At 34.8% G+C, this 144,179-nt stretch overlaps 10 protein-coding genes across 13 annotated transcripts; 6 read left to right on the forward strand and 4 right to left on the reverse strand.

The window, feature by feature from the left end:
• Positions 1–16,326: 16,326 nt before the first annotated feature.
• LOC140864699 (3beta,22alpha-dihydroxysteroid 3-dehydrogenase) lies at positions 16,327–22,282 on the forward strand. The gene is made up of 8 exons (XM_073268999.1): positions 16,327–17,206; positions 18,085–18,234; positions 18,886–19,146; positions 20,859–20,945; positions 21,032–21,110; positions 21,597–21,706; positions 21,826–21,959; positions 22,045–22,282. Exons 1-8 carry the CDS (start codon positions 16,673–16,675, stop codon positions 22,148–22,150), a joined length of 1,461 nt encoding a protein of 486 aa, XP_073125100.1. The 5' UTR covers positions 16,327–16,672; the 3' UTR covers positions 22,151–22,282.
• Positions 22,283–36,295: 14,013 nt separating this feature from the next.
• LOC140863776 (putative ABC1 protein At2g40090) lies at positions 36,296–46,472 on the forward strand. 3 transcript variants are annotated; one of them, XM_073267427.1, is made up of 12 exons: positions 36,296–36,654; positions 42,012–42,166; positions 42,239–42,364; positions 42,546–42,641; positions 42,721–42,821; positions 42,989–43,025; positions 43,426–43,644; positions 43,943–44,054; positions 44,639–44,730; positions 44,820–44,999; positions 45,337–45,450; positions 46,009–46,472. In XM_073267427.1, exons 1-12 carry the CDS (start codon positions 36,468–36,470, stop codon positions 46,207–46,209), a joined length of 1,620 nt encoding a protein of 539 aa, XP_073123528.1. In that variant the 5' UTR covers positions 36,296–36,467; the 3' UTR covers positions 46,210–46,472. The 3 variants fall into 3 exon arrangements, with proteins under 3 accessions (XP_073123528.1, XP_073123526.1, XP_073123527.1); XM_073267425.1 differs by lacking the exons at positions 42,239–42,364; positions 42,546–42,641; positions 42,721–42,821; ... (5 more) ...; positions 45,337–45,450; positions 46,009–46,472 and adding an exon at positions 38,683–40,559 and having other exon boundaries at positions 42,012–42,149; XM_073267426.1 differs by lacking the exons at positions 42,012–42,166; positions 42,239–42,364; positions 42,546–42,641; ... (6 more) ...; positions 45,337–45,450; positions 46,009–46,472 and adding exons at positions 38,683–40,559; positions 41,031–41,990.
• A 2,025-nt stretch (positions 46,473–48,497) lies between these two features.
• Positions 48,498–51,216, forward strand: LOC140860366 (GDSL esterase/lipase CPRD49-like). The gene is made up of 6 exons (XM_073263355.1): positions 48,498–48,720; positions 49,279–49,356; positions 49,790–49,930; positions 50,303–50,379; positions 50,485–50,634; positions 50,825–51,216. Exons 1-6 carry the CDS (start codon positions 48,610–48,612, stop codon positions 51,012–51,014), a joined length of 747 nt encoding a protein of 248 aa, XP_073119456.1. The 5' UTR covers positions 48,498–48,609; the 3' UTR covers positions 51,015–51,216.
• Positions 51,217–52,589: 1,373 nt separating this feature from the next.
• On the forward strand, positions 52,590–57,847 carry LOC140860363 (phosphoinositide phospholipase C 2-like). The gene is made up of 9 exons (XM_073263351.1): positions 52,590–53,176; positions 53,476–53,672; positions 54,697–54,832; positions 54,908–55,150; positions 55,230–55,450; positions 56,100–56,217; positions 56,800–56,952; positions 57,054–57,140; positions 57,287–57,847. The coding sequence occupies exons 1-9, from the start codon at positions 52,859–52,861 to the stop codon at positions 57,578–57,580; spliced, it is 1,767 nt and encodes a 588-aa protein (XP_073119452.1). The 5' UTR covers positions 52,590–52,858; the 3' UTR covers positions 57,581–57,847.
• Positions 57,684–59,469, reverse strand: LOC140860364 (7-deoxyloganetic acid glucosyl transferase-like). Its single transcript, XM_073263352.1, has 2 exons — positions 58,957–59,469; positions 57,684–58,774 (listed from the first exon to the last, which is right to left on the reverse strand). The coding sequence occupies exons 1-2, from the start codon at positions 59,462–59,464 to the stop codon at positions 57,858–57,860; spliced, it is 1,425 nt and encodes a 474-aa protein (XP_073119453.1). The 5' UTR covers positions 59,465–59,469; the 3' UTR covers positions 57,684–57,857.
• A 940-nt stretch (positions 59,470–60,409) lies between these two features.
• On the reverse strand, positions 60,410–61,778 carry LOC140860365 (glucan endo-1,3-beta-glucosidase). Its single transcript, XM_073263354.1, has one exon. The coding sequence runs from the start codon at positions 61,597–61,599 to the stop codon at positions 60,418–60,420; it is 1,182 nt and encodes a 393-aa protein (XP_073119455.1). The 5' UTR covers positions 61,600–61,778; the 3' UTR covers positions 60,410–60,417.
• A 1,374-nt stretch (positions 61,779–63,152) lies between these two features.
• Positions 63,153–64,108, forward strand: LOC140860706 (lachrymatory-factor synthase-like). The gene is made up of 2 exons (XM_073263713.1): positions 63,153–63,435; positions 63,626–64,108. Exons 1-2 carry the CDS (start codon positions 63,427–63,429, stop codon positions 64,106–64,108), a joined length of 492 nt encoding a protein of 163 aa, XP_073119814.1. The 5' UTR covers positions 63,153–63,426.
• Positions 64,109–88,213: 24,105 nt separating this feature from the next.
• Positions 88,214–89,676, reverse strand: LOC140866605 (adenylate isopentenyltransferase 5, chloroplastic-like). The gene has a single exon (XM_073271632.1). It carries the CDS (start codon positions 89,573–89,575, stop codon positions 88,583–88,585), a length of 993 nt encoding a protein of 330 aa, XP_073127733.1. The 5' UTR covers positions 89,576–89,676; the 3' UTR covers positions 88,214–88,582.
• Positions 89,677–102,239: 12,563 nt separating this feature from the next.
• Positions 102,240–104,205, forward strand: LOC140865252 (transcription factor DIVARICATA-like). Its single transcript, XM_073269824.1, has 2 exons — positions 102,240–102,780; positions 103,782–104,205. The coding sequence occupies exons 1-2, from the start codon at positions 102,344–102,346 to the stop codon at positions 104,116–104,118; spliced, it is 774 nt and encodes a 257-aa protein (XP_073125925.1). The 5' UTR covers positions 102,240–102,343; the 3' UTR covers positions 104,119–104,205.
• Positions 104,206–106,529: 2,324 nt separating this feature from the next.
• On the reverse strand, positions 106,530–108,616 carry LOC140865765 (protein WHAT'S THIS FACTOR 1 homolog, chloroplastic). 2 transcript variants are annotated; one of them, XM_073270526.1, is made up of 2 exons: positions 108,544–108,616; positions 106,530–108,423 (listed from the first exon to the last, which is right to left on the reverse strand). In XM_073270526.1, the coding sequence occupies exon 2, from the start codon at positions 108,264–108,266 to the stop codon at positions 106,770–106,772; it is 1,497 nt and encodes a 498-aa protein (XP_073126627.1). In that variant the 5' UTR covers positions 108,267–108,423; positions 108,544–108,616; the 3' UTR covers positions 106,530–106,769. The 2 variants fall into 2 exon arrangements, with proteins under 2 accessions (XP_073126627.1, XP_073126626.1); XM_073270525.1 differs by having other exon boundaries at positions 108,527–108,573.
• Positions 108,617–144,179: the final 35,563 nt, after the last annotated feature.

The following is a 144,179-nucleotide window of genomic DNA, read 5'->3' on the forward strand; positions in this document are numbered from 1 at the left end:
TCGTGAAGAATTATATATATCAATTTTGATACATACGGTTACGTCAAAATTAGTAATATATTCACCACATGTATGAATCCGATCTATCTATATTGTGAATACATATCTATGAATCTACTTCATGTAACTTATTATAAAAATGAATTATGTAACAAAAAAATTATTACTTCTTAGAGAGGAAAGAATTAATAAAAGTTTGGTTAATTGTCGAATGACGTGTCTAGCTAGCTGCCTCATTGATTCAAGAGGATCCTATCTATCTAGGTCATATGTACGTACGTAGCAATAAATCAAGTATACTTTAATTTACAATACATGCATATAGTAGTAATACATAAAATAAATAATATATTTAATATCATTATATATAATAATGACCATCTAGTCTAAAAGCCGACAATAGGTAAAATTACGATGCTCGTGTATGCAAAAGTTGGGAGTAGATGGCATCAAATTCTTGGTCCCCTTCTCATAAATAGGTGTAGGATTTATGATAGATCTTGTGGTCCATTTATCATCGATCCGAGATGATTTTGGTCCAATCGTGTATGAAGAAAATTGTTTGATCACCTAGTATATTTTAGAATAATAAATTTTTTAAGCGAAAAAACATACAAGTTTATAAAATTGTTGTAATGAAATATTAGTAACCAGAGGTGATATACGATATCATACCAAATTTATCTTTAATTTTATCTTATTATTTTAAGAATTTGGTGAATAAATATAATTTTATCAAAATAATTCAAATTTGAAAAAAAAAAAATAAGTATAGGTGGTAATATGGTATTTGAGTATTGTATGAATATCTGATCATCCGACAGATATATAGATGAGGATGAATGTTGAATATCCAACGGAGGTGGGCCGTTTGGGATAAATGAAAATGGAACGGAAACATGAAATTCTATCCGAACCCAACCAATTGACATCCCTATATATAACACTTTTCTTTTTCCCCTCCGAAAATTTAACCAATAATACTAAACAAATATTTTCAAATTTTTTTAAAATTATAAGTTATTTTTTAAAAATATAAATCAACTACTATTTTGAAAATTAAAATTTTTTTAATAAAAAAATAAATTTCTTGTGTGACAATTTCACGAATACAAGTTGACCGATTCATATTAGAATGTAATACTTTTACCATAAAAAATAATAATTTTTCATAAATTAAGTCGATTAAAAATATGTCTCCTAAAAATTAACGAATAAAATTTTCTCATAAAAATCTTTGTGATACTTTATATTTGCAAACCGCGTGGCCGCGTGGGTTTGGTGCACTTTTGCAAACCCATGAAGGTTTGTACCTTAATTTTGTTTTTGTTTTTTTAAAAAAACACAAAATTTGTATACATTTTTAAAATAAACACTAAAATTGTATAAATAGTTTTTTGTAAAAAAATAATAAGTTTGGAACTTAAATTATATTGAATTGTCCCAATTTCTCAACCTCGCCCTTCGTGAAAAATGTTTGGTTGCCTCCATATTGTTCATGTTCTTTCTGTCTCAATTACAGATACTCAAATCATTCATCAAAGGGTTCACATTTCAACACATATGCATAATTAATATCATAGAATTGAGTCAATTGACATGACAAATTATGAGTTGTTAGATCTTTTATTAAGGTAATGAGTGATGTTACAGGTACAACGAATGCGTATAACAAATCTTACAACACAAAAAATTTAATACAAGAGTTTAATTTATCAAAATCTCACGATACATTTAATACAAAATCTCGTGATAAATAGCAAAATCTCACGATATTATTGTTGTAAATATCATTGCACACGATATTTATTGTACCTTTAGCATTCTTCTAGGGAAATATCCTTAAGATAGATTGAACTAAACCAATATATTGTACAAGTTTTGAATTATTAAATAAAAATAAAACATGAAGTTTGTCCATAAATTTTCGTTGAGTTTATCAATATACGTGGAAAAACAAAAACTTAAATATTTAGGACCAAACGAATATATATGTTCCTTATTTTCTTATAAATTTTAATGAGTTTTTTTAATTAAATTATGATTATTCCACTTGAACCGTTGGTATATATTGCACTTTTACCCAGGAATATATTTTAAAGTTATCGACTGATATGTGTACCTAGAAATATGCAATCCATCTCTTCCATTTCGAATGGGGCCAGACTATCAAAATCTGATCCTCTTTTAATTAATAGAATAATTCAAATAGCGAAACTTAATTTTATAAATGTAGAGACCGAAATAATTTAAGATCTGAGTTTGGATTCAAGGAGTTTTAATTTAAATAAAAGATTTGAAAGGATTTAATATTGATTTGACCATAGGTCATAACGGATACTTATATTCGTCAACAAAATAAACAAAACCAAATAAACGAAATTCGTTTGACCATCACCATATGGATAATAATATTAACAATAATAATCACAATAAAAGAACAATAAAAAATAAAATTCAAACGAAAGAGAATAAGAGATTAGACCAACACCTTCTCTAAAGGTTATATAAGTAAATCATAATAAGAAAATAAATATCAAGTGAGGTTAATTTTTTATAATTTGTGCAAGTATAACAGAAGACTTCGTCTATGGTATATATCAAGTGTATTCAGTTTTATGTGCAATAAAAAAATTATCGGTATATATATGTATCTACTGAATTTTGTAACACATTTGATAAAGTTAACCCGGAATCTATTAATTAACTCTAAAGCACTCTCACCACCTGTCCAACTCGGAAAGTTAATAAAATCGAATTTTAAAAAACAATTTCTTTATCAATTATCGTATTTATTAAAAAAATTCATTATTTAATAAATATAAATGTTATTTTCACTTCAAAATATGTTAATCACACATTCACACTCCACTTCACCTGTTTATTTTATACATTGACATTACTATCTCTGCATGTTTCTTCCTTATTTTGTAAAGCCAATTTATCTATTTAAATTTTACATACTTTTATATTTTATTACATATATTAGAATGCCTATAAAAAAAATATAACTTCCATTTATAATTTATATTTTAAAAAAACTTCCGTATAAAATATATATTTAAAAGAATAATTTTTTAAATAAAACTATTTTACGGCATAAATTATATCATATTATCATAATATGAAAAAATTTATTTAAAACACTTCGATATATTATGTCATTGAATATTTTAATTATAGAAACAATATTATTCTTTTTTAAATAATATTATAATATTATATGCAAAAGTATATAGTTATACTATATTAATTAGCTAGGATCATAATATTTTGTTAAAAAAAGGATCATAATATTACATATTTATATATTTTTTCTTAAGTTTGTTGTAATTTTTTAATATTGACTTCAAGTGTCTATTATATAGTTTACATGGTTATGCATATTATTGGCTACCAGTTAAATAAAATTAGGTGAATTTATTTTGAACTAATAAATGAAATTAATATTATCAGTCAATCAAGATAATTGATTTTTTTTAAAAAATCTAACAAAAATAAAAATATTCTCATCTCGAACTTTATTTGAATTCTTGCTAAATTCTGCAAAAAAAAAAACAAAAAAAACTAATGAATAAAAATGAAATACCATGTATTTTAAAATTAAAATAAAAAAGACAACGAGATAACCAAATTTAATAATAAATGTAAATTTATTTATGTTTTACTTAATGAAAGCTTTAGACACTTCCAATAAGCTCGAGATACAAAATAAAAATGTATTAAGAAAGTAAACTTAAAGTGTACATTTAATATCATTTCATCTAATTACATGAATAATTATAAATATTTTAAAATAAAATTATAGTAGTTAATATGGGAAAAAATTAAGTTTGGAAAACCAATCAATCAATATTATGTATAAAAAAAAGAGTTATATATGAGAACACTTTCATCAGATAAAATAACAAAAATAAGAAATGAAACAGATTAACAATCTTTATGTTATAAATTTATTAGACAAAATAAGAGAAAAGAATGAGAGAGTGGAATAGAGAAAAGATGAGTGAAATCAATTGTGTCTTATATACACCTCTATTTATATCATAGAGAGATTATTACACAAAAGAAATAGAGGTGTGCTTTGTGAATAAATCCTCAACATTGCCATTAGAGAGAATTTTTTGGACAACAATATCACATTTCTTCTGAAGTTCGTACGTGTAGAAGTACTTCGACGAAATATGTTTCGTTTGATCGCCTTTAATATATCCTTCCTTTAATTGTGCAATGCAAGCGGTATTATCTTCAAATATAATCGTCGGGCTATCTTTTGTAGTTGGTAGTCTGCATGATTCTTGAATATATTGTGTTACAGACCTCAACCATATATATTCTCGGCTTGCTTCATGTATTACAATGATCTCTGAGTGATTTGATGATGTCGATGTTAAATTTTGCTTTGTCGATTTTTATTATATAGCAGTGCCCTCTCGTGTAAACACATAAACTGTTTGAGATTTAGTTTTATATGGATCTGAAAGTTAGTCTGCATCTGCATATCTTATAAAGAAAAATTTCATTTTTTTGAATAAAACAAACTCATGCCAATTGTACCACGAAGTTAACGAAATATGTTGTTAACACCATTCCAATGTGAAATAAGAGCTATATCTTGCTAGAAGGTTAACAAAAAATGCTATATCTGATCGAGTACATTTTGCAAGATATGATAATGCACCAATTGCTCTCAGATATAATACTTCAGGACCAATGATATTTTCTCCATCTTCAAGTTGACGAAAAAGATCTTTCTTAGTGTCAAGTGATCTAACGACCATTAGTGTTGTTGATGGATGTGCTTTATCCACATAAAATTGTTTTAATATCTTTTCTGTGTATAAGGATTGATGAACAAATATTCTTTCTTGTAAATGTTAAATTTTCAAGCCAATACAAAATTTTATCTTTCTCAAGTCTTTCATCTCAAATTCACTTTTTAAATAATTGACACTCTTTGGTGAGATTTTCAGGAGTTTCTATAAGATTTAGATCATCCACATATACTGCCACTATTGCAAAACTTTCATCTGTCTTTTTTGTAAAAAGTATGGACAAACATCATCATTTGTGTAACTTTTGTAACAAATACTCACTAAGGCGATTGTACCACATGCACCTAAATTGTTTTAATCCATAAAATGACTTTTTGTAGTTTTATTGAGAACATGGTCTTGGGGATTGTATCACTTGCTTCTGATGGCTTAAATCATTCAGGGATTTTCATGTATATATCGTTATCAAGTGAACCATATAAATATGCAGTGACCACATCCATAATTCACATGTCCAATTTTTCTGATACAACCAAGCTAACCAAAATCGAAAAGTGGTGACATCCATTATAGGTGAGTACGTTTTCTCATAGTCGATTTCAAGTCTCTGAGAAAGAACCTTGGGCTACAAGTCTGGCTTTATATGGATTATATTTTTAGTTGGTTGAACTACGAGTCCAAACACATTACGTTTCTCTAAAGAATCTAAATGAGCTTGTACAATCGCCTTCCATTTTGGCCAGTCATTTTTTGTTGATAATCTTTAACAGATTGTGGTTCGGGATCATCAATATCTTGCATAATATCAAAGGCTACGTTTAGAGTGAAAACATCATCGATGTTTGTATTACTTCGATCCCTTATTTTGTGAGATATCAGATAATTTGTTGAAATCTTGATATTTTTCATATGATTGTGATTCTTCATGAATCACGTTATCCACACTTGTTTCATTTATTTCTCTTGTTGTATCATGTAAGGTTACTTATTCTGGAGTTGTAACTGCTTCTTTATCTTGCACATTTCTTTTTCTAGGTTCCGTATCCTTCGTACCGATTGGTCGATCACGCTTCTGGTGTATTTTAGATTCGTTTTCGGGTAAATTATTACATGATCCAACAAAGACATCAATCTTCACCGAAGTATTGTCTACTTGTATGTATGATTTTGTCACATTTTTTGTATTAATAAAAGTATCGGACAATTGATTTGCAATTCTTTGCAAATGAATAATTTTTTCAACTTCCTTGCTCACATTGATTGTTTCGGGGATCATAATGAGATAATATTTTCTCATTCCAACAAATTTTTCGTTGTTCCTTAGGATACACATTTTCTCCCCTAGTGTCGGAAAATCAGTTTCATCAAAGTGACGATCTTCAAATCTTGCAGTAAATAAATCACATGTTAAATTCTCCAAATATCTAATGATAGATGGTGAATCATATCCCACATAAATTACAAGTCTACATTGTGAACCCATTCTGGTCCGTTGTGTAGGTGGGATAGGGACTTGTACCGTACAACCAAATACTCGAAGGTGAGAAACTTCAGGTTCGCAACCATATGCAAGTTGCAAATGTGAGTATTGGTGGTAATTAGTTGGTCTCACACGAATAAATAATGCAGCGTATATTATAGCATATTCCGAAGCTAAAGATGATAGTTTTGTTTTCATGAGTAGCGGTCTAGCAATCAATTACAATCGTTTAATAAAGAATTATGCAAGATCATTATGTGTATAGACATGGACAATTGAATGCTCAACTGAAATCTCGATCGACATACAAAAGTCATCAAATGCTTGTGATTTGAATTCAGCAGCATTATCAAGACAATTTGCCTTGATTGAGTGATCATAGAACTGAGCTCGTAATTTAATTATTTACCCAAGTATTCTAGCAAAACATATATTTCGATATGCCAGCAAACTAACATGTGACCATCTAGTTAAGGCATCAATCAATACCATTAACTATCAAAATGATCCACATGATGGGTGTATAGGCCCACAGATATCCCCATGAATTCTCTGCAAGAAGGTTGAAATTTCAATATCAACCTTTGTTGGAGAAGGTATTATAATTAATTTTCTTGTGAACAAGCCACACATGAAAAATCATAATGTAAAAGAATCTTCTTGTAGCGACCCATCCCGGATCCACTACCTAATCAGAGATAAGAGCATAATAAAACATGCATTAAATAACATCGCTGCGGAAGACTTAAATACAAAAAGACCGGCGGAATACAACCGGCTAAACAGATTCGATCATACAACCCAATCGAATAACTTTAAATAAAATCTACAGCTAATCCTGCTGTCTTCAAGGTCACTGATTACTCCAAGCTCCTGGTGCTCAAACCCTGCACCTAAATCTGCCCCGTCGAATAGGATGTCCAGATATACAGAAAAGACTGAACGTGAGCTCTAAGCTCAATACGCAAATACGGATAAACATACAAATATGATGCATGCAAATGACAGGGTATCCATATCTGGGATAACTGTATACAAACTGCTCATACTGGCGCCTGGAATATAAGCTCGTCACATCGGGGTAGCTAACCACTGTGTGCGACCACTCATTCCCAAATCCCGGACGCGGACCACGGAGTCCTCTAGATATCAGTACCTAAGGATACTCAATATCAAACGTCCTAACAGGGCTGAGCAACCCTAACTGGCTCATCTCAAAAGATATACAGATGTACAGGCACAAGATGATATGCACATGCCGCATAACAATAATAACATGCAAACACATAAATGCAACATATAAGCATGCATATCCGCTGGCAATCTCAGTCAGTACTTACGTACCTTTCTAAGGCAGTCCTAGTAGTCCCACTCTAGGTTCCAAGCCTATCATCAAGTCTACAATGCAAATACCCATGCATCATTCAATAAGCGCTAAAAGCCTTAACTAAGCTATTGGATACTCCTAAATAATTTAAGGAGACCATAGCTATACCTGCGTCCGTCGTCAGCCCACTGATGGCGACTATCCCGCAACTAGGGGCACACCCCTGCTGCAGCTCCACAGCCTCGAGCACTACTCCGCTACACGAGTGCTGCTCCGCTACTATGTCAGACACTGTCTGACTATACTAAAATATATTCTCTACTCCAACTCTAAAATAAGAGTACCCAAAGCCCTAAAATAGAGCTACTAGGCGAAGGAGAGGAACTCGGAATTGGCAAGAAATGAGGAGCTCGGACCTCATATTTATAGGCATCGATCGGAAGCTCCGTTCCTCGATCGGAAGCTCCGTTCATTTAGATCGGAAGCTCCGTTCCCCGATCGGAAGTTCCGTTTGCTACGTGTCAATTCGGTCCACATGCAACCACACTCCTGTCACCGACAGCCATCGGAAGCTTCGATCCTAATCGGACGTTCCGATCTCCCTGCTTCCGATGTGGTTCCGAACTCACCAAGATCGGAGGCTCCGATCCTGGATCGGGGGTTCCGATCCCACTCGAGTCATGAAACCCTCTAAGCCATTTTCGAGTGTCCTGGATCCATTTCTTAAATCCGTTAACCCTTCTGGAATTTCCTTAATCATGTTTTACTTAATCCCGACATGATTATACGATTTAATTACTCATTAATCATTAGTTTTGGATACGGGCCACTACATTCCCACCACCTTAAAAGGATTTCGTCCTCGAAATCTAAGGTAAACCTCGGAATATAGTACAAACCACTTGTCCAATTCAGCAATAGTTCCGGTTCCAAATATTGGGTCGAATAACCTTCGACAGACCCAATCCTTGATAAAATAGTATAACACTATTGACTACCGTCAGTTATCCATCGATAACCTCAACAACACGGCACCTTCGGTCCAAATTGCCCATTGAATCAGTCACACTGCCTACAAATCTTAGCGATGACACCCTTGCTAAGATAGTAATTAATCAGCAGTTATCTATAGATATGTACGAACTCCATCGCAGTCCAACTAGAGAACAAGATACAACACATTGTATCTCACTGGTCTAACGGTAACATCTCATCTCTTGATGTTATCGAAAAGCCCTAAACAATCGACCTAGATTCAACTCTCGGTCAAATCCTAGATATCCTTTTTCCAAGAACTCGTGTGAGTTACTTTTTATCACGAGGATAAAATATATTTTCCAAAACAGTACCTTATGCGAATAGAAATGGCAGCTACCGGCCACCCGCTCGCAGAGCAATCGCACCACTGCACGCGACTCTAACCATTTGAAATCCTTAGAATAATTGCGATAAACCTTGATCCGAATCTCGCCATCGTAGATAGCATCTACTCGATTACATTAGTCATCCTGCCATGGATAACAACAAAATCCTGATAATTCCTGGCGTCATAGTATGTACTTTCAGTACTCACCCTGCCATTGGCCAACAAATGTTCCCAAAGAACAACAACTAGCAAACAAAGATTACTAACCCCAATTGTGATAAGATCCTTATACACAATTTCTTGTCTAAAAGCATTCTTCGAGGTCGTCGTCTCGAAATTCACTAACATCATGCTGAAACTCCCAGATAGACCACACCATCCTCAGCAGTAGTCTCAATCAGATGTTTACTTTCATATCAGAACTAGAGATAGTATCAACGAAAACGATTCCGGTTAATCCTGTTCCAGATAACCAAACCCTTGGCTCCCTAGCGGGGATAACCAAACTGATTTACCGTGATCCCGCACAGAATCTATCAATACGGATAGCAATTACGTTATCAAATCCCTTCAATGACACAGCATATCAGAACGCACTGGGATATCAGTGACAACAATCCTGCCAGACTCAGAAACACAAGTCTCAGCTGTTGTCTCATCCCATGAAACAACTACTGCTATCATGCTAATGCTCATTGAAATCCAAAAGCACTTGTTGAATTACCGCTCAAGAACAACTCTTGAGAAATCCGCTGGAAGCACCCAAGATGATCATTCCGACTAACAGTCTCCAAAATTCGTTCACTGACAACCCTGGAACAATCACTGAATCCTTTTTCCGCAACTGAATAAATCATTGCTAAAACCAAGCAATGTTCAGATCCAAATCCGTCACTGGTAGCCAAAGCAACGTTACCAACAACTACGATCGCAAAAGAAAACTAATGACCACTTTCGTGATCCGCAGAATCCAAAAGTCTCGATTCCCGCATCCCTGGAGATTCCTTAGCGACTAAAGAATTTCCTAAATGCACTTGAATCGCTATATCATAGCATACCATACTTAAGTACTATTCCAGCACTTCTTGATTCACTATATCCCAATCAGTACCAATTGGAATATTCTGATCAATCAAGTTGATCTACTGTAGCTCTTGCTATGCCTGACGATACAAATTTTAATCAGACAACCACAGATCAAAGAAAAATCCCATGGCCGATCACTATCAATGATCTCAATGCCACATGTCCGTAGATTCCAAATACTTGAAATCAAAAGAATCACAGCTGATTCAATCACTCATCTTTGACAGAGTCAGACAACAATTACAAGTAGTCACTAGTGCTAAACATGCATCAGTCTAGACATACTATCCACTGTCTATCTTCATCCAAGATGATCATAATGACTTGTTCAACTCAAGCCGCAATACAAGTCCGAATGATTTCAACTATCGTTGAACATACTCCTGATAATTATATCTCTTGCTAAGACTGCAACAAATCGAGACTGAGGTTACTTGCCGCGGTGTCCCACCTGAAATCACCACCAAGTGTACACTGGCATAAATCACGCTATCCTCACGCCTCAAATCGTCATGTACAATCCTTAGCATCGGATATAATCTATCACTGAAGGAAACCATCAATGCTGAAAGAAATACTAATCCTCGAGTCAAACGTTATAGGAAGTTTCACAAACCAAACTCCTAGTTAGCCCCTATCACCAGAGCATCCAAACACCTACTAGATCCACTAGTCTAGCAGTAACCAATAGTCTAAAACTATCTGCTCAGAGTACGCACTTGTCAAGGAAATCCCTCCAAGACTGGTCCTTGTGACAAAATCCAAAGCAATATCTCTGACGACAGTCAGACGATATCTAAACCACAGATACCTAACCAAGGCAAGTAATCCAAATTCATACCCCGTTGTGACTGTTACCACAACTCTAGACTAGTAGCCTTCCCACCGCCAATCCTGAAGCACGAAGGCTTCCAGACATTCTCCAAAGTACGAAAGACTCCCAGAGTAACATTGGCATAGGGTCGCGCTCCATCATGTCTAGTCATGGTCATAGTCCACAACTCTCGGTATATATACTCGACTTGGTATCCCGATGAAATCCCATCATCACGAAGTCTCAACCTATGAAGGTAAATCAAGCTATTGATCTACGGAAATCACCTAGAACGAAACTCAAAATTCCAAAACAAGATCAATAATCCCATGCCCCAGATGAATCACCTCATCAATGGCACTAACCCAGTCAAATGACTAAATAGGTCAATCCTAGGAAAACACCTAGACTAACCACACTTCAATTCGTTACCGCTGGCTTACCCAAAATCCATGAGCTAACCTAGTTGATTACCAATCAACTAATTCCAAGCCAAACTTTATAAAATTACTTGCAATCAATCACGAATTGCTGAATAAATAAAACATGTATCATTACTTCAAGTTATGTACAATTTCCTTTATTACAATCCCATGTAATACATACAGTATTCAAAATACAACAAATGTACATCCAATAACTTGAACTGATACAACCAAATTCTGATGATTCATTACAACTGAAATACTGTTTACAACTACAACAATACAGTATTTAACATCATCAAATCTTGTCTTCGTTCCTTGAGCATGAAGCTTCCCATCGACACACACATCGATACAAGCATACTCTCGTCCAAGTCTCTCTACATGTCCTCCCGCGAAGAACTCCGGAGAAATGGCACGTAATAGCTAACCAGCTATGCTCTGCGTCAGTGCATGTCGGTCGACTTCTTTTGCTCGCGATCTACCATCAGCGTTCTTCTTGTATCCGAATCATGCCTTTGAACATGAAGTTTCCCGTATGCCTAACAAAAGCATCAATGCAAGCATACTGGCAAAACCATGTTCTGCATGAGTTTACAGACCTTACACTAGGAACCTGCCATGCCTTAGGCACTTGAAACATTCCCTGGTAAAGGTCTATCTGACAATCTCTCCAACTACGAGTGAAGAATATTCGAGGACTGGAACTACATGGATTATTAAACAACATTCGTTCCAAAAAGCCCTCAGAGGTATCTGACGCGATATACTCGATCTTCTCTTCCAGTCTTCCTTGGCTGGAATGCATATATTCTTCGATCAACATCCCAATGCATCGAATGATGAACTGTCCACAGCAGTCAGTCTATCTATCGATATGCTACTACTGGTGTTCTCATCACTGTTGCATTCCTTATAGTAAAGACATATGCCGCAAACCTCGGCAATGAAGAACCAAATCTTCTTTCGCTGGGCCTCAATCAACCCTACAAGGATAATCAAGCAGTCTTAATATCAATTTCCTAAGTCCCTTGCATGCATTGCTTTGATACCAATAAATGTAGCGACCCATCCCGGATCCACTACCTAATCAGAGATAAGAGCATAATAAAACATGCATTAAATAACATCGCTGCGGAAGACTTAAATACAAAAATACCGGCGGAATACAACCGGCTAAACAGATTCGATCATACAACCCAATCGAATAACTTTAAATAAAATCTACAGCTAATCCTGCTGTCTTCAAGGTCACTGATTACTCCAAGCTCCTGGTGCTCAAACCCTGCACCTAAATCTGCCCCGTCGAATAGGATGTCCAGATATACAGAAAAGACTGAACGTGAGCTCTAAGCTCAATACGCAAATACGGATAAACATACAAATATGATGCATGCAAATGACAGGGTATCCATATCTGGGATAACTGTATACAAACTGCTCATACTGGCGCCTGGAATATAAGCTCGTCACATCGGGGTAGCTAACCACTGTGTGCGACCACTCATTCCCAAATCCCGGACGCGGACCACGGAGTCCTCTAGATATCAGTACCTAAGGATACTCAATATCAAACGTCCTAACAGGGCTGAGCAACCCTAACTGGCTCATCTCAAAAGATATACAGATGTACAGGCACAAGATGATATGCACATGCCGCATAACAATAATAACATGCAAACACATAAATGCAACATATAAGCATGCATATCCGCTGGCAATCTCAGTCAGTACTTACGTACCTTTCTAAGGCAGTCCTAGTAGTCCCACTCTAGGTTCCAAGCCTATCATCAAGTCTACAATGCAAATACCCATGCATCATTCAATAAGCGCTAAAAGCCTTAACTAAGCTATTGGATACTCCTAAATAATTTAAGGAGACCATAGCTATACCTGCGTCCGTCGTCAGCCCACTGATGGCGACTATCCCGCAACTAGGGGCACACCCCTGCTGCAGCTCCACAGCCTCGAGCACTACTCCGCTACACGAGTGCTGCTCCGCTACTATGTCAGACACTGTCTGACTATACTAAAATATATTCTCTACTCCAACTCTAAAATAAGAGTACCCAAAGCCCTAAAATAGAGCTACTAGGCGAAGGAGAGGAACTCGGAATTGGCAAGAAATGAGGAGCTCGGACCTCATATTTATAGGCATCGATCGGAAGCTCCGTTCCTCGATCGGAAGCTCCGTTCATTTAGATCGAAAGCTCCGTTCCCCGATCGGAAGTTCCTTTTGCTACGTGTCAATTCGGTCCACATGCAACCACACACCTGTCACCGACAGCCATCGGAAGCTTCGATCCTAATCGGACGTTCCGATCTCCCTGCTTCCGATGTGGTTCCGAACTCACCAAGATCGGAGGCTCCGATCCTGGATCGGGGGTTCCGATCCCACTCGAGTCATGAAACCCTCTAAGCCATTTTCGAGTGTCCTGGATCCATTTCTTAAATCCGTTAACCCTTCTGGAATTTCCTTAATCATGTTTTACTTAATCCCGACATAATTATACGATTTAATTACTCATTAATCATTAGTTTTGGATACGGGCCACTACACTTCTAATTCTTTAAGGGATGTCCAAGAGAATTATTTATTATTTTTTGCATAATTGAACTCCAAGGATGACCAAGTCGGTCATGCCATAATACAAAATGTTTCTTGTCAACAAACTTCTTGTTTGTGACTGTATTTGGTCCAATTTCTTTTATTATTGTGCAATACATCCCAGAGAAAAGTGCTCGCAATCTTTCTTTTATCTGCTTCTGGCCAGATATAATAGATGTAATGCAAAGGATATTCAATATTATTTGAATTCAATATTTCAATATGATATCCATTTCGACGGATATCTTTAAAGCTAAGCAAATTTTTACAGGATTTGGTTGCATAGAATGCTTTTTCAATACACAGGCTTGTCTCATTTGGTAAAATGACTCTTGTCTTACATGACCTTCAATAATTTTTTATGCACTCGAGATTGTTATAACATTATTTTCAGCTAATATTAATTACAAAAAAATACCTTTTGCTTTGAAGGATGGTGTGTGTTGTGCCACTATCAGCTAGACATTCGTCATGATATTCCTTCATTAATCTAAAAATAAATTCATGATTTAGATAAGTTGTAGCTCAAATATAATTACATCCAAGACATGTATAATTTACGCAACAAAATTAAGATCATAAAATAATATAACTTATTATCATTGTTTTCATGAAAAATGTGAACATCTAATAAGATTTATTAAATAATGAGCTATCTATAAAAATAAATAAGTTAAATTTATCTAAAGTATAGATCTAGTCATGATTTGTGAAAAAATATATAATAAACATGATATCGTGTAGGCTATGGAAATGTATATAAACTGTCATGTTGCCATAGTTATTAATCAATCAAATATTTGTGTTTACATAAAGAATATATTAGCAACTTGTTAAATCAACAAAATAAAAAATGGAAATAATAAAAAAGCATGTCAAGATATGATGAGAAAACTTACATCAAAGCACTTAAACAAGTATATATTTATAATTTGTAGTATTGAATTAATATTCTTCAAGAATATTGACAAATCTTGAATCATTAATCAAAATTCTGCAGGAATATTGATATATGTGAGATCTTTAATCAATATTTTTTGTTAATATTGATAAATATTAGATCTTATATCATAATCGTTGAAAAATCTAATATCAAAATTATTTTAAAATTTTGGCAAATCTTAGAAGATTTGATTCTTCATAAATATTTACAAAATTTATATCTTGAATCAATATTTCTTCAAAAATATTGATAGATCTATATAAATATGCAGGCTAATTGCATCAACATCCTCTGTGAATAATCAAAAAAGCAAAAAAAACACCATATGTAAAATTAATAGCATGTTAGACCCTATGTTTAAAAAATTTTAGCATAAAAACCCCTATCAGAGGGTATAAATGTGTCTGAGTTTGTATAAAATAAGAGTAAAATGTGCTATGTTTTAAAAAACTGAAGGATGCATTAGCCTATTAATATTTTTAGGGGTTTTATGCATTTTAGACTTTTCACAAGGGAGATTAATTCTTAAATCTTAAATCTTGAATCAATATTTTTCAGGAATATAAATAATATCTGATTTAAAAATTAAATCATAAGTTTGGCTATGTTGTTAAAATCAAATTTATATTCTTTCGGAATATTGGTGAATATTAATATATCATGTTATCAAGTCAATATTCTTCAGGAATATTGTCAGATCAGAAATCATATATCAATATCAACAATCTCATATCTTGTATCAATATTATTCGGAAACATATCTAAATTAGAGTAACACTCCTATGAGACGGGTGAACCCTACCCATATTTATAATAATAAGTAATACTTTTGACATAAAATGTAATATTTTTTAATGGATAACTCATATAAGAGACCCGTTTTAAAAAAATGACCCTTGAGACCGTCTCATTGAAGTTTTTGTCTTAAATTAAATAATCATATTGTATCCATAGATCTATCAAGTATCAATATAAAAATATGTTGTGTTAGATAAAAAAAAAACATCAACATAAAATTAAATGTTGTGCTTCTTCAGGAGCATAAATGATTAACTAGAAGAATGAACATAAAAATAAAATTTATGTGATTTCGATGAACATCAATATAAGATCTAGATATTGTGTTTCTTCGAGAGCATTCATAGAAAGATAATAATTTTTTTTTCTCTACTTTGAAGAGCAATCGTGCTAATAATGTGTTATAAATTTTTTAAACAAAATGAGAGAATGAAATAGAGAAAAGATGAGTGAAATCAATCGAGTCTCGTTTCGATCATACACCTCTATTTATATGATAAAGAGATCATTACACAAAAGAAATATTACTATCAAATCAATCACCTAAATATCAACTATATATAACACTTTAATAAATTTTATTTATCAAATACTTTTTAGACACAGACAATTATTAAATGGATGAAACTAAAACCGACTTTTTCCCGATTTATTCACACTGATGAGATATAAAATCAGAGGTATATAGAATATGGATAGATTTTCAGACAGCTCCCCTCAAATCTCCTTTCGATTTTCCCATAATCACAGTGTCAATCAAAACGGAAAGAAGAGTTAAATTAAAAACCCCCCTCACTCATCCAAAATCACACAGTAAAAAATCAAAATAAAAAAAAAAGAGAGAAAAAAAAAATCCAGCATTAAATTTTGGTGGCATCGCAAAATCCTCTGTTCCCCCCTTGTGTGCTGTACATTACATTACGCACACACACTTCTCCCTTAAATTTCACTCAGTATTTAGATTGGATTTCTAGATACTCCACCCGTGTGCTTTCGCCCACCATTAATGCACAGCCATTTTCACACACCAGTGCGTGTACAGAAGCCCACATGGATCCCTCTCCGATCGTCTCCCTGTCCGCCGTCCTCTTCCCGCTGCTGCTATCTCTGTATCTGCTGATCGTAGTCCTACGCGCCACCGCGCGGCGGAAGCTCCGGCTGCCGCCGGGGAACCTGGGTCTGCCGTTCTTGGGGGAGACCCTGCAGCTGATCTCCGCCTACAAGACGGAGAACCCGGAGCCGTTCATAGACGACAGGGTGGCGAGGTACGGCGCCGTATTCACCACGCATGTGTTCGGGGAGCCGACGGTGTTCTCGGCCGACCCGGAGACGAACCGGCTCATACTGCAGAACGAGGGCCGGCTGTTCGAGTCGAGCTACCCCGGCTCGATACAGAACCTGCTGGGCCGGCACTCGCTGCTCCTGATGAGGGGCAGCCTCCACAAGAGGATGCATTCGCTCACCATGAGCTTCGCTAACTCGGCGATTATACGGGACCATCTCCTGGTCGACATAGACCGCCTCGTCCGGTTCAACATGGACTCTTGGACCGCTCGGGTCGTTCTCATGGACGAAGCCAAGAAGGTAAATAAATTAGCACAGAAAACAGTCATCAATCGAAATTGCAAAAAAAATTAATATTCTTTCGAAATTTCTCATTAATTATTTTTAATCTCTCTCATTACTTTAATCGTTTGTTTAATTTTCTAAAATTAAATAAATAGCTATATTATATTATTTAGTAATAAAAAATAAAATTTTTTTTACGAGAGAACATAAAAAAAGGAAAAATAATAGTCCAAAAAAAAAAAAAAGAATTTTGTGTTTAAATTATTAGTTGTTTTGAGTGCGTGTGGCATAATTTCATGTTACGAGCACCGAGATCGAACTTGATGACTCGGATCTCCAACATATTTATAAGCTTAAATTGGTATTTTTACACCACACACACAATCATGCGGGTGTGTGTGTGATATATATATATATATATACATATATTGTGTAAATTATTATAATGGTTAATAATATTATTTTGAAGATAATTATATATAATATAAGTTTTGGAAGCATAATGAACCCACACACATGTGCATGTAGTATGATCCACTTATTCCCTTTGCCTTTTAGTCCATTTTGTTTTGTTCTCTCATCATTGTATGTGAATGGATATCATATACTTTTCATTAATTAAGAAGCTTCGATACCTAAACATTAATAAACAACAAGAATAATAATATTCTTAATAATTAATGACGGGGACCGATAATTTATTTCAAAAACAATTATCGCTCTGAATAAAGTGGAAAACAGTATATTGCATGTTGTGTATTATTAATTAAACATATGAATTTATGTATATTTCGACGTGGATATGAGTCTTGAAATCGAAATCTCATTTCAAATTTGAGATTTTGACGTCGGAATCAGGTAGAGGCAAAATTTAATGTGATTTTTGGTTGCAGATAACTTTTCAGTTAACAGTGAAGCAGCTGATGAGCTTTGATCCGTGTGAATGGACGGAGAATCTGATGAAAGAGTACATGCTAGTTATTGAAGGCTTTTTTACCATCCCTTTGCCCTTTTTCTCCACCACATATAGAAGGGCTATTCAAGTAATTAATCAGTCTTTTTTTTTTAAAAGAAAAAATAAAATTGAATTATTATTATTTTTTATATAGGAATTTTGCTGATTTTCGAATTTTACAATATTGGGTCTAGTTTTATTATCTTTCAAAAAATTATCCTTTCAAGTGATGTAAATTTACGTCATTAGGAAAAAAAAGTTTATATAACTTTGTTTCAAATTATTGGATTTTGCATAAATTTTTTTGATTTTGTATAAAATGATACAACTATATAATAACATCAATTCATTTTCTTGTAACATAATTAAATTGTATTAATTTGTCTCGTAAATTTTTTCTAGTTTATCTAATTCTTTTAAAAACTATGTAGTTGATCTTCATGGTTTTTTTTAATCTATTATATGGTTTAAAACAAATAAAAAGTTTTAATGAAGTGATATTTTTTTCATAGTTATCTAATTTGTTCTCACTAAATCAATATAGTATATATCTTTTTAATTTTTTTTCATGACAATGGGCTCCCATTCTTTATCTTTTCTTTTAATGCGCAATGAACTATCGGACTAAAACAATATCTCAACAGATGCCGGTTAATTGATTAAATCAATGCATGCTTAAGTATAATATAATATGCGATTAATGATTAATGTGTGGTCTAATTATTATTATAATTTGAAGGCTCGGAGAAAGGTTGCGGAGGCGTTGAGGTTGGTGGTGAGGGAAAGAAGAAGAGAGAGCGAGAGAGGGGAGAGAAAGAAGGACATGCTGGCGGCGCTGCTGGACGAGGGCGGCGGAGGCGGCGGCGGGACGTTCTCCGACGAGGAAATAGTGGACTTCATGCTGGCTTTACTGGTGGCGGGCTACGAAACCACGTCCACAATTATGACGCTCGCCGTTAAGTTCCTCACGGAGACCCCGCATGCATTGTCTCAACTCAAGGTTACTTTCCCTTTACTTAATTTATACATCATACATACATGACTTTTTAAATTATAAGCTCAAATAATAATATTAATAATAAAAATGGGAGGGAAAAACTGATGACGTCACGTATACTCTATCTTTTTTTTTTTGAAGGCAACGTATACTCTATCAGCACCAATACTAAGTAGTTTTTTTATGGAGATTTTAGGAAGTATTTCTTAGCTTTTCTTTCTCAAAATTTTCAAAATTTTGTTTTAGACGAAGTAATGAGTTTGAGATTCAATCGTAATATCGTCGGTCTCAAGTTAGAAAAAAATGGGAGGGAAAAATATCATGAACAAAGTGGCAAATAAAATATAAGTGTATAAAATTATTTATTATTGTTATTATTAAAATTTAAGGAATACAACGAAAATAATGATAGTTAAATTATTTTTGGTTCGATGTATTAAATTTTTGCGATCTTGATAGTCTATGTTGCCATTCTTCGCCTTTAGCATTGTATCTTTCAATTTTAGTAAATTAAGTCAATTTTTTTTTATCAGAAGTACTAAATGTGATGTCACCATCGCTTACGCCGAAAAATAAAAAGTGGAAACAAGAAAAAAAAAAAAAAAAAAAAGGCAAATAGGTAAAAATATATATAGAATCAAAAATATAAAATTATCTTAAATTTTATACGGTTAAAATCGTTATTTTAAACAAAATAATTTATGATACATACTTTCTCAAATGGGTTAATGCGATATTAAATACATTTACAATGTACAACATGTGTTGTTGGAAAGAATTAGGCATGGGTTGGCAACAAGTGGGGATGGGTAGGCAAAGTTCCACTCCCTCGAACAATGAATATACACAGTCAAAGATGAAAAATAAAGAGATTGATTGAATCACTTCTTGCCAAGTAAGGTAAATAATTTCTAAAATAAGGGTTAATTTAATTAAGGTTGTCCATGGTACGGGTCGATCGGATTTTGTTATTTGTTCTTTAGAGTTGGGGAAAAAGTTTGTTAACATTTGATCACGAATTCGAAATCTCGTCGAGGATCCACAAATTCTGTGATTTTTTTTAAATATTTATATGTAAATATATTATATGAATATAGTAATTAGAGTAGTGTCAAAATTATGAAAACGACGTTTCAGCGGCAGCAAGTCTCCATTCATTGTCCAGTACACGTGCGCATGTGAAGTGATATCTCAGCTATGTGTTATTGCCCCATGCTCCTTTTCCTTAATGGTCGCCCACTCTTTAAGTGGGCTAGATGATGCCTAGTTTCTTGTCATTTCCTCTTTTGTCTGTCCTGAATTAAATACCACATCGATCTATGTAGTCCTTGCCTGAAGATTTCTTGATCTTGTCATGTGGCACGATCCGCTAGTCTCGAGCTTCGAATTTTTCTTCTGAGAGACGCCCTCGAAGATATGGTTTTGTTTTTGCTACTCCCTCCTCGAAGTGTTTATCTAGGCAAATTGATCTTTTGGATCTTGAATACATGTGGTGTACTACCACAAACAATGGGGGGCCTACAACATCCGTGGGAGAAATACTCCTGATGGAGCACAAGAGGACTCCTAGTTGTATATAATTGGGGCACATGTTTACATGCTATTTCTGTACAAGTCTATAAAATAATTACTTTATAAAATTTTTTAATAGTGCAATTATTTATGCTTTAATTTGACCAAGGTTATATAGCTAACTAACCCCTTTTGTTTAACAGGAAGAGCATATTGAAATCTTGGCTAAAAAAGGAGAAAACGAGGCTCTTCAATTGGAAGATTATAAATCCATGCCTTTCACTCAATGTGTAAGTTCATGAAAACCACTATATCATAACCTCATTGAGATTCGACCAGCACTTCATTGAGATTCGACCACTCTCATGTATTTCAGGTTGTAAACGAAACTCTCCGGGTATCCAACATAATCAGCGGGGTCTTTCGACGAGCAATGACAGATGTTACTATCAAAGGTAATAATACTAAGGCTGAAACGCCCTTTCGATGATCACCCTTTCATGGTTGATGACAATTTAGGTGTCGTATATATACTTTCATCTATAAACTTGTTAGCAAAGGCTGATTTTTTTCGACAATATATATACTGATCTGATGTTTATATCATGTGAATTGAAATACCCAAGTCCAACCCCAGTATATAGTACATGTTCGAGCTTGGCTCGATTGATTATAACAAGCCACACTCAATCAAAAAGACAGTTTCTATGCACAAGTAGATAAACGCTACTCAAGTTCTAGTAGCTCGATCTTGTGAAGTGCTCAAAGTTGGCATTGATTAGCCTCTAGAGTACGTAACTAGAGTTCGAGTAGGGCTAGCTAGATTAATTTGTTTCAGCCGCTGAAGATCATTCTTGTGCATGTTAAAGTATTATTAGTAGAGAAATGAGGTTCTTGGATTTTGTTTGTTCTAAGAATGGTGATGTTTGGAATGGCTTTAGATGGTTACACAATTCCGAAAGGGTGGAAGGTTTTTGCTTCTCTTCGAGCGGTACACATGGATCATGGTCATTTCAAAGCGGCTCGCACGTTCAATCCCTGGCGGTGGCAGGTCGATTTCTCCCTTGAATTTGAACCCCTCTCTGCTTATCTTGTAGCATATATGCTGTGTCTGTTCACAGGCACGTGTATTCTAACATTCTAGTACAAATATGCATATGTGATTAGCAGAATGGTTCAGGAACTACTAGTTGTTCGATGAACGTGTTTACTCCCTTTGGCGGAGGGCCAAGACGTTGCCCCGGAGCTGAGCTTGCTAGGGTTGAGCTCTCTGTTTTCCTTCATCGCTTAGTCACTCAGTTCAGGTAACGCGTCGATCTTTAGCCGACGAAGCCACATTTCAAGCTTGGTTATCAGATACTCATTACCTCAAGTTTGTATTTTTGACAGTTGGGTGCCAGCGGAACAGGACAAGTTGGTGTTCTTTCCGACCACCCGAACCCAGAAACGGTATCCGATTTTGGTTCAGAGGTTGAATGAAGTTCGAGCTATGTAAAGATCGAAAGCATTTAATCCGATATGCAGATATATAGAATGTAGGGAAACAACTTTGTAGATCAACTCATATGCACTACATTGCTGTATATTCCATAAATTATTTTTCTATATCAGTTGATGTTATATTCTATTCCGTATGTCCATAAAATAATACATTGTTTTTGTGGTAAAAAAAATTCTCGTTGGATACTATAAAACTCATGTTTCGAGAATTTATCTGTGATCAACTATGTTTCGAAAAAACACTAAACAATTTGGTTATGTTGTTAATCGAAAAAGATATGTAAAATTATGTTAGATTAAGAGTAATACCTTTGCCATCATCCGAGGAGTAGTATATATAATTTAAGTGATTATTTAGAATATCTTGCCTATATTATTTGATTATATTACATATGTTATAATTATCATTATATATTTATATTTGTGTCTATACTCGATAAGTTTAGTTTTTTAATTAATGAATGAAAAAAAATCAAGTGTATTATATTATTTGAGATGATCAACTCTGAGGTTCGCTATAGACAAAAAAATAAAAATAAAACTGTATTTGAATTGATAGATTGGATATAAATTAGGAAAATATTTAATTTGTGGCAAGATTTCAAAATCTAGACAGTTCATTTTTCTTTCTTATAGGTGAGACTAGAAGATTTTGAAGATACGAGCATGTATGATGTGAATTTTATGCTAGATACAGACAATGTTATATGGTAGCATTGAATGTTCATATTTTTTGTGTGTATGAGATGCAAAAAATTTGACAGTTAAATCTATCTTTTGAGTATTATCCGCATCATGTGGGTACCATCGAATTCAGTAAAATTCGAATTGATCCGATTATTTTGTGTTGCTATCGATCATAAAAAAAAAATTTAATCACATTTTTTTTATAGGGCAATTGTCCTAAAATCCCCAACACTACTTTCATCTTTTCTCTCAGTCTCTAAGTCAGAAGAAATCTTTTTTCACTTCCTGACACAACTTCTTTATATATTTTAACTCTCTTATGGACATGAGATTACCCAATTGACCTCATTCTTAATTGAAATCCACTTTTACCCTTTTTATTTGTTGGAACAATAAAAATATAATCAACAATAAAAATATAATAAGAATACCTGCACAATTCCGTCGGACAATATTTATCTCTCTTTCGTTGGAACATCACCCACTTCATGAACCCTAAAACATTGAAGACGACGTGCACAAAAATACATCAACCTTGAAGCCAGTGATCGGGGAGGAGACAAGATCCTTGAAGTTTAGAGTTTCTGAACTCTAAAAATCGAACGAAAAACTATTGGAAGAGAGTTGAAGGTGTGTTTTTTTCCCAATCTTTATGAACTATTCTCTGAAATTACAACTTTATGGGTGAGTTTGTGATTTATTTGTTGTTTCAATTTAATAATTTCCTAATATTTATAATCGTAAAACAATTTTAGTTTATATAGAGCGACAAAAACTTATCGGCATTGATCATCGAGAAGTTTTCTGCATTCATCGTTTTTGTCTTAAAGATAAGATTTGTATTTCTAGAGTATCATTATTTTAGTTAATTTCTATTAAATTCCATATGGCTAATCTAAAAATATTTAAATTTTTCGATGCATAGAATTTTATTCTCAAAGTTTATGGTTGAGTTTTGTTAAGAAAATAATTTAAATCATTTAATAATTACTAAAAATTGTTCAATATTGAAGCGTTAAAGTTTTTCTAAAAATTATTTAGATGTGTTTTTTTTACAGAATATTGAAGTCTAAAGTTTTTTTGATTGCAAATAGATGTGTTCATCTTTATAGGAATGCAATTTTATCCTTAAAGTTTATTGCTTAGTTATTTAATGAAAAAATTGTTTACCTTTTTTAAATTATCTGAAAATTCTTTATATTATTGAAATGTGCATATTAGTCAACTTTGTACTTTTTTGTTGTGTGTATTAGATTCAAAATAGAATCTGGAAATGAGTGCAATCTTTCATTTTTGGGTAGTTGTAAGTGCAAGAATCAGTTGTTTGCGATTTCAATTTTCAGTGATTTTAGTTTGATAGATATATTTGTGAGGCTTGGAAAGAAATGTGCTTAGATTAGTTCAGAATCTATGATTCTACAATACTTAACTCCACAACGCAAGATGTGTGTGACTTTAAACGACAATGATGACGTTCTAAATATGATTCATCTACATATGTGTATGAATCTGACCATGATTGAATTGCGGACATAGAGTAAAAACGAGCATTTCAGCAGCCTAAATTTCGGGAGGTAAAATATATTAGATTTCTCTCTATATTGTATTTTGATATTTTTTTTATTTTACATCTAGTAAGCTTGAAATCATGCAAAATTTGAAAATATTCTAGTATTATAATATAAATACATTTATCTTGTAGATTATTGCTTCATTTGAATGCATATTTAGCAGAAGTGCAAATGATATGAATTATTTGACAATACTAATATTATTTACATTCAATATTTTGAGTTGTGTATGTTAATTACTTATTTGTGTTGCATTTAACAAGTTTATATCAAATTGATAAGGGTTGATGAAGAAGACAGACAATCAAATAGTGCTAATGAAGCCGATCAAGCCTCGTTGTGCAATACACTAGATGCTTGGATTAATTGTATCTGTGGAATATGTCAAACATTCAAGAATACTGCTGAATTTAGAAGACGTGTTAAAAATTATGTTATTGCTACAAGACGATCATTTTCGTACATAATGAATGATAGCGAAAAAATCATTGCAACTTGTACTGAAAAGTGTCATGGATGGAGAATTTATGCATCTAAATATAAAGCGGATAATTTATGTACCGAAAAAATGAGTTGTGATTGTTGTTTATGCTAAACTTGTATCAGTTGACAATTTGTTGTTGTGTTTCTGATCCATGTTAAATAGTTTAATGTTTATTTTGTTTAGTGTTGTATGTTTATGGAAAGTTTGATATTGCGTGTGTGAACTTTTTTTTATTTGGTTGAAGCGAAGTTTCAGATCATACATATCGATTTTAAACCCAAATTTGAGTACATAATTATTTGTATTGGGTACAATATATGCAAATATAAGTACAAATATTAAAATATTTGGTATACTTTGAAGAAAAAATGCTCGGGTGAGTGAGACAAATTTGGATTTCATATGTTAAATTTTTTTTAGGTTTGGTTTCAGTGGTGTCTGTAATCGTACATATTAATTTTGAACATATTTATTAGAACACAATTTTCTTTATTGGGTGCCATATGTAAATTTATAACTACAGATGTATATATATCACGATCGATCTACAATATATTATACTCTACTCATGTGTACATTGTACGCTATTAAAAATCCATTGTACTCAATCTGATCGATTTTGTACCATGACATTATCACATTATAACTTCATCCGAAAAAGCAATTGCGTTTCTTGATTAATATGGACTCACTCTATATTGTGCTCGATCGAAGACATATTGTACTCAATCCATGTATACTGTGTGCTTGATTTAACAACTAATGTACTCAATTTGATCTATTTTGTACCTAGACATTATCACACTATAACTTTATCTGGAAAAGAAATTTTGTTCCTTATCTTAGATAATATGGACTCACTCTACATTATGCTCGATCGAAGACATATTGTACTCAATCCATGTTTTTGGTGTGCTCGATTTAACAATCAGTGTAATCAATATGATCCATTGTGTACTCCATAATTTCTCTAATTGTCACTCACAAAATATGATATTAGCTTGATCAATTATTTAAATCCATATGTTGGAATTTACCTTGCAACAATATCTTGTACATTTTAGATACTGGTGCATATCACAACAAGTGATGGAACTATATCATGTTATATTTTCTTCTGCACTACTAGTGAAATATTGAATCTCATATAGATTCATCTCTATTAAAGTTCTTGTGTCCATGATATCTTGAAGTTTTTGGATGTCTACTGACCATGATTTTATACCTCGAAATTATCACACTATAACTTCATCTAGAAAAACAATTTTGTTCCTTATCTTGGATAATATGAACTCACTCTACATTGTGCTCGATCGAAGACATATTGCACTCAATCCATGCATCCGATGTGCTCGATTAAACAAGTAATGTACTCAATATGATCCATTGTGTACTCCATAATTTTTCTAATAGTCACTCACAAAATATGATATTAGCTTGATCAATTATTTGAATTCATATGTTGGAATTTACCTTGCAACAATATCTTGTACATTTTAGATATTGGTGTATATCACAACAAGTGATGGAACTATATCATGGTATACTTTTTTCTACACTACTAGTGAAATATTGAATCTCATATAGATTCATCTCTATTAAAGTTCTTGTGTCCATGATATCTTGAAGTTTTTGGATGTCTACTGACCATGATTTTATACCTTGAAATTATCACACTATAACTTCATCTAGAAAATCAATTTTGTTATTTATCTTGGATAATATGGACTCACTCTACATTGTGATTGATCAAAGACATATTGCACTCAATCCATGTGTCCGATGTGCTCGATTAAACAAGTAATGTACTCAATATGATCCATTGTGTACTCCATAATTTCTCTAATAGTTACTCACAAAATATGATATTAGCTTGATCAATTATTTGAATCCTTATGTTGGAATTTACCTTGCAACAATATCTTGTACATTTTAGATACTGGTGTATATCACAACAAGTGATGGAACTATACATGGTATACTTTCTTCTGCACTACTAGTGAAATATTGTATCTCATATAAATTCATCTCTATTAAAGTTTTTGTGTCCATGATATCTTGAAGTTTTTGGATGTCTACTGACCATGATTTTATACCTCGAGATTATCACACTATAATTTCATTCGGAAAAGCAATTGTGTTCCTTATCTTAGTTAATATGGACTCACTATACATTGTTCTCGATCGACAACATATTTTACTCAATGCTTGTGTACGATGTGCTCAATTTAACAACTAAAGTACTCAATTTGATTTTTTTGTACCTCGATATTATCACACGATAACTTCATTCGTAAAGCAATTGTGTTCCTTAACTGATTAATGTGGTCACACTCTACATTGTGCTCGATCGACCACAATTTGTACTCAATGCATGTGCACGGTGAGCTCGCTTTAACAACTAATGTTCTCAATTTGATCTTTTTTGTACCTCGACATTATCACACTATAACTTCATCCCGAAAAGCAATTGTGTTTCTTATATTGGATAATATGGACTCACTCTACATTGTGCTCAATTGACGACATATTGTACTCAATCCATGTGTCTGGTGTGCTTGATTTAACAACTAATGTACTCAATATGATACATTGTGTATTCCATAATTTCTCTAATAATCACTCACAAAATATGATATTAGCTCGATCAATTATGTGGGGACTTCGGGTTGCTAATCTCATCTTAGGGCAATTAATGATTAATAAAACAATTAATCAAACAATTAAGAATAATAAAACCAAGAGCTAATTTTTTTTTAATTCAAATTTCCAGAGCCTCGCTCGATCGGTAACATTCACCCGATCGAGCGAGCTATAAAATCTAGCTCTCGGGACTGCACATATTTTGGCCTCGCTCGATCGGTCAAATCTTACCGATCGAGCGAGCAAGAAAATTCAAGTTTCTGCTCAGCAATAACAGGCCTCGCATATTTGCAATTTAACCCCTCAAGTCTTCATTAATTGCAATTTAGTCCTCGAACCTCTTTTTAATTCAATTTCAATCCTAAATAATTTAAGAATATTAGAATTTAAATCGAAACTCTAAATATTCCCAAATTAAATATACTCGGATTAAAATTAAATAAATTTGGATTAAATCAATAATCCCGGCCTTTTGCACTTTAGTCCTTGCAACTTCGATATTTTCAAATCAACCCCTGATCGGGTTTTACTTCCGAATTAAATCATAATAATTCTCAAAACTTGGAATTTAATCTTAAATTCCATAAATATTCAATTTGAATATTTATTCTTTTAATTTAAGAATTATCGAAATTTAATCCTCAAAATCTGTAAATTCTCAAATTAAATATTTTCGACTCGAAAATTAAATCTATAATTTCTTTCGCTTCTCAAATCAATATTTGCCCAAAATATAAAATTTAATTCTCAAATCCCGTAATTAATAATTTAATATTTTCGGGCCTTACAAATTATTTGAATCCATATATTAAAATTTATCTTGCAACAATATCTTGTACGTTTTAGATACTGGTGTATATCACAACAAGTGATGGAACTATGTCATGGTATACTTTCTTCTGCACTACTAGTGAAATATTGAATCTCATATAGATTTATATCTATTAAAGTTCTTGTGTCCATGATATCTTGAAGTTTTTGGATGTCTACTCACCATGATTTTATACCTCGACATTATCACACTATAACCTCATCCGAAAAAGAAATTTTGTTCCTTATCTTGGATAATATGGACTCACTCTATATTTTGCTCGATCGACAACATATTGTACTCTATTCATTTGTCCGGTGTGCTCGATTAAACAAGTAATGTACACAATTTGATCTTTTTTGTGCCTCGACATTATCACACTATAACTTTATTCGTTAAGAAATTGTGTTCCTTAACTGGTTAATATGGCCGTACTCTACATTGTGCTCGATCGACCACAATTTGTACTCAATGCATATGTGCGGTGTGCTCGCTTTAACATCTAATGTTATCACTTTGATCTTTTCTGTACCTCGACATTATCACACTATAACTTCATCCGGAAATGCAATTGTGTTTCTTTTCTTGGATAATATGGATTCACTCTACATTATGCTCCGTCGACGACATATTGTACTCAATCCATGTGTGCGGTGTGCTCGATTTAAAACTATTGTACGCAATATGGTCCATTTTGTACCTCGACATTATCACACTAAAACTTCTTCCGGAAAAGCAATTGTGTTCTTTATCTTGGTTAATATGAACTCACTCTACATTGTTCTCGATCGAAGACATATTGTACTCAATGCATGTGTACGGTGTGCTCGATTTGAAAACGAGCATGGTTAAAATGACTCACTCTTAGTTGTGCTAGATTGAAGAAATATTGTACTCCATATATGTGAACACGATGCTCTATTTATAAACTACTATATGGTTGATTAAGGTACATATGCTACTTTATTAAGAACAATATCAAAAATATCAATTATACTTTCAAATTAATCGAGTAAAAAATCAATGATATTTGGTATTACGTATAACAGAAACTGATATAGCCAAAATTTAAATTTTGCCACAACGCACCAATTTCAACCAAAATATAACCAAACTTCATATACGTCCACAACCATTTGTTTATGTTCATCACATAATTTAATTAAAACCAACAAAATAACATAGACTTTCAATTTTCAATCACCACATCTACAAGAACTTCTTAGCCATAAGCATAATGACAAGTTATTAACTACTGAAACTTGTTTTTCAACAACCCATTTTCATCAGATAGTATTGTGGTTGTCACACGGGCTCTATAAGTATCCATCTGGACATCTTGTGCATATGTCCAGATCTCATTCGTGTCACAAACTGCACACTCCATCCACATGCATGAATAAATGCCACAATCAAGGGTTGCTCCTTGTTGACGACAAAGTTCTCTTAGCATTGGCTCACTTACTATCTGAAATCCCGAGAAGTGACGTATGACACCAGCCAAAAATTTTACCTACAACAAATAATAATTTCAAATTCAAACTTAATTTGTATTTAAATAAAATATGGTGTAACTTACATAAACTTTTGTTGTCCCAACTGCAAATGAATCATGCATGGAGTTCCACAGTCTAAATACCCCTTCATCTCATTTTTAAACAAAAAAAAAACCAATGTCACTTGTCATTCATGGGAAAAATGATATATATACATCTTTTAAATAAATATTCACTCAACTCCAGTAGTCTACCCATTGTGAAATATGTCAAATTTGCAAGAAATGCTCCATAATCGTTTCGGCGTATTGTCCTTTTTTTATCATGTGTTGTCAACTTCTTGAGAACTTCTTCCTACACGTCCAAGAAAAAAATTTATTAATGTATTTTAATCCAAGAGGGAACATCGTGAGAAATATTCCTTTCCACTCTTCTTCACATGATGATCATTAATTGATTTCTTTTCTACAACCATTCCTATATTAAAAACCAGAAACAAAATTCTATAAACACAAATACATATTGTATGCCTTATATATATGTGCGTGCGCGTGTGTTTCTTTCCAAATTTTGAAGAATATGCTTAAAATTCCAAATAAATAATAATATCAATCTCAATGAATTTTTAATTTACTGAGCCGAAAATAAAAAAAAATAAAACATCCATTTAAATCTCTTGTAGTACACCACAACAGGAACCAAAACAAAAGGAAAAATACGTGAATAAAAATCAAAATGTACAAAACACAAGAAATTTCGATTTGCTGCATACTAATAAAGCACTGCACCCCATTTATGAATTTCAAAATTTTTTGGAAAGACAATTCAATGCAACTAAACTTCTATTGAATTGCAATATCAAATACAAAAGCTAAAATTTGGGGAAAATGACTGTCAATAAACTAATATAACCAATTATAATTTCAAAATCACGAAAATTTTTGTAATGATAAGTGAATTTTATGCACTTAATTTATATATGATTTGACTTAGATTTTGTGATATATCGAGTGAATATTATGCGTATTTGTTGTTGTTTTTGTGAGTTGCAAGGATTTAAAAAAAGTAGCAAGAAGAAGCGAAAAGTCGAATTACGGGACAGAAAACTTCAAAAAATTACTGGGAATGTTACAGATATCCAAATCCGATCTCCACCGTTCAAATTAAAGTTTAGGATGTTTTAAAGTTGCTGTCAAAATTTCAGCTCGATCCGACGGCTAGAACTTATATTATAATTTTTACAAAAATGATGCGCAGATGGTGAAATGGAAGAACAAGTAGCGCCCCAGCTCTAGTTTTCCAGCGCTCCAGCGCCCGTAAATTCATGTCCAGAGTGCCTCAGCGCTGAATTATTAGCGCTCCAGCGCTGAGCCGTCTCCAAAAATATGAAAAGTCTTTAATCGAGTTTTAAAAGGGATTTTATGACTTATTCTGGAGGATACGAGGGTTTAGAGAGTTTTCAGAGCATAGAGACGGCTATTGAGAGTTTTGAAGTGCACAAGAGCTCGAGAATTTGATACGAAGACAGAAGACGGCGGCAATCGGCGACGGAAAAGTTTAATTTTACTTCGTTCTAGTTTTCCTTTTAAACTCTATTTTTCTAGTTTGATGGATTATTTGAAGAACAAGTTTTGTTTGATCTTTGAATTTGTTATGAACTAATTTCTTAGTCTAGAGGTAGACGGATCTTGACTGGAAACCATGATTGAGATATTTTGATTTATATATTTGAATTCTTCGCACAGTTTATTTGTGTTTTCCTGATTTTAATGCTTTCAATTTACTGGCCATAGATTGAATGATAATTGATTTAGAATCTATCACTCGAAAGAGGAGATTTTGAATACGACATAGAAAAATACATTTTTGATGTTTATATTGTTCGAGAGGCATATAACTCCATAGAAGTCTTTAGAAGAATTCTCGTACCATTTACCGGATTTAATAGTTAAACTTAGATAGACATATTGAGTTTGCTATTGAATACGAAATTCTGCTTGACACTCGAGAGAGGTAGTATAAAATAATAGGGATTCTTGGCTAGTAAACTAGAAGAATTGATAATTGAACAATCATTAGAAATAAATTGTGGTGGACAGTTAAGTGAAGTCGAACCTCTAGCATTCATCGCTTATTAATTTTTTCTCTCGTGAACTCGTGGTTATTTAGTTTTGTTTCTTGAAAATTTTAGTTTTATAAAATCAGATCAATTTTGTAGCTCTACATAGGATTAGGATTTTATTAGTTACAAATATTTGATATAATATCATTTATTCATTCTCCGTGGGATCGACTTGGACTTAATTCCTATATTATTACTTGACATCGTGCGCTTGCGAGCGAAAAAAACGCAATAGTAACAAAAGATTAAAAACAAATAGAAACTGAATTGCACAAAACACTACAAATTTCGATTTACTACCTCGAAATCAATTCAACTGAAAATAGATAGACTAACAGCATCAACGACAAACCCTATAAATTGGGGAAAAATGTGTCAATAAGCTAAAATAAATAACAAATATTTGAAAACCCTCAAATATTTTTCAAGAACAAAACAAATTAACGATAGAAATTGAGAAATATTTTGTTTTTTTTCGTACCTTCTTCGATTTTTTCGTACCTTTCTTCGATTTAATTTCAACTTCCTTCGCACTTTTCTTCACGTGCATGGGTATCTTCGTTTTTTCTTCGTCGTGACATTTTTTCGAACCATCGGCAGAAAAATGAAGAGAAATTAGATCGCGGTGGTATCTTCATTCTTTCTTTCTAACCATCGGCAGAGAAATGGAGAGAAATTAGATACGATATGTAGATGAGGGTATTTGAGGTTTTGAATTAAAAATGAGGGCAATTAGGTATTTTGGTGTTTATTAGGGAGTTAAAACAAATAAGTTCATTTTGTCAGAGAGTCATAATACATAAGTTCTGAACTAGGTACTGAACACAAAGTTCAGACTTCGATTAGGGATTTATGTTAAATTTACCGTTTTTTTTATCTCGGTTACTATCAATAAAATTTTTATTTTTACCTATGAAATCTAGGTTTTCGTTACTAGTTGTATATGCTTACAAAAATATATTGTTGTAATGAAATTTTTTTTAAGCAAAACTATACGTATACCAAAATTTATTTATTTATATTTATCTATATCAATACCAGTTATAAAAGTGTGAACTCAGGTTAAAATTTTTCATTGTGTATTTTTAACTTTGTCCTTAGTTTGTACACACTTGATAAATTATATCAGAATATTTTTGTAAAATCAATTGTTATGATAAGACCAAAATTAACAAAGTGTATGCATATTAGATAAGGATCTAGTTTTCAAAAATATTGAAATACCAAAATACTTTGTTTTTATATATATTTTTGTATATATATATATATATATATATATTTGTAGAAAAAGTTAAAAGATTTTTTCCACAAAAATTTTCACGAAAATCTTAATTAAATACTTATTTAGTTTTCTAAAATATTGAAACACCAAAATACTTTGGTTTTTATTTTTTTGTAGATTAAATGAACAGATTTTTTTCAACAAAAAATCTTATTATTTTAATTTGTGTAAGAGTCTATTAAGATAAATAATTATTATATATTATGAGTTCATAAATATATAAATATCAGATTTGTAAAAGCTATATATATATATATATATATATATATTAAATTACACACTTGTGTTGAAATAAATCAATTCAAGTAGAGTCATTTTAATCCAAAATAATAAATGAAAAACACACCAATACATGCATATCATATATGTAAATTAAAAGTTGATATTAAAAAAGTTAATTGTTTTTCCTCTTCATAAAAGCTAAAAACTATAACAATTATTTTATGAGATAATCTTGCAATTAACGAAGTAATTTTTTACAAGAGTTGAAGATGGATAAATCGGTTATAGTTTTCTGTAACTTAAAAATACATGTTTTAATAATATTTAATTTAATTTGATTAAGATATACTTATTAACAAATACATAATAAATCATATTGCTTGCATACATACATGGATAGAAAATAATACGAATTTAATTAACAAAACAATGGAAAATTCGAGCTGTGATAGTTGCATAAGTTTCAATATCAATATTGTGTCAATGTAGAACTACATTAAATACTATATTTATAAGTCTACCTGAGTTGTGATAATATATATATGTTATTCTAAACTGTTAATGTAGATATAGAGTAATGATGACCGTAACATTGAAACTGCAAGGGTTACATTGTTCAAAAATGTTGCAAATATTTTTATTAATTGTAATGTTGAAAATTATATTGATTCCATCACTACGACGTGTAATAGTTTTTCCTTCAAATAATATATATTATTACAAATTATTAATAAAAAATATCCTTTATCTAAAGAACGACAACACTTCAATAAAAGGCTGGCAATGAACCGAGGTCTAAGTTTGGTCCAGTATTAAACCCGTCCCTGCTGCGAGATGATTTAGACCCGCCCAAATGGGTTCACAAGCGGGTTTTGGGTGGATCTCGGGTTTGGCCAAACCCACTACAATAGTTGCTATTAAAGATGATGATGTGTATATTGATTCTTTCATAGAGAAGAAACAACACATGCTAAATGAAAAAAAAAGTCGTAAAAGACATAAAAAAGTCTAAAATATAAAGGAAATATTTATTAAGAATTTAAATTAAAGTTTATAATGCATTATCTATATTATATATATATATATATATATATATATATTAACGTAAATCAATACTCATAAAATAATTAATCAACACATAAGATAGAAAATTGCAAAATTAATATTTACTCTAATTTGATTAACGTATCTCACTTATTAACAAATATAAAATAAATTATATCTATTCAAATCATACAATAATGAGATAAAAAAGAAGAGAAATTCATGGTACGAAGCATGCCATAATTGCTCAAGATTAATCAACAAAATAATAAAAAATCCGAGCTGTAATAATTGCATGCTTTAACATCAATATTGTGACAAATAAAAATTTATATTAAATATTATATCTATAAGCTTATATATGTTATTGAAAATGTCTTATTTTAAATATTATATATATATATATAACATCAATATTGTGACAAATAAAAATTTATATTAAATATTATATCTATAAGTTTATATATGTTATTGAAAATGTTTTATTTTAAATATTATATATATATATATATATATATATATATAATAAGATGATCGTAAATGATGGACAATGAAGCTGTAAAAGTTACATTATTGTTCAAAAATATTGCAAATATTTTTATTAGTTGCAACGTTGAAAATTTTATTGATTTTATCGCTACAACGTGTAAATAATTTTTCTATCAAATAATATATATTATTATCGATTATTAATATATAAAATCTACTTTATCTATAGGACAACAATAATTCAATATATTACAAGTTTTTAGAGATGCCAAATAAATAAGAATATATATTTATTTTCAAAATGGACAAGATGGTTGAAACAAAAGATAGAATGTTAGCATTTTTAATCGAAAGCATTCACAAATCAATCAAAAATTTTAGCAACAAAATTATTGCAACAGTAGATTTCGAACAACTTAACATGAAATTAAAAAATAAAAAATAATGTCCAATAACATCATTATTGATCATTAACAATATAAAATTACAAGTATTTGAAGACAATAATACACGAATGAAGATTGAAGATAATAAAATTATTTATGCTATTGCAAAGAACTATTTTCAGCATTAAAACAATAAAAAATAAAAAAGTGGGCGTCCGAAAAAAGAATCAAAGGATAATAAAACTATAAAAGTGCAAATAATTGTTGAAGATAACATCATTAAGAATTGTTATGAAGATGATGAGAAAATTGATTTTTCATAAAGAATAAAAAAAGAATGACAAACGAAATAATCGTGACAGAAATAAAAATGATTATATTAAGGAAGTAAAAGCGCAACAATTTAATTTAAAGTTTATATTATTTTTTTTCTCATAATCAATAATTGTAAAATAATTTTTCAATATTATGTATTATTATTTTTCTCTTAAATTTTATTTTATTAAATATGTCATGACATCAAATTTTATATTTTTCTCAATTTATAATTTATACAAATCTATAATATTTATTACAACCATGATTTTCGACAATTATAAATCCAATTAGATTTGTATCACATAAAATCTTTCAGCAAAGATTGTTCGCACTCATTTTATAGTACATGTTGTACAACATATTATATTACATTGAATTTTATCGTTGACTAAAATACCATGAAAATCATTAATTAATTGCACGTTAATCTCATCTCAACTCATTTATTTAACAACGTTTATCGATATTAAAAAATGTTTTCACGTGCATCGTGACTTTACTATTACATATAAATGATGGTGAAAAAAAAATTATATATATAAATGTATATATTATGATTTTAAAAAATATGAATTTGGACTTTAATCAGTTTTAATCTTCGATTAAGCCACAGACTAGCCTTCTGGCTTCCGCTAGGGGTCAGTGGATTCATTGAAGTTGCCGAATATATATATATGTTAGCTGTTAGGGAAAGCTGCATGTATATATACTGAGGAAAGGGAAGACTACAGGAGAGGTAGGAAGAAGCGAACCAGAAATGGCTGCCAGATCTCTGTGGCGCGCCAGTACGAAGCTGATTCTGACGGGTACGGTGGGAGGCGGCGCAGCCGTAGGGGCTGCGGCGATCGCCAGGTCCGAAGACCCCGCCTCTGCTGTCAAGCTATCGACCACCGTCCCTCTGCGCCTCCTCGGTGATGCCTTCACCGCAGCGACCATCGCCTTCGGTATGTTTCAACTTCGAATTTGTAAGCAGAGTTTCTGTTTTTTGGTTTTGTTCTATGCTGCGGTTGCTGCTTTCTTGGATTTATTCATAGTGAAATCATGGACTTATAATGTTTTAGCAGTTGTATTGTTGTGTAATCGACTGTATTAGGTTGTTGTGGAGATTACTTTGGTAATTTAGCACATAATTGTCTTGATGACAATATTTTTTTTTGAGAAACTAAATTAATTAATAAATATATACAGAAGGATAATACATCTTCTAACCAATCTTTAGAAGACATAGATTGGTAACCCGATTTGAATTGAGTGCCTAGTTTCAATACAAGTAAATTAGCATTTGTTGACAGGCTAATATAGGTATCCATTCGATTAGTTATAAACAAAATGGAGTTTCTTTTAGATTTCGTTGTGATGTACTGATGTAACCTGTTGTTTGATGTTGTTTCATAACATGGGTACACATTCATGTATTACTCCAAAGGTTCGTCAATTCCTGTTATTTAATCGTTCCCAAATTGTTTTTATATCGCTAGCTTCAATAACTTTCTGAATTGATTCTTCCGTTCAAACATTACATCTGGACCCATGAGTGTGTTATTTTTTGTGGCTACACCCAATAAAACCACATTCCTTCAAGATCTTACACTATATTGACATGAGTCTGCATGACAAAAAATGTGATCTTTAAATCGTTGACCCTCTTTGCAAACTCATAGTAATTCGGATACAGCCAATTATGGGTTTCCTTATTGAGGACATAACAGTCATACAATAATTATCCGATTTAATCAAATGGAAAGAAAATGTACAAGGTAAGAATAGGGATTCCAAAATAAGTGAGAAAATCATACAAAACGAGGAGGTTGAAAATTGTTTGGAAAGAGAGAGAAGTTTGCAGAAAATCTTCTTGTGCTCTTCTGATATCCAAATTCTCCTATCATTCATCTCTCAAGTCCCAACATTCTATGAAAAAGCAGAAAGAATCATGTTCATATTCTTGAATATGCTGACCAGAAATAGATATGAAATAGGCGCCTTATATATACTATCATCTCCTGCTTTTTATTGGACATGATTTTGAATCTGTCCTATAACTGGAAGATACTCCATTGTAATGTCCATACTGCCAGAACACAATCCGTCCTCTATTTCTACACTTTCCTGTGTTGATATTCTAGTGTTAGTTTTGTTTGCAAGCATGAAGTCATGAATAATTTACTGTTGCCTCTGTGGTGATGTCTATTTTGTGCACAATTGAATGTTTTAAATTCATAAACATCTTTGTCTCCATCTTATTGTGTTTAATCCATATAAGGTATTTTTCGATTGACTAGAACCATTGGAATTCAGAATAACATTTAATTTGAAAGGACAGTTTTGAAGATTTGAGTCAGAATTATTATTTCAATTATTATTTTTGTTATCATTTATACCATCCTTTTATGATTAATTACTTATTTGTGTAGCAGAATTCTTGCTCTTTCTTACACTCCTAATCATTTACTGTTCAAATTTATTTCTTTTTAAGGACGTGGTACATTTGTTGGGTTTGTCATGGTTGGATTCATGACTACTAATTCAATTTGAAGAGTGCCACTTATATGGGCACACAACTTTGATGCAGTAAAATTTGTTGAACTGAAGTTCCTATGTTTTCCACCTTTAGCAGTACAGTTTTGGCATAGAATTTCACATATTTAGGTTTTCTAAAATTTCTAGTTTGTCATTTGGGTTTAGTTTGCAATTTTGTTGTTTACATGCTTCTCTGAGTGCTCCGAGTGCCATTCTTGTTTTAAGTTTCATTTAGTAAAAAGGTTTTTTTAAGACAATACATTTGATTGTGCCTAAAGAAGTAAGAAATTTATATAGCAACAGGTTACACTTAAAAGACTGTATTGAACGCAGAGACAATGTGCGATGGTCCCTAGTACAGCGAAAAAACAACCGCAGCAGTTGTTGGAAATTTTGAGAAACTACCAATTTTTTATGGAGGATGACTGAACTGCATTCCTTATTTGTCATTCCAGGAATTCAGTTCTCGACCATTGCAACAACGTCAAAAATATCCACCAAGAAAGCATGCATTGACCTCCTAAAAAACTGCAAATCCATGCACCATTTCAAGGAAATACAGGCACAGATCTTCATCCAAGGTCTCCACCCAAATATTGACATCCTGCACAAGCTCATTTCTTTTTCCTCTGCCACAAACCTAGCCTACGCTGAAAGACTGTTTGCTCAGATAGAGATTCCGACTTTGTTTATCTATAATGTGATGATCAAGGCATGCACTAAAGTGGGTAGTTGTAGAAAAGCCCTTCACTTATTTGACGAATTGCGTGTACATGGATTGCTCCCTGATAATTATACATACCCCTTCGTTTTTAAAGCTCTTGGGGGGTTGAGGGTGGTTCTTGACGGAGAAAAAGTTCACGGGTTTGTGATGAAAACTGGAGATGTGTATGATTTGTACGTCTGTAATTCGATTTTGGATATGTATGGGGAGTTGGGGTGTGGTGAGAGTTTAAGTAAAATGTTTGACGAAATGCCTCATAGAGACTTGATTACGTGGAATATTTTGATTTCTGGTTTTGTGAAGAGTAACAACTTGGAAGAAGCTATTGATGTTTATATGAAGATGAGACTAGATAGAAGTGTGAAACCTGACGAGGCTACGATTGCTAGTACATTGTCGGCTTGTGCTTCCTTGAAGAGATTAGATCTTGGTCGCGAAATTCATGAGTATGTACGAGGACAAACTGGGCTTACAGTGATAATCGGAAATGCATTGTTGGACATGTATGCTAAGTGTGGGTGCTTGGATATGGCCAGGGGAATGTTTGATGCAATGCTTGAAAAGAATGTGCTTTGTTGGACTAGTATGGTGTCAGCATATGTGAAATGTGGTCAATTGGATGAGGCTACGTCATTATTTGAAAAGGCTCCAGCGAGAGATCTTATTCTATGGACTACCATGATCAATGGGTATGTACAGTTTAACAAGGTCGATGAGGCAATGGTGTTGTTCAGGAACATGCAAATGGATAGAGTTAAGCCTGACAAGTACACTTTGGTTGCTTTACTAACTGGATGTGCTCAGTCAGGAGCCTTAGAACAGGGTGAATGGATCCATTCTTACATAGAAGAAACCGGAATAAACATAGATGTTGTTGTTGGTACCGCTCTTATAGAGATGTACGCAAAATGCGGGATCTTAGATATGTCCTTGAAGATTTTTAATCAAATGAATCAGAAAGATACAGCATCATGGACTGCAGTAATTTGTGCATTTGCCATGAACGGAAGTACCAACAGAGCGTTACAATTATTTTCAGAAATGATTCATGCACGGATTAAACCTGATGATATCACTTTTATTGGTGTTTTAAACGCTTGCAGTCATGGAGGGCTAGTCGAGGAAGGCCGGAGGTATTTTGACACTATGACTGAGGTCTATCAGATTGAACCAAAGTTGGAACACTATGGTTGCTTGATAGACTTGCTTGGTCGTGCTGGACTCTTAGAAGAAGCCGAGGATGTGATAAACAAAGTATCGACAAAAGATAATAAGCTTATCGTCCCACTTTATGGAGCTTTGCTTAGTGCTTGCAGGAACTATGAAAATGTTGATATAGGTGAACGCATTGCCCGGCGGATTTTGGAGATCGAGTCCCGTGATTCTAGCAACCATACGCTTCTGGCTCATATATATGCATCTGCCAGTAGATGGGATGATGCGACTAAAGTTAGAAGGACAATGACAACCATTGGGCATAAGAAGATGCCTGGTTGCAGTGCAGTTGAAGCTTTGGAAATGTCCCCGAACAGATGGTTAGAAAAGAATATCAATCCAAAGATTTGACATTAAGGACTTGAGATCCCTCAAGTGGTTGGTACAACAAAGGTAATGTGTCTTACCTGTAGGAAATATGATTGAAGCTGATTTCAGAAGTAAGATTGTCAGATGGTAAGCCTGAGTGATACACCCAGAGAACAAATTAGACTCATTTTTGGAGAATATGATCAGAAGCATCTATGTCACGCACAATTACCAACAATTAATTTGGAGACTCATTTACTTAAGAATAACTAGACAGGTCAGTTGTTTTGATGTGCAGAATTTTTCAGTTCATGGGGATTAATATGCTTGGACATAGCTTGCACTAAATTCTCTCACAGCCTCCTGAATGAATCTCAATCCATAATTTAGTGTCTTATCCTTTTGTTTGATTCTATTTGTCATCATTTTTGTCTGGTTGTTCGATGTTTTACATTCTTATGTTCATAAATATATTGATATTTGGTATAGATGTGTTATCCATATGTTTGTTTCTATACTGCAAATTTTTCCTTTATTTCATCTTCTATGCTGCAGGATCACTGCATCCATCCATCATTTGAACTGACGCTCCTTTTAGTGTATCGAGTCTCTCGACAAGTTCTTTTCTTTCTGCAGCACACATTGTTTTCCCTAGCTTCTTGAAACTATGAACAAGTGGGTGCACAGTCGTTAATTGGTTTGAGTTTTATCCAATTAACCACCTTAATGACTTAGATCATGTAGATTGCCATTTTTGTTTCTTGAAATTAGTTTTGAATTTTCTTGGTTCATTTATATATATCCATAACAATTATTTTATTACTCGACTCTTGTGTTTCCTTCTTCAATCATACAAATCTCTGTTGACTGTTACAGTTCCATGTAATTACTTGAGGCAGTAGGTGTAAATGTTCATCATATCTCCTGAGTGAAGGGGTTTTCTTCGTCTTTTCCATTTTTATAATTTGTTACATCACTTAATATATGGAGATGAAAAATTGTCCATTAACTGCTCAAGTAAAATACAAGTTCGTGTGATCTTTTCAGCTCGTTTTCGCTTGAGCCTAAATATAATTGTTTCTAAACCTTCAACGCAGGATGCAATCTTTAATTTATTTTATGTTGCCTACTGCAGACACACGTGTTTGTACAAATATATTAAGCTGTCAATGGATCAATGCCCTGGGTTATACATCATTCAAGCTTTTATTTATATATTCTTGTATTACTTGCTGGAGATTAATCTTTTTGAATGAATGTAATTCCCTTACAATCCCGTGACTATGGAGGGAATCCAAATCATTGCATATGAACTCTAACTTGAAAGATGTTGCAGACTCTAACAAACTGAGTGTCGGTTTTGAATTTTTTGGATGAGCTTGACTCGGTGAATTTCTAACAATGATCGACCATTCCTGACTTCTTTCCAACCATAGATTTTATTTATGACATTACACAAATAAATCGATAAATTTTTCTTGGGATTTATGGGTAACAGTATGTTGGAGATTCTTATGGCTTGTAATTCCCTGTCAGATTATGAGTATTCTCTCTGGGGATTGGCGGAGGATAGCATTGAAAGGGCAAAAATTAAACGGGAAGTTCATGCCAGGAGCGCACTGAAACTTCAAGAACTTTGCTTTAGGAATGGAGGAATATATATCAAGTTAGGTCAACATATCAGTCAGCTGGTAAGCTCTTTTCCTGCTGTCATTTCAATGCTACGCGGCAACTATAAAACTTGACCCAAATGTCTTCTACAGGAATACTTGGTACCAGATGAATATGTCCAGATAATGAGACAATCCATGTTGAATAGATGCCCGGTTTCATCTTATGACCAAGTGTGTGATGTTGTCAAGAAAGAGCTTGGAGGGATGCCTGATGAAGTAAGTTGTCATTCATTCAAATAAAGCTCGTATTTCTATGGTTTGAGAGCTTAAATTGATTGTAGGTGTATCAATGTATTTCCCTCCTGTTAGTTTACTAAGTTATTTAAAAGTTCAGGCATGGTTTATTAAACTAAGTTATTTAAAAGTCCAGGCTGGTTTACCACGTTTTGTTACGCAGATTTTTGATGAATTTGATCCAGTCCCCATAGCAAGTGCTTCTTTAGCACAGGTTCATGTTGCCCGGACTCACGATGGTCATAAAGTTGCTGTGAAGGTAACAAAAATCTCAACCATCATACTTATTTAGCCTTGGTATAAAAATGATCTATTTCCTTGTATGTTATTTGGTTCAGGTTCAGCACACTCACATGCTAGACACGGCTGCTGCAGATTATGCAACCGTGGAGTTAATTGTGAATACATTGCATCGGCTCTTTCCTTCTTTTGATTACAGGTTTGATATAATTTTAATCATGCATTTAGAAAATTGATGATTCTTCAGTTGCTAATAGACTTAATTTATACTGATTGTTGCACAAACATAACACGCATGACCGAAAGCCTTTCCCTCCTCTATACACATTTTTTTCTCACAAAAAAATTAACTTTTCCTCGGTGCAGATGGTTGGTTCATGAATTGCGAGAAAGTTTACCTAAGGTTTGTCTGTTATGATTTATTATTGTCTCAGTCAGTGATCATATTACCTTCCGTTTTTTGCGACAATCATGTTCTCAGTGCTGTCAGTGATTCACAGCTTTTTTGTTCTATCATCTATGTACCATGTATTGTACGATTGTTTCTTCTGCCTTGTGTTCTAGCTACCTTTCCTTTGTGGGGGATCAAAATGATGCATCCCTAATCTTGTCTTGCCTTCCATCCCTTTTCTCGTTATCTGAAGGTCCCCCTTCTTGCAAGTCTTTCATCATTCAGGAAAAATGTTTTAACAAGTGCCATTTATAGTTTCTTCGTGTTTTTCCCTGGAGGAGGATATCTTGAACGACTATCATATTTTTCGCGGTTTTTACCATTCATTAGTGAATCTTGATTATTTTTTCAGGAGTTAGATTTCTTGATCGAGGCCAAGAACAGTGAAAAATGTATGGATAACTTTAGGAGGTTTTCTCCACATATATCTGGATATGTTTATGCTCCCAAAGTATTTTGGAATTTGAGTACCTCCAAGTTGTTGGTAATGGAATTCATTGATGGAGCACAAGTAAATGATCTTAGGACCATTCAGAAGCTAGGAATTGGTCCAAGTGATGTATCAAAATTGGTGAGTTACTGTGCTTACTAAACAATAGTATGATCTGAAAATTTCTTGGAAAATTCTCTTTTAATTTGCACATTCCTAAACCATTGTGGCTTGACTTTTGGTTTATTTTCGACCTTGATCTGGGGTAATATCATCATTGCTATGACATCAGTGTTAACAAACTCTAATTTTCATGATTAATGAGTGGATGGGACTATTCAATGTCCCATCTAGTAGAGTGCTTGGAAAGGTTTTAATAAGACTGCCTTGGATCTGCTTGAGTTTAAATTTGATAATGTCTTTGTTTTCTTCGATGCAGTTAAGTCATGCTTTTGCTGAAATGATGTTTAAACATGGTTTTGTGCACTGTGATCCGCATGCTGCGAATGTGTTAGTTCGCCCCTTGCCTTCTGGAAATTGGAGCATTTTTGGTGAGGCATCATGCAGATGAAATTTAATCTGTCTAAATTATGCATTCATTCTCGTTCCACCCGAAAATTATGGCATAATTGATTTCACTGATAGTTATCTGCACACAACCATTTTACTATTTTGTTCTTGTTTCTTGTGCTAAATGTATTTTTTGATAATTCATTTGGTACCATTGAATGCAAGCTTTGGGCATCTCATTTATCAATCAACCTATTCGAGTCAAATAGAAAAGGTGCTGTGTATGAATATACCTTCTGCGCTAGTCACTTCGCTCATTTTCCATTTTCTAAGAAGCTATTATGGTGTTGGACACGTGAAAAGACAAATGCAAGGTCATTTTCTAGTGATTTAGCTCTTGAGTAATCGTTGGCCTGTTCCTTTTTATTAACATTAATAAAAAGAACGGCCAAATTCTTAGTTTCATTAATCAGTTTTTTTGAAGTTCCATTGAATTTTACATTTTCATTTTTGCCATTATCTTCTTGCAACTCTTTTTATCTTTCCTGTTCCTTGAAAGTATCACACATTTGTATTTTAATTTGATTTTGTTGTTTTTTACTTAAAGCTTGTTTCCCTTGCTCAGGAAAGAAAAAACCGCAGTTGGTATTGTTGGACCACGGTTTATACAAGGATCTTGACTTCTCGACAAGAATTAACTATGCTTCCCTTTGGAAGGTGCATGGTCTGGAAAATTTATCTTTCGCAGATCATGTTTCTTTCTGTCAATTTTAGTTTGTGATACAATACTGTATTATATATTGCAGGGTTTAGTATTTTCTGATGCTAATGCGATCAAAGAAAATAGTGCAAAGTTAGGTGCGGGGGAGGACCTTTGTGCATTATTTGCTGGAATTCTTACCCTGAAACCATGGAATAAAGTTGTTGATCCTGCTTTGGATCATCTAGTTGTCCAAGGAACTGAAAGTGATAACTCAGAAATTCAGGTGACCTCATGCTGCTATGATGATTATTCATGATAGATTTTTGAAAACAGTTTTTAGTATCTGCGTTTCGTTTTCATGGATTTTGTTCTCGATGTGTGAACTACATATATTTCTCCATAGCAGAAAATTTGGTTGAAGCATTTCCTAGACTGTTGTAATTTTTTTTCTTGCAAAAGGAAATCCTCGAAATAATTCCATGTGTTTTTTTATTATTATTTCAGTTATTAAAGTGCATTTTTTTCTGTGTGTTGTGATTGTGCGATGCAATTTATTTTCGGGCCTTGCTATTTTTTTCTGCTTTATAATGGCTCTTTATTCCTTATCCCCTTTTATCCAGATGTATGCTTCACAATACTTTCCTCAAATAACCGAGCTGCTAAGGAGACTCCCTCGAGTGATTCTTCTAATGCTAAAAACAAATGATTGCTTGCGAGCAGTAAATAGATCTCTGGTATGATCTCTTAAATTAGTATTTATGTGCTTGCACCAGTGTCTTTTTAACGTATGATGAATGTGTTTAATAACTTTTAAAAATTTATTTTAGGAATCAATTCATAATTTCATATCTATGAAATAGGAGACGAAAGATCATTTAGTGCAGGAACTTCGAACTGTCACGCACTTGTAGTCCATGAAGTTGAAACTTTTTTAATGATATTTTGACAAAGTTCTGACTGGCTTGGTTATATTTACTTTTGCGGAAGGAATCTATCTATATGCTTTCCTAGTATTTTAATAGACCTTTCGATTTGACTGTAGTTTTATGAAGAGTTACTAGTTTATCAATTTTGATACAACATTTCATCAATTTCTGTTCTAGAATGTTTAAAAGCATCAACATCAATCTAAAGTCACAGAATGCCTGTACATTACTTGGGGACATTATTTTGTACATGAGTTTCCTTCTTTACCACTTTGGGATATTCTGCAATAAAGCACCCAATAGCTTGACTAGCGACTCTTCATGCTTGATACTTGCAAACAAATAACCAGTGTGTTTCTTAAACAGATGCAAGGCTCGTCACTTGAAACATTCTTGATCGTTGGAAGAATCTCTTCCGAGGCAGTTATTGAGTCACGATTGCTGCAAAATAGGTCCTTTCTTACCCGGGTTCGTGTCTGGTTTGAGGAGTGTCTGTTAGACGCTCGCCTGTTCACAATGCAGGTTGCTTTGTGGGTATTGAAACTTCAAAAAGCTCTGACATTTTGAGACCAGGTCAGACATGTTATCACACATAGAAAGCACAACATTGCTTGTAGAAAATATAAACACAGAGCCAACCATAGATTCAGATATCATTATTTTTGGGGTCATTTTTTTCGCAAAGGCGAAGTGTATTGAACAACTGGTGTTACAGTCTTACAGATACCCAAAACTAGGCACTTTTGAGATGAAAATTTTGAACTTTGGACTAACAACATTAATTTACTACTGTTTATAACAGCAAAAGGGTAAGGCCACAATTTTTCTTACCTTGTGTTTTTTTATCGTTCAGATATTGGTTTCCTTCGAGCAGAGTACATCATAGTTGATTCCTTTGTTTCCAATGAAAATAGTTTGCATTCGATAACAATAATTTTCTATATTGGCTTTCTTGATTAAACAGAGTTTTTTTTTATTTATTATTATTATTGTTAACTATTTGAATCAAAAAATGATTACAATATGGAGTCAATCATCTCCCTCGAGGTTTATTTGTCATTTCGCAAAGTTTGAGAATATTGTTACAGAAGCAATTATACAAACAAATTTTAATGATGTATACAAAATTTGTCGGAGCTATCTGGTATCCCTATATTTGATGAGGGTATATTAAAGGGTGAATTAAAAAATGCTATTAAATACTAATTATAAACAAAAATAAAATCATATTTTTTAATCTAGATTAAAATTGTATTTGTATTCTAAAAAAACGAGTACTTCACATAAATTATTATTATTATTGGTTTTATAATTATGAAATCGCTAAATAAACTCTTGAACCAACATAATAATATAAAATCTGCAACAATGGTTTAAAAAAATATCAATAAAAAAATCAAAATCTCGACTATTGATAAAACGTTCACTTACTCAAATGAACGTGGATCCCTCCTACATTAATTTCATAATACCGAATGTACATGATGTGTCCAGTGTTGATTCGGGAACTTGATGCGTCGTAAAAGAGACCTCAACATTGCATTAATAATACGTTGACGAATCCAATGTACGACTATTGATTACTGAATGATTTTACGAAAATATTTCAAACTATTTGATTAAATATGAATTTCGGAATTTTTTTTCCCTTACCACAAATGATTCCCATTAAAAAAGATACTATATATTACGAGAACAAGTGCAAACGATTTACAAAATATATTGTTAAAACTAAAATTTCAAATATAATTGTATTTGACACTTTCATCTAAACGCTAATTAAAATCATGAAATTATAAATAATTGTTGTAGCACAAAATTCCTCCAAATAGCTTTCGAAATAAGTACATTGATATTTGTGTAATTTCAAATGCAATATATAACCGTCAATGTAGTCACGTGGTTATAAAAACATGATTAATATAAATTGTTGTATAAATTAATTTTATATAAATTATTAAATTCTTTCATAATAAATATATCACAAACCTATATTTTTTAGTTATATGATATAAAGTAAAAAAAATCAACAAAATATCAAGAAAAAAGACATAATTTCTGAAAATCTATAATAATTGGACCCCTATTCCTATGCTTTAAATTTTTTTTTAAAAAAAATACTATTATTAATTATACACACACATATGTACACATAATAATAAAATAATAAGATTACTTCAAAAAAATAATAATAAAATAATAAGATGATAATGATAATAACTAAATTAAGAAATAATCTTAATATTAATAACGATAACAATAAATAACGTGAAATAAACTAATATTATATAAGAAATATTAAAAAAATTATATTATTAATAAAAACAATAAAATATTTTTAGTGAAAGTAGGTTTATTAAGTACGATTACACCGTAATAACTAATAAGATATCGAATCGACTTAATTAGAATTTTGTTTAAAAAAATTTATTTCGATTTCCAGAGAAATCAGTCAAACCAAATAAATTTATTTTTTCATACAGTTTTTTTTAATAATTAAGTTCAGTTTTATATTAGATTTTTTTAATAAAACTTGTAATTTTTCATATTTTTTTGACATTTCGATTATGTTGGATTCTAGCTCATAATAATCGTTTTTTATTTTTATTTTGGTTCAGTTGATTCGATTTCTATGAAAAATGTAGTTGGTTCTTACGTTATTTACTATATTGTTGTTGTTATTAATAATAATAATTTAATGCAGGTTTTATTATTTAATAGTATATAATGGTTTTTATTAAGGAATTTAATTATTATTGTTATTGATTTTGATTTTTTTTTTTTTTTAAAAAAAAGTAAAAGGAACACACAATTTTCTTGATTTGATGAGTTAGTTGAGTAGATATTGGTAAAGCTTTAAGTTGCTCATTGAATTCATGCTGCCATGTTAGCTAATCTGCTCACCACATTTACTCCACACCCCATTTCTCTGAAGAATTCATCGCCGGAAAGGATAAATTTTTGCAGATGGTGGGTCCGACGAGGCCATTGTTTGTGTTGTTCGGATCCTCCATAGTTCAGCTTAGCTTCAGCGCTGGCGGCTGGGGTGCCATTCTCTCCGATTTCTACTCCCGCAGAGTATGTTTATTATTATTGTTCCAAATTTGCAGCTTGATTTCAATTTCGCAGTTGGGCTTTCGAATTATAAGTTTTGGTGCTGGAATTTGGTCATCAGATTGTATCAAGTAGTGGGGTCAGCTCGATCTTGAATATATATATATGTTCCCTAGTAGCATGTACAGTCTTTGATCATGATTACTATGAATGCAGAAACATGTGTGTTGATATACTATTTGCATAGGCGCAGTGTAATCAAATGAATTCGTTATCCTCGAGGAGGAATTTTTTTTTTTTTTTTTTTGATGAAATACAGATTATGCTATGTGAAACCATCGAAAGGAGAAACCTCAAACACTTTGCAAAGAATTTATATCAAAATGAAAAGGCTCGAGCGAAAAAATAGAAAGTCTCTTCGCTAATTGTATAGGATTGTGTAAGTTACCGTTCTAGGTAGCCATAGATTTCTGTACAGGAAATTTGTTTTACGGTGACAAAGAATACTCCGTTGTCTTTTTAGGTTTCATTGCGAATTCTCGCTTGCCTGTTATTGCATTTTCATTTTCCCATCTCGTGTAGGCTGACATAATTTCCAGAGGGTATTATGGCTGGAATTCAAGACGGGCTGTTGAAGTACTTGATATGGTTTTCCCTAAGGTACCAGCAGTTCATTATATGTAGAGGTTACTAAAAATGAATGACGAAGATCAGAAATTAAAGAATCCTGCGTTGTTTTTACGGGTTCCAAAATAAATTAAATTAGTTCTTTCTATGATCTGTAGCAGAGAGCATCAGGTAACTGTTCAAACTTAATGAAAATAGTTCGAAATATGGTAATATCTTTTTCTTTTTACTTTGATGCAAGCATATGCAACATCTTGTTAATCACGAGGATCTCAACTATAGCCTATGCAGATGTAACTTGTTATATCGATCTAAACTTTTCATGTAATTAAAAAGCATTTTCTACTAACGACTGCTGAAGTAAAATAAATGCATTGTTGAAGTTCTATCAAGACCATGATAACACCGATGACCAATCAACATTTTTCCATCCTTGGATTTTCCTGTGATGTTTTTGCTGTTGCAGGATGCTGCTACTCAGCCTGAGTTGGTGGTCGTATACTTTGGTGGAAACGATTCCATGGGGCCTCATGAATCTGGACTAGGGCCTCATGTACCACTTCAAGAATATGTTGAGAACATGAGAAAAATTGCTCTTCATCTCAAGGTAACTTCTCAAATTTGTACTGATATGACTCTGTTCCTATGAGATTACTAGGTGGTTTCCTAACAATGCTGTATCTTGCTCAACTTAAAGCAACCTATGGACTATGGTACTTATCATCGTTTTCAGTTGCAAATCATAGGATGTGTAATGGGTTGCCTTTCAGGTTTTTTCCTTTGCTTTTGGGTGAAAATTTGTTTGAAAATTGATACTGAAAAGAACTGTTTACATTTGAAAACCTTACAAATTTTCTGGGGCAAAAAACTCCAAGTTACTTAGAAAAATGTAGCTGAAAAGGCGACTTCTTCCTTTTCCTTTGTTTCCTGCCTTTTCAATTACAAACTCTTTTTTTCTAACAGCGGCTTTCTATTCCAGAACCTTCCACAACAACCTCGCTTAATCTTTCTCAGTTGCCCTCCAGTTAATGAGGTTAAAGTTCGCGAGAACTTAAGGTGGTACACTGTATGATAAATCAATTCTTACACCCTTCAAGGTTCAAAATATTGAGGGCTTATCCTTCTTCTGCTTTCTTTTTTCTTTTCATGCCTCCTAAACAGTCCACATCTCAGTGAGATCGTGCGAACAAATGAGTTGTGCCGATTATATTCAGAAGCTTGTATAGAGTTGTGTAGGGAATTGGATGTGAAGGTAGTTGATCTTTGGACTGCAATCCAGAAGAGAGAAGATTGGTTAGACGCCTGCTTCACGTGAGTACATTCTACCAAATCTTCTGTAACAACTTTGAGACTACAAACAAAATTATACAAGCATCGAGAAACTGCTTGTATCACTCAAGGAGCAAGAGGGGGTCATTTACCTTGGTTTTGGATATGGGACGAATAGGTTCTCGAAATAAGTACTAACCTTGCTTTTCTCCCATGCTCTTGTTTACCACAGGGATGGAATCCACTTGTCCGCGGAGGGAAGTAAGGTAGTAGCAGAAGAAATACTCAAGGTGCTGGAGGAAGCTGAGTGGGAACCCAGTTTGAGAAGGGATTCCATGCCCATCGAGTTTTCGGAGGACTCACCTTATGATCTTGTTGCTAAAGATGGAAAAACGACTTTAAATCTCTCAAAGTATATCTAACATTTCATGCTAGAGGATTTCTATTTAAAAAAAAATGCTAGAGGTGAGTGATTTTTACTAAGCGACCTTAATTTGCTCGAACAATATCTAAATTTTGAGGCAAGAGGTGAGCGACTTTCTGTCTAAGCAACTTTCATTGATTGTAGTCATCATTTTGGGATAATATTATTTGTTTCAATAAAGGAAAAACATGGAAGTCGATGGAGAATTGGATCTGACGCGTTATTCAATTTCTTAGTTTACTTTTAGAACTTGGATTATCTCATGCCTCACCAATTGTCATGGAATACAGAGGCTTCGAATTTCCCCAGGTTGGTTCATATGGTTCTTGGTTTTCAGTCTTTTGACTATAACAAGCATGAAAAAAATTTAGACTAACGCGAAAATATTATTTATAAGTAACTCGTCTACCAATTTTAAAGACCGTATATATTTACGTTGATAATATAATTTCACACGAGTAATATATGCAAACAATTATATATATCATGGTTGTTTCAAAATTCTTTAAACAGACGGACTCAAACTTTAATACATTTATTAGTAATCTCGGTATAATCTCGCGTTCTTCTCGTCATATTATTTATTTATATATTAATTATTTATTTTACATCAATCACATCATTAATTATTTCTCTCACATCAATCAAATCATTGAATTTAAATTACTATATTACTCCTTATAAATAATATTATACATATTTTATTTATTGTTAAAAGGATAAAATGATAATTTATCATTTTTATATAAATTTAAATAAATCAAATCAAATAAACTATAATCAATCAAATGAAATATTATATTAACTATAATTTCTTATTCATTTTTTATTACATTACATTACTTATCCATGTATTATTTATCTCATCGCCCGAACCAAACGATACCAATATTTATATATACTATATATTAAGTAAGAGCAACGATCTCTTGGTATGACATCATCTTCATTTTTGCCCTTATATAGTTATAAAATTGCGAACATGTCATTTTCATTGTTTTTTTTATTTCATAAATATTTATTTACGAAAATATTATTTTTAATCTAATTATTTATTATTATAATTTTTTTATATTTTTAATTAAAAAATAAACAATAAAAAGCACGTATCGCGTGCATTCGGGTACTAGTTCATATTAAGATTGTGGATGATATTGACAAAACTTGGTATGACACTTGTAGAAATTACCAAACCACTGTTTATTAAAATTGTCAAAACATCCCCTAGTTTATAAAAATTTCAAAAATGCCCCTACGATTTATAAAAATGTCCAAACACACATATTACTTTCAAAATCATCCCTCTGTATAGATAATTAGAGATATAAATCGACCCAAATTCAATTTTTTTTTTCCCCAAACATGCAACGCGTGCAAAATGAGATGCAATGCGTGAAAGCATGTAGTGTGTGGAAAATGACAATTTACACAGATCCATTCATTTTTTTTAATAAATAAGAAAACGGAGACGCACGTGTTTTAAATGTGACAATGGGCACGAGTTAAAGAAGTGGGATGAAGGAGAGGAGAATCCAAAGATTATTATATATAAAACTACCATTTCTGCTTCTCAATGTCAACACGTGGAGGATAACGAAATCCAAAATTTCTTGCATTATCGCGTCCAATCCGAGGATAGCTGGCAGAATTATACTCAACTGGAATAATAAAAATGTATTCTTTAGAGTTTAGAAGCCAATAAGGGAGCCTCTCCAAGTCTCGAGTGCTGTAGTTCAAATTCTTTCCTTTGTTTTCAAGCTAAATCGAGAGGAACAGCTTCGTGTATGATCGTATTTTGATGGGTTCTTGATCGATTTTGATATAATCTATTGGTTTTTCCCGATGTCGAAACAGAGCTACAGAGTGTGTTTCTGCTTCCGGCGCCGTTTCCGGCTGGCGGCGTCTGAGGCGCCGGAGCAAATCAAGGCTATATTCGATGAGTACTCGGTGAAGGGTGTGATGGGTTTGGAAGAGCTGCGGCGGTTTCTGGTGGAGGTGCAGAGGGAGGAGAGTGCGACGGTGGAGGATGCGCAGGCTGTGATGGATAGCCTCCATGAGCTGAAGCATCTCAATATATTTCATCGACGGGGGCTGGATCTTGAGGCATTTTTTAGATATTTGTTTGGGGATATAAATTCTACTCTTAATCCGAAACTCGAGGTAATTTTCTCATCAGTGTGAGGTTTTCTGAATTGTGGTGGTTGGATTTTGCTTTGAATTATTCTTCCATAGATTTAATTTGTTGTTGGTTGGGTTAAACGATGATGCCTCCTCTATCTGTTTTTGAAGCTTCTTTTCAATATTTGCTGCTAATTTCTTGGTTCTTTCTTTCATTCCCCGTTTTGTTCTTTTGAACGTAGTTTTCTTGTAAGCATATAGAATTTGTGAGAAAAAGTTTGCGCTATTTTAAACAGAAATGATTTTCCTCCGATTATCTAATAATAATTCCGGCTTTCCAGGTACACCATGATATGCATGCTCCACTCTCTCATTACTTCATATACACTGGCCACAATTCATATCTAACCGGGAATCAACTCAGTAGTGACTGTAGTGATGTCCCCATAATAAATGCATTGCGTAATGGTGTACGAGTTATTGAGTTGGATATATGGCCGAGTGCCACGAAAGACACTATTAATGTTCTGCATGGAAGGTATGCGTTTGATTGCCTTCTTTTTTTTGGTTGATGGCTATGATTCTGCTTTTATTCTTGCTTGAAAATGGCCTGATATCATAAGATGTTTTAAGAGTGAAACCAAGCAGAATGCAATTTTGGTTTGGATAGAGATTTGGTCAGGCAGGTGATTTTGAGTATCACTTGTGAGATTTGAGGGCGATTTAAGGGTCAACAAGGATCCTATCTCCACCCACTGCCAGAATTGTGGTGGTTGGAGCACAACATGAGCTTGATTAGTACATATAAGAGCTTAAACGTTTTTGGCAGCTTACAGGTACTGGATTGTAAGGACAAACTGAATGTGCAACAAAATCAATACTAATTTTACAAAATATGGTTCTGAAAAGTTTAGAATGAGACTTTTTTTGTTGGTTTAGACCCCTAATTCCTGGAGCCACATTGGACCTAGATTAATTCAGAGTTGAATCAAGTTTAACTCATAACGGAAGCTCTCCCATCAAAATGTCTTGTCCACGTTCAAGTCTCAAACGCACGACCTTTGATATAATCAAATATTGATCCAATGTGGATTTCCATCATGAGGATTCTGCAGCTCTGAAAGCAGATGGATATGCAGTTTGCCGTGAAAATGGTCGTGTCTGAAATAACCTAAGAGATATTTAAATTCAAAGGGATTATTATAATGCAATTATCCAAATACATCAGATTACCATCACCTTCTGCATTCTCTTTCTTTCCAATAGTATTATTGAGAGCAAATGTATGAAGGGCGGACCAACGATTCGGTATGGCTGGGGGATGGGGGTGCACAACAAAATTTTGTGAATTTTCAGAAAAATTGTACTTGAATATTCACTTTTTTTCCAATTCAGGCAGCTGTAATACCCAGACCCCAATCCCAAACATTTAGAAAGGTCATCCATTTGTGATGAAAGACTCTGTTCGCTCATTCCTGCACATGTATTTGCCTGTCCGAAGCTTCTATACCTTTTTCATTCCCTTCTTAGTTGTTTCTTTCCTTTCTTTCCTTTTTCTGCAGGACACTGACCACTCCTGTTGAACTCATCAAATGTTTGAGATCGATTAAGGAACACGCTTTTATTGCATCAGAATATCCTGTTGTAATAACTTTGGAAGATCATCTTACTCCTGATCTTCAGGCTAAAGTTGCTGAGGTATGTATATGAAGTTTATACAAGTTGTTAGGTGCTGTTATTGCTTCATGATCACTATGCCTGTGACTGAATCAGATGATAACTCAAACATTTGGAGATATGCTGTTTTCTCCCGGCCCTGAATGCTTGAGAGAGTTTCCTTCCCCAGAATCTCTAAAGAAAAGGGTGATTATATCTACCAAACCACCGAAGGAGTACTTACAGGCGAAGGGTGTTGACGTAAATGACACCGGATCAAATAAGGCAGAAGTTTCTGCCAAGGAAGGACCTTGGGGGAAAGAAGTCAAAAGTTTCAAAGTCAATATTGATGATGATAAGGTGTCTTGTAGAACTCGTATCAAATATGTTTTTATCTCATCTTCTGAAATTCTTAGCCTTTTCTCAGTGTACATTCTAGGATGATGATTTAGATGAGGAGGATGAAGAATATGAAGAGGATCCTAAGTCACAGCAGAATGCAGCACCAGAATATAAGCGCCTGATTGCTATTCATGCTGGAAAAGGAAAAGGCGGAATGAAGGACTGGCTGATGGTGGATCCAGATAAAGTAAGACGTCTTAGCCTGAGTGAGAATGAACTGCGAAAGGCCGTTCTAACTCATGGAAAAGATATTGTAAGGTACTTATTAATTTTCGACATTTGCATGCTTTATGCATTAATGTGGTGTATATGGAATGGTTTGTTTTCTGACTGGTTATAAAATGGAAAATATGGACATGTTGGGATAGACAATAAATTGTGTTGGGAAGGGAGAACTATATAGCTTCAGATAAAGTAACGATGAAAATATATCAGAAAGCCGGATCATGACTAATGTACAATGTAGTAACGCCAAAAGAAATGATTTTCGTGATTAGTGCCTAAGAAGAGTAGTTTAATCTCTTGTAATTTTTTTAAATTAGCTTATCATCTCCACAACAATTGGCCAAATGTGGCATTATGGTCAGACAGATAAAACAACGATGAAAATATATCAGAAACCGGATCATGACTAATGTACAATGTAGTAATGCCAAAAGAAATGATTTTCGTGATTAGTGCCTAAGAAGAGTAGTTTAATCTCTTGTAATTTTTTTAAATTAGCTTATCATCTCCACAACAATTGGCCAAATGTGGCATTATGGTCAGACATTGTATCTTCAAAACTGAGGTGTTGAATTACGGCAGTTTTATAGCTGTACATATTTATTAGTGAATCTCTTGTCTTCGTTAGAACTTTTTTATGCGTAGTTGGACTTCATAACATTTCATGGTTGTTTTTTCACAGATTTACAGAAAGGAACTTGCTGAGAGTATACCCAAAGGGAATACGGTTTGACTCATCAAATTACAATCCACTAATTGGATGGATGCATGGGGCTCAAATGGTTGCATTTAACATGCAAGTAAGTTTGTCTAGTCGATGATTAATAATACAGATAATTCTAGACTGTCTGAGTCAAAGATTTTTAAATGTACTGATACCAAAGGGCAACAACAGTTCAAAGCCTTTATTTGTAGTGTCAACATTCAATGCAAAAGGCTAAAACTAAAAGGTGTACGTGATATAAAATGTTAAAACAATATGCTAAAATTCGATAGACAGACTGGCATTCTGACTAATCAGTTTCTCTTTTTCATTCTGTTGGCCCCCAGAATTAGTATTGCAAAGTGAGAAAGAAGAGTAAGAGAGATTTGTAAAATAATTCCACCGCAGATTCCTTTTGGGCCATCAAGTATCAACTTAAAAATATCTAAATTGAGTTAGTTATTAAGGAGATAATATGTGTTTTGAAACAGGATTTGCGTGAGTGAGTTTTTTCCTGTTTTCCTATGAAACCAAAAAAGCAAGTGCTATTTTCTTCACCGCAATCTAAGTCCAAACTTAATGTGTTCAACTTCATTCCTTGATTAATTAATAACTCACTGGTTGTACGGTAAAAAAAAATCTCACAGGTTGTTAACGAAATCTTGTTATGTTGCGACAGGGTTATGGAAGATCCCTTTGGTTAATGCATGGCATGTTCAAGGCTAATGGTGGTTGCGGATATGTTAAAAAACCCGACTTTTTATTAAAGGCCGGTCCACATGGCAAAGTCTTCGACCCTAAAGCTATGTTGCCTATCAAAGTTACTTTGAGAGTAAGTTGGATGTTTTGTAGAGACCGATGAATAACCCTATATCTACTAAAGCTTTCTGTAATCTGACTTTGATTCATGCACTCTTGCTTTCTGTTAAACAGGTGACAGTTTATATGGGTGAAGGATGGTATTATGACTTCGATAAAACACACTTTGATGCATACTCTCCTCCTGACTTCTATACAAGGGTATTTGGTGTTTTTTTATGCCCTCTTCTGCACGCTTATTAGTTCCATTGTCCATATTGGATTTCAAATGGTGGCTATTATGCGGCATTGGAGTCAAAGTTTATGATCCTGTAGGTTACTTTATGCCAAGAATTTTCTACGCACAGGTGGGAATTGCTGGAGTGCCTGGTGACGCCGTGATGAAGAAAACAAAAACTCTTGAAGATAACTGGATACCTAATTGGGATGAGGTGTTTGAGTTTCCATTAAGAGTTCCTGAATTGGCGCTGCTTCGGATTGAAGTTCACGAGTATGATATGTCGGAGAAGGATGATTTTGCTGGACAAACATGTCTACCAGTATCCGAGCTGAGAAAAGGTATCCGTGCAGTTCCACTTCATTCAGAAAAGGGAGATAAGTATAAATCTGTTAAACTTCTTATGCGATTTGAGTTTGTTTGATTCAGAAACTTGTCTATCTTGAACTTATTACATCATGTTGTTCAAGATAACCTCATAAGATTTAGAAAACATGTGTGGTATAGTTGTATGTGAAGCTAAGAGATGAATCCGAGCACTAGGATTATATATAGAATTTGTATGAGTCGCTAATCGTGTGACATTTTCTCTCCCAACCCTCAGTACCTAAGTTTGTAATTTGACGTGAAAATGTTTGTATCATTTCAATACAGAACTTCTTTATTTAAAAGGATGTGTTATTATCTGATAGCTATTTTGTTTAACTAGACTTCGATTCATTCATAAGTTTAATGTCTTCGATCAGACGAACCAGATTTGTACAGGATGATCCTCCCTCCCCCACTGCTTTTCTGGCCAACAGAGCCGTTTCTTGTGCGGATTTAATGAACTCTTCCCTTCTCTTTTCCATCACTTCACTCACCATTTTCGCTACGATTCCTCTATCACAAATATCTTTCATGTCCAACCCAATTTTCCACACCTCCCCTACAAGCCTACTATTGACTTGTTGATCAGCATAAAATGGCCAGCATATCATGGGCACGCTTTCATAAATGCTTTCCAATGTTGAATTCCATCCACTGTGAGTCCAGAAACAACCTATTGCAGGGTGAGATAGAACTTCCTCCTGTGGTGCCCAATCCACCACTTCTCCGCGATGCTCACTCCCCTCCATAAACTCGACAAGAATCTGTCTTCCACCCTCGATCAAATTATCGGGTATAACCCACAAAAAAGGTTTCCCACTATCCACCAAACCATGCCAAAACTCTATGAATTGTTGCCATTTCAAAACCGTCATATTTCCAAAGCTTACAAAAATGACAGATTTCAGTGGTTGAGCATCTAGCCATAACAAGCACTCTCTGTCCTCCTTGGTGAGGCTACTTCGTGTGTGCGATGCCCTCGCATGTTTTAAGTGTGCGTGCAACGGTCCAATCGTGTAGAGTCGAGGGATTTCGGAGTGAATTTGTGTTACTGCTGATGCTTCTAGGTCTTGAAAGGTGTTTAGTATTAGGCCATATGCACTCGTGGCACGATGAGTCTCAGACACAACATGTTGGAGTTGAGGATCTGTTACGTCGTCCACACGACAAAAACTAGGTAGATCGCGTAGTCTAAGAACTCCATCCATCCCAGGAATACTTGCTACCACCATGTCCAAATCAATTTCCCCTGCATATCGCAGATGGAATGAAAAGCTAGCAACAAAAAGAAAAACTTCCACGTACAGAATTAAAGAATCTCAAATTTTTGTGAGATCATTCTGTTTGAGTTACTTGATTTGGGTGATTGTTAATATAAAAGTATAAACTGAGACCTCAAAGGACTAGAAAATCAAGAATACACATTTGCACCTTTTATTGGAAGTTCTCCAGCCTCAATAAGCTTAGGCACACAAAATAACGTCCAAAAGCAAGAAGCACTAAATGGGCGAAAAAGAATCGTTGGAATCTTGAAATCCTTTGCTATATCAATAGTGAAAGACATGATCCCATCAGCAATTATGCATGTCAATGGCCCCCTTCCATTGCTCGTTGACTCGCCCGACTCGAGCAAATCCCTGAACTGTGGCTTCGTTTTGATATCTATGGATTCGAAAAGATCCTTAACTCTTTCACCTGTTCTTGGATGGTTGCTAGGCAGACCATCGGAAATCATTTTGAAGTGAAAACCGGGATACCGCGCAAAACGGGCATGAATATTTGCGAAGCGGGGGCCCTTTTCAATATGTTCTGGGATTAAGAATGTGACCTGGAAGCCAGAAATGGTGAAGATCTCTCCCAGATTTAGCATGACATTTACATGGCTCTGTACCGGGAATGGAAAGATCAAGACATGAGAAGGAAGTGATCCTATATTCATAATATATATGTGTTGGTTGCTGAAAATGGACCATTTGTGTTGTTTTTATAAAGGGGAAGAACAATTCTTGAGATCTTTGAAATCAAGAAATTTAGTTGAAATGCCATCAGCATGAAGCTTTTTTCCCGTTGCCCGAGTATTTGACAAGATTGTTTGTTCAAAGGACACTTTTTTCACATATTTTTCGGGCAAATTTAGAAATTTTGAGAAAATTAAGTGCATGTTATTTAGCCTCAAAATTTGGTCAAATCAAGATGATCAAGTAATACTTCTGTTCAAAAAGTTGCAATTTTGTTTCTAACTTGCCCTTCAGCTGAAAAAGGGGGAGTGAGAGATGACATCTATATAGGAACGTAATCATATAAAGAGTTCTTTTATATCTCTAAATGAATGCTTGGTTCATAAAATACACATCATTCAATGCTATCTTTAGGATAGTGCTGGAATGGTAGATCTAATGGCCTAATTTTTTATTTTTTTTTTACATCTCATATATATATTAAAAAAAGGAGCTTTTGATGCTAGCACACAGACAATTCCGGTATGCCAGCATCAAATAAACCCCATCTAATGAAACATTTCAATCCAAATGTAGCTACCATTGGTTATATATATGCGAATCATTTTACATCAAGGGGAATAAACCTTAGAACTTCCAAATCCAAAATTTGCCCATATGCAAACATGCAAAAGGTCATACATATACTGATATACACCAACATTAGGCACATAAATTCCATCTGAATTTTATCAATGAAAAGCATGCAGCACTGGTTCAATGTACACAATACTAAAATCAGCAATAATAGGTCCTACAACCACCTTTGATTTGGTCACAGAATCACAGTAACTTGCATCAAATTTACAGTCTAAAAATCAAACTTCTCAACAGATTACAATGCCTCAAGAGTGGAGTGTGAACTATACATTTCAGGTAAAGAAAGCACACACTACTAAAGAAGAAGAAAAACACTTAGCAGAGATGCACAAAGTCTAACAACAACCTTCACCAATATTTTCTCATTCCCAAGAATCCATGTTGAAGCTGAGAAATCAACCTTGAACTTCATAGTCAAATTGGGATGCATAATGCCCCAGTGTTGCCCTGCTCCTCCTCTCATGGAAGCATAATCGTATGTGCCATTCGCGCTGCTACCGTTGTTCTTGGAATCGATTTGGTCGAACAGCTCGTAGATGTATGCCTGAGTCACCCCTTCTTTTCTCAAAGGCGTGCCTAAGCCGGACCTCAAGTGCTTCACCAACCCCTTCAAGTACATCTCTGCATAGTTTCCTGCGGCTCTAGCTTCGGCTTCACTCGGCCACCCGGTCTCGGTCACGATCACTGGGATATTCTCCTGCCAGGCAACTGCCATTGCTGCGATAACAGCGTCCACCATCATGTCGAATAGATTCCGGTAACGGACTCCTGTGACAACGTCGTCCCGGAAATTGAACGGGTTTTCTTGGAACAGAGCAAACCCAATTGGTATTTCGGAGTTGATTCTGTAGATATTGTAAGGGTAAAGATTGATCAACAAGGATGAGTTGGTTTCTTCCAAGAACTGAAGCAGCGGCCTGAGGAGCAGAGAACTGATGGGTTCTTGGAATTCGGCGGCGGAAGGGGGGAACGAAGTCGTCATTATTTCGACGAAAGAGAAGGCGGTGGAAACAGGTATGGTGTGAACCCCGAGGTCCCGCAGAGAGAGATGGAGGTTCTGCATGGCGGAAAGGAGGATAGAAGAAGGATCCATCGTGGAATACGTGGCGGCAGCATCGGTGATTGCGTCGGAACCGACGGAGATGAGAGAAATCCGGGTACGAGGATAGTATGGGATGACATGGGAGTACAGCCAGAGGTCTGCGGCGGAGCGATTGGCGGCGAAAGAAGGAATCAGGTGGTTAGGGACGGAGAGCAGGAGGCTGATGTTGGTGTAGGCGAAGGAGCGGACTGCGGATGGGCTGGGGTTCAAGAGGCGAACGGCGGAGATCTTAAGGGACTGGAGTGCCGGGACTACGTGCTCCGGCGGTGGGACGTCGGGGGTCATGGTGTCGTATGTTACTCCGACGGTTGTGGCGGCGGCGGAGGTGGCGTGGAGGAGGAGCAAGAGAGCGGAGATGAAGAAAGGGAAGTTCATGTTGCAGAGAAGTTGGGAGCTGCGGATTCTGTTATGTTCGTTACGGGGAAAGAAGATGCCCTCCTAATTATTATTATTGTTTTTTTTTTTTAAATTTTCCTCAAATTTATTAAATTATAATTTTCGAAATTATTTAAATTTTCTCATTCCCACCAAATATTTTCTTGAACATTTTGAGGAAAAAGGTTACAAATTAAATTATTTACATAAATATTTCAAAAAAAAATTTATTTACATAATATTAATATAATAATGTACTTTCAACAATAAAAGTATCCTCAAAAGTATTATTGGTTGTAATCAATCGAAATCGTATTTTGTATCGAAATTTTTGTAAATTAATCTATGTATAACTTATTCCAATTAATTTTTCGTCTTATTTTCGTCATATTATTTATCTATTTATTAATTAATAATTTTACATCAATTAAAATCAAATAAATTATAATCTATCCATCAAATCAAATAACGTATTAACTATTTTTTCTTATTTATTTTTAATTTACATTATATTACTTATCTATGGATTACTTATCCTATCACTCAAACCAAACGGTGCCTTAAAAGTATTGAATATGACATTAATAAAAACATACCATTGATTAGATATTTAGATTCAAAATTTGATGATCGATGATTCAACTTTCAAGTTACGTTATACTAATTGATAAGAGTTTTAGAAAAATTATTTTATTTTCAGATTAGTCCATGTGTCAATCGTTTTAATATGGTACATTTTTAAAAGAGGACATAACAATTTTGTCATATTATTTGCACGATTTTCATTTTTATTATAATGGTTGATCAATTCATGTTATTATACACGGCTAGCAATGTCTCACATCACAATTCACATCACCAATTTTCGGATCATGTATATGTTCAGGGAAATTGAATAAAATTGGGAAAAATTAGTGTATTGAGACCATGAATTGTGAAAAACGTGGAAATTATATATAAGATCAAAAATATAATTTTTAGGGTTTTTTTTAGAATATAATATACTCGATAAAATTCAAGTAATATATATTCAAATAATTGTTTATGCGAACGTACGTGCATGAAGTTCCGGCACTCATCGAGTTTAGGCCTTGACTTTTTTTATAATCAGAGTAATTTGGTCCGGCACTCGTCAAGTTACAATGATTTAGGTCCTATTTGTGATTTTACTTTTAAATCTTATTAATGAAAAACCTAATTAAGCCTTGATTTTATTATAATTTGAGCGATTTGGTAAGTCATCATAAGCGAACTGTGTGATATAAAAAAAAAAAGATATTTCAATGCACAACACCAATGTTGTTTCTCTCTCCATAGCAGATGATCTTTTTCGAAAAAAAATGATCAACCCAAGATTGACCATATTGAACCCGAAAAAGATTATTTTGTACGACTAATGTTGACATTTGGGATGTATATATGGTGCTTATAATTTTTACGTAAATCAACTATTTTGGTCACTTTTGACATTTCTTCTATTTGTAATAAAAAAAAATTAAGGGAACTTTGAAAAAGTTATATAATTTTCATTTCCATAAAAGGATTTGGTTAAAATGATCCAAATTCAAAGTAGACTACATAATTTTGTTGGAACCAAAGCTGTCTCTTGAATTCATCCTTGTTAACTCAGACCAGTTGTTATATATGTCATATTAATATAATTTACAAATCAAGAATCCATTTATTAATTGTTTCTTAGGATACTTTCACAAGAAATATGGCAGCATTCAGAAATGAAGTGTTTTTAAGTATTATGAAGAAATTGGAATTCATTCAGAATTACATTTGCAAGAGAGATTCATTTTCTGTTTGGAAGCTGAAACATTCATGGATATGGTACGTTACTTTAATTTAGCTTGGTCAATGAATCCAAATTAAGAAAAATCGAAGAAAATAGCCAAATTCGTCATGCAAGTACTTGAAATATTTTGGATTTTGATGTTTGTTTGTTTGTTTTTTTTCTTAGTTTTATCAAACTGGTGTTATGATAGTGTGTAATTCGTATATTGCTGATATGGTGTTACAGACAAATGAGTTAGGAAACAAGAAATGGCGCGGATCGGTGGGAGGAATCGTCGATGCCTCGATAGACGAGGTATGGAACATAGTGTCCAAAAGCAGCAAACTACAGGAATGGATGCCAATGATCGAGAACTGCAACGATATAGCCGGAGAGGAAGGCGTCCCCGGCTACATCCGACTAGTGTCGGGTTTCATGTTCCCCCAAAAAGATGGCGATAGGTCATGGATCAAAGAAAGGCTAGTGTTCTTGGATTCTTTATCTCACAGCTATGTTTACAGGATGGAAGCAAGTAATGTAGGCCTAGATGGATCTTCCAACTCGTTGAAGCTCATCGATTATGGCGACGACACGACTCTGATCGACTGGAAATTCGAGATAAATCCGGTGGAAGGTGTATCAGAGGACTGCATTGTAGATTTCATGGGGTATTTTTATAAATCATGTATTAATAAAATCCATGGTGCTATTGAAGCTTCCTCCATGTAACAATGTTGGCATATCCTAACAATGTCGTCGGGTAGTATAAAAAAATTTAAAACAAAAAAAATTGGGTATCCGATACCCGGTCAAATTTTTGGGAAAAAAACTCACACCAAACCCGAACCAAACATTTTGATTAAAAAAATAAAAATAAAATAAAAAATCCGACCGGAGTCGATACCTTAATCCGAACGTCCACCTAACATGCATGTTGGGTACGTAACACAATCGAAATATGACACTTGAGCTGTTGTATGGTTTAAAATATTTGAGTTTCACGATTACCACCATCTATAACTTTTTTATAAAGCGACAAACGATGAGTTCTACAACACGTGGAAAATAGTAGAATTGGTCTTATAGTTGATCTCATTTTGTTTTTGTTACTATATGATTAATCAAAATTGAATTTTTAGTGATATATTAAATGATGTTTTTGTTACATCATTGTTAACGTGTCATCGGATATTGCTAACATCTCCAACGACGCATTTGTTAGATTATATTAGATTATATTATTATTATTAGGCTTTTTTATTTATTAGCTAATAAGGATAGAGCAGTCTTTTTATTGTTTGCTTGTATTTAATCTAACTATATAAACATCTTGTTGTGTAACTTTTATACACAATTTTTCATGATATAGAAAACCTAGTTTTCTCTCCTTTAATTTCTACATGGTATCAAAGCTTCCATATCTATGGATTTCGATCGTTTGATTGTAGGACTGTTAATCTCGTCCACAGCTTTCGCGGATCGAACTCTGCGGTGAGTTCGCTGGGGGGTGCTTCCTATTTGGTTGTCCGTGCACACTGTTTGTTGTCACCATGGCTGGTCGTAAAGATGATTCACTTCAATCGATTAGTGTCCAATTGGATGGAAAAAATTATTCGTATTGGGCCTATGTTATGAAGAATTTCTTGCGGGGAAAATCTATGTGGGGTTATGTTATTGGTGTGTGTGTTAAACCTGCTGACATCAAAGCTGCTGATTATGCAAAGTCGTTGGATACTTGGGAGGCCGATAATGCGAAGATTATAACGTGGATCAATAATTCTGTTACACACTCCATTGGTGCTCAGCTGGCCAAATATGAGACTGCCAAACAGGTTTGGGATCATCTGTCAAAATTGTACACACAATCTAACTTTGCCAAACAATATCAATTGGAAGCAGATATTCGTGCTCTTCGGCAGAGAGATATGGACATCCAAGATTTTTATTCTGCCATGTCTGAACTATGGGACCAGTTGGCACTCACAGAATCTTCAGAATTGCAAGCATTCCCGGCTTACGTCACTCATAGAGAAGAAAAACGTCTGGTCCAATTTTTTATGGCTCTTCGTGATGATTTTGAAGGATTGTGTGGGACAATCTTGCATCGTAGTCCTCTTCCTTCCATTGATTCGGTGGTACATGAATTGCTTGCTGAGGAGATTCGCTTTAAGTCTCAAGCTGATAAGGGGACTCCTGTCCCCTCTACGCCATCTGTTTTTGCCGCACCACAGCGCCCTCTGCCTCATAACCAAAATCGGTCTACTTTGAAGATTTCTACTGATGAGTGTGCTTATTGCAAAGAAAAGGGACATTGGAAGTCACAATGTCCACAATTGTTGAACAAAGGTAAACCATAGCCGCAGCAAAAGAAACGACCACCGCAACAACGACCTCAGCAGCCGTCCTTGCTACCTCAGAATGCTTCATGGAAACCTGGTACTCAACCACAACAGTTTCCATATCGACCACCACAGTCCAGTAATGCAGTGGCTGCCCCCTCTTTGGATCCGTATCTGTTTGAGCAGTTTCAGCAGTTCCTTGCTTCACAGTCCTCTGCCCATCCATCTGCCATGTCAGTCTCCTCTCATATAGGTTTGTCGTCATCTGCTCCTTCAAGTATACCCTCATCCTTGTGGGTCTTGGATTCTGGTGCCTCCCACCATATGTCACCCCACTTGTCCTCCTTTGTCTCTTTTACTCCCAGTTCATCTATATCTGTTGCAACTGCTGATGGTACTGCTATGCCATTAGTAGGTGTTGGTTCCATTGTTAATTCTTGTTTGACTCTTACAGATGTTTACTATATTCCTAATCTCATTTTAAATCTTGTCTATGTTAGTCAATTATGTGAGTCTGGATACTTAGTCTATTTTTCTTCCTCCAATTGTTATGTTCAGGACCCGCAATCTCAGAGGCTGATTGGGACATGCCGTAGGCAAGGAGGACTCTATGTCTTGGATTATCTCAAAGTACCAGATGTTGCAGCTTCGAGTGTGGATTTATCTTCTTTTCGTTTGAGTCGTTTGTCTTCTGAGTTTTATTTGTGGCATTCTCGTTTAGGTCACGTTTCAGCGTCTCGTTTGCAGTTTTTAGCTTCTACAGGAGTCTTAGGATCTTTCAAAAGTTCTGATATTTCTGATTGTAGTGGTTGTAAACTGGCTAAATTCTCTGCTTTACCATTTAATAAAAGTATTTCATTTTCTTCTGCTCCATTTGATCTTATTCATTCTGATGTGTGGGGACCCTCTCCTGTTTCTACAAAAGGGGGGTCACGATACTATGTTTAATTTATTGATGATTTCACTCGTTACTCTTGGATTTATCTTATGAAACGTAGGACTGATTACCTTACTATTTTCAATAACTTTAGAGCTCTTGTGAAAACTCAACATTCTAGTGTCATAAAGTGCTTTCGTTGTGATTTGGGGGGTGAATACACTTCGATCGAATTTTCCCGTTTACTGGCTTCTGATGGTACTATTCATCAAACCTCTTGTACGGATACTCCTGAACAAAATGGTGTAGCTGAAAGGAAACATAGGCATTTATTTGAAACAACTCGGTCATTTTTATTGTCTGCTAGTGTTCCTAGTGTCTTTTGGGGGGAAGCAATCCTTACCGCTGCTCACGTGATTAATAGAATTCCAACCTCACACAATTCAGGCTTGTCACCTTTTGAAAAATTATATGGGCATGCTCCTGACTATTCCTCTTTGCGTGTTTTTGGTTGTACTTGTTTCGTCCTACGTCCACATGTCGAGCATAATAAATTAGCCCCTCGGTCTGCTCTGTGTGTCTTTTTGGGTTATGGTGTTGGTCAAAAATGATATCGTTGCTATGATCCTGTTAGTCAAAAATTTTATATTTCTCGTCATGTTATGTTTCTTGAGCATATTTCATTCTTTTCTATTCCTGTTGGTTCACATAATATGACAAAGTCAGATCTTCTCTACATTGATCCCTTCGAAACTGATACTGAAGAAGCTTCACAAACAGCCCCTACTGGTAGCTCAACCGAATCTGGTACTGAGACACCTGCAACACCTCCTCCTACTTCTGTCACTACCCAATCATCTCCTGAGGTTGCAGATGATCCTTCAAGCCGTCGTCAATCTACTCGTGTTCGTAAGTCTTCTAAGCTACTAGATTTTGCTTACTCTTGCTATTCTCGTTCTTTTGCTTCATTTATTGCATCTGTTCGTTGTCTATCTGAGCATGTATCCTATAGAGAAGCTGTTCATAACCCCGTTTGGCAGAATGCTATGGCCGAGGAACTGACTGCTCTGCATCAAACTCATACATGGGATTTGGTACCGCTGCCACTAGGAAAACACACAATTGGTTCTCGTTGGGTCTATAAGATCAAAACTAAATCTGATGAGTCTATTGAACGATACAAAGCTCGTCTTGTTGCTAAAGGATATTCTCAGGAGTATGGCATGAATTATGAGGAAACATTTGCCCCTGCTGCAAAAATGACGACTGTTTGTACTCTGATTGATGTTGCTTTTATTTGTCGATGGAGAATATCTCATATGGATGTCAAGAATGCATTTCTTAATGGTGATCTGCATGAAGAAGTTTATATGACACCTCCTCCTGGTGTTCCTCACCAACCTGGTGAAGTTTGCAGGCGTCGTAAAGCACTTTATGGTCTCAAACAAGCACCCCGTGCTTGGTTTGAGAAGTTCTCTACAGTTATCACTTTGCTTGGTTTTCTGCCTAGTAATCATGATTCAGCATTGTTTGTTAAATGTACTAGTGCAGGTCGTATTCTCTTATCATTATATGTTGATGACATGATAATTACTGGTGATGATTCTGATGGAATTGCTTCTTTGAAGTCTGAGTTGGCTCGTTGTTTTGCTATGAAAGATTTGGGTATACTACGCTACTTTCTGGGCATTGAGGTCGCTTCTTCGCCAAAGAGTTATCTCTTATCTCAGTCAAAGTATATATCTGATCTGTTTGAGCGTGCACGTCTCACTGATAATAGAGTTGATGATACTTGAAACGACCCTAGCTCTATAATTAATAAATAAATATGCGGAATTTTTTTTTTTTATTTACTTACTAAATAAAATATGTACATATATGCCCATACATATATGCACAGAATAAAAAGATTTAAAAATAAATAAATAATCAAATACTTAAATAAAAATGCCTTCTTTAAATAAAATAAATATCTGAGTCAAACATTTAATTAAAAATACTGCATAAATAAAATGATTAAAGTTTGCATGCACTGACAATATTCAATAAAATATTCAAAACGCACAACCACTGAAAAATAATATAAAATGTGTAACGTGCTGACATAAACAAAAACATGCAATGTGACTCAGACATCTATCACGGTCACGGGGTCACTGCATGCCCGCTCATACATCCTCGCCTCCGGTGGGTACAACCTCATCCTCAACGTACTCACCTGCACCATACCAGTGTAGTGAGCCTAGAGGCCCAACATGCTAACATAACAAGGGTTTAAAATAATTTAAAACAATTAAATACTAATACATACATATACATGAATGAGCATGCTTGAAAATTTCATAACATAACATAACTTAACTTAACTTAAATAACATAGACATACATAATACATAACATTGTTGAGCAAGGTAATTTTCTAACATCGCATGGTTGTATCCGTAGTGTAACCTTAAATCATATATTAAATACTGATCAGCGTGGAAACCAACGTACGTGGCGGTGACGAATCACCTCTTAAATTGGCAGTAAACTGCCCTTCAATAGTTCACATATGGGGACGAATCCCCCTTAAATTGTCACACTACTTCAACTTCCAACATAAAATATTTTATTATTGCTCAACCTTAAACATTTAATTATGCATAAAATTATTTCATGAATGCATGTACTTAATTAAAATGTGTGTCCTTCATATATATTTAATTTAAATTTCTTACTAACATATAAATATTAAAATAACTTCAATGCATAAAAATAATTAAATATATAATCAGGACACATGCAATTTTCTCATGGATGGTCCTGGATTGCTGGCCCTAACACTCAAGCCCAATTACTTAAATCTGGCCCATTAAAATACTTAAACCCAATAAAATTGTTCTAAGCCCAATTAAAATAATTTAAAGCCCATAAAACATTCTAAGCCCAATAACAACTTAAATTGGCCCAATGGGCTCAAAAGCCCAAAGACTGGCCCAATAACTTTTATGGGCTCAAAAGCCCATAAAATTAATGGACTAACTTAATTAAAATTTTAAAAGCCCAAATAAAATTATTTGGGAGTCCAAATAATTTTATTTCAAATTAATTGGCCCAAAAACCCATTAATTCATAAAATATTTTAAAAATAAAAAGACTCGAGCCCGGCCCACTAAGCCTGGACCCGGACTCACTTAACCCGACCCACGACCCACTGACTTGACCCGGACCCAAGAACCCGACCCGAACCCAGCCCTAACCCTAAACCCGAAACTCACCCTCTCCTCTCCTTCTCGATCGCCGCGTGCAGCAGCCCTTCTAGGGCTGCTGCCGCCCTGCTTCGGCCACCCCTGGCCGGAGCCCCGCCGCCCAGACGTAGCCCACGTCTGGGCGGTCCTAACCTAACCAAGACCCCGACCCCATGTAGCCTGAACCGCCAAGGCCGAGCCCCCTTCCCTGAAACCCTAATCCTGCGCCTCATGGAGGCCGATCGAGCCTAGCTTGCTTCCTGGGCTCATTTGGCTCAAACCAACCGAGCCACTCGAGCCTAGACACCCCTTAAACATCCTAGGGACCTTGACCAGCCGTTGCACGATCCATGGCTAAGGAAAAAAAATGAGTGTATGTCAAACAAAGTGAGAAAAATGTGAGATGCTCAACCATCCCTAGCCTTTTCTGAAAAATTTCTGAAGGTCTTGATGCATACACAACACACACATATATTTCACTGATATGGCACGAAAATAAGGGAAAGAAAACATGCCTTTCACCGGAAACGAAGAGAAAAACGAGCGTGGGACGATTCCGGGACGACGGGGGCGATGACAACCGACTTGGACCTTCAAAAACCGAGGCTATGGTGCTCTTTCTTGTGGGAAGCCGATGAAGATGGTGAATGGAAGGGAGGGAGGCGGCTAAGAGGGGTAATCGGTTAAGGGTTTGGGGTAGATTAGGTTAGAGTTTTTATTTTAATAAAAATAGGTTTTTAGGATAATTAAAATATATAAATAAGGGTTTTTAAATTCAAAATATATAACTTAAAACTCTAACTAACAATTAAAATCTGATAATAAATTTAACAATCCCGAAATACATAATTAAGGGAATTTTAAAAATACTAAAAAGTCAATATTTTGGCTTATTTTGAATAAAAATGGACTCCTAAAATTATATAAAATTAAATACTAAAAATTTTGAGATAATAAAACTCAAAATAATATTTTAGGGCTCTAAAAAGGCTCATGAAATTAATTGACTAGAAAGTTGTCATCTCGTCCGTCCACGGTCCCGTCTACGCGATAAAATAATTAAAATACTAAAAATCATAAAATCACTAATTATGGGTTAAATGCTTAAAAATAAATTTAAATCATGCACAAATAATTCACATAATTATTTAACCCATAAATCTAAAATTTACATAATTAAATATCCTAATTATGCATGCGGATTTACGTATTTAAAAATACTGGGTGTTACAATTCTCTCCCCCTTAAATTGAATTTCGTCCTCGAAATTAAAGTACTTACCCGAACAACTCCGGGTAGCGAGTCCTCATGTCTGCCTCGGTCTCCCAAGTAGCTTCCTCCTCTGAGTGATTCAGCCATTAGACTCTGACCATCGGTATGACCCGCGTCCTAAGCCTCCGCTCCTCCCTTGCCAAGATCCGCACTGGCCTCTCCTCATACACTAGATCTGGTGGCAACTGTAAGGGCTCGAAATCCAACACATGCGACGGGTTGGAGACATATCTCCGAAGCATGGATACATGGAAAATGTTGTGCACTGCCGCTAGCCCTAGTGGTAGAGCTAAACGGTAGGCCAACGTGCCAACTCTCTCCAAGATCTCGAATGGCCCTATATACCTCGGATTAAGCTTGCCTCTCCGGCCAAAACGCACTACTCCCTTCATCGGTGACACCTTCAGGAATATGTGATCACCTACAGCAAACTCCAAATCTCGTCGTCTGGCATCTGCATAACTCTTCTGCCGACTCTGAGCAGTCCTCATCCGATCTCGAATCTGGATCACAATGTCAGCTGTCTGCTGCACAATCTCAGGACCCAGTAAAATCCGCTCACCAACCTCATCCCAATGCACAGGAGATCTGCATCTCCTCCCATACAATGCTGCATAAGGAGCCATACCTATAGACGACTGAAAACTGTTATTATAGGTAAACTCCACTAATGGCAGTCTAGTCTCCCAAGAGCCCCGAAAATCAATGACACAAGCTCTCAGAAGATCCTCGAGAACCTGGATCACCCTCTCAGACTGGCCATCTGTCTGGGGATGAAATGATGTACTGAACAAAAGCCTCGTCCCCAAAGCCGTGTGCAGACTCTTCCAAAATGCAGATGTGAATCTTGGATCTCTGTCTGACACAATAGACACTGGTATGCCATGCAGTCTAACAATCTCTCTGATGTAAAGCTCTGCATACTGTGTCAAAGAATAAGTAGTCCTCACCGGCAAGAAATGAGCTGACTTGGTGAGTCTATCCACAATCACCCAAATCGCTGTGCAACCTCTGGCACTCCTCGGTAAGCCAACCACAAAGTCCATCGTAATATTCTCCCATTTCCATTCCGGAATAGGAAGAGGTCTAAGAAGTCCTGCTGGACGCTGATGCTCTGCCTTGACTTGCTGACAAGTCAAGCACTCTGACACCACTCTCCCGATGTCACTCTTCATCCCGGGCCACCAATACAATAGCTGCAAATCTTTGTACATCTTCGTACTTCCGGGGTGAATGGAGTACGGAGATGTGTGAGCCTCTGCTAAAATCTCAGCTCTCAACTGATCGACGTTCGGTACCCACATCCTACCACGGTACTGAACGATACTATCCTCCACTGTATACAAGAGGTTACCTCTAGCCTCATCTCTCTGTCTCCATCGCTGCAACTCCTCATCAGTAGACTGTCCCTCCCTAATCCGATCTCGCAGAACTGGCTGCACCGTCAACACTGACAAGCTCGGTGCATGGCCACTCGGATAACACTCCAAGCCAAATCTCTGAATCTCGCTCTGTAGTGGTAACTGTACGGTCAAACACGATACCACTGACGACTTCCGACTCAAAGCATCGGCCACTACATTAGCTTTACCCGGATGGTAGCTAATGTCACAGTCATAGTCCTTCACCAACTCCAACCATCTGCGCTGTCTCATGTTCAACTCCTTCTGTGTGAAGAAGTACTTGAGACTCTTGTGGTCTGTGAAAATCTTGCACTTCTCTCCATACAGATAGTGCCTCCAGATTTTCAAAGCGAAAACCACTGCTGCCAACTCCAAGTCATGCGTCAGATAATTCTGCTCATGAATCTTCAGCTGCCTCGACGCATACACAATAACCTTACCACACTGCATAAGCACTGCGCCTAAACCTAGTTTAGACGCGTCGGTGTACACCACTAACTCCTCGTGTGGTACTGTCATCGCTAACACTGGTGCAGTAGTGAGTGCTTCCTTCAGCTGATCGAAGCTCCTCTGACAGTCTGAACTCCAGATAAACTTCGCATTCTTCTTGGTCAAGGAAGTCAAGGGTACTGCAATAGAGGAAAAACCCTTGATGAACTTCCTATAATATCCTGCCAAACCCAAGAAACTGCGAATCTCGGAAGCATTCTTCGGAATACCCCAATTCTGCACTGCCTCAACCTTAGACTGATCAACTGCAATCCCATCTCTCGAAATAATGTGGCCAAGAAATGCCACCTGCTCAAGCCAAAACTCGCACTTGCTGAACTTGGCATACAACCGATGCTCCCTCAAAGTCTGCAAGGCTGTCTGAAGATGCTGTCTATGCTCCTCGATGCTCCTAGAATAGATCAGAATATCATCAATGAAGACTATGATGAACTGATCTAGATACGGCTGAAAGACTCGGTTCATGAGATCCATGAAAACCGCTGGAGCATTGGTCATCCCAAATGGCATCACTAAGAACTCGTAATGCCCATATCGTGTCCTGAAAGCAGTCTTGGACACATCTGTATCTCTGACACGCAACTGATGATAACCAGATCGCAGATCGATCTTGGAGAACACTGAAGCTCCCTGCAACTGGTCAAATAAATCCTCTATCCTCGGCAGTGGATACTTGTTCTTCACTGTGACCCTGTTGAGCTCTCGGTAATCGATGCAGAGTCTCATACTGCCATCCTTCTTCTTCACAAATAACACCGGAGCTCCCCACGGAGAAATGCTAGGACGAACAAAGCCTTTCTCTAACAACTCCTGAATCTGCTCCTTCAACTCTTTCATCTCGGTAGGAGCAAGTCTGTACGGTGCCTTAGAGATAGGCACGGTGTCTGGCAATAAGTCGATGCTGAACTCCACATCTCTCACTGGTGGAATTCCTGCAACATCCTCCGGAAAGACATCCGGAAAGTCACGAACCACCTCTATCTCTGATAATGGTCTGCTAGATGGCTCTGAAGTCGTGACGATACTCGCTAGAAACCCCTGGCATCCCCGTCTCAACAACTTCCTCGCCTGAATAAGAGATATCACCTGAGGAATATCACTGCTCTGAGATGCATGAAAAGTGAACGGGTCGCCTACTGTAGGTCTCACTGACACTGATCTCCGACAAAAATCAATCGAAGCTCCATTGACTGTCAACCAGTCCATACCCAAAATCAAATCGAATCCACTCAATGGCAAAACCACCACATCTGCTCGAATGGAGTGTCCCTGCAGCTCTAACTCCAGTCCTCGAATAACCTTCGAGGTAGAAATAATCTGCTCTGACGGCATAGTAACATCATACCCACTGTCACTACTCTCAGGTGTGATGCCTACCCGCCTGATAAACTCCAGGGAGATAAACGAATGCGTAGCCCCTGAATCTAGCAACGCAAACGTGGAGTTGCCTCCAACTAAAATTCTCCCTGCACGCAGAAAATTCCCAACAGTTTCATACCACTACTAAATTTTCCCAACGAGTCACTACTAATTCTTAATTCTAATCACAAGTAAAACATGCTTCCTATTCTAACATGCAGTTAAATAACCCAAATAACAACAAATTCCAAATTAATGACGAAATTTTTAACCAAAGGAAAATTATTAAAATGTTAGGGGTAAGATATACCGGTGATCAAGGAGGTGTCTGGATCTACCTCCTCGGCCTGCATCACAAACACCCTACCAGCGGTGTTCTTCTTCCTCGGGCAGTTAGCTATCTGATGCCCTGGCTCCCTACAGTGGTAGCAAACTCCTGCTCCCAATAGACAAGGTCCCGAATGCATCTTCTGGCACTTCGGGCAAGTAGGATAAGCTATGGCATTAGGGGCCCCGCCCCTCTGTTGCTGCGGCCTCTGCTGCTGTGGCCTCTGCTGTGGATTCGGGCCCTTAGCCGGCCCTGTATACTGCTTCTTCGCAGGAGGCTGCGAAGATGGTCGCTGATATCCAGCCTGAAACTGCCTCTTCCCCTGCTGCTCTCTCTGAATCTCTCTCCGACCCTCCTCGGAACGCAAGGCTCTACTGACTGCAGACTCATAAGTAAGGACGTCTGCCATATGAACATCATGCTTGATATCCGCCTTCAAACCCTCCACGAACTGCCTCAACTTCTCTGGTGGACTATCTGAAATCAGAGGCACAAAGTGACAGCCCCTCTCGAACTGCCTCACATACTCAACCACTGTCTTGTTCCCCTGACGGAGACTCATAAACTCACGGATCATGCGACTGCGCACATCCTCAGTGAAGTACTTGGCGTAGAAGATACGCCTAAACTCTGCCCATGTCAGTGTAGGAAGGTGAACTCCTCTGGCTGCACCCTCCCACCAGAGCGCTGCATCACCCCTCAGCATGTACGTCGCACAGTTCACCCTGTCGGTGTCTGTGATCCCCATATAAGCAAAGATGGACTCCAGAGAGCAAATTCATCCCTCCGCCACCAAAGGATTGGTGGTACCAACAAACTCCTTGGGTCCCTTCTTCTGCAACCTCTCAGCAACGTCCTCCTCATGGGACAACCTGGGACGAGTAGCCTGCTGCTCTAACAGAGCAGTAATCCCTGCCATCATATTCGCATTGGTCTGCTCCAATGCTGCTAGAGGGTTCTGTGGAGGTGGAGGTGGAGGTGTAGGTGGAGATCCCCCACGTCTGTTCATCGGTCTGGGAGGCATTCTGCACCACCACATATTTCTTTACGTAAATCGCCATGCATAACTAAGTTGTTTAAAATTAGTGCTAACTTAAATTCTAAAAATTAAATCATGCTATAAACACTTAAAACTTACAGACCGGTAGCGTGGATTTCTGAGCTCGCATAGCAGTAATGACCCCTCCAAGAACCGTGCTTTGATACCAACTGAAACGACCATAGCTCTATAATTAATAAATAAATATGCGAATTTTTTTTTTTTCATTTACTTACTAAATAAAATATGTACATATATGCCCATACATATATGCACAGAATAAAAAGATTTAAAAATAAATAAATAATCAAATACTTAAATAAAAATGCCTTCTTTAAATAAAATAAATATCTGAGTCAAACATTTAATTAAAAATACTGCATAAATAAAATGATTAAAGTTTGCATGCACTGACAATATTCAATAAAATATTCAAAACGCACAACCACTGAAAAATAATATAAAATGTGTAACGTGCTGACATAAACAAAAACATGCAATGTGACTCAAACATCTATCACGGTCACGGGGTCACTGCATGCCCGCTCATACATCCTCGCCTCCGGTGGGTACAACCTCATCCTCAACGTACTCACCTGCACCATACCAGTGTAGTGAGCCTAGAGGCCCAACATGCTACAAGGGTTTAAAATAATTTAAAACAATTAAATACTAATACATACATATACATGAATAAGCATGCTTGAAAATTTCATAACATAACATAACTTAACTTAACTTAAATAACATAGACATACATAATACATAACATTGTTGAGCAAGGTAATTTTCTAACATCGCATGGTTGTATCCCTAGTGTAACCTTAAATCATACATTAAATACTGATCAGCGTGGAAACCAACGTACGTGGCGGTGACGAATCACCTCTTAAATTGGCAGTAAACTGCCCTTCAATAGTTCACATATGGGGACGAATCCCCCTTAAATTGTCACACTACTTCAACTTCCAACATAAAATATTTTATTATTGCTCAACCTTAAACATTTAATTATGCATAAAATTATTTCATGAATGCATGTACTTAATTAAAATGTGTGTCCTTCATATATATTTAATTTAAATTTCTTACTAACATATAAATATTAAAATAACTTCAATGCATAAAAATAATTAAATATATAATCAGGACACATGCAATTTTCTCATGGATGGTCCTGGACTGCTGGCCCTAACACTCAAGCCCAATTACTTAAATCTGGCCCATTAAAATACTTAAACCCAATAAAATTGTTCTAAGCCCAATTAAAATAATTTAAAGCCCATAAAACATTCTAAGCCCAATAACAACTTAAACTGGCCCAATGGGCTCAAAAGCCCAAAGACTGGCCCAATAACTTTTATGGGCTCAAAAGCCCATAAAATTAATGGACTAACTTAATTAAAATTTTAAAAGCCCAAATAAAATTATTTGGGAGTCCAAATAATTTTATTTCAAATTAATTGGCCCAAAAACCCATTAATTCATAAAATATTTTAAAAATAAAAAGACTCGAGCCCGGCCCACCAAGCCCAGACCCGGACTCACTTAACCCGACCCACGACTCATTGACTTGACCCGGACCCAAGAACCCGACCCGGACCCAGCCCTAACCCTAAACCCGAAACTCACCTTCTCCTCTCCTTCTCGGAAGGGCTGCTGTCGCCCTGCTCCGGCCACCCCTGGCCGGAGCCCCGCCGCCCAGACGTAGCCCACGTCTGGGCGGTCCTAACCTAACCAAGACCCCGACCCCATGCAGCCTGAACCGCCAAGGCCGAGCCCCCTTCCCTGAAACCCTAATCCTGCGCCTCATGGAGGCCGATCGAGCCTAGCTTGCTTCCTGGGCTCGTTTGGCTCAAACCAACCGAGCCACTCGAGCCTAGACACCCCTTAAACATCCTAGGGACCTTGACCAGCCGTTTCATGATCCATGGCTAAGGAAAAAAAATGAGTGTATGTCAAACAAAGTGAGAAAAACGTGAGATGCTCAACCATCCCTAGCCTTTTCTGAAAAATTTCTGAAGGTCTTGATGCATACACAACACACACATATATTTCACTGATATGGCACGAAAATAAGGGAAAGAAAACATGCCTTTCACCGGAAACGAAGAGAAAAACGAGCGTGGGACGATTCCGGGACGACGGGGGCGATGACAACCGACTTGGACCTTCAAAAATCGAGGCTATGGTGCTCTTTCTTGTGGGAAGCCGATGAAGATGGTGAATGGAAGGGAGGGAGGCGGCTAAGAGGGGTAATCGGTTAAGGGTTTGGGGTAGATTAGGTTAGAGTTTTTATTTTAATAAAAATAGGTTTTTAGGATAATTAAAATATATAAATAAGGGTTTTTAAATTCAAAATATATAACTTAAAACTCTAACTAACAATTAAAATCTGATAATAAATTTAACAATCCCGAAATACATAATTAAGGGAATTTTAAAAATACTAAAAAGTCAATATTTTGGCTTATTTTGAATAAAAATGGACTCCTAAAATTATATAAAATTAAATACTAAAAATTTTGAGATAATAAAATTCAAAATAATATTTTAGGGCTCTAAAAAGGCTCATGAAATTAATTGGCTAGAAAGTTGTCATCTCGTCCGTCCACGGTCCCGTCTACGCGATAAAATAATTAAATACTAAAAATCATAAAATCACTAATTATGGGTTAAATGCTTAAAAATAAATTTAAATCATGCACAAATAATTCACATAATTATTTAACCCATAAATCTAAAATTTACATAATTAAATATCCTAATTATGCATGCGGATTTACGTATTTAAAAATACCGGGTGTTATAATACTCCTCTTGAGACTAATGCTCGGTATTCACCGTGTGATGGCCCACCTTTGCCGGATCCTAGTTTGTACCGAACTATTGTTGGGAGTTTGGTTTATCTCACCGTGACTCGTCCAGATATTGCGCATGTTGTTCATGTGGTTAGTCAGTTTGTCACTGCACCAACCACAGTTCATTGGGCTGCTGTTCTCCGTATTCTCAGGTATCTTCGGGGAACTCAATTTCAAAGTCTTTTATTTCCTTCTACTTCATCTTTGGAGCTGCATGCATACTCTGATGCTGATTGGGCTGGTGATCCTACGGATCACAAATCTACCACTGGCTTCTGCATTTTTCTCGGTGATTCCCTAATCTCTTGGAAGAGTAAGAAACAAGATGTTATTTCTAGATCTTCCACAGAAGCTGAGTACCGTGCCATGGCCTCTACTACTTGTGAGATAGTTTGGTTGCGTTGGTTGCTTGCGGATATGGGTGTCTCTCTTGCTCGGCCTACTCAGTTATTTTGTGATAATCAGAGTGCTATTCAAATTGCACGTAATTCAGTCTTTCATGAGCGGACGAAACATATTAAAATTGATTGTCACATTACTCGTCACCATCTTCAGCTTGGCACCATCATGTTGCCGTTTGTTCCTTCTTCTCTACAGATTGCTGATATGTTTATCAAGGCACATTCCGCTTCGCGCTTCCGTTTCTTGTCTGACAAACTCTCAATGATTTTAGCTGTAGCATCGTGAGTTTGAGGGGGGATGTTAGATTATATTAGATTATATTATTATTATTATTAGGCATTTCTATTTATTAGCTAATAAGGATAGAGCAGTATTTTTATTGTTTGCTTGTATTTATTCTAACTATATAAACATCTTGTTGTGTAACTTTTATACACAATTTTTCATGATATAAAAAATCTAGTTTTCTCTCCTTTAATTTATACAGCATTAACATGTTGGCGAAAATGAGATTGAAAGTACAAAAGAAAGAAGGAATGCATGCACAATATAATAACCCAAATTTGGTTACATAGTTTACTAAAACTATGTTTAGGCCAACTTAAGACCAATTTTGTAGTTTTCTCGATCGTCATTTATAAACAAAGTAATCAAACTGATGGAGTATATAACAATAAAGCAAATCATAAGTAGAGGACTAAAATAAAATTTAGGTTTTCGGTTTTGATTATCATAAAGGCTCAGGCCATAAGCCCAGACCATAATAATAATAATAATAATAATAATAATAAGAACAACAACAACAAGTAACAACTCTACTAACTTTTAAAAATACATCCACCTGCGGAGTGACCTGCCTTACAATGTATGTCTATCTTACTAATTTTTTTTTTTTTGAGAGTGTGTCTATCTTACTATTATTACTCCTCAAATACGAGTATTCAAAAAATGGGTTTAATTTAGTTTATTTTTAATATATTTAAGTAAAAATTTAAACAAAAAATTAAACTAAAAGAAAACAACAAATAAAATAATCAAATTATAAATATGTGTTGGTTTGGTTTTATCGATTTTAGTGTTTTTTTTTTAAAAAAAAAAAAACTAAACTACCATAAAATATTAAGATAACAAGTCAAGATTTACATCGACAAGTCAAGATGGTATAAAACCATCGACACAATCAAAAGGTAAGGAAGAACTAAGAACTTCTTTGGCCAAATGATGGGCAACTCAATTTGTTGATCGACGCATATGTTTGATAGAAATAAACTCAGGGCAAGCAAGCAACGATCGGATCTACATAACCATCACACCTTTCAGACCAAGATTCTCTGGTTGTCGATCCGCAACTCGAACCGCCAAAAAAGAGTTCGGAAAAAAAAAAAACAAACATTGGTGAAACGCTGGTTCAAGCAAAAATCCATCCCAAAGCGAATAGCTTCCAACTCCGCGCAGAAAACACAACTGTGATATCGAATCACTCTATCTTTCACTCCTCAAACAAAACCGTAATATCCCTCATCACTGCCCAACACTGTATGAGTGTTTCATAGTATTAAAGTCGTGATTTTCGTTAGTTTTAAAATACATTAGGTAAACCATAATTTTTGGGATTTTAACATTCAAAACCAAAGTAAAAATTCTATTTTGGTTCAGTTTTATTTTATGTTATTTTTCTACTATTTTTTTTTCCTTAAATTGATTTTTAAAACGTCCATACATTTTAATATTATGAACCAGAGGTGTTAATTGTAATATTTTTTTTATAAAAAAAAAAAACTCAAGGGAGATGTATGTGATTTTTAAAGTTAAAAGGTGTAAATATAAAATTATACAAATATGAGAGAAGGTATATATAATTTTCAAAGCTAATTTATAATTATGATAGATTTAAGAATTATATCTGTGTTTTGCTTGTGAGTTTGATGGTCTGGGCTGGGCCTTTATGATAGAACCAAAGAAAGTTGATTGATTTAACTATGGCCTCTCATTTGGGCTTTGCAAATTGAAACGTAATTTAAATTACAAAGGGCCGAGTATAATACGGTTAAATAGACTTGTTTTATTTCATATGATTTAAGAAAAATCATTGAAAAATAAATGATGATCAAATTTTGTATTTGACCTTATTTAATTTATTCAAAATATGATTACACATTTTTTTAGACATGATTAATAGGATTATATTAGTAAAATAAATAAAAAATATTGCTAAATATAAGACAGATCTGGACAAATTTAAAAAGAAACATGACTTATGGAGATAGTAATTAATGTATGATTTGTTGCATGTATTTGTTTGAACCAATCTGTGACGTTATAATTAGATTATTAGGGCATGATTGATATACTTGAATGGAATAGAATTGGAATAGAATCAACTTTGGAATGGAATAAGAATAGGAATGGAATGATAAGTTTATTACATTCAAATGATTGGTACCAAAAAAAATAAAATCAAAATGGAATCGGATTATTTTTAATTATCAAATATGTTTTCATTAAAATCCAAAATAGTAGCTATTCAAAAATATTTATTATAGGTTAAAAAATATTTATTATAATTATTATTTAAAAACAATTAAAAAAATAACTATTTATAGCCTATTAATCATTATTATCTTTATAATAAAACTAATATAATTATTAATCTGAATTTAGTAATTATTATTATTATTTAATTTATTAAAAAATAATTATTTTTTAATAAAATATAATGATAGTTATATATTTTATAATATACATTATTAAGTGAACGTTTTATTTGTTTATTTATTAATATTATTATCATTTTTCATTAATAATTCTATATTTATAAATGGTAGTAAATTAATTTGATAATAATATTATTATTATGATTATTATTTTAGGTACTTTATTAAACTAAATAAGGGAAGAATTTTACAAAGGGAGAAAAATTAGGAGTGGAATGGCTATTCTCATGTACATGAGAATAGTAATTCCAATGAGAATGAGCATTTTCATTCCAATGTCAAACTAAGCATGAGTATAAGGAATGAGATGGGAATGCTCATTTCATTCCCACCTCATTCCCTCCTAAGTCCTACCAATCATGCCCTTATTTATATATATATATATATATATATATATATATATATATATCATACGCGTCAAAATGTAAAAGGGCTTATTTTGATATTGCCAATTTTATTTGGGAGAAATGATATTTTTGGTTCAATAACATGTTCATTTGGTCTATTAAATTTCAATTTCAATTTGGTTTTGGTATATATAACTTTTAATTTATATTATTTGTGTCTAATTATTGGCATGACAACTATATATGTTAGTATTTTTTAATGTCAATTATCATGTCATTATTTCACGAACCACGTTATCATTTTCTGATATCACGTCAGCGGTTAGACTAAAATCATCGAAAATTAAAAACAGTGTATCAAAACCAAAATTTTAAAAGTTAATGGACCAAAACCAAAAAATAAACAAGCTAATATAAAAAAAATATTCTCCCTTTTATTTATTACGATCTTTAATTCCTCCTAAGATGATTAGGAGTTGAATACAAAATTTTCGATCTCAACAATACATTATTGAAAAACGATAAAGACTACTTGGATCTTGAATAAAGTATTAATTAATAGACAGGTACCTTTTATTTAACTAGCATAAATTACAATATTTGATTTCGAACAACTTTCTTTTCAACTACATGGTGGCCAAAATTAGATATATTGTGGTATAGAAAAAAAAACAATATTCTGCGCATAAATCAATTACTTGTAAGATTAATGCACGGTGATTAGGGAGAGATCAACTCAATAAATTAAGAAATTACTTCATATTAATCACAGTTTCTTATGAAATATTAAAGCCATTTTCTCATCAAAGTGTTAATGTGAAATCCATCACGACGACATTACCTGACGTCACAACTCACGCTAATAATATTATGTGCCACGTTGACAACATTTCAGAGAAAAAAACAATAAAATAACAAAAAAAAATCAAAGCGCAGTATCGGATCAATGTAAAAAAGTAGTAACTCCTCTCTATGAGAATCAATAATTGCTATATGAGGTTCGAATGGAGTATATATGGCGATGAATAGATTAACTTTTCGAGTGGTATGTTTGGTTAACAATGATTTGGAATTTGATCCCATGGTTGAGTTCAACCAACATTCATTTCACAACTGTTTAGTGTCCTTAATTTGTTCCATTTCCTTTTATTCCAAATCACTGTCACTAATCACTAATATTTTGTTGGATTTTTATAACACATCAAATGTCAATTTTATCAGGCATATTCATTTTGACACACACCTTACGTCCGTACTAGTCACCTAGTCCTTTATATATAATAGCATGTTACATTATAAAGTATTTTTCCATTATCTATGTATGTGTGTACATATACATATATATTATGGGAAACATACATTTTATGGTTCACTGACTTATTTAATTTTGATTTTTGGTCCAACATTTGGCGCAGTAACACCAACATTTGAAATTTAATGGACCAAAACTCAAAATAAGAAAATTTTAATTTAGAAAAAAATCTATTTTTCATGTGTGTATGTGTGTGTATAGTGGGGGTGCAATCGAGTCGAGTCGAGCTCAAGTATCATACTACTCGAGATCGAGCGCGACTCTATTTTGTCTACTCAAGCTCGACCTCGAGCTCGAAAAATAGACTTATATTTCGAGCTACTCGAGCTCGAGTAATTAATATCGATAATATTATATTTATATATATTTTATATTATATTTATATATATATATAGATAATTCAGTAGCTCGCAAGCTACTCGAACATACAAATATACTACTCGAGCTCGAGTTCAGTCAAAACGAGCTCGAGTCGAGTTTTAACCGAGCCGCTTTCGAACTACTCACGAGTAGCTTGACTCGTTTGCACCACTACTAGTGTATACTATGCTATATAACGAAGGTCTTAGACTAACTAATTTGGTGCAACGTATAATCTTATTTACTTTAATAAATCTTTTAAAGATATATATATATATATATATATATATATATATAAAGATAAAAATTTTTAGCTGCCCAACCAATGATGTCCAACTCGTCTCCGACAACTAAAACTCGTTACCGTGTTTTAGTTATGCGAAAAATCAAAAACAAAAACCACTAAAACACGATACGAGGTGGGAAAATATTGTTGGACAACTGAAAAGTCCTATATATATATATATATATATAAATTTTCAACTGCCCAACCAATGCTGCCCAACTCGTCCCCGACAACTAAAACTCAGTACCGTGTTTTAGTGATACGAAAAATTTAAAAAAAATAACTAAAACCCGGTACCAGGTTTTAGTGATCGAGAACGAAGTGAGCAGGAATGGTTGGACAGCTGAAAATTATTCTATATATATATATATTTATATATAAAGTTAGCATTTGATTCGAGTTTTATAATTTAAAAAAAAAAAAAAAAAAAAAAAGGCACTCAAATGTAGTCGAGAACCCGTTGATTTTTAGACTTTAATTTATTTTAGTTTTTTAGACAAATTAAAATCACTTAAAAGCCGTACTAATTAATAAGATAAAAAATTTTAGGAGAAAATTCCGGTTCAGTCTTAAATGTTTGAACACATTCCCGATTCAGTCCTAAATGTTTGAACGTTTTTGGTTTGGTCCCAAATGTTTTCCAAAAATTTTCGGTTCAGTTCTAAATGTTTTTATGTTTTTGGTTTGGTCCCAAATATTTTAAAAAGTTTTCAGTTCAGTCCTAAATGTTTTACGTTCCAGATTTCGTCCTAAATATTTTTCAAAATTTTTCGGTTTGGTCCTTCCATCTACAAACAAAGCGTGATAAAAAAAACTTACAAACAAAAGAAAAAGTTAAATAAAATAGAAGGTAATAATATTAATAATAATAACAACAATAATAATAATAATAATAATGATAATAATAATAATAAATGAACAATAATTTTTTACAAATGAAAAAAATATAATATAAATTATGCAAAATAAAATTATAGAATAAAAAAATAATTGAACCGTGTAATCTTATAGTTAAAAACATTATCAATTACAAACAAATAAACAAATTTTTTAGCAAATAACTAGTATTTACTTATTTCACAAAATATTTAAAATTTTCAATAAATTTTTCAAGAGAAGAATACTTATGGTTAACAATTGAGAAAATATAATGAATTATTTGACCACCGTTAAAGTAGTGATATGAAATTAAGTTTTATTTAATAATAATTTTTTCTCAAATACTAATTATTTAAATTATAAAAAGAGTTTTAAAAAGATATATATATTTTTCCAACCTCCAAATTTTTTTTTAAATGTGCAAGCATCATGAATGAGAATATAACAAAATTAATAGAAATGTGAAATAACATCATTAAATTTTAATTTCTCAAGTTTCGTTTATTTTATTTAAGTTTTTATTTTGTAGCATCATGAATTTAATATTTTCATTTTGAACATTGTGTAAAATTGATTTAAATTTGGATAAAAACTCTAATAAATTTGTGTTTTATTTACAACTTGTTTAATGTTAAATATATAATAAATAATATAAAACTCAATCATAAATGATATAACACTACGCGGTGTTAGTTTTAACACATGAGTAGATGGAGGGATCAAACCGGGAAATTTTGAGAAATATTTGGCACAAAATCTGTAATGTAAAAATATTTAGGACTGAAACAAGAACTTTTAGGAAACATTTAGGACCAAATTAACCGGGAACGTATAAACATTTAGAACTGAACCGGGAACTTTTAGAAAACATTTAAGACCAAACCGGAAATGTCCAAACATTTAAGACTAAACCGAAAATGTGTCCAAACATTTATGACTGAACCGGGATTTTGCCCAAATTTTTAAGTATGTATGAGTTGTATCTTTATTTACTTATTTTCTTTCAAAAATCATATTTGTGAATTGATGTCACAAGTAAAGTTTCAGTATTCTTTTTTCCCCCCGACAATTTTGGTGATTTTTATCAAAATTATTTGTCAGAATTATATATTCGTTTTCATTTTCTTCTTTAAGAATGGAATCAGAATTATAATTTTGATTTAGCAAAGAATCTATTGTCTTTCAGCGTAAAAACCGAGTGGAATTCAGAAAAGTTGAAATTCTTTTCAGGAAAAAAGAATATTTTTGAAAAGACAATTAGAAACCTAAAAGTGGTTATTTATTTACTCTTATAATTCATCCATCTTCAACGAAATATGCTTTCAAAAATGTTAGGATCAAAGTTACATATGATCTTATCGCATGCATTGTCTTATTACAATTAAAAATTAAATATGAATTTTATTTTTCTCTAATTAATTGATTTTTTCAAAAATTATAAAAAAAATTACTGGTAGGTAGGGCTGTGTATATATTGTTTTTGATGTATCTGAGTACTCGATATGAAAACAGAAAGCAGAAACGATACGTCGAAGCAAGAGTGAAACTCTTAGTCCGCAAGACGAAATTGTCTCATACAAAGTGCTTAATGGTAGCGGCAATTTTCTCTATGATACAACGACGTTAGTCAAGAGATAGCAGCACAAAAAATCTCTCGATGACAGCGAACAAAATATTCAGAACTTTTAGTGAGAAGGCAGAAGGCGGAAGATGTATTTCAAATTATATCTCGACTGCAGACTGATCGAGGAATCTCCTATGAACGAACACAACTCATCATCGAGCAGACACACACATTGATCCGAAGCACTTTGTAATGTAGATATTATGAAATTTAGTAGACTTATGACAATTTGATTTAATTCATTTTTTCGTAAAACGAGAATAATTACATGAGAAGGAAAGATTATTTTCTTCGATATGATATATACTCATGTGTGTCATTCATATCAGCACTTTGAACGAAAAATCTAACATATATAAATATATATATCACTTTGAATTGTGAATTTCTTTTTTTACCATTTATTTTCTATTTTTATTATCCCACCATTAATTAATCATATTGTGTGTTAATTAATATTGTGAATATACATATATATATATATATATATATATATATATATATATATATATAGCTCCGATCCCCTGCACCCTAGGGTGCTGGAAAACTGTGTGCGACAACTAAAACCCGATAGTGGATTTTAGTGTTTTTTTTTTTGCACCACTAAAACCCACAACACACACAGTTTTTCTGCACTATGTGCAGGAGATCAAAATTATATATATATATATATATATGTATATATACACTCTATTTTTAATTTTACTCTAAAAATTTACAATTGTAACCTTTGATTGATTTTATTTTTAGCAAACTCATTCATAGTTTCAAACCTTATATTCTTAAAATATGTTATCTATAACATCAATTACTCAAAATAATATAGCTAAATTTGTTATTAAAAACACACAAAAATATCAAAAACAAATTATTAATTTTTCTTTAATCTAAACTTATATTTTCTTTTAATTTTTCTAAAAAAATGATAGTTCATTTTTATGCTTTAGTTTTTTTTATTGAGTATAACCTATCTCAGTTTTTTTAATTGTAACTTAAATTTTAAAATTTAAAAATAATTATAATATCTTATAAAAAGATATATAACTTAATAAAAAAAATTTATTTTAAAATAATTTTTTTTATAAATTTATAGTTAATATATTTGTATATTAGCATAAACCAAAATAAACACAAATTAATCTTAATATTTAGTGTTTATTTACATTATAATAATTGAGTTTAAATAATATTTTATATTATAATAATTATGTTTTTAGTCACGAAAAAATATATTACAAAATAAAAAGTATAAAATAACATATAACACCGGTAAAGTTTCGCTTGTACGAATCCGTGATGCCAAGGAAAACAAGAATCGACATGTACAACTTGAGCAACATGGCATGCAATTTTCTTTTAATTTATTTTTATTATGATTAGTAAGAGTAAAATTGGATCCCACAAGGAATAAGATACTCCAATCTTAGGAAAAAAAATTAAAAGAAAATATTGAAAAAGAAGAAGTTTTCATTGCATAACCACTCAATAAGTTTATTTTATTATTTTATACCATAGAGTTGTCAACTCCAAGAATAATACAGCTCATGAAACCCGATTCATCACATCACTTAAGCTTGGGCCTATTTGAAATTTGATTAGTTCAGGGGCCCCTTATACCATTTTTTTAATCAACTTTGTTTTTCCCCACAAATTCCCATAACGACTTATTAATAGTTCCAAAATATCCCAACTGTACGGACAACCAACATGAGTACTTGGTGACATTGACCAAAAGAAAAATCATAAATTTTATAAGATCGGAGACGGACAAGAAATAATGCAGATGTAGCATAAAAAACGACTATGAAGGTTTAGTTTCTTGCCACGTGCCATCGACCTGTTCGCCACGTGGACTTCCACATACTCTTTTCTTTGGTCTCTCAAGTGAGACCGTACGTGCAGTCTATTCTACTATACATTTTTTTATTCTCTCACATATGCACTCCTTTGTATTATAAGAAAACACCGGTACGTTTCCAGAAATCGGATTGGAAGACATAAACACAATGAATTTATTAGACAAAACGTCTCAAGAAATTGTCGTTTCTAGTGATGGTCACACTAGAGGGTGGCGGTCACGATGGCAGTCGTAGTGGCAGTGGTGGATCCACGAAAGATTGATGTGACAGGCGATATGACCGAAGACGTTTGCGTGGCAATAGTTTTCGAGAGAAAACGATCCACGATTTTGGTACTCTGTGTTGCCACCGATCGTTCCCAGGCCTCGTCGCCATGTTTGAGGAAAGCCTCAGTGGCATCGAGGCGATGCATCCGCCACTCCAATATTCCCTCCAATCTTAAAATGTTTTGAACTTGTCTACAAGACAAAATGCAAGTGTTGGATTTGATTTGCTCGATAGCCTCCTCAAGAACCTTAACCCTACTTTCATCATCATGAAATGGTTCACTTTTAAAGTACTCGTGCATCTCCGGCACGCCGATAGCTCGCCGGATCCCGCGAGTATAATCCCCCGAGGGGTCGAAAAATTCCTTGACCTCATCCACGAGTCGAGCGTCCACCATTCGATCGACTCTTTTGGAGACGAAAGAATGTAGGATAGGCATCAAGACGTCCACCCAAAGAAAGCAAAAGTCGTACTTGTTCCTGAACTCTATGTCATCGTTGACAAGTGCCTTGACATAAGAGTTGGAGCCTCCGACGATGATCGGCAACCGGCCCCTCCTCGTTATCCTGTCGGCGGCGAGGGATGCATGGTACACGAAATCGGTGGCCGTGAAATCGTCGTCCGGAGGGGCGAAACCGAGCAAATGATGGGGCACGCCGCGACGTTCCTCGTCCGTAACCTTGTTGGTTACTATGTCTAAACCTTTGTAAATCTGCATTTTGTCGGAGTTGATAACCTCGGCGTCGTAACGATTCGCCAATTCGATCGAAAGACGCGACTTACCGGTGCCGGTGGCACCGATCACCACCACCACCTTGTCCTTGCGGCGTTGCCGGGGAAGTATGAGTTGATCCATATTGATCAAACTCCCGGGAAAGTTCACCAGTGGCTGTACTTGATTGCAGGCAGCTGACAATGAAATCCTCATTATAATTGCAATTAGGAACAAAAATAAGAAAAAAAGGAATCAGCACAATTTCCTTTATCTCTTTCTCGTTTGCAACTAAATGGGATTCGGAGAAAATTGGGTTGATTTTATAAAAGTGAGGAGACAAAATTTGCGAAGTCCGTTGGAGTGTCAGAGGGTATTTATACTCGGAGAAGTTGGAGCCATGCATATAAAATACGCACGAGTCAATGCTTCACACGTGTTATTTAATTAATAAATTAATACTTTTTTTCCCACCCGGATTTGCGGTCCTGTTTGGTACGAGTGTTATTAATCTATATATATAACTTATCCTATTTAATTTCGCGTTCTTTTTCGTCATACTATTTATTCATCTATTAATTATTTATTTTACATCAATCAAATAATTGAATTTAAATTACTATATAACTCATATAAATAATAGTATTCATATTTTATTTATTTTTCAAAAAAAAATTGTAATTTATCATTTTATATAAAATTTAATCATTCAAATCAAATAAACTACAATCTATCAATCAAATCAAACACTATATTAACTATCATTTTTTATTTATTTTATATTACATTATATTACTTATCCATGTATTATTTATTACATCAATCGAACCAAACGGTAGTTACAAATTGAATTTGAAATTACAAAATTATTCCGACACTTTATTTAGATTTTTTTCAAAAGTGTATTTAAGATAATTTGTAATTTCAAATACACTTTGTAACGAAATATCTAATCTCATGTGTACATGTAACATGATCCAAATTGGTTAGGTAAGTCCGCCTCTTTTAAGTTTTTGGTAGTCAATATTTGATTTTTTGTATAACATTTTTTTGTGCACATTTAATTTAGTTTTTTTTTTTTGTCGGAATAATAATATGTGGCGATATTTGCGGATATGATGCAAACATTATTTACATCATGACATGCCTTGTTCCTAACATAACATTAGGCTAAAATTGAGAAATCTAAGCAAAAAAGTATGGACTAAATGTGAAAAAAAATCAAATTATTAAACTATGTCTTAAAGGGTTTGATTTGGAACTTTTCTATGTTCAAAGCTTTCCGTTTTCCAAATTAATTTCCTAATCTTTTGTTTATATATATATATATATATATATATATATATATATATATCTTCATTAGAAATCCGAGAATTATGTATCGTTTTAAATCTAAAAATTTATTTAAAATCATTTTACGAAATTTCCGGTTACATTAATTTGATTATGAAGTCAATAATCAGTAAAAATATTTTAAAATCAACTTGCCACTTATTTGTGGTTGGTGCCACTTAAAAGTCACTATCTAATCTAAGCATATAAAAAAGGTACTATTTTGCCTAAAAGGCTTCATCTTCTTGAAGTGAATAAGTAAACAAGAGAGGTAAAATGTGGGGAGCCAACCCATTTTAAAAATGTAAATCATGACGAGGTTGTGAATCAAACATTAATACGTTACGATTGTATTAATATGAGAGGTTTGACCCTACTTCATGGGTATTACCCCATGTGATAGGTGACACTCACTAATTAGTTCAAATAATGTGAATTTCACTTAATTATGTAGGACCCACATGATTTAAACTAAGAAAATGCTTCCACTTACCCCATGGGGTGGTAAGTTAGATCCTACCTATACAGGCACTGCCTTGAGGTAGATCTAACGGTAAACATTTACCAATAAATGCGGGGTCCATTATTTTTTGGTGGACCCCGCATGTATTGATAAATGAGTACCCTTAGATCTATCATGGGGGTAATGCCTGTAAAGGTTGGTTGAAATAAACCGGGGTAATGCACATTATATATTCTTTATTACAAAAATTGGTACTAGTATATCAATGTATTTTCAACTCATCGAGATATATTTCATATTTAGACCCTATTAATTATATGAAAATTGTATTTTTTCCATCTATATTTAAGTCTATACGATTTTGGTTCACCATGTCATCCAAATTGATTAATAACAATTTTGTATATTTAATTTTTTTAAAAAATATTTGGTACTTCGTTTTAGAATTTTAGTCTCTTTTTTTTTTGAATTGGTTATATGGTATTGGACACATTAATTAGTATCATGTCAACGCTACATCGATGTCATGTCTGAATCATAAAAAAACTAAAATTACAAAAGAAGCAAAGACAACAGACGTGAAGTGAAATTTAATAACATCTAGATAATGAAAACCTCAAAAGGACAAACATAAACAACCGAATTAACTTACAATTTTTCCTAAATTAAACATCATGGCATCATGAAATTATATAAACCAATTTACATTACCCTAAAATTGCATCCAATTTTATTCTTATTCGTTCTCACAATGTGGAGTTCATAGAGAAAAAAAAAAATCATGAATTGGCATATAGATATATGTGGTCCCTTGGTAGGAATTGGCTCAACCCTTGAGCTATTACCTAGCTAGTAGCTAATGATATAGTCGAAGTAACCATAAATATAAATTTTTGAAACAATATCTTTAAAAGTGGATTGAACTCAATCTGATAGTTAAGGCTCAAATACTCGGGGCTGTTAACGCTTGAGGGTTCAACTTCGTATGGTGTATATTAAATTTTGGAAAAACTGCGATTTTGGTCCTTAATGTTTGTCATTTTGCGATTACGGTTCTCTATATTTTTATATTTCAGTTTTAGCCTTGCATATTTTGATTTTTGGCAATTTCAGTCCTTTTTATTCGAAAATGCTTATGTGGCACTATATACGTCAGTCCCACATCAGCACTGTATTGGTGTCACATCAGCGCCACATCAAAAAAAGAACTAAAAGTGCCAAAAAAATAAAGATAGCGGACTAAAACTGAAATTTGAAAATATAAAGGAACAAAATCGCAAATTGACAAATATATATGACTAAAAAACAATTTTTCCTTTTAATTTTTATCATGGAAATCGATATTTTAATTCACAACATGGAAGCCTTTAATTAATGTACTCACCTGAATAGATTAACTTCTGAACTTTTTTATGTTTGTCCAACTTTATGTGGAAAATGACACCAAAATTTTGTGGTGATAAGGCCACACTAAAATTAGGGCACTCTAGGACTTCGTATATGTTTATCTAAACGGTACTTTGTTCATGTGAGTGATTCGTACCCTTTTAAAAATTATAGGACCCAAAAAAAAAAAACTAACTAGAGGTTTGCCCATATTTTATAACTCAGTCACCAAATTTCCATTATTGGAACAATGGTAAATGAGATCCTACATGTACAAGCACTGCCCCAATTAAAAAAAGCTAAAGGTGGAGATTTATCAATACATGTAGAGTCCATTATTTTTTCAGTGGACCTCATATATATTCATAAATTTCCACCATTAGATGCACTATTAAGGTAGTATCTGTACAGGTAGGATGAAATTTTCCTAGATATCGTATTCAAAATATAATTATAACAATCTCCTCCTGATAATAAAAAAAAATGAATACATAAATAAAGGTGTAATAACAAATAGCTTAGGGTAAACACTTAGTTAATGATGTGGTAGTTAGGATAAAATGTAATAAATTAATTTAATAGCATCATAACCACTTATGTCGTTAATATTAATTATATTCTTGCGGCTGCTTTCATTATGAAAAGAAATTGCCCACCAATTGTAGATAATGTGATTAATTCTATTGTTTATTGCAAGATCATGACAAATTTGAACAAACTGAGAAACAAAGATAAGATATTCTTAAATTAATTAACAAAAAAATTTAAGCATATAAAATCGATACTAGTGGTTCCTAGCTCTGGCTTTACCAACGAAAGGAATCACTTCTCACGTGGTATGGACAATATTAGATCTTTAATTAGATCTCAATACATGCATGGGGTGAGCTTCTCATATTAAGTAGTTAGTTTTCGTTTCGACTCCTTTTTTCTGCTACATTAGAAAAATTATTTTATGTATGTATAGAAATCATTTATGACCATAAATAGAATTTTGGATCTGATCAAAATATATATATATATATATATATATATATATATATATATATATATATATATATATATGGGACGATCTCTTAATTCATTTCAACATTAGTTATCTATCCTACATATGGATTATATGAGATGAGTACAATAAGTTTTTTTAGACTATATATAGTACGTACGGAGTCTCAAAGAAATCATATATGACCATTACATTAAGAAGAAGTTATATAGATAGAAGAGAAACTTCAAGATCTCAAAGAAAGAGTGACCTAGAACATGGAGAAGGCTTATCAAAATAATATAAGAATGCACCGAATTCTCTAATCACCATGGATATCCAGTCACTTGAGCAGAGGTTAATCCAAAATAATACATCAAATGATCAAGAATTATTGTATTTGTTGTGCAACAATTCATTGTTGCGCCCCTGTTATTCAACCTTTAGATCAGTTCAACTCAGCGCATGAAGAATAACGGTTGCAAAAGTTAGAGTTGATCCCCAGACTTGTCGTTTTTAGGTCAGCTCGTGTCTATATTCTTCTCAACTGAGTGATTTTGCACTCTCAGTCATAGGTGAGCATTAGGTTAATTCGGTTATCCGTCAAACTGAATTAACCAGAACTCGTTTTAACCGAATTTTTAATTTTAAGCTAAAACCGAATTTCTTACTAACACGAATTAGCAATCCCGTAGTTAAATCTGTTATTTCAGTCAATAATCGAATTAACCGTTATTTTGTTTAAAAAATTTATAAAAAAATTAATAATTGAAATATGAAACTTTTATCGTAATAAAACACATAATGCATAAAACAATTTAAAAATAACAAAATGACAATCTAAACACATTTAAAAAATAATATAGTTATAGAAATTTCAATTTTTAAAATAGTCATCCCCAATAACGTCATGGGTTCAATTCATTTCAACCTACCTTTACAGGCATTATCCCCATGATAGATCTAAGGGTCCTCATTTATCAATACATGCGGGGTATACTAAAAAATAATTAACCCCGTATTTATTGATAAATGTACATTGTTAGATCTACCTCAAGACAGTGCATGTATAGGTAGGATCTAACTTACCGTAACGTATGTTGCCTTCCAAGGAAGAATGCTCTCGATCTATCCCTATTGTTAACTAGCACGTGTAAAAATAGTTTTCGTTGGAATTTTTCGTATGCTATATTTGCTCTATTACAATTTTGGTTTCATATTTTTAAAATTTAAATTAATTACTTCGATATTTTAAATTTTTTACGAGTCATCTTCATCGAGAATTTTCATGCGATACCATATATATATGAGAGCTACATCAACATCAATTAAGTTAGTGTCAAATTTAAGGTCAAAAGACACCACCCCGAAAAAAGAACCAAATTTTTTATATATACTAGAATAATCTCACACACGCGTTGCGCGTGTATAAAATTATATAATTTATTTAATATTGTATGTTATATATAAATATTATTTTTTTCGATAATATTTAAATTTATTTATTTTTTATTTATAAAATAATATAAAAATCAATTTAAAATTTATTTATCAATTTATCTTATTTATAATGTTTAGTTGAGAAAAATATGGAAATTTGAAATATTAAAATTTAAAAAAAAACAAATAAGAATAAGAATAAAAGTGTAATAGACAATTTTGACAAATGAAAAGATGGTGTCTGGAGAAGATGAGAGATATATAAAAGATAGATATTATCTAATTGACTAAAACTGAAATTTGACAATATAGATTAATAAAATTGTGAAGAAACATATATATATATATATATATATATATATATATATATATAAGAAAACCTAAATTTTCCCCTAAATTAATTATGCCGAACATTAGAAACTTTTTTAAGTGTTTATATTTCAAAATCAATATGAAATTCGATCGTTTAATATTGAAGGGAGATTAATATTCGTGTGTGTATATATATGAATTTTTTTTAACAAAAAAAAAAACATGGGGTTGAAACTTTATTGTAAATGGAAAATCGACCTTGTTTTGCAAGATCGCGTTAAAATTTCGAGCCATGAATCATTAATTTCTATAGTGAATCAAAATAATAATAATAATAATTAATGTGTGATAAAGTCGAAATGATTCTTTCCAGCTTCATCTATAATAAATAATTAAGGGCCTAAAGTCGGCATAGATTCCTCTATCATTACTACATGAAAAATTTTAATTCCATTTTCTCTTTTTCTCAACTTAGATGATTGGAAGATTGGTCAAAAGTTAAGACAAATGTGTTCCAATCAAGATTTAAAAGTGAAATTTTGTACAATTATGATGAAAAAGGATATAACCTAACTAGATTATCTTGTGAAATTCTTCATATAAAAAATCTAATTTTATGAATTTTATAAATAATCTTTTTCTTCAATTGTTGATCGAATATTAAACTTTAAGCTTTAATATCCAAAAACAAAGGGCTTAAATATTTATATTTTCTAAATTAATTACTATATATTATATTATATTATATTATATATATATATATATATATATATATATATATATATATATATATATATATATATAAACACACACACAAACACACATCTATATGTATGTATATATAGTGAATCATTTGCTATCATCATGTCTTGAATATATATAATTAAACATATCATCAGTAGTTGGCCAAAAATTTAATTTAAAAAACTCAGTACAAATTTAAATGGAAGAAGCACTTTAGAAATAATTATGTGATATTCGAAAAGATGTCTACCACGCACAATTTAATAACATATTTCGGCAAATTAAAAATATAAAGCACCACTTCGAATTAATGTCATTGACTCATGTTCATATATATATATACATATATATATGTATACACACTAATTTTTACTGTTATAGTTTCAATCGAAAAACTGATGGTCGAAATTTCATACAAATAAAAGTTTAATTTTCATTTGATTTCCTTCATATTTTATTTTATCGAAATGAAAAATGTGTAATTGGTGATAACAATATGACTCAAATTTTTAATGGATGCAAGAACCCAATTAATACATTTCGATTGGTCTCTCACTAAGAGTAGTTATTGTTCCCAAAAACCTCATTCCAATATTGAATTACCTTAGAACACAGGTAAGGAATTTCATGATTTTTTAAATGGTAGGCAAAATTAATTATTTCGAAGCATATATAAACAATATGTAAAACATATATAATTAAACTTGACTGAAGAAAATGAAAAAATACTAAAAATATACGATAAAAAAAATAGACAAGCAAAACTTGTTTAAATAAAGAATTATTATTAAACTTTGTCAACCAAAATAACATCCGAAAAAAAAAGGCGAAGGAATAACTCGACCTTCTAAATCAGACATAGAACCTATACTACCCCAGCTAAAACATGAGCAACTTGGTTCGTTGATCGCTTAACAAAAATAAACAAGCAAAATTGAAATTTTTCGGCAAGGAATTGAGTATTGACAATCTTCAACTAATAAACCCATGCTGGACGGATCAAACACTGGAAAATTTAAAGTATCTATGACAAGTTTAGCATCTGATTCAATCTGAATGTACAAGCAAAACTTTTCTATTTTCACATAAAGAGACAAATTTCAGTAAATAATCATTATCGGCAATATTAATGCCGTGATACTTCTAAATTTAACCGTATCGTGAATAAAATACTAAACCTAATTTTTTAATTTGATTTTAAATGTTGATTTCTAGTGGGTTTTAAGTCTTATTTGAACTTTTGATCCTGACCTATAAAATTATACTTTATATTTGAGAATCATTGAATCAATATCTCTTGATTAATTTATTAGTCATGATTAAGTCAATGAGTTTGATTCCAAACATAGCAATTGGGCAGCCAAAGAACCATGACAATAAATATATATAAATATATATATATATATATATATATTAAATATTACTCGTCACGTCTCAAATATATAGATTTATTTGTTTTTATACAGATTACAAAAATCATTGGAAACTAAAATTTACTAGCAAACTTCGTAATTTATCCTTATTTTCATTCGAAAAATGGTTTTACATTATCCAAAACTTAGTTAATAAGGTTATGATCAGTAATAAAAAAAAAATTTGTTGTTAATTAATGCAGAAAATGGACTGTATATTTGGAACATCAAAAAAATAAATGAAGTTTATACAATTGAGACAGATGGATTAGAATTTAACATTTATGAGTGAGGAAAACTTATGTATATATTTTTTTTGCAAAAATATTCATTTGAAAATAGTCAACTATCTCTATTCGTGTGTGGAAATATCATTATTTTACACCATGCAACTTTAAGCAGACCCTCGTGCAGAATCATTTTAGAGATAATGTAAATTATAATCTTAAAGAGTTCACTAATTTAGATTATTGAAGGGTCGTTTGTTAGTTTGGCTCCACTTTTTTTTTTTTTTTTTAATTATTATTCCTAATTGACCCCACTCTTTTCATTTCATTCGGAAAGCCCCAAACTATGCCTTGTTTTGTCTCTTTTCCTTTAATGATTTTTATTTCCTTTTTTTATGATATGTGTACTAGATTATATATAAAAGTTTTCATCTACTTAAATTAAAATCGTAGAACGTAATGATTGTCCATATTGAGAGACTGTGCGTAGCGTTCTAATTCGTGTATATGGTTTTAAAGATCAAAGTTGGTCTGCTGCCATTAGATATAAATTTTTCTATAACGAAAAATGTTTAGTTCTATAGTTGGTAACTTGGTATCAGATATAAGATCGATCATCTTTTCAAAAAAAAAAAAAACTAAGATCGATCAAGTGTCTGATGGATTGCAATGCGTACGATTATTAGGAGGGGATTGTTAAGTGCAATATTAATTATCTGCGAGAGAGTAGTCGAAGAGAGACACTTGTACTGTTGTATTATTTATAATATTAGAGTTGTACAACTATCATATATCGGCTATCAATTTTGCTAAAACGACAAGCCTTTGGCCCTAAAAAATTGGTTAAAAGTTTAAAAATCGGGGAGATTACTTTTATTTCAAAGCTTGAAGTGTTGCAAATTTTAATTATTTGGAATTTTCATTTGAGTATTAGAAATTATATTTAGACCATGTGAGAGCATGTGTATGTAACAATCTAATCATTAAGATTATGTACTTACAACAATATTTCAGTTAGCTATACTACTATAGAACCCCATCGATCACATGTAATTGTAAAAAGTTGAAATCAACGTAAGTGCATTAACCAGAATTATTTGAAGCCCAATCTGCATAAAGCCCAATACGTCAGATCCAAAACGCTACAGGTCAAGACGAGAGATATATTACCAGCCTGGGTTCATTAGGTGGGGTTTTCGGCTCTGGGTTTTCATGTAATTGTAAGAAGTTGAAATCAACATAAGTTTCCATTAACCAGAATTATTGGAAGCCCAATATTCATAAAGCCCAATACGTCAGATCCAAAACGCTAAAGGTAAAGACGAGATATATTACTAGCCTGGGTTCATTAGTTGGGCTTTTTTGCTCTGGGTTTTCGGCCCACTTACTTGCCAATATTACTATGTCAAAACAAATTTTCCAAAATTTGTGTGCCTTCAGTTTCATGTTTGTTTTTGGGGTGTTTGTTGTCCATTGATATGAAAATATTTATCACATCCTTGGCATATAATATGGAAGTGAGATTCCACACATTGAGCTTTATTTTGTATCCATATATTTCTGTCTTTTGGAGATTATTAACCTAAGAAGATGCTCGAAAAGTTTATTGCATTTTCTTCTCAAAATCAATGGCTCCCCAACCCATATCCCCAAGTTGGATGTGGGACAGATACTTAGACGCCGCTTGGTGCAGCTTATAACACAGCAGCAATAGTGTTACTGTGTTAGTACGTAGTGTGTATGAGATTGTATCTACTACGTGTGGGGAAAATTGCAATTTTGGTTTATTAATTAAGTTGTTTCTTAATGATTTTGGTTTCCTAATATTCAAGTTCATATTTGTTTTAAAAAAAAAAGTTTTTTACCATGCACTTGAGTTCAAGATTTTATCGTAGTTGATTCACATAGTGTAGTTGTGTTGATGATTTAATTTTGGTGCTCTGGTCGAGAATTTTCATCTAACTATATAATATAGGAAAACTGAGAGGCTCGCCTTTCTCACTTGGTTCCATTTTTAGCAGCTAAAAGAGAAGATTATTTTGTTTAAAAATTAAAAAAATAAAGAATGGTATATTTATTAAAAATAAAGTTAGGGATGACCAAGAAAATCATTCATGAAACATTTGTAGATTTGGTACTGAGATCAAGTTTCACTATCCCTAGTACTTTACAAATATTATTTCCACATACGATATATGATTACAAATAAAGTTAAAAAAAGAGTGATTTTCAAATGTCATCCCAACCTTTCTTAACTCAACTAGCTATTTTTTTTTTTAAAAAAGTAATGATATATATATATATATATATATATATATATATATATATATATAAAGCAAAATATCTTTCACTGTGTGGAGGGGTAAAGAACCAAGGACCGTGACGTAGGGAAAATTAGCAAAAATGTCATATAAGTTAAAGAACATTTGAGTTTTTAGTCGATCGTGTAAATCGTCCAGATTTGTTCTTGGAAGAAATGAAGAATAAGTTGATTACTATTATTTTTTGCTTTTATTATTTTTCTATCAAAGTGCTGACATGTCATCTCACATGATTGATATGGCAATGAGCATCAAAGACATGTAAACAATGTGACACTGATCGTTTTTTACGAGTATGATATCATGGGTTGAGTCGATGCTATTCGTAGGGTAGTGTCCTGCGGGTGACGTGGCGGCTCATGATTGATTAAAATCAGTGAGTCCCACGTGAGACACATTGTTTTTGACCAATCATGAGGTTAAACGTCATCCGCAGGGCAGTGCCCTGCGGGCGGCATGTACTAAACCGATATCATGTCTATATTACAACAAATAGGCTAATTAAGCGTACGTAGTAAAAAGGAAAATAGAATAAAAACTATTACAATTAAACCAAACTTTAACAACATATATTAGAAAAAAAACAACTTATATGACAAATTTCGCAATTTTCTCGACTAGAATTTATAGGAACGCAGAAAGACCCAACTAATAATTTTTTTAATCGACATCTCCTTCATCATATATCTCGAATGCAAAGACTCGACTACTAGCAACTTCTTCTTCTGATATTGACTTCCACGTTAAAAAAAAAATTAAATGTTATAATTATTTATACTACTTTCTCAAAAGAAGTAAAAGTTTAAAGTTTAAATTTTGAGAATTTTGACTAAACAATATTTTATAATAATAATTGTGATGGAATCAGATATAACTAACTAATTAAGATTGATCATAAGATATATAACATTTCTAGTAGGGTGAAATTGGAAATTTATAATTTATTATGGGGAGTTAATACAAAAAATAAGACCGAATATTAATCTGGAGAGTTATTAAACCATATATTTAGGACCCAATCTCGTGAGGTTAAACTATAAATCATGGCCTTCTCTAGCAGAATTAAACTAGAGAAAATTCGATGTTTTATTTTATTGAGTGACGATCTTATCAATCACCTCTTACGTCTCTTCTAAATGAAGATGAAATCGAAAATCATGAATCGGCATGTGTTTTGGGCTGCTAATTTTGATATCGAAATACATTGTTACATTGTTTTGTTACTGATAACGTTAATGTTGATTTTTGAATAAATATGGATAGTTGATGGTTTTTTTTTGGCTTGGGAATGAATTAAACCTTTTATTTCGTTCTAGTACTTTAATTTAGAATTGTAAAACAGTTGGTTTCATGGAATAAAATCTTGTTGGATTTAGGATTATTCTGGCTTAAGTGTTTCGATCTTTTGATGAATCTTAATTATTAAATCCCGAGAAATGCTGATCCTATTCCAAGGGATGACAGCAAATCTTGAAAAGATTATTGTGGAATAGTATTTTTTTTTTTTAGGGTTGTGGAATAGTATTTTTATTGGTGCATGGTAGTACTTATAGAACAACAAAAATAAATTTCATACCAACTCTCTTATCTATGTAATTAATAAGATTTATACCAAATAACTGATCCTAATAAAAATGATAAAAATGATAATTTTATTGAATTCCTAAAAAAACTGAATTATATATGATTAAAACTAAAATATGGTGACATAAAAAAACCAATAACAAAAGAAATAAACACCAAGAAGGAATATTGTAATTTTCATTCACAAAACAAGCATGACAAACAGTGAAAAAACTTTTTCTTTTTTTTAAACTTTTGTGTGTGCTGACACTAAAGCTAATTCTGATCGCCACTCAATCTCAGCCACACCAACCAGTTGTTTATATATATATGAACAAACAAAATCACTCATTTTTAATTACCTAAAACCAAATATAACATTCTGATTAAAATCATCAGATAATTAATTAATTCGTGCAGTTAATCCCAGCTTTTCCTTATTTTCTCCGAACATTAAAAAAAAAAAAGACAAGTAGTCTAGGGAAGAATTATTTCCGGAAAATAATATAATATTTTTTTACATCTGTGTCAAAAATTTTGACCGGGGCTGGGCTTAGATATATATTCTTGAGGGGTAGCTTTTCAAGATTCTTCTGTATTTGCCACTCTATAAAAGGGTTACTATTATATAATTCAACTACTATAAGAATCCCATGTTTTTATTTTTTATTTTAAAGAAAACACACAAATAAAAATCTCTCTTCTCTCTCTCTGTGCAAATTTAACTAAAATTCATATATCCCCTTATCACTTTATTATACAACGTAACGTCGTAGCATATATATATATATATATATATATGATCAAGGTACTAGGTTTTGATGAAGCCATGGAAACAATATTGTGCCCGATCCCGACTCATTACGATTCGAGCTGGCTGATACACCAAGGCAAGTGCACGGCATGGACCAAAGAAGAGAACAAGCTATTCGAGCGGGCCTTGGCGAAATACGACGAGAAAAAGACCCCGAACCGATGGTTTAAGGTGGCGTCCATGATCCCGGGGAAATCGGTGTGCGACGTTATGAATCATTACAGGGAGTTGGTGGAGGACGTGAGCAATATCGAGGCCGGCTTGGTTCCGATCCCCGGCTACCTCCACTCTTCTTCTTCCAGCTTTACTAATTTCGACTTAATGGATGATCATGTCATGTGTAGGAAGAGATCAGGGAAGAGTAGTAGTAGTACCCTTCAAGAGAGGAGGAAAGGGGTGCCCTGGACTGAGGATGAGCACAGGTGAGGTACTCATGCATACATATACATACTACCACTTTTATATATATATATATATGGTGAGCAATAACCGTGAGCACGTAAACGTATCTGAATACCTGCTGAGGTGGCGTCCACGTATTAGAATATAAAGACACCATCGTAGTCGGTACTCACATAGATGCTCACAATTGCGCCTATTCATCATGTATATATATATATTCTTGATCATTCATTAAGCCTTTATACACACACAAAAGATTATATAGAAATTGGAATTTAAGAAGAAAAAAAAATTAGATATCGATTTGATTAAGATAATAGACTTGTATATATTTGTGTGTTATATTGTATCCACGGAAATATGATTTTCCCTCCGTGGATTCTTTAAGGTTGTGCTTAGAGTATGTTAATTTTTTATTTTTTTTTTGTAACTCGTATGGTTTTATAATTAGATTCTCTCGTGGTGAAAAACGTACAAGCTAGAGATGGGTTATATGTATAGATTAAATTAAATCTTATGATAAAAACTTATATATTAATTACATGAAACTTTGCGGATCGATCCATGTATGGTGTGTTCTAATTGCTTTGGATCGATGCTTATTAATTAGGAGCAAGATTTTAGTTTATGGTATGGTGGTAGTGTTCTTGAATAGTAGGTTGAATAAGTTAATTGAGAATTAATTTGATAAATGGAGTTAATATTAAAACTCAATTTTTTGAAAAAAAAAAATCTAAAAATTATGTTTTAGATTTGATGTTTTTTGGAGTTTTTAATCATGTTGCATGTCTGGTTGGATTTTACATTGGGGAAGATGTGGTGCTAAAATGACTGAACATCAGCCATATCTTATGCTTGTGAAAAGACATGCTTGCCCTTTACACTAATGCTCAAAATTATTGCAAGAGATGGATAAATCAACCACTTCAATTAGCTAGCTAGCTAGCAACAATATTTTTCTATAGTAATTTTTACTGTTTACTGATTATCTAACGATATTAATCCATGGATGAAACTGCAGACGATTTCTTATCGGACTCGAAAAGCATGGCAAAGGCGACTGGCGGAACATATCGCGAAATTTCGTGATATCCAAGACGCCGACTCAAGTAGCTAGCCATGCCCAGAAATACTACCTGAGGCAGGTTTCCAGAGGCAAGGACAAGAGAAGGCCGAGCATTCATGACATGACGATAGTCGATCTCTCCAACACCTCGTCCGAGAGCCAAAAAATCCACCGTTCGACCAAATCTTATGGATATAGATCGATGCAGAAGCCTGCTATGTTCGATCATGGGGCACTTATGGTTTTGGACTCGACTCTCGGCGATTCATTCGTTGCTTATCCGCTTATGTAGCTGCTCGTTATCGTTATGTTCGTTATTGATGTTGTTTGGTCACGTTTGTTGTTAATTATGTTACAATTATATTATTGAAAATATTGTCCATCGTACATTTATGATCAAGTAAATTTATGTATCATTTTGGCATAATAAAATAATATATGCATGTATATATATATATATATATATATATATATATATATGTGCTTGTTTGCATTATTTGATCTAATGTATGCTAAAGATGCAAAAATTTTCAGAAATTTTATTCTCTCTTGATGTGAAATTGCCAAATTGGGAAGAATGAATCTTAAGTTAGGAAATATATATGATAGTAATTTAAAAAAAAAAAAAAAAAAGGAAGCATGGGACTACATAATCTCTAACATCTTATGAAAGTTAAGGTACAATGGTCAATTGATATATGAAATAGTATTTATATATGATAGGACTTTATATATAATGTAGTTACTATTGTGGAACAATGGAAATACTCTCATAAAGCATGATAATTATTATAATACAATTTTTTGGGGGACCCCACTAAGTCGATCACGTCCATAATCTATTTTTAATTTATTTATTATTTTCCTCTACTTTCTACCAATTAATTATTTACATTTATTACAATATTAATGCATAGATCAATTGGGTCATTTCATATATATATATGTGGTGGATCATATCCAATTTGTCCATTTCTGATTGTAAATTCCACTAAAATGAATTCATGAGCATATTCTTCCTTCAAATTAAACCATCCTATATATAGACGGGCAAAGTAATGTTTGTGATATTTTTTTTCAATGGTGGCACAGGTTGCATGAGTGCAACTTCTTTAAAAAGTCTCAAATAGAAATTATTGCTTTTCTTATAACATTGTGGACTCGCTTTTTTGTGTAATTATTTTACAACCACCAACTTTTATTTATTTATTTATTTTTTTTTGAACAAACCACCAACTTTTAATTCGTTTCACATATTATGATATTTTGACACGAGACTTAAAATTGGTTGTCGGAAATATTTTCATTTCTAAAGTTTTCGGTACAAGTGTTGAACAGATTGAAGAATATTGCATTTGTACAATCTTGTAATTAAGAGAGAAATTTAAGTTTATTTTTGTAACAATCAACTAATTTTATTTTTATTTTTTGAGTAAGGGGAATTGTTTGTTACAATTTTGGATCTAGAATCATTTTAATTTTGGGACTGACTTGGTATCAGATAGACTGATAGACTATAAATCATATATCGGTCTAGTAAGGGTTGCAAACGAAACGAATATAATCAAGTATAATATAATTATTAAAAATTTAAGACTCGAATTAAGTATATTCGAGTTTGAGGTTGATTGAAGATTTTAAATTTTTAGCTTGAGTTCGATACAAAATGTTTGAACCTATAGTTATTCAATTTCAAAATATTGCTCGACCATTAAGATTCGAGAGCTCGAAATGTTTAAAAGCTTGAAATGTATATATATATTTCATGTATAGTTAGAGAATCTAGAGTAACTAATTTCCATGTAATAGTGTAATTTTTTATAAACCAAAAATACCAATAGAAAATTACAAAAATAATCAATCTTCATTTAATAAAAAAAATCATAAAACCTATTTTAGTAATTTTTGTGTTTATCTATAACTATCATGTCTTAATAAAATATTCATTTAACTTTATTCCTACCACTTTTAACATAAAAAACTATTTTGAAATTTTTTATTTTTATATGATCTCTAAAGGTTTCCCAAAAACATTATTTAATGTCAAAAAAATCATTAAACTCATATGACATTGTCTCACGGTGCAATTTTGTTAGATGATTTTTCGGTCTTACTCGTACAAAATTATTACTTTTATTTTTTTAATGCCAAAATTGTTAATTTTAACTCTGAAAATTGACAAGTGTTTCATGTATATTATTACTCTTTAAATTTTTGTAGAAAGTTTGACAAAGTGTTTCGTGTATATTACTCTTTAAAATTTTGTAGAAAGTTTGCCAAATTGTTTGTCAATCCTAAAGAGTTGTAGCTAGCTTGCTGCTGTTATCAAAAGGAATCATATTCATTCCTTGCTTGCAAGAGAAAACATTTCAATATTAGTAAGAAAGCATGCGTTATAACAGAACTTTGTCTTGTCAGCAACATAAAGATCCTATCATAGTTCTCTTCGAAACATGATCTTAAACCGGGAACATTTCTAAAAATTTGAATGAAATGGTTTCTTATTTTCGGTTTAAATCCGAAATCAGGATCCAAACTGAAACCGATGATCAACCAGTCTGTTGTGATTCTCAGAAATGAAAAATATGACTAGTATTATAGAATCGCAACCATAATTATGACAGGTGGAAAACATAACCAACTCAAATTATACATAAATCGAATTTCTTGATTTGTACAAGTGATTCCAAGAAGGAACCCGAACAGTCGGAAACCGAAACAAAATAAGTATCCAAGTGGTTTCTTTCCCTTGGTTAGGTCTACCCACTCGAATTCAACGGTAATATCCTTGAGTTGCTTTAGTTTCATGGGAATATAGTTATGCAATTGAGTGTAACTATGTAAAATGGATATCTATATGTCTTTGAATACAGTAAGCCATTTTTTTGCTAGCAATAAACATATTATCATATAATACTAGAACCATGGGGAAATATACAGGCGCTACCATGGAACCAAACCACTGTCATCCCCATTTTCATGGAGCGAGGGTGTCTCCATTGTCCAAAATTCCTCTTTCTCTAGCATTCTTATCGTCTCCTCGGTCTCAAGGTCTTTCACATCACCCTCTGAACCAGATTCGTCTAGTTCGAACAAATCATCCAAGCCATCGTCACAGTCATCATAATCCTCATGATCAACTCGAGGGTCCACGGTTTGAGCATTGCATTTATCGGCATCACCAAAAATATACTCCCGTTTCTTTTCTCTTCTTAACCTCTTCCCTTCTCGCACGAGTTCAACAAGCTGATCTTTTAATACCAATGTCTCATCCTTCTCCAAAAGTGCACCCTTTTTACTGTATCCCTCCACCAGAAAGACCGAATCTCTTTGCCCTTTTATGCTCACGTAGAACAACTCGGGATGCCTGATTAGCATTCCTCTCAGCTTGTTTGGTAGCCCAAATTCCTTCCTGAAATGTGTCAAATGATCCACCAAAGTCCTCTTCTCAACAGTAATTCCTAATACCTCCCTCACCACAGCACAGGCTCTCTTCTCTGCCTCAATTGATTCTTTTACCAGATTTCCTAAATTAGTTGTGTACGGACACACATCCGGTACGGCCTTGAATTTAATAAGATAATCGCGATGACTCCTCTTGACATTCAGCCCTTTCCGAAGTGTTAAATGTTCGAATTTCAACGGCCTGTCAACTATGAGTCCAAGAGACTCAATTTCATCATGGGAAGGAATAATGGTAGCCAAATTCGAATCCCAACAAACAAGCTCGAGAGCACGTCCATAAGAAGTATCCACAACTTTAAACTTATCCGGATGATCGTTGCAAAGGCGTGAACGGAAGTTAACAGGCATGCCCAGATCAGGACCCAAATGCACCAGCTTCGACAATAAAATCCTGTGATATGGGGAGGCAAGCATCAAGAGTTTTTGCAGTTTTGTAACCAAAGAAGCAGCCATACTTTTTTTGAGATCACTCTCCCTTTTCGCCAAGGATGCGGCAGCCGGCGTGAGGCGGACACAGAGCTGAGTAAGTGGTCCCGCGGCATTAATCGGTATCAGCGGCACAGGGATATAAAACAGCTCAAAAATGGTCGGATACCGATGAATCATCGATATCATGGAAAGCGGCTTGGGTAAACATAAGTATGAACGGCATTTATGGAGAATGTGAATGGGTAGGAAGTGTTTCGGTTTGGAAAGGAGGAGGGTCTTGAGCTTCTGAACAAAACGTATCTTGTTCTGCTTCGCCACATGCTTATCTAACCTTGGGTCACGTACTAACTTCTGACGAGATGAAGAACATGTAACTACAGAAAGATTCTTCAACAAGATGCTTTTTTTCTGAGCAAGATATTTACTTGAAGGATTGATGCTAATTCCATGTATATGCAACTTCGAGAGAGAGTGTGATTCAACCAAAACAGCTGGTATATCACAGCAGGACGCGAAAGAAACTTTCGAAGTCAATACTACTGACATTTTCTTTATCTTCCGCAAGAATTTTGTGGTAAAAGCTCATGTTCTTCACACGGGCATTGAATCAAACAGTTTGTGCACAAGACATAGCAGGGATCAACCAAAAAACCAGAACAAAAACAGCAAGCCCGATTTATGTTCTGGGGGATTTTCCCGGTAACTGGAAAGGGATTGAAGAACAAGGAATTAACAAATGAGATTTAAAAGTGGCAAGAAAGTGTAAACTGTAAACATATTCAAAATGACTAATTTTAAATGATAACCTTATTTTAGGAATTACCAAGATTTGGAAATTGGGGGTGAGTGTTTTAATTGGAGGGATTGATCGATATTCAAAAGAAGATATTGCTCGTATTAAAACTCAATTCAAAACAAAAAGTTCATCCGAAGATGATGATAAATAAATAAATAAATAAATTCGATTCACACTACGTCACTACCAAACGTCCAAACAATTCAATCCAATGATGAAAACTTGACTCGATAATTAAAAGTCTATTGAAAGATGAAAAATTCTACCTAAATTACCAAAAATTTCGATCCAATGACAAAAATAATAATACTAAACAAACTAAACTCAAAGTCGACTCAATTATGAAAACTGTACACAAAATTTTTTCTTATTTTCATATATTTTTTTCGTTAAAAATCAAATATAGTCGTTTGATGATATGTTTTGTTCTTAGTACGAGCACGTGCATTGATATATATTCATTCGTATTAATTCACATCATATCTCTTAAAAAAATGTGGGATTCACATTTCACATAATCGTTAATAGTTGCATCGCACACGCATTGCATATATAAAGTTGTATACATATATTATATTATATGTATATAATATATATTTATTTTTATAAGTATTTGTTTTTTTTTTTGGGGAATTTGATGATTATGTGTGGGTTTTTTTTAGACAACAAATTAATGGTGAACACACCAAGATACTATTATTGTGTTGTTGCTTTATATATAGACTATAGTATATATTAACGTCTTTACGTTATTAATACGCTCGTATTTATTTAAAATCAACATTCATTGTTTATGGATCTTACTGTTCATTCATTTTTTTTTGTTTTTATTTTTATTTTATATTAAAAAAGACCTTTCTAAATTTTTACATTTTTAAAATTAATATTATTGAAATAAAATTATTATTATTTATGTTAATTTAAGTTTAGTTTTGATTAAAATATGTTATAAAAAAATTATGAAAGAGCTATTGGGCTATTGAGTGCGATTGATAAGTAGAAATGTGTTGAGATGAATGAATTTGCAGAAATCGATTAATATTTATAGTGAGAATTTTTATTATTTTATTAAATCGGTTGTTAAAATTTTTAATTTTATTTAAATACCAATATTGTAAAAATTTTCATATTACAAAACGTCTATATAATTTTTTTTTAAAAAAGGAGGTGAGGTCGAATAGCTATCTCAAGTTATCTTTATATATATATATATATAGATAAAGAAATGATCTCAAGTACCTTAGTGTCGAGAAATTTGTGTGCGACCTATTTTTTTTATTTTTTTTCGGCACTAAAACCCAGGTCGCTCACAGATTTCATGCATCCTAGGGTGCAGAGATCAAAATTTTATATATATCTATACTATTATATAAAAGATGATCCTACTATACTAACTAACTTTGAGGACACCAAAAATTTTTATTCCGTAATTACCTCTCTTATCCACTATCCCGCTAAACCTCTCATTCGAAAAAATCCCGGTTCAGTCCTAAATGTTTGAACACATTTCCGGTTCAGTCCTAAATGTTTGAACGTTCCCGGTTTGGTCCCAAATATTTTCCAAAAATTCTCGGTTCAGTCCTAAATATTTTTATGTTTCCGGTTTGGTCCCAAATGTTTTAAAAAGTTTTCAGTTCAGTCCTAAATATTTTACATTCCAGATTTCGTCCTAAATATTTTTCAAAATTTTTCGGTTTGGTCCTTCCATCTACAAACAAAGCGTGATAAAAAAACTTACAAACAAAAGAAAAAGTTAAATAAAATAAAAAGTAATAATAATAATAATAATAATAATAATAAATGAACAATAATTTCTTCCAAATGAAAATATAATATAAATTATGCAGAATAAAATTATAGAATAAAAAAATAATTGAACCATGCATTCTTATAGTTAAAAACATTATCAATCACAAACAAATAAACAAATGTTTTAGCAAATAACTAGTATTACTTATTTCACAAAATATTTGAAATTTTCAATAAATTTTACAAGAGAAAAATACTTATGGTTAACAATTGAGAAAATATAATGAATTATTTGACCACCGTTAAAGTAGTGATATGAAATTAAGTTTTATTTAATAGTAAATTTTTCTCAAATACTAATTATTTAAATTATAAAAAAAGTTTTAAAAAGATATATATCTTTTTCCAACCTCTAAATTTTTTTCTTAAATGTGCAAGCATCATGAATGAGAATATATCAAAATTAATAGAAATGTGAAATAACATCATTAAATTTTAATTTCTCAAGTTTTGTTTATTTTATTTAAGTTTTTATTTTGTAGCATCATGAATTTAATATTTTCATTTTGAACATTGTGTAAAATTGATTTAAATTTGGATAAAAACTCTAATAAATTTGTGTTTTATTTACAACTTGTTTAATGTTAAATATATAATAAATAATATAAAACTCAATCATAAATGATATAACACTACGCGGTGTTAGTTTTAACACACGAGTAGATGGAAGGATCAAACCGGGAAATTTTAAGAAATATTTAACACAAAATCGGCAATGTAAAAATATTTAGGACTGAACCGGGAACTTTTAGGAAACATTTAGGACCAAACCGGGAACGTATAAACATTTAGAACTGAACCGGGAACTTTTAGGAAACATTTAGGATCAAACCGAAAACGTCCAAACATTTAGGACTGAATCGGGAATGTGTCCATACATTTAGGACTGAACCGGGATTTTTCCCCTCTCATTCACTACATTTTTTGCTTTCAAAAAAAAATTACATTATAAAAAATTCTTTATTTTACACATGCAAAGCATGTGCATTTTTCAATAGTATATATTAACGATGTTACGTCAGCTCAAATTATTAATGTGTGTATTCACATTGGTGCATAAGAATAAATTAGTGTTAATAATCCACCAAATAATGCTCAATATCGGTGTCCTGAAAGTGATATTATAGAAATGATCATGGTTTACAAGTTTTTTTCAGATATATATATAAATATATATATATTTATTTATGTCAATTTGTATATACAATGGCTCCGACTTAAATTTAACGTGGACTCGGCTCAGAATTGTAACCGGGTCAACAGGTAAGTCACTCATTAACAGTTTTATGAGCTTGAACCTTTCACCAGTCTGCAGGGACGTAGCCAGACTTTTTTTAACTGGTGGGCAAATTTTTTCGGAATTATTATTCTCTCAATATTTTTTTCTTAATTCTTTTGTTAATATGATCAGTAACTTAAACTAAGCGACTAATTTATATATGTTGATGAGATATTTGAATTTATAAGTCAATAAATATTGAATGCAAACTAATTAAATAACAGAATTGAGTACTCATCTCTTCCTTTAACAATTCAACTACAAATTTATTTACTGATCAAATATTGGAATACATATTCTTTTTATTTTTTGTAATAATAAAATTAATGAATAATGATTAAGTAGGAAAAAAAAACATTATAGAAAATTCGGGAACAGTTGAAATATAGTGTTGGTGGGGTAAAGTACCCTTTGTTTGAAAAATGATTCTTCTATTATTATTTCATGAGTTGTTGAGTTAGGCAATTTACAAACTTAATATTGAGTTGTATATTTAAACTTTTTTTCCCAAAAATTTAATGTTTTATTGAGTTGAACAGTTCGAAATTGTGAAGAACAAATTCATTTTATATTGGAGCATTCAAAATATTTTGGGCCAAAAAATTTGCTGGGCCAGTGCTTATGATCCGCCCCTGCCAGTCTGCCTGTATGAACGAGAATGTTATTTGATGCCCCCATAAATAATTGGGTCTGGTCCGACCCGAACCCGACAACCTATAATCAGGGAACATGGTTCAAAAATCACCTACTATTGTTATGAGACAGAATTTAAGACAATACAAAGCCCATTCTGAAACGACCCTAACTCTCTAATATAAATAAATATGCGGAATTTTTTTTTATATATATACTTACTAGGTAAAGATATGTACATACATGCCCATACATATATGCACAGAATAAATAGATTTAAAAATAAATAAAATAAATAAAAATGCAACCTTTAATAAATTGAATATCTGAGTCAAACATTTAATAAAATACTGACATAAGCAAAATAAATAAAATTTGCATGCACTGAAAATATTTAAATAAAATATCTCATACTGTCAACCACTGAAAATAAATAAATAAATGTATAACATGCTAAAATATTCAAAACATGCATAAAGACTCAGACGACTATCACGGTCACGGGGTCACTGTATGTCCGCTCATATGTCCTCGCCGCCGGTGGGTACCACATCCTTCTCTACGTACTCACCTGCACCATACCAGTGTAGTGAGCCTAGAGGCCCAACATGCTAACATAACAAGGGTTTAAAATAATTTAAATCACTTTAATACTAATACATAACCTATACATGAATGAGAATGCTTAAAAATATCATGACATAACATAACTTAAATTAACTTAAATATCATAATCATACATAATACATAAACATTGTTGAGCAAAGTATTTTCTAACATCGCATGGTTGTATCCATAGTGTAATCTTAAATCATACATTAAATACTGATCAGCGTGGAAACCAACGTACGTGGCGGTGACGAATCACCTCTTAAATTGATAGTAAACTGCCCTTCAATAGTTCACATATGGGAACGAATCCCCCTCAAATTGTCCCACTACTTCAACTTCCAACATAAAAATTATTTTTCTTTTGCTCAACCTTAAACATTAAATCATGCATAAAAATTATTTCATGAATGCATGTACTTAAATAAAATGTGTGTCCTTCATATATATTTAATTTAATTTTTATACTAACATATAAATACTAAAATAACATTCATGCATAAAATAATTAAATATATATTTAGGACACATGCAATTTCTCATGGTTTGTGCTGAACTGCTAGCCCTAACACTCAAGCCCATTTTCTTAAATTCTGGCCCACTAACACTGAGACTGGCCCATTAACATACTTAAGCCCAATAATTAATTATTCTAAGCCCACTTAATTAATTAAAGCCCATTAATTTAATTAATCTAATTAGCCCAATAAAACACTTAAACTTAATAATTAGCTTAAAATTAAAAATACCCGAGCCCAATTAACTTAACCCGGACCCGGACCCAACTAACTTAACCCATGACCCACGGACTTGACCCGGACCACTAACCCGACCCGGAACCCACTTGGAACCCTAGAACCCGAACCCCCCCTTTCCTACGCTGCCCGCCGCGAGCAGCAGCCCTTCTAGGGCTGCTGCCGCCCAGCTCCGGCCGCCCCTGGCCGGAGCTCCACTGCTCAGACGTGGCCCACGTCTGGGCGGTCCTAACCTGCACCAGTCCCCCCAACCCCATGCAGCCTGGACACCATAATCGATCGCCCCTTCCTCTGAACCCTAATCTGCGCAACCTCGGCACCCGATCGAGCCTAGCTTGCTTCCTGGGCTCGTTTGGCTTGAACCACTCGAGCCCCACGAGTCCAGACCACCCTCTCTCGACCTAGGGACCCCCGACCAACAGCTGGGCGCACCATGGATGAAGAAACGTGAGTATAGATGGAAGAAATACATGAACATGGTGCAAACAACAAAGCCAAACCATTTTCTGAAAAATAAAAAAAAGTTTCGATGCATACACTTCACCTACATAATACATACTGATATGGTGTTTAAAAAAAAGAAGGAAAATCGTGCCTTGCACCGTAGGTTGAAGAGAAGTAGGCGCGTGGAACGATTCCGGGACGACGGGGCGATGACAACTTGCTTTGGACCTTCAAAAACGTGGCTATGGAGTCTTCCTTGGCTGTTGGATCGACGAAGAAGATGATGGAGATGGGGGTGAGGCAGCTGATGGAGAGTTTGGGCGTAGGGTTGGGTAGTTTTAGGATTAAAAATTTTAAATATAATTACACTACATAATTTACTTAATTAATATACCAAAATATATAATTTAAAACTCCACTTAAAAGATTTAAATCTGATACTAAATCATAAATCTCGAAATATATAATTAAGGGAATTTTAAAAATACTAAAAAGTCATTATTTAGGCTTATTTTGAATAAAAACGGACTCCTAAAATTATATAAAATTAAATACTAAAAATATTGAGGAAATAAAACTCAAAATAATATTTTTGGGCTCTAAAAATGCTCATGAAATAAATTGGATAGAAAGTTGTCATCTCGTCCGTCCACGGTCCCGTCTACGCGATCAAAACAATTAATTTCGTGAAAATCACTAATTATGGGTTAAATGCTTAAAAATAACTTAAAACATGCACAAATACATTCACATAATTATTTAACCCATAAATCTAAAATTTTAAATAAATAAATTTCCTAATTATGCATGCGAATTTAAGTATTAAAAATACCGGGTGTTACAATTCTCCCCCCTTTAAATTGAATTTCGTCCTCGAAATTAAAGTACTTACCCGAACAACTCCGGGTAGCGAGTCCTCATATCTGCCTCGGTCTCCCAAGTAGCTTCCTCCTCCGAGTGATTCAGCCACTGGACTCTGACTATCGGTATGAGCCGCGTCCTCAATCTGCGCTCCTCCCTAGCCAAGATCCGTATAGGCCTCTCCTCGAATGCTAACTCCGGGGTCAACTGAAGAGGCTCAAAATCCAACACATGTGATGGGTTCGAGATGTATCTCCGAAGCATGGATACATGGAATACATTGTGCACTGCCGCTAGCCCTGGTGGTAGAGCTAAACGGTAGGCCAACGTGCCAACTCTCTCCAAGATCTCGAATGGCCCTATATATCTCGGATTAAGCTTGCCTCTCCGGCCAAATCTCACTACTCCTTTCATAGGTGACACCTTCAGGAATACGTGATCACCTACAGCGAACTCCAAATCTCGTCGTCGAGTATCTGCATAACTCTTCTGACGACTCTGAGCAGTCCTCATGCGATCCCGAATCTGCGTCACAATATCAGCTGTCTGCTGCACAATCTCATGACCAAGTAAAATCCTCTCACCGACCTCATCCCAATGCACAGGAGATCTGCACCTCCTCCCGTACAATGCTGCATAAGGAGCCATACCTATAGACGACTGAAAACTGTTGTTATAGGTAAACTCCACTAATGGCATTCTAGTCTCCCACGAGCCCTGAAAGTCGATGACACAAGCTCTCAGTAGATCCTCGAGAACCTGGATCACTCTCTCAGACTGACCATCTGTCTGGGGATGGAACGTTGTACTGAACAAAAGTCTAGTCCCCAATGCAGTATGCAAACTCCTCCAAAACGCAGACGTAAATCTCGGATCTCTGTCTGATACTATCGACACTGGTATGCCATGCAGTCTAACAATCTCCTTGATGTAAAGTTCTGCATACTGTGTCAACGAGTAAGTAGTCCTCACCGATAAGAAATGAGCTGACTTGGTGAGTCTATCCACGATCACCCAAATAGCTGTGCATCCTCTGGCACTCCTCGGTAAGCCAACTACAAAGTCCATCGTAATATTCTCCCATTTCCATTTCGAAATAGGAAGAGGTCTAAGAAGTCCTGCTGGACGCTGATGCTCGGCCTTGACCTGCTGACAAGTCAAGCACTCTTCCACAACTCTCCTGATGTCTCTCTTAATCCAGGCCACCAATACAATAGCAGCAAATCTCGGTACATCTTCGTACTTCCGGGGTGAATGGAGTACGGAGATGTGTGAGCCTCTACTAGAATCTCAGCTCTCAACTGATTGACGTTCGGTACCCACATCCTACCACGGTACTGAACAATGTCATCCACAACTGTATACAGAAAACCACCCTTAGCCTCATCTCTCTGTATCCAACGCTGCAACTCCTCATCAGTAGGCTATCCCTCTCTGATCCGATCCTGTAGAATCGGCTGCACCGTCAATACTGACAAGCTCGGTGCATGACCACTTGAGTAAATCTCCAAATCAAACCTCTGAATCTCACTCTGCAGTGGTAACTGCACTGACAAACACGATACCACTGACGACTTCCGACTCAAAGCATCGGCCACTACATTAGCTTTACCCGGATGGTAGCTAATGTCACAATCGTAGTCCTTCACCAACTCCAACCATCGACGCTGTCTCATGTTCAACTCCTTCTGTGTGAAGAAGTACTTGAGACTCTTGTGATCAATGAAAATCTTGCACTTCTCTCCATACAGATAGTGCCTCCAGATTTTTAAAGCGAAGACCACTGCTGCTAACTTCAAGTCATGCGTCGGGTAGTTCTGCTCATGAATCTTCAACTGCCTCGACGCATAAGCAATAACCTTACCACACTGCATAAGTACTGCGCCTAAACCTAGCTTAGACGCGTCAGTGTACACCACTAACTCCTCGTATGGTACTGTCATCGCTAAAACCGGTGCGGTAGTGAGTGCTTCCTTCAGCTGATCGAAGCTCCTCTGACAGTCTGAACTCCAAATAAACTTCGCGTTCTTCTTGGTTAAGGAAGTCAAGGGTACTGCAATAGAGGAAAAACCCATGATGAACTTCCTATAGTATCCTGCCAAACCCAAGAAACTGCGAATCTCTGAAGCATTCTTCGGAATACCCCATTTCTGCACTGCCTCAACCTTCGATTGATCCACTGCAATCCCATCTCTCGAAATAACGTGGCCAAGAAATGCCACCTGCTCGAGCCAAAACTCGCACTTGCTGAACTTGGCATACAAACGATGCTCCCTCAAAGTCTGCAAGGCTGTCTGCAGATGCTGTCTATGCTCCTCAATGCTCCTAGAGTAGATCAAGATATCATCAATGAAGACTATGATGAACTGATCAAGATACGACTGAAATACCGGTTCATGAGATCCATGAAAACCGCTGGAGCATTGGTCATCCCAAATGACATCACTAAGAACTCGTAATGCCCATAACGTGTCCGGAAAGCAGTCTTGGACACATCTGCATCTCTAACTCGCAGCTGATGATAACCAGATTGCAGGTCGATCTTGGAGAACACTGAAGCTCCCTGCAACTGATCAAATAAGTCCTCTATCCTCGGTAGTGGGTACTTATTCTTCACTGTGACCCTGTTGAGCTCTCGATAATCGATGCACAGTCTCATACTGCCATCCTTCTTCTTCACAAATAACACTGGAGCTCCCCATGGAGAAAAGCTAGGACGAACAAAGCCTTTCTCTAATAATTCCTGTATCTGCTCCTTCAACTCTTTCATCTCGGTAGGAGCAAGTCTGTATGGTGCCTTAGAGATAGGCACGGTGTCTGGCACTAAGTCGATGCTGAACTCCATATCTCTCACTGGTGGAATTCCTGCAACATCCTCCGGGAATACGTCCGAAAAGTCACGAACCACCTCTATCTCTGATAATGATCTGCTAAGTGATTCTGAGGCCGTGACAATAATTGCTAGAAAACCTTGGCAACCCCGTTTCAACAACTTCCTCGCCTGAATAAGAGATATCACCTGAGGAATATCACTGCTCTGAGATGCATGAAAAGTAAACGGGTCGCCTCCCGGCGGTTTTACTGACACTGTCCTCCGACGAAAATCAATCGAAGCTCCATTGACTGTCAACCAGTCCATACCCAATATCAAATCAAATCCACTCAACGGCAGAACCACCACATCTACGCGAATAGAGTGCCCCTGATGTAAGAGTGGGTGCCCAGTGAGCCAACTGTGTGGCTATGGGCTTTGATGACTCTTTGTATAAACAATCTTTTGTTTAATATTATTTACACTTTTATGGCAATGACTTTATATTACTTCATATTGTTATATTGTGATATACTATTGTTGTTTTGATAAAGACCTTGAATATACTATAGTGTATGTAAGATGTGGTAGAACATGGAGATGTCTATCATGAAATACATCTTATAGTCACTGTATATTCTAAAAACCGTTCCTAGTCGATTGAGCCGTCCGATAATAAGGATAAGGATCGCTCGAGTTTGAGACTAGCATTTGCGATGCGGAGTACCACGTTTCATTGGTAGGGAACATGGAGATGTTCGAAGCATGCAAATGGATATTCATAGGATGAATAATCGAACTACCCTATCCGGACTTTCCAAGTGGTTATCACTTATCGAGTGGATAAAGTCCGCGGTTTTGGTTGTACACCATTAGTCCTTACGACTTGAAACATCATGGAGACTCTATATGCTAGTGCTGTGCTTTGACTCGTTTACCGACTCTACGGGGGTCATCAGGTGTCGAGATTGGGTACAGTTACGACACATATAGGAGTCAATGCATTGTTGTCAAGGATTCACCACATACTTGCGAGTGTGGATATCCTATGCGATCTGAGGAGATATTAGTGTGACAAATCTCTGGCCAGAGTACTTGATGTGATTTAAGAAATGGTTTCTTAGTAGCACATGCGATGTCACTAATTTGATCTTCAAGATGTATTGCATAGTTATCGAATCTTGAGCGACTCTCGATATACCAATGGTTGTTGATTCGATCGGGATATTTGGATGAAGGGACCGTACTGTACGCTAACCAAAATCTACTGGTTCTTGTAGGCACTATCAGTGATACCTAGGGAATCATGGGGCGATGTTGCTAGGCGCTTTACCATGATTCGTTGGGCAAGTCGGAAAGTGTTGTTCCGAGTCACAAGGAGTTGTGAGCCCACGGCTAGCTGTATCCCTGAACCATTGAGGGTCACACAGTGTAATGGAGTTTTAATCCCCGTTGAGATAGTTAAATTTAAAGAGTTAAATTTAATGAACTAAGGAGTTGGACTTCTTAAATAAGAGTAAGGGAGTAGGATTTCCTAAAATGACATAGGGATGGACATTTTTGGAAACCACTGAATTCGGATTCAGGAAAATTTATTTTGACTTTAAAATGTGCAGAAATGGTTTCTGTGCACATTGGTGAAATCAGTTCATCAATCGGAGTCACGATGAATTTTATATTAATTTCTGAACGAGCGGGCTTTGCTTGTCGGGCCCCAGCTTATGACTAATGGGCCCTAAGGTGTTAGTGGCCTGCATTATAAATAAGTTATTTCAGTACAGAAATTACACACAACAGGTCATAATTTTTGAGAGCAAAAATCGAAAACCCTAGTTCCTCTCAAGGATTGTTTCGGCCGAACCCTCCCCATACTCTGCCCGAGATTTTCCGGTCTGTGATTTTGAATCGCAGTAAGGAATAACGAATCAGATTCGTTTATTCTCTTCGCAGAAAAACTTCTGATAGATTTTCTAGTGCAATCTATCAGAGGGATTAAACCTCTGTTCGTGGACCTGATTGAAGGAGTTCATCGGTTCCAGGGAGAGACAACAAGAGCAGATAAAATCTGTTGGTGTCCAGTAATCTCGTTGCGAGATTGAAGGTAAAATTTAATTAATTGTTATTTGAATTTTACACACACAATAATTTAATCGTTGAACGGTTGATACCCACACCATGGAATTGTTCCATGATAAAAATTTTAAACTTCCGCTGCACCGGGTATCAATCGTGATTGATCTGACCGCCAGTTTTTCCAACAGTGGTATCAGAGCCAGGTTGCTCAGATCAAACGATTAAATTAATCAATTGTACAAAATTTTTGAGTCTCGGTTTTTGAAACAAAATAAATATTTTTAAATAAAAAATTTTTTTTTTTCGGGGCAAAACCCGGGCAGCGATTGGATCGCTGCCCGGTGGGGCAGCAATTGTTGCTGCCCCGGGCGGCGCACGACGCCGCCCAAAGGGGGCGCACGGCGCCGCCCAAGGCGGCGACCGTCGCCGCCCAGGGCGGCGCCGCACGGCGCTGCCCTAAGGGGGCAGCCGGGCTGCCCCCGGCCCGCGCCCCGGGTGCGGGCCGGCCCGGGAGTGTCCCGGGCGGCCCGCGGGAAAAATTATATTTTTATTTAAAAATTAATTTTAATATTTAAAATTTTATTTTTGGTCCGGTCAAAAATTGTTTTTGATTGGTTCACGAGATTTCGGATCGAATTGTTCGAGTCCGTAAATTTTAAAATTGATTTTGGATAAATTTGAATTTTTGGAAAATTTTAATATTTTATCCGTAAATTGAATTTTGAAATCAATTATTTTGGTACAATTGATGATAAGATATGATCTTATGATATATTAAGTAAAATATGATTTTATTTGTAAAATTGGATTTTATAGATAAAATATGATTTTATTTGATATAGAGATAAAATATGATTTTATATGTGAAATGAGATTTTATATATAAAATATGATTTTATCTTGTTTAAATTTGAATTGCCACAGCATGTTATCCAATAAATTAATTTTGAATTAAATGTTATTGGATAAGGATGATCGATTGCCATGACCAATTTTGTAGGTGTATGTTAGGAATTTACATTTTGTTTTTATTGTTGTTGGTTTTATTAATGGGCCTGGTTTATGGCCCGATATGAATGTCATATGTAATAAAAGTGGGCTTGGTTTATAGCCCGTTCCCACCCCCTAAAAATGTATCCCCTACTTGTCATTGTTATTTATTGTAAATACATTAGATTTAGTGGGAGATCAAGATTTGAAGATGGTGGGCCCAGCAGACAATGAAGACTGAAGAAATGTAAATTGGAAGCATATGTAATAGGATTGCATTTGCATACTGCATATTACCTAGGATTGGACTAAGACCCGTGATTGGCAACCACGGGTCAATTAGAAATGGAATCGATCATCCTATATAATATTTGATATTATGATTGTATGCATGTTTAGACATAAATTGCGTGAATCCGGCAAGCATGCAATAAAATGAATATGATGAGACAAATATTTTTATAATTAAAAATCCCTCATTTTAAATATGATTTAAAATTAATATCAAGATAAATAAAGGAAATTTAAATTTGTTTAAATGTTCCCACCTTCCATCAACGGTCAATGTATGTGATGCTACCCGCGGATATGGTCCGGCTCATATTATTGGGGGGGCCCGTCCGTCGAAAAGCTGTACATTGGATCGACAAATGTTGTAAGTTGGGTGGAACTCCCATGGGATCGGCTCATATTATTGGGGGATCCACATGGCGACCGTCCATCACAACTTAATATTGATGGGTCATCTTGACATGTCACTTTAAACGGCGTCATATTATTGGGCCCTTATTGGACATGAGGTAAACACATGGGGGTTGCTTAGGAAGCAATTGGGCTCTACCTTTTGAGAATTATGGTTGGCTGATATTATTCGGGACCATAAGTTTGTCAATTGGACTCCATGTTCTCACTAAGGAAAAAGTTTCCCGTTTTCACTAGAGGGTGGTGAAATCGTTAAAATAGTGGGAGTGAGATTCATAAAATTAAAATTCGCCAATTTTATGTCTTAGTAAATTATTTAAACAATCATCGATAATTGTCTGTTTTATCTCAGTAATCCACATGTTTCTGTTCTCCAACAAAACAAACTTATTGACGCAAACAATACAGAATGATTCCATAAGTTAAGATTGTCCTAAGTTCGGAAAAAGATTTTCTAAGTGTTAGAAAAGGCTTCTCCGAAAACAGCCCCGGCTGATGTAACTGCCGAAAGGTTGGCCGAATTAGAGAAATGGTTGGACCATGATCTCAAGGCCAAATGTTACATGCAAAATTGGACAAGTCTAAACAAGTTTGCCATCACTGCAAGAAACCCGGTAATTGGAAACGTAACTGCAAGAAATACCCCAAGCAGTTGCGAACTGCAAAGGGTATGTTTTACATTGAAATAAATGTTTTTCTTAATACTACTTCTTGGGTATTGGATACCAGATGTAGATCTCATATTTGCAATGAGTTGCAAATGATAACAAGAAGTAATAGGATAAGGATGGGTGAGACCCAGTCAAGGCTCGGGAATGGTTCCAGAGTTAAATCCATAGCTATGGGAAATATTTATTTTTTGCAGAACGGTTTTAAGTTACTTTTGATAGATGTTTTATTTGTTCCAGATTTAATTAAAACATTGTTTCTGTTTCTATGCTAGATAGAGATGGTTATTCTTGCAATTTTGTGAATGAGATTTGCAATATTTACAAGAATGAATGTTTAATTGGAAATGGACAATTTGAAAACGATCTATACAACTTAAAACTAAAAGACGTTCCAATGAATTATGTTGATAAACCGGCTACAACAAACAAAAGGAAAAACGATAGTCAAAACCCGGCAAACCTATGACACGCTAGGCTAGGTCATATTTCCTCAAGGAGGATGAACAAGCTAGTGGGAGAGGGCATGTTTGATATGTCTGATATTAATTCTCTACCTACTTGTGAATCCTGCCTAAAAGGAAAAATGACTAAATCTCCTTTTAAGGGGAAACCTGAGCGTAGTCAGAATCTGTTGGATTTGATCCATACAGATGTTTGTGGTCCATTTAGAGTAGGGACTCAACATGGCCACACCTACTTCATTACCTTTACTGATGATTATTCAAGGTATGGGTATTTATATTTAATGAAATATAAGTCTGAAGCATTTGAAAAGTTCAAAGAATTCAGGGCTGAAGTAGAAAACAAGCTAGGTAAAAGTATTAAAGCACTTCGATCGGATCGAGGTGGAGAATACTTGAGTACCGAGTTTTTGGACTATCTGAAAGAGAATGGGATTCTCTCTCAGTGGACTCCTCCTATGACACCACAGCTTAATGGTGTATCGGAGCGTCGTAATCGAACTTTGTTGGACATGGTTCGATCTATGATGAGCTTCACTGAGCTTTCACCTTCGTTTTGGGGCTATGCGCTTGAAACGGCGGTATTGTTGTTGAACAACGTCCACACTAAAGCAGTGGACAAAACACCATACGAGTTATGGAATGGCAAAGCTCCTAAGTATTCGTACTTGAGGATTTGGGGATGTCCTGCTTACGTGAAGCGGACAGTGGGAGATAAGTTGGATAGTCGATCCAGCTTATGTTATTTTGTAGGGTATCCGAAGAATTCAATCGGATATTATTTCTATTATCCTGCTGAAACAAAGGTGTTTGTTTCTAGGAATGCCACCTTCTTGGAGAAGGAATTCTTATTGGATAAGAAAGGCGAGATGATGGAACTCGAAGAAGTTCGAGAAGAACCCGAAATACAAAATAACGATCCTACACCTCAGGAACCATTGCTGGACACGCCTGCACCTAGAAGATCCGAAAGGACTTCTAGACCTCCAGTTCGATATGGTCTTCTTCTTGAAGGGGATCAAGATGAACCCGACATTGGATGTGATCCAAGAAACTTCAAGGAAGCAATTTCTGATGCGGATTCGAATTTATGGCTTGAAGCTATGCAGTCAGAATTGGATTCGATGCATACAAACCAAGTTTGGTCTTTAGTAGATCCTCCGATGGAATTGTTCCAATAGGGTGTAAATGGATCTACAAAAGAAAGCTTGGGCCTGATGGTAAGGTATTGACCTACAAGGCGCGATTGGTGGCGAAAGGTTATACTCAAAGGCAAGGAGTTGACTATGATGAAACCTTTTCACCAGTTGCTATGTTCAAGTCCATAAGAATCCTTATTGCCATAGCTGCATGGTATGACTATGAGATATGGCAAATGGATGTGAAGACTGCTTTTCTTAATGGAGACATTAAGGAAGAAATCTATATGAAGCAGCCTGAGGGGTACACATCCATGGGAAGCGAGCATAAGGTATGCAAGCTTCAGAGATCAATTTATGGTCTAAAACAAGCATCAAGAAGTTGGAACCAGAAATTTGATGAAACAATTAAAGATTTTGGTTTCATCAAGAACCCGGAGGAACCTTGCGTGTACAAGAAAGTAGTTAAGGATGCGGTGACATTCTTAGTACTTTATGTTGATGACATCCTACTCATTGGGAATGATGTAGGGATGTTGCAGTCAACAAAGATATGGTTATCAGGTAGATTTTCGATGAAGGATTTGGGAGAGAGGCATCCTACATTCTAGGGATACAGATCTATAGAGATAGGTCTAAGAGAATGATAGGACTCACTCAATCAACCTACATCGATACCATATTGAAACGGTTTTCAATGGATGGGTCCAAAAGAGGACATCTACCCATGTGTCATGGAGTTTCTCTATCCAAGTCTATGTGTCCCAAGACTGATGAAGAGATAGAGAATATGACACATGTACCATATGCGTCAGCTATAGGTAGTATCATGTATGGGATGATATCTACCAGACCGGATGTAGCATTTGCTCTGAGTGTCACGAGCAGATATCAGTCTAATCCTGGTCAAATGCATTGGAAAGCCGTGAAGGACATTCTTAAGTACTTGCGAAGGACTAAGAATATGTTCATGGTTTATGGAGGACGAGAACTCAAATTGGAAGGCTATACCGACTCTAGCTTCCAAAGTGATGTGGATGACTCGAAGTCAACCTCTGGATTTGTGTTCATGCTCAATGGCGGTGCTGTCTCTTGGAAGAGTTCCAAGCAGGACACCACAGCGGATTCCACCACTGAGGCTGAATACATTGCAGCATCAGCTGCTGCTAAAGAGGCCGTTTGGATGAGGAAGTTCGTCCAAGAGTTGGGCGTTATTCCTGAATTTGTTGGTCCAGTCCCGGTGTACTGTGACAACACGGGTGCCGTTGCTCAAGCAAAGGAACCAAGGTCTCATCAAAGATCCAAACACGTACTGAGGAAATACCACATAATCCGGGAGATTGTGGAAAGAGGAGACATCATTGTCGAACGAGTGGCCTCTGCAGACAATATCGCTGATCCGCTTACTAAGCCCTTGCCAGGACCATTGTTTGACAAACATCGCGAAGCAATGGGTCTACGTAGTATGACTAGTTGGCTATAGGGCAAGTGGGAGATTGTAAGAGTGGGTGCCCAGTGAGCCAACTGTGTGGCTATGGGCTTTGATGACTCTTTGTATAAACAATCTTTTGTTTAATATTATTTACACTTTTATGGCAATGACTTTATATTACTTCATATTGTTATATTGTGATATACTATTGTTGTTTTGATAAAGACCTTGAATATACTATAGTGTATGTAAGATGTGGTAGAACATGGAGATGTCTATCATGAAATACATCTTATAGTCACTGTATATTCTAAAAACCGTTCCTAGTCGATTGAGCCGTCCGATAATAAGGATAAGGATCGCTCGAGTTTGAGACTAGCATTTGCGATGCGGAGTACCACGTTTCATTGGTAGGGAACATGGAGATGTTCGAAGCATGCAAATGGATATTCATAGGATGAATAATCGAACTACCCTATCCGGACTTTCCAAGTGGTTATCACTTATCGAGTGGATAAAGTCCGCGGTTTTGGTTGTACACCATTAGTCCTTACGACTTGAAACATCATGGAGACTCTATATGCTAGTGCTGTGCTTTGACTCGTTTACCGACTCTATGGGGGTCATCAGGTGTCGAGATTGGGTACAGTTACGACACATATAGGAGTCAATGCATTGTTGTCAAGGATTCACCACATACTTGCGAGTGTGGATATCCTATGCGATCTGAGGAGATATTAGTGTGACAAATCTCTGGCCAGAGTACTTGATGTGATTTAAGAAATGGTTTCTTAGTAGCACATGCGATGTCACTAATTTGATCTTCAAGATGTATTGCATAGTTATCGAATCTTGAGCGACTCTCGATATACCAATGGTTGTTGATTCGATCGGGATATTTGGATGAAGGGACCGTACTGTACGCTAACCAAAATCTACTGGTTCTTGTAGGCACTATCAGTGATACCTAGGGAATCATGGGGCGATGTTGCTAGGCGCTTTACCATGATTCGTTGGGCAAGTCGGAAAGTGTTGTTCCGAGTCACAAGGAGTTGTGAGCCCACGGCTAGCTGTATCCCTGAACCATTGAGGGTCACACAGTGTAATGGAGTTTTAATCCCCGTTGAGATAGTTAAATTTAAAGAGTTAAATTTAATGAACTAAGGAGTTGGACTTCTTAAATAAGAGTAAGGGAGTAGGATTTCCTAAAATGACATAGGGATGGACATTTTTGGAAACCACTGAATTCGGATTCAGGAAAATTTATTTTGACTTTAAAATGTGCAGAAATGGTTTCTGTGCACATTGGTGAAATCAGTTCATCAATCGGAGTCACGATGAATTTTATATTAATTTCTGAACGAGCGGGCTTTGCTTGTCGGGCCCCAGCTTATGACTAATGGGCCCTAAGGTGTTAGTGGCCTGCATTATAAATAAGTTATTTCAGTACAGAAATTACACACAACAGGTCATAATTTTTGAGAGCAAAAATCGAAAACCCTAGTTCCTCTCAAGGATTGTTTCGGCCGAACCCTCCCCATACTCTGCCCGAGATTTTCCGGTCTGTGATTTTGAATCGCAGTAAGGAATAACGAATCAGATTCGTTTATTCTCTTCGCAGAAAAACTTCTGATAGATTTTCTAGTGCAATCTATCAGAGGGATTAAACCTCTGTTCGTGGACCTGATTGAAGGAGTTCATCGGTTCCAGGGAGAGACAACAAGAGCAGATAAAATCTGTTGGTGTCCAGTAATCTCGTTGCGAGATTGAAGGTAAAATTTAATTAATTGTTATTTGAATTTTACACACACAATAATTTAATCGTTGAACGGTTGATACCCACACCATGGAATTGTTTCATGATAAAAATTTTAAACTTCCGCTGCACCGGGTATCAATCGTGATTGATCTGACCGCCAGTTTTTCCAACACCTGAAGCTCCAACTCCAGTTCTCGAATGACACTAGAGGTAGAAATAATCTGTCCTGACGGCATAGTGACATCATAACCACTGTCAACAATCTCGGGTGTGATGCCTATCCGTCTGATAAACTCCAGGGAGATAAACGAATGCGTAGCCCCTGAATCTAGCAACGCAAACGTGGAGTTGCCTCCAACTAGAATTCTTCCTGCACGTAGAAGAATCCCAACAATTTCATACCACTACTAAACTTTCCCCATAGAGTCACTAAAACCCTTAATTCTAATCACAAATAAAACATGCTTCTTATTCTAACATGAAAATAGATAATCCAAATAACAACAATTCCACAGAAAAACAAAATTCTTAACCAAAGGAAGAAATTGTAAAATGCTAGAGGTAAGATATACCGGTGATCAAGGAGGTTTCTGGGTCTGCCTCCTCTGCCTGCATGACGAACACTCTACCAGCAGTGTTCTTCTTCCTCGGGCAACTAGCTATCTGGTGCCCCGGCTCTCTACAGTGGAAACAAACTCCTGCTCCCAAAAGACAAGGTCCCGAATGCATCTTCTGACACTTCGGGCAAGTAGGAAAACCTCCAATATTAGGGGCCCCGCCCCTCGGCTGCTGTGGCCTCTGCGGCTGATTCGGGCCCTTAGACGGCCCAGTAAACTGCTTCTTCGCAGGAGGCTGCAAAGATGATCACTGATACCCAGACTGAATCGGTCTCTTCCCCTGCTGCTCTCGCTGTATCTCTCTCCTACCCTCCTCTGACCTCAGTGCTCTACTAACTGCCGCCTCATATGTAGCGAGATCCATCATACGTACGTCATGCTTGATATCCGCCCTCAGTCCCTCCACAAACTGCCTCATCTTCTCCGGTGGACTGTCTGAAATCAGAGGCACAAAATGACAACCCCTCTCGAACTGGCTCACATACTCAACCACTGACCTGTCCCCCTGCCAGAGACTCATAAACTCCCGGATCATGCGATTGCGCACATCCTCCGTGAAATATTTGGCGTAGAAGATACGCCTAAACTCCGCCCAAGTCAATGTAGGAAGATGTACTCCCCTGGCAGCACCCTCCCACCAAAGAGCTGCATCTCCCCTCATCATATATGTCGCACAGTTCACCCTGTCGGTGTCAGTAATCCCCATGTATGCAAAGATGGACTCCGAAGAACGAATCCACCCCTCAGCCACCAATGGATCGGTGGTACCAGCGAACTCCTTCTGGAACCGCTCAGCTACGTCCTCCTCATGGGACATTCTAGGACGTGAAGCTTGCTGCTCTAACAGAGCAGTAACCCCTGCCATCAAAGTAGCATTGGCCTGCTCCAATGTTGCAAGTGGGTTCTGCGGAGGTGGAGGTGGAGGTGTAGATTCCTCACGTCTGTTCATCGGTCTGGGAGGCATTCTGCACCACCACATATTTCTTTACGTAAATCGCCATGCATAACTAAGTGTTTTAACATTAATGCTAACTTAAATTCTTAAAAGTAAATCATGCTATAAACACTTAAAACTTACAGACCGGTAGCGTGGATTTCTGAGCTCGCATAGCAGTAATGACCCCTCCAAGAACCTGGCTCTGATACCAACTGAAACGACCCTAACTCTCTAATATAAATAAATATGCGAATTTTTTTTTATATATACTTACTAGGTAAAGATATGTACATACATGCCCATACATATATGCACAGAATAAATAGATTTAAAAATAAATAAACTAAATAAAAATGCAACCTTTAATAAATTGAATATCTGAGTCAAACATTTAATAAAATACTGACATAAGCAAAATAAATAAAATTTGCATGCACTGAAAATATTTAAATAAAATATCCCATACTGTCAACCACTGAAAATAAATAAATAAATGTATAACATGCTAAAATATTCAAAACATGCATAAAGACTAAGACGACTATCACGGTCACGGGGTCACTGCATGTCCGCTCATATGTCCTCGCCGTCGATGGGTACCACATCCTCCTCTACGTACTCACCTGCACCATACCAGTGTAGTGAGCCTAGAGGCCCAACATGCTAACATAAAAAGGGTTTAAAATAATTTAAATCACTTTAATACTAATACATAACCTATACATGAATGAGCATACTTAAAAATATCATGACATAACATAACTTAAATTAACTTAAATATCATAATCATACATAATACATAAACATTGTTGAGCAAAGTATTTTCTAACATCGCATGGTTGTATCCATAGTGTAACCTTAAATCATACATTAAATACTGATCAGCGTGGAAACCAACGTACGTGGCGGTGACGAATCACCTCTTAAATTGGCAATAAACTGCCCTTCAATAGTTCACATATGGGGACGAATCCCCCTCAAATTGTCCCACTACTTCAACTTCCAACATAAAAATTATTTTTCTTTTGCTCAACCTTAAACATTAAATCATGCATAAAAATTATTTCATGAATGCATGTACTTAAATAAAATGTGTGTCCTTCATATATATTTAATTTAATTTTTATACTAACATATAAATACTAAAATAGCATTCATGCATAAAATAATTAAATATATATTTAGGACACATGCAATTTCTCATGGTTTGTGCTGAACTGCTGGCCCTAACACTCAAGCTCATTTTCTTAAATTCTGGCCCACTAACACTGAGACTGGCCCATTAACATACTTAAGCCCAATAATTAATTATTCTAAGCCCACTTAATTAATTAAAGTCCATTAATTTAATTAATCTAATTAGCCCAATAAAACACTTAAACTTAATAATTAGCTTAAAATTAAAAATACCCGAGCCAAATTAACTTAACCCGGATCCGGACCCAACTAACTTAACCCATGACCCACGGACTTGACCCGGACCACTAACCCGACCCGAAACCCACTTAGAACCCTAGAACCCGAACCCCTCCTTTCCCACGCTGCCCGGCGCGAGCAGCAGCCCTTCTAGGGCTTCTGCCACCCAGCTCCGGCCGCCCCTGGCCGAAGCTCCACCGCTCAGACGTGGCCCACGTCTGGGCGGTCCTAACCTGCACCAGCCCCCCAACCCCATGCAGCCTGGACACCATAACCGATCGCCCCTTCCTCTGAACCCTAATCTGCGCAACCTCGGCACCCGATCGAGCCTAGCTTGCTTCCTGGGCTCGTTTGGCTCGAACCACTCGAGCCCCACGAGTCCAGACCACACTCTCTCGACCTAGGGACCCCCGACCAGCAGCTGGGCGCACCATGGATGAAGAAACGTGAGTATAGATGGAAGAAATACATGAACATGGTGCAAACAACAAAGACAAACCATTTTCTGAAAAATAAAGAAAAGTTTCGATGCATACACTTCACCTACATAATACATACTGATATGGTGTTTAAAAAAAAGAAGGAAAATCATGCCTTGCACCGTAGGTTGAAGAGAAGTAGGCGCGTGGAACGATTCCGGGACGACGAGGCGATGACAACTTGCGTTGGACCTTCAAAAACGTGGCTATGGAGTCTTCCTTGGCTGTTGGATCGACGAAGAAGATGATGGAGATGGGGGTGAGGCGGCTGATGGAGAGTTTGGGCGTAGGGTTGGGTAGTTTTAGGAATAAAAATTTTAAATATAATTACACTACATAATTTACTTAATTAATATACCAAAATATATAATTTAAAACTCCACTTAAAAGATTTAAATCTGATACTAAATCATAAATCTCGAAATATATAATTAAAGGAATTTTAAAAATACTAAAAAGTCATTATTTTGGCTTATTTTGAATAAAAATGGACTCCTAAAATTATATAAAATTAAATACTAAAAATATTGAGGAAATAAAACTCAAAATAATATTTTTGGGCTCTAAAAATGCTCATGAAATAAATTGGATAGAAAGTTGTCATCTCGTCCGTCCACGGTCCCGTCTACGCGATCAAAACAATTAATTTCCATAAATCGTGAAAATAACTAATTATGGGTTAAATGCTTAAAAATAACTTAAAACATGCACAAATACATTCACATAATTATTTAACCCATAAATCTAAAATTTTAAATAAATAAATTTCCTAATTATGCATGTGAATTTACGTATTAAAAATACCGGGTGTTACACATTCGATCATGTCACATGTATCCATTCAAGTTAGATGGACCTATTCAAGACAAAGGGAAGCGCCCTTGACTCAAGCCCTAGATGCTGAGATCACTGGGCCGAGCCCTATCTAGGTATGGTAAAAGACCGACCCGAGCTCAATAATCCATATTTTTGGAAATATACTTTGAGGCATATCTAGTATTATTTTGTGAGAAGCCCAATATGGGATGGCCCTGTTAGGGAATGTGCTCATGATCATAAATTCATGGGCTTGAGCCCTAACTGGTATGGTTGGAGCCCGACCCGGGCCCAGGAATGGCCCAATATCTAGAACCTTTGAGTACTCTCGGACACATGAAGATCTGCAACAGATAAGGACAATATGTTATGAATCCAAGATTTGATATGATTTCAGACTCATCAATTAGAGTCCTACTCTAACACATGTTCTACCTTGACAAAGTAACCTACCCCTCCAAGCCCCTATAAATACATGTATGGTTCATGGTTTATGGATTCATTTATCTCTTATATTCACTTCTTGTTCACACACTCACGCACGCATATTCTCTTGATCTTACTTTTAGTCAAGCTATTTTACTTTTGAGCACTGACTTAGGCATCGAAGGGGTCACGCCGAAAACACCTTCGGCGCCCCCTAACCTAGCTTCTGTCTGTGCAGAACACCGTCGTGCCCGACCCGACCCGGTTTATTGAAGATTTGGAGATCCACTCTACCAGACCGAACCTGGAGGAAAATTTTGACATCATCAATTGGCACCGTCTGTGGGAATTTGAAGGAAAAAAAATTGAGATGGCTGATGCGAACGGAGTCAACGCACAAATAAATCAACTTGTCACTACCGCTGTCGAACGAGCGTTAGCTGCAAGGGGGGTAGTCAATCTCCTCCCACCAGATCAGAACGCACAATTGGAGGAGATTAAGAAATTGAAAGAAGAGATGGAGCTCTTGAAGAAGAAGCAGTCCGGATACCTAGCCACCCCAGTCCGGAATATTCCTTTCTCTGCTTAAATACTGGAGTCCGAACTCCCTAAAAACTTTACGTTTCCACATGTTGGGGAATATGATGGAAAGGGGATCTGGAAGAGCACCTGTCCCGTTTTGAGAATGCTGCGCTGTTGCACAAATATTCTAACCCAATCAAGTGCCGGGTCTTCCTCAATACTCTGATAGGGCCAGCACAACAATGGTTCAACCTATTGCGTCTAGGAAATATCAAGGAATTCAAGGATTTCAGCAAGACCTTTCTACACCATTTTGCTAGTAGCAAAAAGCACCCCACAACCACTCTCAGTCTTTTCGCTATCAAACAGCAAAGTCAAGAATATTTGCGAGCATATATTCGTTGATTTAGTGTTTTGGCCCTTGAAGTACCTACTGTCACTACTGATCTGCTCATCAGCGCTTTCACCCAAGGACTACAGGGGATTTCCTTAAATCCTTGATCAAAAAATCGTCGTCTACATACGATGAGTTGCTTGCTCGGGCCGAGAAATACGTGAATTTAGAGGAGATACAAGTTTTTCGGTTGAATAGGGGGATAGACAAGACTTCAAGCCCAAATGACACCATGATCCCTAACACGCCTCGGAAGATGGGACCAACTCCTCGACCCAAACTGCTTGGAAAATTCACATCCTTCACCCCTCTAAGGATGAGTAAGACTCAGGCTCTGCGAATATGCGAAGAAAAATGACTTCTACAAAGACCCCCATGGAGTGAGCAGGGGCCTCGCAGGCCAAAATCTGATAAATATTGTGTTTTTCACAATGAATATGGGCACATCACCAATGACTGTCGACAATTGGAACAAGAGATTGAGATGATAATTCAACAATATGAGGTGATGAAAGATATATTGGTAGTGCGACAAGGAGGAAGGTATCGCCCCAAAAAAAGGATCGGGATGGTCCAGACCATTCTGAGCAAAAGAGAAGAGTTATGGAACGCCCAACACTTGAAGAAATATTATGCATAGGTGCCTGGACAATCCTACTCCACTATCGAGCCTCATAACACAATGGGTTGTGCGTTATTTCATTAATTTTGTTTTAAATTTTGTTAACAATAATAGCCAAGTTATTTTGTTATTTTTCAAATTTTGGAAATATTTTTTTGAGTTATTAATGAAAAAGACATGTTTTTGTCAAACGCGAAGAATTCAAAAGCCCGACCAGCTCGACAATATATAAACCCACGCCACTCGTGGTTATCTCAAAAGCCCGACCAGCTCGAAAATATGTAAACCCACACCACTCGTGGTTATCTCAAAAGCCCAACCAGCTCGGCAATATGTAAACCCATGTCACTCGTGGTTATCTCAAAAGCACGACCAGCTCGGCAATATGTAAAATCATGCCACTCGTGGTTATCTCAAAAGCCCGACCAGCTCGACAATATATAAATCCATGCCACTCGTGGTTATCTCAAAATCCCGACCAGCTCGGCAATATGTAAACTCACGCCACTCGTGGTTATCTCAAAACCCGACCAACTCGGCAATATGTAAACTCATGCCACTCGTGGTTATCTCAAAATCCCGACCAGCTCGGCAATATGTAAACCAATGCCACTCATGGTTATCTCAAAATCTCGACCATGCTCAACACCTACCACGCACTTCGTGGTCAAATTCAAAGCCCAACCAGCTCGGCACCTACCACGCACTTCGTGGTCAAATTCAAAGTCCAACCAGCTCGGCACCTACCACGCACTTCGTGGTCAAATTCAAAGTCCGACCAGCTCCGCACTCACCCAGCCACTCGTGGTCAAAATCAAAGCCCGACCAACTCCATATACAACACGAAATTCGTGATCAAACTTAAAAGCCCGATCAGCTCGGCGTACATCATGCGATTTGTGGTTGAATTTTAGCAAAATTACAGCTCGGAGTATGATTTACACTTGTTAAAATTTCATAATCTTATTCCAGCTCGGGAATATACTTTGCACTTGGTGGATCTTTAAATCATGTTTTCAGTTAGGGAATATGTTTAATGCTTAAGCAAAATTTTGCTATATTCCAGCTCGGGAATATGTTTAGTACTTTGCAAACTTTTGTCATATTTCATCATCGGGAATATGACCCATACTTGTCAATTCTAGCTTGGGAACACAGTTTATAAAAAACTCACATAGTACTTCTATTCGAGATATGATCTGTACGGAGATAATTTTTCCTACTCGGTTCGGGATCCAACCAGACCACTTGGTCTAAACTTCATACTTCTTTTAGACCAGAAAGGGAGGTACTATTGATGCCCTCATAAATAATTGGGTCTGGTCCGACCCGAACCCAAAAACCCATAATCAGGGAACATGGTTCAAAAATCACTTACTATTGTTATGAGACATGATTTAAGACAATACAAAGCCCATTCAATCATGCTCCATGTACCAATTCAAGTTAGATGGACCTATTCAAGACAAAGGGAAGAGCCCTTGACTCAAGCCCTAGCTGCTTAGCTCACTGGGCCGAGCCCTATCTAGGCATGGTAAAAGCCCGATCCGAGCTCAATAATCCATATTTTTGGAAATATACTTTGAGGCACATCTAGTCTTATTTTGTGAGAAGCCCAGTCTGGGATGGCCCTGTTAGGAAATGAGCTCATGATCATAAATTCATGGGCTTGAGCCCTAACTGGTATGGTTGGAGCCCGACCCGGGCCCAGGAAGGGCCCAATATCTAGAAGCTTCCAGTACTCTCGGACACATGAAGATCTGCAAAAGATAAGGACAATATATTATGAATCCAAGATTTGATATGATTTCAGACTCATCAATTAGAGTCATACTCTAACACATGTTCTACCTTGACAAAGTAACCTACCCCTCCAAGCCCCTATAAATACAGGTATGATTCATGGTTTATGGATTCATTCATCTCTTTTATTCACTTTTTGTTCACACACTCACGCACGCATATTCTCTTGTTCTTACTTTTAGTCAAGCTTTTTTACTTTCGAGCACTGACTTAGGCATCGGAGGGGTCACGCCGAAAACACCTTAGGCGCCCCCTAACCTAGCTTTTGTCTGTGCAGAACACCGTTGTAACGCCCAAAAATTCGTCAAGTAAATTCGCATGCATAACTAGGGGATTTTATAATTTTATAATAATGTGAAAATGTGTTAAATTGTTTTTATGAGTGATTATTTAAATTAATTGATTTATTTGCATGTTTTAAATATTATTTCGGCATTTAAATCTGTATGATGTGATTTATGAATTTATTTGAGAAAGTTTATTTTATGATCGTGTAGGCGGGACCGTGGACGAACGAGATGTTGTTTTCACCCAAAATGTTTTATGAGATTTTTAAGAGCCTTAAAATATTATTTTAAGGTATAATTTGAAGAAAATTATGGTATTTATATATATATTTATTTATGTGCTAGTTTTTACCCAAAATAAGTTATTTTAATTACTTTTATTAACCTTTAAAAATCTCCTATTTTATTATTTCGAGATTATTAAGTTTTTAGCAAATTATCATGTATTTATTTTAAGTTTAAATTATAGTATTTATCTATCTTAATTATTTATTAACTAATTAACCTAGTTTATCCTAAGTATCTACCCAAAATCCCTCCCAAACCTACGATCGTATCCCCTAGCCGCCTCCATCACCCTCTTCTCCACCATCTTCATTGTTCCATCAGATATTTCTTAGCCCCATAGCCGAGCGTTAAAAGTTTTTGGGTTATTTAGAAGATTCGTTCGTCCCGGCGAGCCCGATACGCATCGTTTACGTCGTTTCGTCTAAATAATTCTCAAGGCACGTTTCGAATCCATCTTTGAACACCGTTTAAATCATATACAATGTTTTTTTTCGCATGAATGTTCTGTTAATGCATGATACTTAAGTTTTGAACGAAGTTCTTTGAAGATCATGAAGTTACTCACGTTTTTCATGTGCATGGCCGGTTTCTTTTATGATTTCTGCTTAAGGCTGGTTCGAGGGGCTGACCAAGGGCTAGGGGTCTGATCTTGGGTCCTTAGGGTCGGGTTTGGAAGGCTGGTTCAGGGCTGGAAGCAGCTGGAACCATGCAAGAATGGGCTTGGAAACCAGCTAGGCGAGCAGATTTTAGTACGGGATTTAGGGGCCTTGGCTGAGCAATGCATGGCTTGGCTCGGGCCAGGGCTGGGTCACGTGTTGTGACCGGACCCTGGGAGGGTCCAATCGTCGGGGCTCCGGCCGGAGCTGGTCATAAAGTTCATGGTTTGTGGGCTGCGCAGTCTGCGCAGCAAGGGAGAAAAGATGGGATCGGGTTGCTCGGTTAGGGGGCTGGCTAGACCAGGGCCTGGTCTGGTCGGTCCGGCAGGGCCCTGGGGAAGTCCTTCCAGCGGCTCTCCGGCCATGGGTGGCCGGAACTAGGCAGTAGCAAGGAGGAAAGGGGCTGCTCACGTGAGATGTAATGGGTTAGGTAGTGTTTTTCTTTTCTTTAGGTTTTAAACGGGTCGGGCTTTTGTTTTTGGGTCCGGGTCGGGTCTTAAATTTAATGGATCAAATAATTTTAGTCCGGGTCTAGATTTTTATCATTTGGGCTTGAGTATTTTAATTTAATTAAATAAGAGTTTAAGTAGTTAATTAATGGGTTGAGATTGACAAATTAATTAATTGAATTAATATAATGGGCTTTAATAATTTTTGAGGTGAGCCCACTAATTTGTCATGGGTCGTGTGATCCATAAGAATTATTGGGTCAGGTTGTGTCGGGTTTGTAATTTTATCGGTCTAATTTATAAGTTAATGGTTAGTTAATAATTTTATTAATTTAATTTTAAGTTAATTAGTTAATGGACTTAAATGATATTTTAAGTGAGCCCATTATTTTCTCATGGGCCTGGGGGCCCATGAAGCTTAATGGGCCAAGTCAGGTTGGGCTTTTGGATTTTTGAGTCAGTCTAGGAATTTATGGGTTTAAGTTAAGTGGTCAGCAGCTCGAACAAGTCTTTGGAAAAATAAATGTCCGTAAATATATATTTAATTCATGCATGCATTTTTATTAGATATATAGTATGATTTTTAAGAAAATAAATTAAATATATATTTACGGACAAATTTTCATGAAAATAAAGAAATAATGAGAATTTTTATGTTCATGCATCATTAAGAATTTTTATGATAAGTTTAATTGCATGTTAAAAAAAATATATTTTTATGGAAGTTGAAGTGAAGGTGGAAAGTGATGTGGTTGAAGGCCGGGATACCTGGGCCCGGTGACCTTCCTAATGATGTTTATGTATGATGAGCTTATGGATCCAGCTGAGAGGGCTGGTGAAGTGGCAGCACAGAGGTGGAAATCCACCGCCATGTACGTTGGTTTATAGATTGATCAATCACTCAGTATGATGTCACCGACATGGATACGACCTGTTGAGAACTAAGAAATCATGATAAGTTATTTTATGAGATTTATTAAGTATGATGATACATGTTTAGCATTATGATAAATCAGTATAATTATTTTATTTCATGTTTATATGTATATAATTTTAAGATCATGCACGTATATTTATATTCACGTATTTTATATGATGTGTGCTTGTGTGTGGTTTCATTTTGTTATGTAAGGATAGAACGTGTTGAGCCTCTAGGCTCACTAGATTTAAATGGTGCAGGTGAGCAAAATGTCAATAAGGATAATGTGTTTCCGACTGGCGGCGAGGGCGTATGAGTATCCAGGCAGCTAGTACCCGTGACCATCGCTCTATTATGAATTTTATGTTGAGACTAAAACATTTATTTCCGCATAGGTTTTATTATTATAGATTTTTAGTATATGCATAGATTTTAGATTTAAGTATTTATTTTCTAAGTTTTTCTGAATTTTTGTGAAAGAAATATTATTTAGGAATTTTATTATGGCATTCTTATAAATTATTATTTAGTAATTAATTTTAAGTATTTAATTGCATGTGTGTACTTTTATTGTATCTTTTGTGTATTTGTATTTTAAATTAAGTAAAATTATTTTTATGTATGATATATATATGTATGGGCATATATATATTTATATTCATTATTTTATTATCAAAGAGTTTTGTTAAAAAAAAAAAAATTCAGTAGGAGTTTTAGGATGTTTCATTTGGTATAAGAGCCATGGTCCTTGGAGGGTGACTAGTCTGCTTCTCGGAGCTCAGAAGCCGCACTGCCAGTCTGTAAGTTTTAAGTGTTTTAAATTATGATTTATGCATGGGACACAGGAGTTATATTTTTAATGATTTATGAAAATGAGAATTTAAAGTTACGACAGTCTTAAAGTAAAAAATATTAGTTATGCATTGCGAGTTACGTGGGAAAATATGTGGTGGTGCAGTATGCCTCCTAGACAGATGAACCGACGCGGGAATCCTCCAACTCCTCCTCAGCAAAATTCGCTTATAGCACTGGAGCAGGCCAGTGCTAATATGATGACAGGGATCACCGCACTGTTGGAGCAACATGCAGCACGACCCCGACTTACACACGACGAGGACGTTGCGGAACGGTTTCAGAAGAAAGGACCGAAGGAGTTTTCTGGTTCCACTGATCCACTCGTGGCTGAGGGGTGGATCCGTTCCTTGGAGACCATATTTGCTTATATGGGACTCACTGATGCCGATAAAGTAAAGTGCGCGGTGTACATGTTGAAAGACGATGCAGCCATTTGGTAGGAGGGCGCAGTTCGAGGTGTGAACCCACAGACTTTGACATGGGAGGAGTTCAAGCAGATGTTCTTCACCAAATATTTTACTGAGGATGTGCGCAGCCGAATGATTCGGGAGTTCATGAGTCTCTGGCAGGGGGACAAGACGGTGGTTGAGTATATCAAGCAGTTCGAGAGGAGGTGTCATTTTGTGCCCTTGATTGCTGATAGTGCCGAGGAGAAGATGAGACAATTCGTCGATGGGCTTAGGGCGGACATCAAGCATGATGTACGAATGATGGACGTCACCACTTATGAGGCAGCGGTGAGTAGGGCACTACGATCCAAGGATGGTAGGAAGGAGATCTTGAGGGAGCAGTAGAGGAAAAGGCAGTTCCAACCATCGTACCACGAGTCGTATCCACAGCAGGATGCAAAGAAGCAGTCCATTGGTCCGTTGAAGGGCCCAAATCCACCGAGACAGCAGGGAGCTATCGTTCATCGTGCAGAAGCACTACCTCTCTGCCAGAAATGCCAGAAGCCCCATCCAGGACCGTGCATGAAGGGATCAGGCATGTGCTACCATTGCAAGGAACCGGGACACATTATGCTGCACTATCCCAAGAAGAATGTTGCCGGACGAGTCTATGTAATGCAGGCGGAGGAAGCAGTACCGGATACTTTGGGCATCATGGGTAATTTTATTTAACGCATTAAATTTGTCGCATTTGGATTGCTCGATTCGAAACTACACGAGGAAACTTGTTCTTGCCTAGAGTTTGTTTCAATTTCGAGGACGAAATTCCATTTAAGGGGGAGAGAATTGTAACGCCCAGAAATTCGTCACGTAAATTCGCATGCATAACTAGGGGATTTTATAATTTTATAATAATGTGAAAATATGTTAAATTATTTTTATGAGTGACTATTTAAATTAATTGATTTATTTTCATGTTTTAAATATTATTTCGGCATTTAAATCTGTATGATGTGATTTATGAATTTATTTGAGAAAGTTTATTTTATGATCGCGTAGGCGGGACCGTGGACGGACGAGATGTTGTTTTCACCCAAAATATTTTATAAGATTTTTAAGAGCCTTAAAATATTATTTTAAGGTATAATTTGAAGAAAATTATGGTATTTATATATATATTTATTTATGTGCTAGTTTTTACCCAAAATAAGTTATTTTAATTACTTTTATTAACCTTTAAAAATCTCCTATTTTATTATTTCGAGATTATTAAGTTTTTAGCAAATTATCATGTATTTATTTTAAGTTTAAATTATAGTATTTATCTATCCTAATTATTTATTAACTAATTAACCTAGTTTATCCTAAGTATCTACCCAAAATCCCTCCCAAACCTACGATCGTATCCCCTAGCCGCCTCCATCACCCTCTTCTCCACCATCTTCATTGTTCCATCAGATATTTCTTAGCCCCATATCCGAGCGTTAAAAGTTTTTGGGTTATTTCGAAGATTTGTTCGTCCCGGCGAGCCCGATACGCGTCGTTTAAGTCGTTTCGTCTAAATAATTTTCAAGGCACGTTTCGAATCCATCTTTGAACACCGTTTAAATCATATACAATGTTTTGTTTAGCATGAATGTTCTGATAATGCATGATACTTAAGTTTTGAACGAAGTTCTTTGAAGATCATGAAGTTACTCACATTTTTCATGTGCATGGCCGGTTTCTTTTGTGATTTCTGCTTAAGGCTGGTTCGACGGGCTGACCAAGGGCTAGGGGTCTGATCTTGGGTCCTTACGGTCGGGTTTGGAAGGCTGGTTTAGGGCTGGAAGCAGCTGGAACCATGCAAGAATGGGCTTGGACAGCAGCTAGGCGAGCAGATTTTAGTACGGGATTTAGGGGCCTTGGCCGAGCAATGCATGGCTTGGCTTGGGCCAGGGCTGGGTCACGTGTTGTGACTGGACCCTGGGAGGGTTTAGTCATCGGGGCTCCGGTCGATGGTGGCCGGAGCTGGTCATAAAGTTCATGGTTTGTGGGCTGCGCAATCTGCGCAGCAAGGGAGAAAAGATGGGATCGGGTTGCTCGGTTAGGGGGCTGGCTGGACCAGGGCCTGGTCTGGTCGGTCCGGCAGGACCCTGGGGAGGTCCTTCCAGCGGCTCTCCGGCCATGGGTGGCCGAAACTAGGCAGTAGCAAGGAGGAAAGGGGCTGCTCACGTGAGATGTAATGGGTTAGGTAGTGTTTTTCTTTTCTTTAGGTTTTAAACAGTTCGGGCTTTTGTTTTTGGGTCCGGGTCGGGTCTTAAATTTAATGTATCAAATAATTTTAGTCCGGGTCTAAATTTTTATTATTTGGGCTTGAGTATTTTATTTTAATTAAATAAGAGTTTAAGTAGTTAATTAATGGGTTGAGATTGACAAATTAATTAATTGAATTAATATAATGAGCTTTAATAATTTTTGAGGTGAGCCCACTAATTTGTCATGGGTCGTGTGATCCATGAGAATTATTGGGCCAGGTTGTGTCGGGTTTGGTAATTTTATCGGTCTAATTTATAAGTTAATGGTTAGTTAATAATTTTATTAATTTAACTTTAAGTTAATTAGTTAATGGACTTAAATTATATTTTAAGTGAGCCCATTATTTTTTCATGGGCCTGGGGCCCATTAAGCTTAATGGGCCAGGTCAGGTTGGGCTTTTGGGTTTTTGAGTCAGTCTAGGAATTTATGGGTTTAAGTTAAGTGGTCAGCAGCTCGAACAAGTCTTTGGAAAAATAAATGTCCGTAAATATATATTTAATTCATGCATGCATTTTTATTAGATATATAGTATGATTTTTAAGAAAATAAATTAAATATATATTTACGGACAAATTTTCATGAAAATAAAGAAATAATGAGAATTTTTATGTTCATGCATCATTAAGAATTTTTATGATAAGTTTAATTGCATGTTAAGAAAAATATATTTTTATGGAAGTTGAAGTGAAGGTGAAAAGTGATGTGGTTGGAGGCCGGGATACCTGGGTCCGGTGACCTTCCTAATGATGTTTATGTATGATGAGCTTATGGATCCAGCTGAGAGGGCTGGTGAAGTGGCAGCACAGAGGTGGAAATCCCACCGCCACGTACGTTGGTTTATAGATTGATCAATCGCTCAGTATGATGCCAACGACATGGATACGACCTGTTGAGAACTAAGAAATCATGATAAGTTATTTTATGAGATTTATTAAGTATGATGATACATGTTTAGCATTATGATAAATCAGTATAATTATTTTATTTCATGTTTATATGTATATAATTTTAAGATCATGCACGTATATTTATATTCACGTATTTTATATGATGTATGCTTGTGTGTGGTTTCATTTTGTTATGTAAGGATAGAACGTGTTGAGCCTCTAGGTTCACTAGATTTAAATGGTGCAGGTGAGCAAAATGTCAATAAGGATAATGTGTTTCCGACTGGCGGCGAGGGCGTATGAGTATCCAGGCAGCTAGTACCCGTGACCATCGCTCTATTATGAATTTTATGTTGAGACTAAAACATTTATTTCTGAATAGGTTTTATTATTATAGATTTTTAGTATATGCATAGATTTTAGATTTAAGTATTTATTTTCTAAGTTTTTCTGAATTTTTGTGAAAGAAATATTATTTAGGAATTTTATTATGGTATTCTTATAAATTATTATTTAGTAATTAATTTTAAGTATTTAATTGCATGCGTGTACTTTTATTGTATCTTTTGTGTATTTATATTTTAAATTAAGTAAAATTATTTTTATGTATGATATATATATGTATGGGCATATATATATTTATATTCATTATTTTATTATCAGAGAGTTTTGTTAAAAAAAAAAAAAAATTCAGTAGAAGTTTTAGGATGTTTCAACCGTCGTGCCCGATCCGACCCGCTTTATTGAAAATTTGGAGATCCACTCTACCAGATCGAAACCGTAGAAAAATTTCGACATCATCATTACTTTTCATTCATAATGGAATAATACATTAACTTATTAAAGTATTTATATCATTTGTATCTTTTGCATATTTTCTATTTTAATATTAAGAACGGTCCCTTTGTACGTTTGGCATGACAATAAATTGCTTTTGATTGGATTTTTAAACGTGTTTTTTTTTTCAACTATTGGATCTAAACATGTTAATAAATAACCTCTCCCTTTTATTTAGATAATTTTTCGTTTTTTTTTGTGACAGTTTTCTCTTCACCACTCCTTTTGCCCATAAATTGTTCAGCTCAAAATCTCTTTCTGATTTTATTTAGAGTGCAAATTAATCTATGGAGAAAACTGACAAAACTTTAGGAGAAATCATTCTCAGAGACAAAGTCTTCGTACGTACTGAATGATTAAGAAGGTTATTTTTCACTTTTTCTGATTCAAATTTTACGAGGGGATTCCTCTTTTATTGTGAACTATATTCACATAGAACTCATTTGTTCCACAATTCAAAATAAACTCCCATTATTGTCAAATTTATTTCCCCAAGCAATCCTCTTTTTCCCACTCCACTACACCATTCTTATTCACAGAAAATATCTTTCGTTTAACAGGTAATGGAAATTTGTTTTCATTTTTTTCCAATACACCCAAATTGACTGTAAAAACATATGCGAATTGCGAACAAAGCTTCGAGATACCAAAGTTTCTTTTACTCGATTCTGTGTATGTATGTTTAGTCTTCATATAAACAGAGCTTTTGTGGATAGTCAACATGTATACATTTGATTCTCACACAAAAAAAAGTCATATTTAAATGATTGTTAAAATGCTTTCATGAAAATTGAGATAGAACTATATTTTGTTTGCATCAACTTCACTCTTAGGTAGTGTTTGAGATAACTTTTAATTAGGATTCACTTTTCAGCTTCTCGTTAACAAAATTTCACAAAATTTCAAAATTTTGTTAATGAAAAGTTGAGAAGTGCTTCCTAAAAGCTCTCTCAAATATTACTTTAATCTCTTATTATGTTCACGACTTACCGTGTGCGTCCACATTGCAAATTTTACCCGAATATATTATTGAAATCATGTAGTTTAGACTATTAAAAAATATTCATATGGATTAGATTAAATATTAAGCAATGAAGAAATATCAAATGAAGTTAGTAAGTTGGATGTTGATGTAAGCTTGGTTGGATTGTGATTTTTCAACCTTATTTACAATATGTCTGTATGATGATTATTAAATTTTTTATCTCATTACAAATATTTACTCATTTGATTATCCATTTTCCAACTAAGAAATTCTCCAAGGCTGTTTTATGGGTGAGTATATTTGTGATTTAACATTGTATTTTTCTAATAAATTTAGCCATATAAAATAATGC

This window comes from Henckelia pumila, chromosome 4 (genome assembly GCF_033568475.1).
Source record: "Henckelia pumila isolate YLH828 chromosome 4, ASM3356847v2, whole genome shotgun sequence".
Lineage (NCBI taxonomy): Eukaryota > Viridiplantae > Streptophyta > Magnoliopsida > Lamiales > Gesneriaceae > Henckelia > Henckelia pumila.

Bases quoted from the DNA above. Each gene is read 5' to 3' on its own strand.
- LOC140860366 (XM_073263355.1), top strand. From the start codon at position 48,610: ATGGTGGGTCCGACGAGGCCATTGTTTGTGTTGTTCGGATCCTCCATA. The intron at 48,721-49,278 runs GTATGTTTATTA...CATCTCGTGTAG, and splicing joins CCGATTTCTACTCCCGCAGA to GCTGACATAATTTCCAGAGG. The intron at 49,931-50,302 runs GTAACTTCTCAA...TTTCTATTCCAG, and splicing joins AAATTGCTCTTCATCTCAAG to AACCTTCCACAACAACCTCG.
- LOC140860363 (XM_073263351.1), top strand. From the start codon at position 52,859: ATGTCGAAACAGAGCTACAGAGTGTGTTTCTGCTTCCGGCGCCGTTTC. The intron at 53,177-53,475 runs GTAATTTTCTCA...CCGGCTTTCCAG, and splicing joins CTCTTAATCCGAAACTCGAG to GTACACCATGATATGCATGC. The intron at 56,953-57,053 runs GTAAGTTGGATG...TCTGTTAAACAG, and splicing joins CTATCAAAGTTACTTTGAGA to GTGACAGTTTATATGGGTGA.
- LOC140864699 (XM_073268999.1), top strand. From the start codon at position 16,673: ATGGATCCCTCTCCGATCGTCTCCCTGTCCGCCGTCCTCTTCCCGCTG. The intron at 18,235-18,885 runs GTAATTAATCAG...TATAATTTGAAG, and splicing joins CATATAGAAGGGCTATTCAA to GCTCGGAGAAAGGTTGCGGA. The intron at 21,707-21,825 runs GTCGATTTCTCC...TGTGATTAGCAG, and splicing joins TCAATCCCTGGCGGTGGCAG to AATGGTTCAGGAACTACTAG.
- LOC140860364 (XM_073263352.1), bottom strand. From the start codon at position 59,464: ATGAATATAGGATCACTTCCTTCTCATGTCTTGATCTTTCCATTCCCG. The intron at 58,775-58,956 runs GTGCAAATGTGT...TGCGATATGCAG, and splicing joins TGGAGAACTTCCAATAAAAG to GGGAAATTGATTTGGACATG.
- LOC140863776 (XM_073267425.1), top strand. From the start codon at position 36,468: ATGGCTGCCAGATCTCTGTGGCGCGCCAGTACGAAGCTGATTCTGACG. The intron at 36,655-38,682 runs GTATGTTTCAAC...TTGTCATTCCAG, and splicing joins CGCAGCGACCATCGCCTTCG to GAATTCAGTTCTCGACCATT.
- LOC140865252 (XM_073269824.1), top strand. From the start codon at position 102,344: ATGATCAAGGTACTAGGTTTTGATGAAGCCATGGAAACAATATTGTGC. The intron at 102,781-103,781 runs GTGAGGTACTCA...ATGAAACTGCAG, and splicing joins TGGACTGAGGATGAGCACAG to ACGATTTCTTATCGGACTCG.
- LOC140860365 (XM_073263354.1), bottom strand. From the start codon at position 61,599: ATGAACTTCCCTTTCTTCATCTCCGCTCTCTTGCTCCTCCTCCACGCC.
- LOC140866605 (XM_073271632.1), bottom strand. From the start codon at position 89,575: ATGAGGATTTCATTGTCAGCTGCCTGCAATCAAGTACAGCCACTGGTG.
- LOC140865765 (XM_073270526.1), bottom strand. From the start codon at position 108,266: ATGTCAGTAGTATTGACTTCGAAAGTTTCTTTCGCGTCCTGCTGTGAT.